The 125,988-nt window shown below is 39.3% G+C and overlaps 3 protein-coding genes across 3 annotated transcripts; 1 reads left to right on the top strand and 2 right to left on the bottom strand.

Moving 5' to 3' along the window:
• Positions 1-982: 982 nt before the first annotated feature.
• si:ch211-223a10.1 (uncharacterized) lies at positions 983-12,823 on the bottom strand. The gene is made up of 10 exons (XM_062995207.1): positions 12,703-12,823; positions 9,326-9,461; positions 9,083-9,193; positions 8,671-8,803; positions 7,588-7,766; positions 5,250-5,323; positions 5,002-5,164; positions 4,802-4,884; positions 4,512-4,702; positions 983-1,575 (listed from the first exon to the last, which is right to left on the bottom strand). Exons 1-10 carry the CDS (start codon positions 12,821-12,823, stop codon positions 1,120-1,122), a joined length of 1,647 nt encoding a protein of 548 aa, XP_062851277.1. The 3' UTR covers positions 983-1,119.
• Positions 12,824-15,623: 2,800 nt separating this feature from the next.
• wdfy4 (WDFY family member 4) lies at positions 15,624-119,958 on the top strand. The gene is made up of 62 exons (XM_062996169.1): positions 15,624-15,709; positions 16,545-16,792; positions 23,452-23,563; positions 24,411-24,517; positions 26,907-27,041; positions 27,129-27,318; positions 33,520-33,709; positions 35,633-35,793; positions 38,613-39,074; positions 39,155-39,256; positions 40,455-40,645; positions 46,202-46,785; positions 47,572-47,662; positions 48,842-49,056; positions 52,154-52,257; positions 52,359-52,593; positions 53,281-53,357; positions 55,171-55,389; positions 55,475-55,653; positions 56,162-56,393; positions 56,492-56,640; positions 57,485-57,596; positions 57,686-57,876; positions 57,968-58,120; positions 58,837-58,910; positions 59,114-59,275; positions 60,418-60,509; positions 60,642-60,738; positions 60,818-61,020; positions 62,850-63,016; positions 63,218-63,337; positions 64,593-64,754; positions 66,381-66,557; positions 67,615-67,741; positions 67,857-68,008; positions 71,740-71,978; positions 72,933-73,054; positions 73,128-73,319; positions 74,018-74,121; positions 80,448-80,525; positions 83,050-83,241; positions 83,350-83,437; positions 85,170-85,342; positions 90,485-90,633; positions 91,318-91,438; positions 93,343-93,428; positions 93,509-93,571; positions 102,318-102,360; positions 102,495-102,614; positions 103,519-103,636; positions 103,811-103,920; positions 104,802-104,955; positions 107,066-107,157; positions 108,166-108,378; positions 109,672-109,795; positions 110,493-110,650; positions 110,733-110,891; positions 112,580-112,759; positions 113,842-114,024; positions 115,491-115,587; positions 116,320-116,440; positions 119,016-119,958. Exons 2-62 carry the CDS (start codon positions 16,565-16,567, stop codon positions 119,080-119,082), a joined length of 9,498 nt encoding a protein of 3,165 aa, XP_062852239.1. The 5' UTR covers positions 15,624-15,709; positions 16,545-16,564; the 3' UTR covers positions 119,083-119,958.
• Positions 95,972-101,650, bottom strand: lrrc18a (leucine rich repeat containing 18a). Its single transcript, XM_062996168.1, has 2 exons — positions 101,608-101,650; positions 95,972-96,822 (listed from the first exon to the last, which is right to left on the bottom strand). The coding sequence occupies exon 2, from the start codon at positions 96,816-96,818 to the stop codon at positions 96,063-96,065; it is 756 nt and encodes a 251-aa protein (XP_062852238.1). The 5' UTR covers positions 96,819-96,822; positions 101,608-101,650; the 3' UTR covers positions 95,972-96,062.
• Positions 119,959-125,988: the final 6,030 nt, after the last annotated feature.

Consider the following 125,988-nt stretch of genomic DNA (forward strand, 5'->3'; position numbering starts at 1 on the left):
TAATCAGGATTATATCATTAAAACAATTAAATTATACACTGATCAGCCATAACATTAAAACTACCTCCTTGTTTCTACACTCACTGTCCATTTTATCAGCTCCACTTACCATATAGAAGCATTTAACTGTTACTGACTGTAGTCCATCTGTTTCTCTACATACCTTTTTAGCCTGCTTTCACTTGACACTGACATGGTGTTAGTGTGTGTTGTGCTGGTAAAAGTGGATCAGACACAGCAGCGCTACTGGAGTTTTTAAATACTGTGTCCACTCACTGTCCACTCTATTAGACACTCCTACCTAGTTGGTCCACCTTGTAGATGTAAAGTCAGAGACGATCGCTCATCTATTGCTGCTGTTTGAGTTGGTCATCTTCTAGACCTTCATCAGTGGTCACAGAATGCTGCCTACAGGGCGCTGTTGGCTGGATATTTTTGGTTGGTGAACTATTCTCAGTCCAGCAGTGACAGTGAGGTGTTTAAAAACTCCAGCAGCATTGCTGTGTCTGATCCACTCATACCAGCACAACACACACTAACACACCACCACCATGTCAGTGGCACTGCAGTACTCTGAATGATTCACCACCCAAATAATACCTGCTCTGTAGTGGTCCTGTGGGGGTCCTGACCATTGAAGAACAGCATGAAAGGAGGCTAACAAAGTATGCAGAGAAACAGATGAACTACAAAGTGCTTCTATATGGTAAGTGGAGCTGATAAAATGGGCAATGTGTGTAGAAACAAGGAGGTGGTTTAAATGTTATGGCTCATCGGTGTATAATTGTAAAAGCAAAGTGATCATCTTGCAGTAATGTATATTTATAACTCAAAAAAATGATGTTTTCATAATCGTTATTTTATAGCAACAATTTGTAAAAACTTTTATTAAAAACATTAAACATTAATCTATGTATAAACATACATAAAGTTCACATTTGATAAATATTATTCAGTGGATTCACATGAAAATGGCTTATGGCATAAACAGTGATGTATTAAACAGATATAAAAAAATCTTTTTATATCACAAAATGAAAAGCATTATTATTTACTTTAAATTCTTTAAGTCAAGTTTCACCCAACGAAATCTCTTAACAAATAAAATGAATTATTTTATCACAGATCAACAGTTTTAAGATGAAGGCCTCTAAAACTCTTTCCTTCAAACAGAAACGAAAGAGCCGTAGCCCAGCGTTTGCCCCAAGAGGGTTTCTTATGGCGACACTGCCTAAAGTACATTGTGGTTCCAGTGGATACGGCATCAAACTGCTCAGAGAGCAGCCAGGCCTCCCAGAGGAAGGCAAACGTGTTTAATATGAGAAGCACAAGTACCCACGCCTCCCTCGCTGCTACTGAACTCCTGCTCTCCTCCTGCTTCATCGTCCAGTACAGGTAGTATCCAGCTGTGCTGCTGAAGATGAACTGCGCCAGCAGCAAGGCCAGGATGAGAAGTACAAAGACACGGTGGTTGTTCCGACCCACGCATTGGTTCAGGAAGAGGCAGTGGTGGTCGTAATCCATGACACAAAAGTCACACAGACGACAGTGCTTACAGTTGTCCACTTGGAACAGCTAAAATAATACACAAAAAAGAATGTTAAATGGATTAGCGCATCCAATTTCTGCCCATCAATCATCCTCTCACTAATGCTGGTCCCTGCTCCTGATTGGGGAGGATGAGGCTGCTCCACGCCCCCTCCGACACGTGCACAGCAATCGAACATCTTATGACCTATACTTGACGAGTGCAGTGCAGTACAGCGCTGTGTACGGAGAGCCACACCCTCTACCGCACTCCTTCCCCATCAGTCTGAGAGAGAGTCCCCATCCGGCTTAATCCCGCCCCTATCTGAACAACAGGCCAATCGCTGTTCATGTGGCTGCTCAGCCTCAGCCGGCAGGAGGAGCCGAGATTCGATACAAGTTAAATGGACATAGTTATATACTGTTTTGTAAACACTCAGCCTGCAGCAGAATAAAGGGGAGGGTGCAGCACTCGTTAAACAATGAATGACTTTGGCTGTTTTGTTACATTGCATTGCTGTTGGTGTATTTGCAGTTTAACGCTACATTGACACTGCTCAATTTCTACATTAAGTGCTCAATGGTCTATGTTCTACTCAAATTTATTGTTTGAGGTTGTTCAATTTACAATGTTACTGTGCTCTGATTTTATTGACTTCTGAATCAATATGAATATGCTCCACCCCAGCAAACTACTGTATATAGACTTGTATTGTAGGTTGTTTTCCCTCTAGGGCATTCAGAACTCATTTTCTCTTTTAAATACTATTTAAATACTTTTTCTCAAGACTTACACATATTCAAAAGTAAAAGTAATGTTTATGATTCTATCCTTATTTTAGTATGTCTATCAAAACACATTTAATAAAAGTTTGGCCAAATGTCCCAATAGAGTAAAGAGTCACTAAATCCTGGCTTTACGTTAAGCATTTACTAAAAAATATAAGCATTTACAATAAAAACAATAATAATAATCCAAGCGACAGAAATATTTTTTCAGAAGTACTTTGTAGTTCTACAATTACTGACTGTAGTCCATCAGTTTCTCTGCATGCTTTGTTAGCCCCCTTTCATGCTGTTCTTCAATGGTCAGGAATCTCCCAGGACCACTACAGAGCAGGTATTATTTGGGTGGTGGATCATTCTCAGCACTGCAGTGACACTGACATGGTGGTGGTGTGTTAGTGTGTGTTGTGCTGGTATGAGTGAATCAGACACAGAAGTGCTGATGGAGTTTTTAAATACCTCACTGTCACAGCTGGACTGAGAATAGTCCACCAATCAAAAATATATCCAGCCAACAGCGCCCCATGGGCAGCATCCTGTGACCACTGGTCAGAAGATGACCAACTCAAACAGCAGCAATAGATGAGCGATTGTCTCTACATCTACAAGGTGGACCAACTAGGTAGGAGTATCTCATAGAGTGGTCAGAGAGTGGACACAGTATTTAAAAACTCCAGCAGCGCTGCTGTGTCTGATCCACTCATACCAGCACAACACACACTAACACACCACACCATGTTAGTGCTGAGAATCATCTACCACCTAAATAATACCTGCTCTGTGGGGGTCCTGACCATTGAAGAACAGGGTGAAAGCAGGCTTAAAAAGTATGTAGAGAAACAGATGGACTACAGTCAGTAATTGTAGAACTACAAAGTGCTTCTATATGATAAGTGGAGCTGATAACATGGACAGTGAGTGTAGAAACAAGGAGGTGGTTTTAATGTTATGGCTGATCGGTGTGTGTATATACAGTGTATCACAAAAGTGAGTACACCCCTCACATTTCTGCAAATATTTCATTATATCTTTTCATGGGACAACACTATAGACATGAAACTTGGATATAACTTAGAGTAGTCAGTGTACAGCTTGTATAGCAGTGTAGATTTACTGTCTTCTGAAAATAACTCAACACACAGCCATTAATGTCTAAATAGCTGGCAACATAAGTGAGTACACCCCACAGTGAACATGTCCAAATTGTGCCCAAATGTGTCGTTGTCCCTCCCTGGTGTCATGTGTCAAGGTCCCAGGTGTAAATGGGGAGCAGGGCTGTTAAATTTGGTGTTTTGGGTACAATTCTCTCATACTGGCCACTGGATATTCAACATGGCACCTCATGGCAAAGAACTCTCTGAGGATGTGAGAAATAGAATTGTTGCTCTCCACAAAGATGGCCTGGGCTATAAGAAGATTGCTAACACCCTGAAACTGAGCTACAGCATGGTGGCCAAGGTCATACAGCGGTTTTCCAGGACAGGTTCCACTCGGAACAGGCTTCGCCAGGGTCGACCAAAGGGCTGCATGAGTGTTGCTGGCACTGGGGAGCTGCAGTTCATTGAGGGAAACATGAATTCCAACATGTACTGTGACATTCTGAAACAGAGCATGATCCCCTCCCTTCGAAAACTGTCATCATGGAGGAGTGGAAGAGGATTCCAGTAGCAACCTGTGCAGCTCTGGTGAATTCCATGCCCAGGAGGGTTAAGGCAGTGCTGGATAATAATGGTGGTAACACAAAATATTGACACTTTGGGCACAATTTGGACATGTTCACTGTGGGGTGTACTCACTTATGTTGCCAGCTATTTAGACATTAATGGCTGTGTGTTGAGTTATTTTCAGAAGACAGTAAATCTACACTGCTATACAAGTTGTACACTGACTACTCTAAGTTATATCCAAGTTTTATTTCTATAGTGTTGTCCCATGAAAAGATATAATAAAATATTTGCAGAAATGTGAGGGGTGTACTCACTTTTGTGATACACTGTGTATATATACTGTATATACAGTATATATACTGTATATATATTTAAAAAATTTTTTTTTTTTTTAATGTGATTAGACTTTAACCTACATAGTAAATGTTTACACACCTGCCACCCAATCAATACAATAATAATTTCACACTGTCAGATTTTACAGTCCCAGTGAACCTTGTCACCATTCAGTAAAAGACAAAGTGTTCACACCTCACAGTAAATGCAGAAATGACTGGGATTCTGATTCGCCTCCACCAAGTCTGCTATAGTAGAATATCTGGAATCTGCGTCATCTGCCTGCAGTCGCCCTGGATCCTGTGTTAGAACCTTCCAGAAAAGCCAAAGAACCACAGAGAAATGAAGCAGTGAAACATGCAGAAGAGACTGAGCCGGCCAAATACGTGAGAAGTTAAGGGCAACATGAAATCAAATTTACTGTGCAACAAAATGTTAATGGCTTTTTAATGCAAGCAATATTTTCTGTTGCCTGAGAAGGATATTAGGCAGAATCTTATAGTAAAAACAGATTACAGAATGAATTATGCCGGCAGTTAAGATTCCAAGATAGATGGGATTCGGTAACCTAGAAGCAAAAAACAAAAGAAAAAAAATAAACCTTAATGATCCAAATACCTAAAGGAATGAAAACAACACAGCTCATGACATAATAACATACTGTAACGTACTGTAACCCTCTTACCTCTGATAGTTACTCATTCTGTGATACTGCGACAAGGTGACTTTTGCCAGCAAAGGGAAGAGTAGACCACAAAATATGCCTCCATATTGTCCAAGTGCTGATGCTATAAGCAGCACCACTGCCCCACTGACACTGGGCAACAAAAGGGTCCAGTAGTACATTACTGCATTAAAGGAAACAATACTTTGAGTCAAACAATAATGGTATACATACATATTTGGCAAGAACTCCAAAGCAAGAATAGCTACCGTATGAATCCCTGGGCTTCTCATGCCGTGGTTTATTGATGAACAGTTTCAACATTTTAGTGAGCTGCTTATGTCTACAACAAAACAATTGACAATGACAAACAATGACAACTATACATTTAAAAATACTAGGGATGTAACAATACACTCTACCCTGATGAAATATGATTCACGATACTGGGTTTACATTTCGATTTTTTTAAACAAAATGAAATTGAAGACAAATTATGACAAAGTTTCCTTTTATTATTTCTCTTTAAAATAAAATAAGATACTGTATTTGTGCTTATCCTTTATTCATCTAAATAATGAATGCCCTTTTATTACTGAGGTAGGTGCAAACTATGCAAAACAATGCTGGTTTACCACAGGGTCTACCATTCATATTTACACTTACATGTCCATGGTGTAATAAGAGGTGCACTATGTAAATTATTACAATACATGCAATACGTAAATATATTTTTTTCATATTTCTAATGTATATACTATTTTTTTTCATTAATATATGTACATTGCCTATTCTTAAAGGGGATATTTAAATAACTACACACTACGTGTGCAATTTTTTCACTTAGTTGTATTTCTTTGTTTTTTTCCTGGCTTCATACTGCTGTAACAAGTAAATTTCCCTAAGGGGATTAATAGTCTTATCTTATCTTAGCTTATCTTATCTTATCTTCACTTTTTGTGTAAAAAAAATATATAGCGCCAGTGCCCTCTGCTGTTTAAAGTGAATATTGATTTATCTTAAATGAATAACTGATTCAAATCGTGGCACATGTGCACCGATTTGTAACTGTCTTGTGGTGCATTGTTACATCTCTAAAAGATACACAACAAGGCCAAAAGTATGTGGACATCTAACCTTGAGCTTGTTGACTCCTTATGGTTATAATTGAATGAAAAATTACTTTCAACTGCTTCCATTAGGGGTCACCACAGCATATCATGTGACTGCATATTTAGTTTGGCCCCGCTTTTACACACAGATGCCCTCCATGGAACAACCCACTTATTTATCCAGGCTTGGCTTATTTATCCAGGCTTGGTGCACTGATATATGTCCCCCAATGGCTAGGTTCACATACCACCAGGCAGCTTCTGTATTTGTGAGCCCAGCCTGGGATTTGAACCCCCGGAACACAGGCAGTGCTGTTTATTCTCTTTAGAAGGTTCACAAGATGTTTAAGCACATCTGGTGGAATTTGTGTTCATTTAGGCTAGAGACTGTCTGGCTCAAAATCAAGGTTTAAATTTTCATGGTCCTCGATTTGTGCACAGGGTCAGTCATGCTGGAACTAAAAAAAGAGCCTTCCCTAAACTGCTGTCTAAAAAGTGGAAGCATATTCATTTTGCATAACACATTTTTTTATACCTGTTGGGTGTGTCTAAAACACTAGAACTCAATAAGGAATGTCCACATACTTTAGACCATATGTTATTAATATTACAAAAAGATTACATTTGTGAATACAATATCTTGCATTTATTTAACATCTGGAAGAAAAGTATTTGGACAACCCCTCTAAATAGTGGGTCTGCAGGTGTTGATGCAAATGGTAGGGCTGAGGCAGTGGTTATGATACTGGACTATTGCTCAGAAGGTTGCTGGTTCAAGACCCACCAAAATGTGCTACTCTAAAAGCCCCTGAGCAAGGCTCTTAACCCTGTATTGTTTGCATTGTACTAGGTCAGAATTGTAAGTTTGGGTACAATTGCTTGCTAAATGACATTTATTTATTTATTAGGATTTTAATGTCATGTTTCAAACACTCATTACATTCATGACAGGATATTACTGGTTACACAAGATTTATCAGTTGAAGTTAAATATCAAACACAATCATGGACAATTTACTATCTCCAATTCACCTCACTGGGATGTTTTTGGACTGTGGGAGGAAACCAGAGCTCCCGGAAGAAACCCACAAAGACATGGGGAGAACATGCAAACTCCACAGAAAGGACCTGGACTGCTCCACCTGGGAATCAAACACAGGACCTTCTTGCTGTGAGGAAACCTGCTAAATGCTAAAATGTAAATACTGCACAGCTCCAGTTTCCTGTAGATCTGGGTTCAGTAATACTCTTGTAGTTGAGGATGGAATGCCCACAGCCATGTTTCAAAATATACTCTAGAAAAGCTTTTTTCAGATTAAGTGGAAAACGTGCAGATCTCTGTATTAACGTCTAAACATGTCTGGCTGAAATGTTTGGATTTCCACATACATTCTGACAGCGTACTGTAAGTGCAATTGAACTGAATGGTGAATTATTATGGTGTGTAATTATACTGTTTTCCTTTTTGTGTAATTAAGAGTGTTGGTGAACAAACCTAAAAGTAGTTCCACGACTACACAGGTCTAGAGGTGTGAGACCAGTGTGGTTTTTTATGTGTAAAATCTGGAACCCAGCACTCTGCAGTAAGAGCCGACACACTTCAAGAGAGCCATTCTCTGCTGCTACATGCAGCGCTGTTGCCCCCTGATGGTCAACTGCATCTACTGCACATCTCTGATAATGGAAAGCAAAAAAAAACACACACTTAACACCAAATTTGGAGCTCATATACACTGATCAGCCATAACATTAAAGCCACCTCCATCTTTCTACACTCACTGTCCATTTTATCAGCTCCACTTACCATATAGGAGCACTTTGAAGTTCTACAATTACTGTATGACTGTAGTCCATCCGTTTCTCTACATATCTTTTTAGCCTGCTTTCACCCTGTTCTTCAATGGTCAGGACCCCCACAGGACCACTACAGAGCAGGTATTATTTAGGTGGTGGATCATTCTCAGCACTGCAGTGACACTGACCTGGTGGTGGTGGTGTGTTAGTGTGTGTTGTGCTGGTATTAGTGGATCAGACACAGCAGCGCTGCTGGAGTTTTTAAATACCGTGTCCACTCACTGTCCACTCTATTAGACACTCCTACGTAGTTGGTCCACCTTGTAGACATAGAGTCAGAGACGATCACTTATCTATTGCTGCTGTTTGAGTTGGTAATCTTTTAGACCTTCATCAGTGGTCACAGGACGCTGCCCACAGGGCGCTGTTGGTTGGATATTTTTGGTTGGTGGACTATTCTCAGTCCAGCAGTGACAGTGATGTGTTTAAAAACTCCATCAGCATTACTGTGTCTTATCCACTCATACTAACACACCACCACCATGTCAGTGTCACTGCAGTGCTGAGAATGATCCACCACCCAAATAATACCTACTCTGTAGTGGTCCTGGGAGAGTCCTGACCATTGAAGAACAGCATGAAAGGGGGCTAACAAAGCATGCAGAGAAACAGATGGACTACATGGACAGGAGGTGGTTTTAATGTTATGGCTGATCAGTGTATGTGTTTAATATTAGAAATAAAGATGCAGCACTGTAAATGTGTTTCACATCAAATAGCTTACATTTCCTCGTAGAAGGTACCTGACCACATCTGCATTTCCAGTGAAAGCTGCCATGTGTAGTGGAGTGATCAGAAAGTTATCAGCATCCGAAAATCTGAACATCATCGTCTCCCAGAGATATTGTATGGCAACACTGACCAGCAGGAAACATACAAGAGAGAAAGATCAGCCCAATTAGGTCTTTTCAGGGTTTACAGCCAGTTCTATTTGCTATTTTGCACTTCAATACTGTATTACTATTTAAATAAATGTGAACATACTTGTTATATGAGACCTAATTAAAAAACCTAATTATTTTCCAAGTTTAAGAAAAGATAACAGGTTGTACAAGGTAGTACAGGATGTTTCCTGTTAGAGCAGGAAAGAATGCTCTGGTTGCCCTCAATGTGAATTACACTAATGAGATACTCACATGCTTCCTCCAGTGACAGCATGATGCAGTGATGTTTTTCCCAGCTGATCCACAATGCGCAAGTCCGCTCCATGCTGCAGCATTTTGTGCATGATGCTAACATTGCCCTTTCTATAAAAGTCATACCAAGTTAGTAAGTTATTCATACATGTCCTTTACTGCAGTTAATCCAAGACAAAAGTGTATAAAAAGAATGTGCTGAACACAGTGGTGCATTCTATTAACAGATTATAAAGATTATACCGGCAGGCAAAGTGAAAGGGGGTTTGTCCAGCATCACAAGGTATATTGGGGTTGGCACCACTGTTCAGGAGAAGTTCAATCATGGACCGATTGCCATGAAGAGCAGAGAAATGGAGGGCAGTAAATCCACCCCAACCTAAAAACAAAACAAAGAGATATTACTACTAAAAATCTCAACATTGGTTTCATAATTAGTTTTCAAACCATAATCATTTTCTCTCATGATTTTGGCAGATGTGATGTAGGTTTTGGTGAAATTTTGCCAGGACTGGATGTTTTTCTGCTATTTCTGTTTCACTGCCCAAACATATACAGAAGATTGTTGTCACATGTAGTACACAACCAGTACTTGTCTGAAATTACTGTCGCTCAAAGGTCAGTGTTGTTCCAGATTTTATCACTTGTTGATTACCATCTTCACTGTGTTACACAGTATATGTAATGCCTTGGAAATGTTTTGTACCATTCTCCTGACTAATACTTTTCAATAATTAGATACTTTGTAAGCACTTTTTTCTTCCTTCTAAACTATTTTAGTTTTTTTTATTATTATAATTTATTTTTTTAATTTTCAATTTTTCCCCCCTTTTTCCCCCCAATTTTTCTCCCCCTAATCTAGTCATGTCCAATTACCCTGACTGAGGACACCTCTCAACTGACATACGCCCCCTCCGGCACGTACAGTCAGTACAGACTGCATTTTTCACCTGCACAAGTCGAGTTCATACACTGACAGGCCACACCCCCATCAGCATTATTCCTCAGCCCTGTGCAGGCGCCATCTCTCAGCCAGCAGGGGCCGCAGTTGCACCAGTTATGAGGGTCTGTGATCCAACTCTCTTACCCTCTAACCCTGAACAATAGCCAATCGTTGTTCATGCTGCCGCCCAGCCTAGTCGGAAAGGCAGAGCTGAGATTCGATACAATGTATTCAAAACCCCAACTCTGGTGCGCTAGCGTACTTTACCACTGCGCCACCTTATTTTTTAATTGAATTGTACAGATTATAGATCACATTAAAAGTGGATATAAATATGAAATGATTTATCTCAGTCTGATTTTTTAATTAAAAACCTGCCATTTAAACTGGGGTGTGTGTACTTTATATATCCACTGTATAAATGTTATACTTTATTATACTATTTTATAAATCTAGGGGTCAGCAACATAGCAAAACATTGGACTTTCTATTTTGCTAAAAGAAATGTGATTAGTTATGTTTTGCATGATAATTATAATTAATTAATTATAGCCACTGCCATGGTTGGTTCTGCAAGTGTGGGTGACCGAGTGTGAGTGAATAGGCGAGCAGTTAAGAAGAGGCATGTTTACATGAGTAGACAGTGAAGCACATATTGATTTATTACAAATGGGTTGGATGAATCAACTCTAAACTCCTTATGATAAAAATAAACTCCAGTGTGCATGTCCTTAATGTAAAAATCAAAGATGCTCCTGCACTTACCTACTTATAAATTATAATAACAAATAATTATATTTAAATTATAAAATAAAATAAACTATAACTGACAGTAATTTATTTACAATTTATATACATCTAATTTTTGGAGTTTTTAAACATAGCAGATCACTTTTTAGGATCGGTGAATGATTCATCCTACAATTTTGGGTGGGTTTTGAACATCATAAAAAAAAAAAATCATAAAAATTACCAAAATATGCACTAATTCTAAGGGTATTATTAATGTATAAAATAAGCTGGATGACATTTTTATTCCTAGATTTTTTATTATTTATTATTTATTAGCTCTACTACCTTACTACCTAGCTTATATGGACAATGATTGGCTTATCTGATGGTGGGAATGCTGAAAGCGTTTTCTAATGACTGCTGAAATTATGACTTCTGCTGGCTAGTCGATGGCACCTGCACAGAGACAGGGGAAGATAGGGATCGTTGTAATACGGATCTCTATATCAACCCGCCTTGTGCAGGTGAAAAGAAACAGTCGGCTACTGCACAGGTGTTGGAGGGGCTGTGTGTCAGTCATGACTCTCCTGGGTCAGAAGCGGCAGTAGAGGTTGCAAATGCGTTTGGGTAATTGGATATGACTAGATGGGAGGAAAATTGGGGGGAAATGCATACAAAAGTAAAATTACTTCACCTGAAATCATATATTATGCACCCTAGTGACATTTAATTCACAGGAAGACGTTAATATATGTAAAACATTAATACAAAGTATGTAACTGTTTGCTTATTATAAGTTGATCATTTATAATAATTAAGTATTATTATAAATAAAGTATATAATAATTTACATACTTGACAATGCACTGCCATGAGCACCATCATCAACTGTTACTGCTACTAAACTGTTGTAAAGTGTTCATTGCAGTGAATATTAACTATATTACACATCTGTTAATATTTACTGCAATGAACACTTTACAACAGTTTAGTATATTACGTATTACAGTATTACATATCTCATCTAACAATATGTACTGCCAGGATGAAGTTTTTTATATTACATACTACATTTTTATTCTATATATTTAATTACATAGTGTGTACAACATTACTTGTGTACTTTAATACTTTGTACTTTAATACTTGTATACTCTAATACTTTTTGCTTTAATGTATCTTGAGCTGCTGTAATATATAAATATCTGATCAGCCATAACATTAACCTTGTTTCTACACTCACTGTCCATTTTATCAGCTCTACTTATCATATAGAAGCACTTTGTAGTTTTACATTTACTGTCCATCTGTTTCTCTGCATGCTTTGATGCTTTGTTAGCCCCCTTTAATGCTGTTCTTCAATGGTCAGGACTCTCCCAGGACAACTACAGAGCAGGTATTATTTAGGTGGTGGATCATTCTCAGCACTGCAGTGACACTGACATGGTGGTGGTGTGTTAGTGTGTGGAGTTTTTAAACACCTCACTGTCACTGCTGGACTGAGATAGTCCACCTACCAAAAATATCCAGCCAACAGCGTCCTGTGACCACTGAAGATGACCAACTCAATCAGCAGCAATAGATGAGCGATCGTCCCTGACTTTACATCTACAAGGTGGACCAACTAGGTAGGAGTGTCTAATAGAGTGGACAGTGAGTGGACACAGTATTTAAACACTCCATCAGGGTTGCTGTGTCTGATCCACTCACACCAGCACAACACACACTAACACACCACCATCATGTCATTAACAATGCAGTGCTGAGAATGGTCCACCACCTAAATAATACCTGCTCTGTGGGGGTCCTGACCATTGAAGAACAAAGTATGCAGAGAAACAGATGGACTACAGTCAGTAATTGTAGAACTACAAAGTGGTTCTATATGGTAAGTAAGTGGAGCTGATAAAATGGACAGTGAGTGTAGAAACTTTCCAGAACTTACCTTTCTGTTTCAGGACTGTCCTGTCATGCTGAATTAACTGTAAGACCTGATCACTGTCTCCCCTTTGTACAGCTTCAAACACACCACTGCTTCCTCCTCCTGTCACTGCACTTACTGACATTATGCACACATTATACCTGCCTCATATAGTACAGTATTCTCTCTCAGAGCCTGTGTTTATAACACAAGCGTGCTGAGTACCTGAGTCGGTTTAATAAAATATAGACCGCGCAAAAAAAACACACAAACAAAAAGAAAGAAAGAAAGAAAGAAAGAAATAGAACTACAAACACCAGTCACACAACATGACCACAGAGAACTGATTACGCTACTCTCACTCTTCTACCTGATTGGGTAAATATACTCACGTGACTACAACCCGACACTATATCAGGCGCTTCATAATAAAGGCATAAAATACAGACTAAAGATAAAATAACTCGTCTGTATTAGATTACATTAACATGCCGTTCTTCAGGATTTTCTTATTTCTTATTATTATTATTTCTTATTCTTATTTCTTATATTCTTATACACTTTTGTATGAAGGGGAGAAGCAAACAATCATATACGTACATGAGCATACATTTGACGTATGTTCACGGATTTTTACATTTGCATGTAAATTTTCCTGTTTACTAAATCTGGAGAGTATCTGAGACCTGAGAGAACCCGTGAGGGTGGTACTGGGTGGTACTGGGTGGGTACTGGGTATTCAGGCGCTTTAGAATGTGAAGGACCATCTTTATTATAGTATGACTATTAAAATATGGAAAACTGTGTTCCTTCCTTGGAATTAAAAGTTTAAATTTTGTAGATCATTTATTTTCACTTTCTCTTTATCAAAAGATTCAAAAAGATTCAAAGTAGCTTTACTGGCATGACTGTAGAAAACCAAAGCATTACAACAATAATAACAAAATTAGTAAAGAAGCAAAAGATGACAATAAAACAATAAACAATAAAAGTGAATAAAGATAACATTTATTTACAGATTTACAGAAATATATACTACGACGGCGTATTAGGGCCACTAATTTTTTTAAGCATTGAGTTTGAGAATAAAGTCTTCTATATTTCGATTTCGAGATTAAAGTCAAAATATTATAAGAATAAAGTCGAAATATTACAAGATTAAATTCGAAATAATTACGAGATTAAAGTCGAAATATCATGGCCATAGCAACCTCCTTGTGTTAAAATGAGGGATGTTCATGATTTGTTACTTTCGGTTTCACAAATAAAGTAGTAGTTATAGGACAGTGGTAGCCTAGTGGGTAAAGCTTTGGGCTATCAACCAAAGATTGGGGGTTCAAATCCAGGCTCTGCTATGCAACCACTGTTGGGTCCTTGAGCAAGGCCCCTTAACCCTGTCTGCTCCAGAGGCGCCGTACGGTCTAGATGGCTGACCCTGCGCTCTGACCCCAGCTTCCAAACAAGCTGGGATATGTGAAGAAAAGAATTTCATTGTACTGTACACGTGTATATGTATACATGACAAATAAAGGATATCTTATCTTATCAATACATTGCAAGTATAGTCCTGAGTCGTATACAATAGTTGTAGTTGTACAAATAACCACACGAGGTCACTATTGTCATAATGTTCATGTATTGTAGGATTTTTATTTATACTGTATTGTTACTTGGCTGTAGTTAGGGTAGTTATAGTTATGTACATTTTTCGCACTTGTTTTTGACATTAGTGATGTAATGTTGGGCAGGATTGTTCAGAGCCTTAAAAAAAGAAAAAGATGTACAAGAGTTTTGGTTGTCTGGTTTAATACAGATTATTCTGGAGGGTGTATGGTAACTGAGGTATATACAGAGTTACTGGTGAAGGCAGTTGCAGAGGGAAGTTAGATGTAGATGGAGGTTGTTAAGATTTACTTGTTGCAGAGTAAAAGCTAGCTATTATAGCCTTGGAAGCTAGTATAGCTAGTATAGATATTGTATTATCCAAGCTATCTTAGAAAAACCAACCTCTACGACTTTTCAAAGAACAGAATAATTGTGTCTGTCCAATTTTAGAGTATTGAAGATGGTGGTTTCAACAATAGTGCCATTTATTTCCAGGGCAGGCAGATTGTCTCTTGCAGAGGTCCAATAAGCTCTCCAATAAGGTCTTAAGCTCTGTTTGCACCATGAATGGTGGCAAGACGAGTGTTTCTTGTACATTGACTCATTGTTGTTGCTAATCCTCCAATTTAGTGTCTCCAATTCACCTCACTTGCATGTCTTTGGACTGTGGGAGGAAACTGGAGCTCCCAGAGGAAAACCATGCAGACAAGCAAACATGCAAACTCCACACAGAAAGGACCCGGACCGCCCCACCTGGGGATCGAACCCAGGATCTTTCTGTGAGGCGACAGTGCTACCCACTAACTCACCGTGCTGCCCCAGTAATTAATTCTTTTTACTAATTACTTTATCCTAGCCAGGACCGTAGTGAGTTTGACAACACTAAAATCACTTGTTGCAAAGCATAAAGACAATCTTTTACAGGTTTCCAAACCATTATTTGCTGACACTATTTACTTACCCAGTCTTTTGAACCTAGGAGCATTTTAGAGCAGCCAATCCACCTTCTGCTCAGATTGATTAAGTCCTGCTTTAGGTTTCTAATTATTCACAAATACCAAATACACCAAAACACTATAAAGTGTATTCTTAAGATAAGGATCTGATGTGTAATTTCTTGGATTTTTAAAATATACACATCTTCATTTGAGCCTAAGGCTCTGATATCTACAGCAGTAAAATGCACAGGATTTTCACTTCTCTTTTTTTCCTTCTCTGAAGTGAAGCACATGACTATGCACACATGATGTAAGAGTTTGTCTTGTTCAAAGTTCAGGCCCCCAAGGCAGATTAGTCAGTGACAGTTTGGAGGTAGGATACTACAGGCGTGCCTCAGCTGGCTTTGACTGAACGCCGAGAAATAGAAGATTCCCCTGCTTCAGATAAACTGACACCCGTGTAAGCAATGCCTCATACCAAGGTACAGGTAAGGATCACTTTATAAAAGTTTAAAAAACTGTTTTTACTTTTGTATTGTTACTCAGGAAAATTGGGTTAATAATGCCTGAAATGTAGAACTAAGCTGTGACGCTTGGTTGTTGTGGACTTATCTGGGCTACGTGTGCTTTTGACAGTAGAATGTCAAAGCAACCAGTTGTGCTCTGGCATGCAGTGGTGCAACTAGAGAAACATAAACAAGGAACTGTCTGCTGATTATAAAAGTCATGTACTTTCCCAACACAGAGAGAGAGAGAGAGCATTGCATACATGTTAATACATTTCTGTTGGCCATATTCATTTTATTGTATTTGACTCATATGTACAATAAACAAGACTTTTTAACTGGGGGAATTATCATGTTTAGATGTTGTGGTGATGTTTAGCTCAGACGTTCAGCCTTTCTTCAGTAAATAAGAAATCACAGGCAATTATCTCTCCCTTAGCACAACAGGCATGCTTTTGTCATCACAAGGTCCTATCAGCATGGAATGTGAACAGCTGATTGTGAGTGTGGGTTGGATCCACTGCTTTATGTATTTTTTTAGTGCTGTGTTTGGCTCATAAAACTAATCGTTCTTATGTAAAATGAAGACAACCAATATGCAGTTTGCTTTGTTAGGTTGTTTAACACTACATTTCCTGTGTGCTATGCATGGAATTAATAATACATACCACACAATCACACTTAAGTTTTTCCTAAGCCGGTTCAGGCACAATCTAACTAATATTCAAACAGGAACTGATTTACAGAACTGTTTGATTTTTTATGCTTCTGTTTGTGAGTTTCTTCTTGTACCTGTTTGTGTTTGTGTTTTATTTAGTGACAGAAGCTGACAGAGATATGGAGAGGATTAATAAGGAAACCGGGGAGCTGAGTGCATCAGGAGAGAGTATAGAGGTATCAGAATTGACAAGAGATGAAACTCTGACAGACCCTGAAGAACAGGAAGACACAAGCGCAAGACAAGAAGTGGTCATGGCTCTCAGACAACAGCTCCTGGAGCTGGAGAAAGCAACAGGAGAAGACAGAGAGGAGCAGCTTGTCCACCTTCTGCCTTTGTTTATTCAGGTAACAACACAAAAAGTATGGCTTCGTAATGCAGTGAGAACCTTCTTTTTTGCAAAGAAGATAATCTTGCTACTTAATAAGGAGCTGCATTGCTACCTAACGAGGAGTTATTTTGAAAATAAGTATAAGGTGAAAATATAAGGTATGTAGACTGTCCTTGTAAGTCGTAGCCTAGTGGTTAAGGTACTGGACTAGTAATCAGAAGGTCGCTGGTTCAAGCCCCACTACTGCCAGGTTGCTGTTGTTGGGCCCTTGAGCAAGGCCCTTAACCCTCAGTTGCTTAAACTGTATACTGTAACTGTAATGTAAGTTGCTTTGGATAAAGGCGTATGCTAAATGCCAAAAATGTAAATGTACATGTATTAACTGTAGGTGTTAAAGATACACCCATTGCTAATAGGTGTATAAAACAATTATATGTATAACCCTTTTTGTGTCAGCATGATTGCACAACCTCAACTCTATTTAACACATTTGGGATGAATTGGAACATTGATTGTGAGCCGGGCCTTATCATCCAATATTAGTGCCTCACCTCACAGATGTGCTTTTAAGCCTGGATTGGTACAAATTCCCAACACAACCTGTGACATAATTAGTATACCTAGAAATATTCTGCTGTTATGTTATAGATACAGTGTATCACAAAAGTGAGTACACCTCTCACATTTCTGCAAATATTTCATTATATCTTTTCATGGGACAACACTATAGACATGAAACTTGGATATAACTTAGAGTAGTCAGTGTACAACTTGTATAGCAGTGTAGATTTACTGTCTTCTGAAAATAACTCAACACACAGCCATTAATGTCTAAATAGCTGGCAACATAAGTGAGTACACCCCACAGTGAACATGTCCAAATTGTGCCCAAATGTGTCGTTGTCCCTCCCTGGTGTCATGTGTCAAGGTCCCAGGTGTAAATGGGGAGCAGGGCTGTTAAATTTGGTGTTTTGGGTACAATTCTCTCATACTGACCACTGGATATTCAACATGGCACCTCATGGCAAAGAACTCTCTGAGGATGTGAGAAATAGAATTGTTGCTCTCCACAAAGATGGTGAGGCTATAAGAAGATTGCTAACACCCTGAAACTGAGCTACAGCATGGTGGCCAAGGTCATACAGCGGTTTTCCAGGACAGGTTTCACTCGGAACAGGCTTCGCCAGGGTCGACCAAAGAAGTCGAGTCCACGTGTTCGGCGTCATATCCAGAGGTTGGCTTTAAAAAATAGACACATGAGTGCTGCCAGCATTGCTGCAGAGGTTGAAGACGTGCGAGGTCAGCCTGTCAGTGCTCAGACCATACGCTGCACACTGCATCCACTCGGTCTGCATGGTCGTCATCCCAGAAGGAAGCTGACACACAAGAAAGCCCGCAAACAGTTTGCTGAAGACAAGCAGTCCAAGAACATGGATTACTGGAATGCCCTGTGGTCTGATAAGACCAAGATAAACTTGTTTGGCTCAGATGGTGTCCAGCATGTGTGGCGGCGCCCTGGTGAGAAGTACCAAGACAACTGTATCTTGCCTACAGTCAAGCATGGTGGTGGTAGCATCATGGTCTTGGGCTGCATGAGTGTTGCTGGCACTGGGGAGCTGCAGTTCATTGAGGGAAACATGAATTCCAACATGTACTGTGACATTCTGAAACAGAGCATGATCCCCTCCCTTGGAAAACTGGGCCTCATGGCAGTTTTCAAACAGGATAACGACCCCAAACACAACCTCCAAGATGACAACTGCCTTGCTGAGGAAGCTGAAGGTAAAGGTGATGGACTAAACCCAATTGAGCACCTGTGGCGCATCCTCAAGTGGAAGGTGGAGGAGTTCAAGGTGTCTAACATCCACCAGCTCTGTGATGTCATCATGGAGGAGTGGAAGAGGATTCCAGTAGCAACCTGTGCAGCTCTGGTGAATTCCATGCCCAGGAGGGTTAAGGCAGTGCTGGATAATAATGGTGGTCACACAAAATATTGACACTTTGGGCACAATTTGGACATGTTCACTGTGGGGTGTACTCACTTATGTTGCCAGCCATTTAGACATTAATGGCTGTGTGTTGAGTTATTTTCAGAAGACAGTAAATCTACACTGCTATACAAGTTGTACACTGACTACTCTAAGTTATATCCAAGTTTCATGTCTATAGTGTTGTCCCATGAAAAGATATAATGAAATATTTGCAGAAATGTGAGGGGTGTACTCACTTTTGTGATACACTGTACATGTAGCCCTTAAATGCCAAATATTTACTATGCACAGATCACATCCTCAAAAATGCCACCATACAGTGTTATATGCAGGGAGGGTAAACAATCAACGACTTTTGTTTTTGTTTGTCTGTTTTCATTTGCGCTTATTTAGTCAAAATAGCAATTGTATGGCTGGGCACTGATGTTGGTCAAGAAAGCCTCAGTTCATTCATTTTAAAGCAGTTCAGGGCTCTGTGCAGGCCACTACGGTTTCCTTAAACCAACTTTTCTTCATGTCTTTATAGACCTTGCTTTGTGCACAGGGGCACTTTAAAGCTAGAACAAGAAATTATCTTCCCAAAACTTTTGCTGCAAATTTATAACATATAATTACTTTTATATAATTGATTAATTACACCTGTTTGCAATTGTTATGGCTGAAACACATACATTTAAAAAATTAGAAGGCTTGTCCCAATACTTTTGTCCATATTCACATTTTCAGCATAAAGCAGACACTTTTATCCAAAGCAACTTACAGTACTGTGACAGTATACTGTTTAAGTAGTGGGGTTAAGGGCCTTGCTCAAGAGCCCAACAGTGGCAACCTTGTAGTGATGAGGCTTAAACCAGGGACCTTTCAATTACTATTTCAGTACCTTAACCAGTACGCTACAACTGTCATGTATACAGTGTATCACAAAAGTGAGTACACCCCTCACATTTCTGCAAATATTTCATTATATCTTTTCATGGGACAACACTATAGACATAAAACTTGGATATAACTTAGAGTAGTCAGTGTACAACTTGTATAGCAGTGTAGATTTACTGTCTTCTGAAAATAACTCTTAATTAATGTCTAAATGGCTGGCAACATAAGTGAGTACACCCCACAGTGAACATGTCCAAATTGTGCCCAAAGTGTCAATATTTTGTGTGACCACCATTATTATCCAGCACTGCCTTAACCCTCCTGGGCATGGAATTCACCAGAGCTGCACAGGTTGCTACTGGAATCCTCTTCCACTCCTCCATGATGACATCACGGAGCTGGTGGATGTTAGACACCTTGAACTCCTCCACCTTCCACTTGAGGATGCGCCACAGGTGCTCAATTGGGTTTAGTCCATCACCTTTACCTTCAGCTTCCTCAGCAAGGCAGTTGTCATCTTGGAGGTTGTGTTTGGGGTCGTTATCCTGTTGAAAAACTGCCATGAGGCCCAGTTTTCGAAGGGAGGGGATCATGCTCTGTTTCAGAATGTCACAATACATGTTGGAATTCATGTTTCCCTCAATGAACTGCAGCTCCCCAGTGCCAGCAACACTCATGCAGCCCAAGACCATGATGCTACCACCACCATGCTTGACTGTAGGCAAGATACAGTTGTCTTGGTACTTCTCACCAGGGCGCCGCCACACATGCTGGACACCATCTGAGCCAAACAAGTTTATCTTGGTCTCGTCAGACCACAGGGCATTCCAGTAATCCATGTTCTTGGACTGCTTGTCTTCAGCAAACTGTTTGCTGGCTTTCTTGTGCGTCAGCTTCCTTCTGGGATGACGACCATGCAGACCGAGTTGATGCAGTGTGCGGCGTATGGTCTGAGCACTGACAGGCTGACCTCCCACGTCTTCAACCTCTGCAGCAATGCTGGCAGCACTCATGTGTCTATTTTTTAAAGCCAACCTCTGGATATGACGCCGAACACGTGGACTCAACTTATTTGGTCGACCCTAGCGAAGCCTGTTCCGAGTGGAACCTGTCCTGGAAAACCGCTGTATGACCTTGGCCACCATGCTGTAGCTCAGTTTCAGGGTGTTAGCAATCTTCTTATAGCCCAGACCATCTTTGTGGAGAGCAACAATTCTATTTCTCACATCCTCAGAGAGTTCTTTTTACACCTGGGACCTTGACACATGACACCAGGGAGGGACAACGACACATTTGGGCACAATTTGTACATGTTCACTGTGGGGTGTACTCACTTATGTTGCCAGCTATTTAGACATTAATGGCTGTGTGTTGAGTTATTTTCAGAAGACAGTAAATCTACACTGCTATACAAGTTGTACACTGACTACTCTAAGTTATATCCAAGTTTCATGTCTATAGTGTTGTCCCATGAAAAGATATAATGAAATATTTGCAGAAATGTGAGGGGTGTACTCACTTTTGTGATACACTGTATGTATTGTATGTACACACAGTTGCAGTTGGAAATTTCCAACACAGCTCACTTTAAAAAGCATTATGGTAGGGCGCCTAGGTAGCGCAGCTGGATATTCAACTAGCACACCAGTGCAGAGATTCTGAACTCCATGGTTTAAAACCCGGCATTGCCACCGGTCAGCTGGGTGGGCATAATTGGCAGTGCCTGAAGCAGATACTAATTGGCCACCGTATCCGCAGGGGTTGGGGCCGGACTATGTGTGGGTGGGTGGGCCTTCATACGCTGTGTAAGGACCCTAATTGATGGAAGAGATGCCTGTGCAGAATGCAGGGGCGAGAGGAGAAGGGCTGTGCAAGTTTCAGAAGAGGCGTGTGCAGCGGCATGCTCTCTTCGGATGCAATCCGGTATCCCTCAGCAGTGGAAGACAAATTGACTGCGCTAAATTGGAAGGAAATGGGGAGAAAAAAACAAGCATTATGGTGAAAATAAATGAAAATATACAAAAAAAGTAAACAGCATCAGTCATTTTTCCCTGATAACCTCTAACAAGTGATTTCAATAAGTACAAACAAGCTGCTTTTCATATCAAATAATTAAAGCATCAACTGTTTTTTTCGCCATGTCTCGAATTTCCCCCATGGGGATCAATAAAGGAATCTTATCTTATGTTACCGAGAACCTAATCTTAATTTACCTGTTGAAACTTTTTTGTTTCTCTTAAAACTTTGAAGTATTGTTGTTCATTTAAGAGTTGTGACACTTTAAGCATGTTAATCAGCTCCCTAGTTTCTTAAATCTAAGTATCAAAATAATACTTAGATTTAGAAATATATAAATAATTGTAAATAATTATCTAGAAATTGTATTAGAACTGCTGGGTAAAGATGCTTATGTAAAAGGCTTTATAGAACCGCATTCCAAATGAGATTTATTAACACACATAACCTGGGTGGTCTATAAGCTTTGAAGAGAGAAAGTATATTCTGAAAGAGTCATGTGAGATTGTAGAGAGAAGTTGCTCATGCATGCTGCTTTATAAAAGAGAAATGAAAGATCCATCTGTGTTTTGAAACTGAAGTTCTCTTATCATAAAAAAATTAAACTTCCACTCTTTACTTATAGGCAGGGCTTTAAACTTCAGCTTTGTAGTTTACCATTGCTTATGGCTAGTTCTGTTTCAAATGTAGTAGCCAATCAGCATTTTCATGCCTTAACTGTGTGCACAAAATACATTAAATAAATAAATACATACATAGATTTAAACAGTTTTTTTTTTCATATCGGTGACTAATTTCATATTGTGAAGCAACAAATGATGGGATTGATTGTATTACTTTTATAAAACTTCTCACACAAATATAATGTATGTCACCATTTCTTCACCACATTTGGTCTATTACATCTTTTCTGGGATGAGAGTAGATCATGAGTAGATCATGTTGTAAAATCCCGACAATCATCTGTCAATAAAGAGGAAAATTATAATGCTGTGCAGTGAAAACATGTGATGGCTAAGTTTGTTAATTAACCAAGTGACCAACAACATACAGAATTTTACATTTGAAATTTTGACTTCTTTTGGATGTTAATTATTCTAAAAATGTTTTTGTCTTTGACTTATTTTATTTGTTAAAAATGTTAAATAATTTGAGTTTTTGGAAAGACAATATGTGCTGGGTCTTTGAATTGGCAACATTCAAGCTACTTTGTTTTTTAGCCATTATAAGATCGCGGTCAGGACAATGGAAAGGTTATTTTGTATCATTGTCCTCTTGAAACTTTGAAACACCAAATTGCATCCAAAAATCAACTTTCTGGCTGATTTTTTGAGGTTGTTCTGAATAATCAAAATGCTTCTTAATTATTATTACAGTTTTTGCAAAGAAAAGCCCAGCACATAATACTAATTTAAAACAGTAGGTACAGTGTTGTTGGGTTAAAATAAATATTGCAAAATTCCAAGAGTTTTCTAAGATATCATTTATCATTTATATCATAGAATTGTTTGCCTGTGTATAAAATAGGCCTATCAAACACAATTCTGCATTTAGTTGGTAGTAAAAATATGGGTATACGGTAATTTATGTCCACATAGAGGTTGTGTTTCTGTTTGTGAGACGTGTAGAAATGTATAAGCTGTGTGGAAAGAGGATTAAGCCAAACCATCAATGTTTAAAAGCAGGGAGGTTTTATTTTATTTTATTTATTTAGTTAGTTATTTGATGTTTACATACTTCTATTTAACTTCTTTAAAAGATTTCAAATTTTTATGTCTGTGTTGTTCATAAGGTATCAGAGAGCAGTAGTGTCACTGAAGACTTAGTACTCCAGGCTTTGGCCTCTCGGATTGGAACGATTCTGGTGCTTCATGTACAGAAACGAGTGGCAGAACGACCTGCAGGTATACCATTCTCCTTTATTTAGCTGTGTTAATGCTGATCAACTGTTTTACCTCATGGTGAATCATCTTGTAGTCAGACGTGAGTGGGATGCTTTAGGGTGTTTATAGCAACAAACAAGATGACTTAAAGTGGGAGTTGGTACAAGGAACAAAACTACTTCCCTTTTTTCTAAAGATAGAAAACAGTGGGTAGTGGGTAGTAATACACAAAGTTCAATAACATAATACCAGAAATCTAAAATGATTTATATTACTTCTGTAATATACAATCTACTAACTACTAATATACTACTGTGTGGAGTTTGCATGTTCTCCCTGTGTCTGCGTGGGTTTCCTCCAGGAGCTCCGGTTTCCTCCCACAGTCCAAAGACATGCAAGTGAGGTGAACTGGAGATACAAAATTGGCAATGACTGTATTTGATATTAAACTTGTGAACTGATAAATCTTTCTGTCATGAATGCAACCGGAGTGTGTAAAATATGACATTAAAATCCTGATAAATAAATAAGAATTACTTGTAGGTGCAAGATTTTTTTGTATAGTAAATGCAAAATTCAAAATGATTAACTGTATTTTTAGTTTCTTTACTCCACCACTCAGTGGTGTTAGACATCTAGTGTTAGACATTGTGTTTTACCTCTTCAAATTATGATTTAATACAAGGATACAAGAGTGTTTGTGCTAGATTGGCTTTAATAAATAAATACAACTATAAAGTTCATACAGTTAATAATAAATTTGTATTATCATTTTAATACTGTCCCAACTTCTCTGGAATTGAGGCTTGTAAATAAAGTTATAATAATGATTAACTGTCTATTTTCTGTTTGTATTTGGTTTCGAAAGAGGAAGCACGACATGACTTGGAGCAGTTTTTCAATCAAACAGAACAAGGCAGCAGCAAAGGATGGCTCCTGTTGAAGTCCTTATCTCTTTTGTCCACTAGTGACACTGTAAGTCCTACATACTTATTCGTCTGCCATTGCAATTGCAAGTCAAGTCAAGTCAAATGTATTTATATAGCGCTTTTTACAATGGACATTGTCTTAAAGCAACTTTACAGAATCCAGGACCAACAGACAAAAAACTCCTATTGAGCAAGCCGAGGGCGACAGTGGAAAGGAAAAACTCCCTTAAAATTACAAGAAGAAACCTTGAAAGGAACCAGACTCAGCAGGGACCCATCCTCTTTGGGTGGCCTGGAGGATACTTTAAAAAAATAAAATTTACACAAATCATACAAACACAAAATTAAATTGAACTGAAAGTTATAGAAGTTAATGTTCAGTCCAGTCTGTGATAAAGTCCAATTCTGGACAAAAATGCATTAATGCGCTGGATTACAAAAACAAACAAAAACGTGCTTTATTCAGATGCCGGTAGTACGAGTAAAGAAACTAAAAATACAGTCAATTGCAATCATAATAATATAGTAATAATAACAGCTCTGCAATGGATTGGCTCTCAGTGTTTATCTTCAAAACCGGACCTGCCATCGGTTAATGAAAAAGAAATTACATTAAATTAACAATAACAAACTTTTTTACTTTATAAAAAAAGTCTTTTACAACTTTTTTTTGCAATATGTTTTCCTATGGACATACTGTTTACCTGACTGTTTGTTGGCAGACCCTAATGGCAGACTGAAATGTCATATGATCAATGTTCAATAAAAATATCTTTTCATGCATTTTGCCCTTTTGCTTTATCGTCCTACTTCAATGCTGGCATGACATGTAGCCTACAACATGACTAATACCCATAACACTACTTGACTTATTTTGCATTACACTGTTTTTACCATAAATGGGGCAAATCAGTGTGAAGCAGAAGATAAGGGTAATTTAAATCTTGCCATTTTATAGGTATTAAAAAAAGTACTTTATAAAACAATACAATATTAATATCATATAACTTATCCTGTTAGATCCTTGTTTTTATTATTAACTCAGTTAATATTATTTAGTGTCAAATCCGACTTCTGGTGACCATATGTGTACTGTTTTACCAGAACTACTGTTTAGATCTTCAGGCCTTTTAATGGCTCATTCATTATTCCTCTGATTGTATTCATTCATTTTATTACTGGCCATTTTCTTCCTCTTTTACCTTAGACTCTTCTAAACCGAAATTGTCTTTTCCAAACATTGAATTGGTTCTTCTCATAATATGCCCAAAATAAGAGAGTTTTACTTTGGTTATCTGGATTTGAGAGAAAGGTACAGATTGATTTGGTCAAAGCTTCATTTGTTTGTCTACTTTCCCATTCAAGGTGCTCTTAAATTTCTTCACTAACACCAAAGTTAAAAGGCATCAATATTCTTGCCATCCCTTTTTTACTGTCCAGCATTCACAAACACTTAATAGCACAGAGACGATCATAGTCTGGACAGTTCTGATACTGCTTGGAGAGAAAAATTGTTACATCTGAAGAACTATTCCAGTTTTATTATTCTATTCTGTCATCACTGTGGTATATTTTCTGACTGCTAGATCTTTTGCTATTAATAATTAATCCAGTTGGCGAAAGCTATCTACCACATCGACATCTTTGCCATCAGTGCTAAAGTTTCCTGTTGTCATGACTTTTGACTTTTTCATATTCATCTTAAGTCTCAACTTTTCACTCTGTTCTCAAACTTTCCTTATAAGGACCTTCAGGTCTTCCTGATTTTCTGATGTAAGTGTTGTGTCATCTACATTTTGAGGGTTACTCATGTTTCCAGTCTTACAGTCATTATATGTTTAGCGTACATGTTGAATACGAAAAGTGACAGAACAGGGCCTTGTTTAACTTCTTTCTCAATGTCATAATTTGAACATTGATATACTCTGGTATTCCCATCTCCCTGAGTACATTTAATAATTTTGTGATGTCAACACAGTTGAAAGCTTTGTTATAGTAACTGAAGCATGTTAGCTTCCCTCCCATAATCTGTCACCTGGAACCTCATAGTAAAAAAGTCCTAGGTTTGATTTCCAGATGGAGCGGTCCAGATCCCTTCTGTACTTCCATAAGCTTCACATAGAACTTAGAGGTGGGGAAGTGGTTACCAGTAGCTTCTGTTTATTGCTAACACATTGTTCTACAGAGAGTAGTAGTTCTGTGTGTTGACATTTTTGGTTCACAGGGGCTTGACTTCTTGGACACATATTGTAATTTAAGCCAATGTTCCAAATGCCCTTTGACTAACCATGAGAATTGCCAGCTGACTAAACAGAAGAAATGACTTTTGAGTACCTCAATAAGTAGTAACTTGACTAATTACTGCATTAAAATCTACTGAGACCAAGGTGAAACCAGGCAAATGCCATCCTGATGTTAAGAACTCCTTTTCACAGGCATTAAATGCAGCACTTGAAACTGGACTGGCTGCTGCTTTGGTGAAGTGCCTGTATCTCTTCGTAGCTCTTCCATCAAGAAAAGCCAGTGATAAGGAGAACGAAAATTGCTCATTTCAGGAGATACTAATTCAGGTAAGTAATTTCTGTGTGTGATTTCATACCAAACTGTACATTAGCTATGATGTGTGAGCGTATGCATGGGTATGCTGTGGTCCTCAGGTGATCCTGCAGCTGTGCAGGCAGGTGCAGTTTGTAAAGGAGCTGGTAGAGACAGAGGAGCTGCAGTGTGTAATCATCGCTCTTACCTCACTTTGGGATCAGTGCAGCTCATCATGGAGGAGACAAGCCTCCCGAGTGCTCAGAGCTGTGTCAGCAGCTCAGGTTCCAAGCACTGTTCCAGCATTGCAAGGTCAGCTTTCCTCCCTTACACGTCTATACAAACTACAAACACACACACACACACACACACACACACAGTGTTGTTGTTGTGTGTGAGAACACTTTGGAGTTTTACAATTACTGACTGTAGTCCATCTACTTCTCTACATACGTTTTTAGCCTGCTTTCACCCTGTTCTTCAATGGTCAGGACCCCCACATGACCACCACAGGGCAGGTATTATTTAGGTGGTGGTTTATTCTCATCACTGCAGTGACACTGACATGGTGGTGGTGTGTTAGTGTGTGTTGTGCTGGTATGAGTGGATCAGACACAGCAGCGCTGCTGGAGTTTTTAAATACCATGTACTGTCCACTCTATTAGGCACTCCTCTCTAGTTGGTCCACCTTGTAGATGTAAAGTCAGAGACGATCGCTCATCTATTGCTGCTGTTTTAGTTGGTCATCTTCTAGACCTTCATCAGTGGTCACAGGACGCTGCCCATGGGGTGCTGTTGGCTGGATATATTTTTGGTTGGTGGACTATTCTCAGTCCAGCAGTGACAGTGAGTGTTTAAAAACTCCATCGGTACTGCTGTGTCTTATCCACTCATACCAGCACAACACACACTAACACACCACCACCATGTTAGTGTCACTGCAGTGCTGAGAATCATCCACCACCCAAATAATACCTGCTCTATAGTGGTCCTGGGAGAGTCCTGACCATTGAAGAACAGCATGAAAGGGGGCTAACAAAGCATGCAGAGAAACAGATGGACTACATTCAGTAATTGTAGAACTACAAAGTGCTCCTATATGGTAAGTGAAGCCGATTAAACGGACAGCGTGTGTAGAAACAAGGGGGTGGTTTTAATGTTATGGCTGATCGGCGTATGTATAGCATTTAGCTGAATGAGCTGAATATATCTCACTGCCTAACTTCACAAACGGGCACAAATTTCCACAGACACACTCCAGAATCTTGTAGAAACACTATCCATAGGAGTAAAAGACTGGGAAACCTCAAAAAGGTTTCTGTGTGGAGTTTGCATGTTCTTCCAGTGTCTGCATGGGTTTCATCCGGGAGCTCTGGTTTCCTCCCACAGTCCAAAAACATGCAAGTGAGGTGAATTGGAGACACTAAATTGTCCATGAGTGTGTTCGATATAATCTTGTGATGAATCTTGTGTAATGAGTAACTACCGTTTCTGTCATGAATGTAACCAAAGAGTGTAAAACATGACATTAAAATCCTAATAAACAAACAAACAAATACTCCAAGTTATGCATCTTGATGAATTGGCGTTTGATATGTAAGATGTCTTCTGCTATTAATTTCAGCTTTTAAAACTCACAGCTTTTGTTGAGACTGTAACTATTCTGTAAATCTCCTGTCCATGTATCCCTTTTATGACCACTGTTTTTCTCTGCTGAAAATGTATGTCCATGTTTGACAAATGCACCCGTGATTTGTACACACACATTCACACACACACACACACACACACACACACACAAAACAATGTACACACTTGAACAATGAGTCTGTAAAAAATAGTAGCTTTTTGTTCCCTGTACACTTGTTGTTCAAACACCCACATGTTTTCACTTCTTCTGTTAGTGTTCATATTTGGTTTTCTGTTATGCAGTCGCTATCTGATACCTTGTGCAGATTATGAACTGATACAAGGTGTATCTGGCCATGTGCCTTAAACAAGTATAACCCCATTTCCAGAAAAGTTGTGATTAAAAGTTGTGATTTTTAACCTTTTTTAAATCAACAGAATGGATGTATATAACAAAAAATGGAATGAAGTTGACCAAACAAAACATGAAATGACTTGGTTTATACTGTCTGCCATGAAATAAAAGTAAATATACAGTGTATCACAAAAGTGAGTACACCCCTCACATTTCTGCAAATATTTCATTATATCTTTTCATGGGACAACACTATAGACATGAAACTTGGATATAACTTAGAGTAGTCAGTGTACAACTTGTATAGCAGTGTAGATTTACTGTCTTCTGAAAATAACTCAACACACAGCCATTAATGTCTAAATGGCTGGCAACATAAGTGAGTTCACCCCACAGTGAACATGTCCAAATTGTGCCCAAAGTGTCAATATTTTGTGTGACCACCATTATTATCCAGCACTGCCTTAACCCTCCTGCGCATGGAATTCACCAGAGCTGCACAGGTTGCTACTGGAATCCTCTTCCACTCCTCCATGATGACATCACGGAGCTGGTGGATGTTAGACACCTTGAACTCCTCCACCTTCCACTTGAGGATGCGCCACAGGTGCTCAATTGGGTTTAGTCCATCACCTTTACCTTCAGCTTCCTCAGCAAGGCAGTTGTCATCTTGGAGGTTGTGTTTGGGGTCGTTATCCTGTTGGAAAACTGCCATGAGTTTTCGAAGGGAGGGGATCATGCTCTGTTTCAGAATGTCACAGTACATGTTGGAATTCATGTTTCCCTCAATGAACCGCAGCTCCCCAGTGCCAGCAACACTCATGCAGCCCAAGACCATGATGCTACCACCACCATGCTTGACTGTAGGCAAGATACAGTTGTCTTGGTACTTCTCACCAGGGCGCCGCCACACATGCTGGACACCATCTGAGCCAAACAAGTTTATCTTGGTCTCGTCAGACCACAGGGCATTCCAGTAATCCATGTTCTTGGACTGCTTGTTTTCAGCAAACTGTTTGCTGGCTTTCTTGTGCGTCAGCTTCCTTCTGGGATGACGACCATGCAGACCGAGTTGATGCAGTGTGCGGCGTATGGTCTGAGCACTGACAGGCTGACCTCCCACGTCTTCAACCTCTGCAGCAATGCTGGCAGCACTCATGTGTCTATTTTTTAAAGCCAACCTCTGGATATGACGCCGAACACGTGGACTCAACTTCTTTGGTCGACCCTGGCGAAGCCTGTTCCGAGTGGAACCTGTCCTGGAAAACCGCTGTATGACCTTGGCCACCATGCTGTTGCTCAGTTTCAGGGTGTTAGCAATCTTCTTATAGCCCAGGCCATCTTTGTGGAGAGCAACAATTCTATTTCTCACATCCTCAGAGAGTTCTTTGCCATGAGGTGCCATGTTGAATATCCAGTGGCCAGTATGAGAGAATTGTACCCAAAACACCAAATTTAACAGCCTTGCTCCCCATTTACACCTGGGACCTTGACACATGACACCAGGGAGGGACAACGACACATTTGGGCACAATTTGTACATGTTCACTGTGGGGTGTACTCACTTATGTTGCCAGCTATTTAGACATTAATGGCTGTGTTGAGTTATTTTCAGAAGACAGTAAATCTACACTGCTATACAAGCTGTACACTGACTACTCTAAATTATATCCAAGTTTCATGTCTATAGTGTTGTCCCATGAAAAGATATAATGAAATATTTGCAGAAATGTGAGGGGTGTACTCACTTTTGTGATACACTGTAAATAACTGTTTTTTTGTCTTTTTTTTTGCATTTCCACGCTGTCCCAACTTTTTCTGGTTTAGGGTTGTTAAAACATGTTGATTTTTTTTTTTAATGAATTAACTATGGAAAAATTGAAATTTCTTGTACACAAAGGTATTTAAACCCTTATAAAGGCACCTTTTGCACTATTTCCAGCTGCATTTTCTTGGTTATGGTCTCAACAATGTTTATAATCCTGGATTTGGGCAGTTAATCCCATTCATAGAAGTGTACAAAAAGTAAAAAAGGTCTGAAAAGTTCTGTCCTGTGTTCTGTCCTGGGCTGCACCCTGGACTCAGTGGAGGCAGTGGGGGAGAGAAGGATGATGGCCAAGCTGTCATCCTTAATGGACCCAATGCATGAGACTGTGGCAGCACTGGGCAGCTCCTTTAGCGGCAGGCTTCTTCACCCACGTTGCTCAAAGGAGAGATACCGTAGCTCCTTCCTACCTTCTGCTGTCAGACTGTACAACCAGCACCGCCCCAAACGCAGATAATCACCTCCATCACAATAATTCACATGGTTTTTAATATTCTTTGAAGTGCAATAACTTTTTAAATATGTGCAGTACCTGCTGTACCTGCTGTACTTTGTGCAATACATTTTAATAACTGTGCAATATTTGGATAACTTTCTTTAAAAAAACTGTTTATATTTTTGTAATTTTTTACATATTCTTACTTTCTACATTTTAATATATGTGTACATATGTGTAAACACTTTGTATTTTTTATTTTTATATTCTTGAAAGCTGCTGTAACACTTCAAATTTCCCCCCGTGGGCAAGGACGGATTAAGGATAGTCTGGGCCCCTGGGCAAAGAGTTGTGTATGCATTCAAACGGTGGTTGAGACAGGACACAAGTTTGTCAATGACAACATTGAAAGTTTCGATCCGAAACTTGTCCTTTCCGTTAAATGCTACACCTGGCTCTGCACTATCATCAAAGAGGTCAAGCCTGTTCTCTTTACTTTTTTGTACCTTTAAAGCTAGAGTGACCACTGGTCTCTTTACTGTTGTTTATTAAAGGGGAAACATGAAACTAGTCAAATGGCTTGTTGTTTTCACATAAGTGAAATCACACCCTTGGCCAAATTCACTCAATTTAATCGGTGTCAAAGATAGCATTCATCAGACAAATTGCTTGTCTTAAATTTAAATAATTGCTAAATTAATTTGTGTCTCTGCGCTTAAGAGAAATTGAACATAATAATTTTGAAACAATACAAATTCAGAAACATTAAGTAAGGGCCTGAATAGCATATTTGCAACAAAACGTCTGTTATGAAATATGGTAGCTTGCCTGGCAATTTGTAGGTCCCTAGAAAGTCAAGGAGCCATGGTAAACGAATTCTATGGAAGTCAAGGGCCCCATAGCAGGGGCCCTCGTGATCAAGGGCCCTCTAATGGTATGCCCTGCTCTTCTCTAGGGCCCCCTGGTAGGGGCTCTCATAACCAGGGCCCTCTAAAAATATGTCCCCATCTTTCCTAGGACCCCTAATAGCCAGAAGTCGAAGTCAGAGCAGTGCCACAATGCCTCATCCATTTTCATAAGGGGCCCAAAAGCATGGCTAGGGCCCCCAAAAGCATGGCTAGGCCCCAAAAGCATGGCTAGGGCCCCCAAGAGGCCCTGGGGTCAAAGTCCCTAATAGTCAGAGGATCCTTAAAATGGAGGGCCCTCGGAAATAAAAATATATTGTATCATAAATGTTGATAGGCATCGCAAAATGTTTTGGGCCAGGGCCCCCCGGGGCCCCCTGACCTCAAGGGCCCCTGGGCGCTGGCCCCACTGGCCCGGTCAGTAATCCAGACATGCCCGTGGGATAATAAAAGGCTATCTTATCTTATCTTATCTTATCTTATCTTATCTTATCTTATCTTATCTTATCTTATCTTATCTTATCTTATCTTATCTTATCTTATCTTATCTTATCTTATCTTATCTTATCTTATCTTATCTTATCTTATCTTATCTTATCTTATCTTATCTTATCTTATCTTATCTTATCTGAAAACTCACTAAATCCACTGTGCATCGCCATATCATCCTACCCTAATGAATGGAAAGTGTCAGTTTGCACTCATCTCCAAACACATTGATCTTGCTTATAGTGGTGCATGGCTTCATGTATGCTGGATACACATACCACTACCAAGTTTTGCTGATTATGTAACATTTGTTTGCAGTCACGTATTGTTTGCTCCAGAGGGATCAGTATTTGACATAATCTCATTATACATGCAGCCGTCTCATTAAAAGCATGAATAGAAATGTTGTATTCTTAAATCAGTGCTTAAAATCTGTTAGCCTGACTTGAAAAAAAAAACAGTTTATAGCCAGAAACCTAGCAGTGTGTCTGAAGCAAAAAGTGGGTTAATTCCTCCACAGTAAAAGACTTATATCAAATTCTAGACATTGTTTATTGCAAAACTGTTTAACTGCAAGCTTGTGCAAGCTTGTGTTTCTAAAGTAAATGAAGTTATCCTTCACCAACATGTATTGTATTTTACTTTTATTTGTCACATACAGGTACATGGTATACACACATGGTATAACTACCAGTGAAATGCTTTTACAACTGCCCGGTAGTTACACTGTAGTGTAATATCATGTACAGTTGAAGTAATAGTCATTACATTACCTAATTAAGTTTTCCTGGTGCTTCAATATTCCTGGTGATCTTATGAACTTTGTCTTTCAAAAATACTCTATTTTAATAGAATTTCTCTCTTTTTTCTTTAGCCAAGAACTGTATTAAGATCTGCATTCAAAACATGCTGAAAATGAGCGAGCAGGTTGCTGGGCCGGTTCTAGCTGAGGTGGCTGTAAGTGTGTTCAGCTTTGTGAGAGATTCGTACCACATCACTCCAGCTCTTTTCGAGGAGTTTGAGAACAATGATGGCTACATGGTCCTTCAGGCCATCATGGCAAGGTAGTTCATCATTCATTGTTAACTAATGTTTAATGTATTTACACTTTGGTTTGTCTAAACCCCGAGAAAATCCTCTTTGGATTGAAGTCTGTGAGTTTAAGTCACTGTGAGTGAGGTCTTTGTTGAAAGTCCTGGGACTTTTCCTCTGTTCCCCTCTTGCTTCCTCTTGACAATTCCTCTAAATTTCACAGTGTTCAATAATAAAGGAGGCTGTAATGAGATCAGTGGTAAATTGAACTCAATCTTATTAGCGGTCATATTTGCACTCTCTCCAACTGAGTGTGGACTGAGTGTGTAATTCACAGCAAGGTCACTGCAGGACAAACCCCCCCCACTTCCACAGTCGTACTCATTGTTTACACAGCCATGGTCATACTCGCTGGGAGTGTTGCCAGGAGTGGAATCTAACATCCACCTGAGAGAAGTGCAACTGTCCAAGTTTCTCTTTTTATTTAGTTAAAGGCTTGCTCATGTTTTACAGTCAACTTGAGTAAAACATAACATCTTTATGTGCATTATTATAGAGCTGGTCTTCCTTGCAGCTCTAACAGTCTTTCCTTTGGAAATTAGAATAGAACAGAAAATAACGCCTTTATTTGTCATATATACTGTACATATACAGTACAATAAAATACTTTCTCTACATGTTCCTGCTTGTTTAGAAGCTGTGTGTAGGGGCAGCCACTGTAAGGAACCCCTGGAGCTGAGAGTGTTAAGGGCCTTGCTCAATAAAAAGCTAGGATTCTAACCCTCAACCTTCCAGTTAATAACCCACACCTCTACCAAGTGGCTGGTCAGCATTTTATTTAAGCTATCTTACAAGCCAGTTAAGTTCTTCCTCACTACCAATAAGCCACTACCTTATGTTCTCCACTTTGTGTGTGGCAGTATTGTCTAGAAACAGGAAAACCGACTTGTAAAAAGCACACTTTTTTATACATTTTTTCAAATTTTCTCCCGATTTTTTAGCGTGTCCAATTTGATACCCAATTCCGTTATGCTTCCTCTCTACTGGTGCTGACCCCCGCCCTTACTGAGGAGAGCGAACTGACACGTGCCTCCTCCGACATGTGAGCAGTAGCCGACTGCGTCTTTTCACCTGCACAAGGCGACTTCATATGCGATCAGCCTTGTGCACGAGAGACACACCCTGATCAGCGTTATTCCTCTACTCTGTGCAGACGCCATCAATCAGCCAGCAGAGGTCGTAATTGCATCAGTTATCCGGCCCCCTCCTTGGATGAACAACAGCCAAATGTTGTTCATATAAGCCGCCCAGCCCATGTATTCGAAATCCCAGCTCCGGTGTGCTAGCGTAAATGGCCAAGCACGGTTTTTAATGTAATTAAATAAATAGCTGGACATGAGTAGTAATACTTGTATTATATTACATATTAAATGTAATACTTTACATTCAGTTAAGTTATAAAAGAAGTTGTATTTGTACAAGTTGTTTTAATTAAGAATATATTTTATACATTTTATATTTATTTTATATATATTTATGTGATTCAGTATATGTGGTTAAAAATATGCCTGAGTGCAGGTTTTGATTCATTCTTTCCTTAAATTAGATTTCACAATTTTTTGTGTTATGAAATGCTTATGTATTGTTACTGTGCACTCAGTTTGTGCACATATAAGCCTTTAAATACCAAAAATAAATCCTGTAAATAACTAAATTCCCAGGACTACTGTGTTGGCATAAGACATAGGGAGAGTGATTTAATATTTAAAAGCCTGATAAGAAATGCATTGATCCAGATTTATGTTTTTTTTTTTCATATAAATGGTTTAAGGGGAGATTAAAGCTTACAAATAACCCAGTTCTTTTACTTTTAGAAAGAGCAAAACATGACAAGAAAATGTGTTCTTAAAATCATTATGCCTGTTTACCTGTGACAGACATTAATTCTTTTTTAGGTGTGAGGAGGAAACAGCAGAGCAGCACTTCATTCACGTGAAAGACCTCCTGGACCTTATTGCCTCATTCACCTTGTTTGGCAAAGCAGAATTAAAGGTGGCCGTCTGTGTAAACAACCCCCAGCCTCCAGGCTTCAAATTTGACCCACCTCTGACCAAAGGTACAATACACCACACATCCTAACTCATCACTGCATCTCACTACCATCACCTCACGTTAACGGCACGGCAAAGGTAATTATGTCCAACATGATGAAGTGGAGCCCTTCTCGCTAACCCACTTAAGACTCCCCACATCCATTCCCCTCATCCATACCTCAGTCTACCATTCATCACCAAGCAGAGCACCTCACTCCAGAGACAAACAAACATGGCTCTTTTTTAAACTTGATTCTATTTGGCCTGATGTGATTTTAATTAAGGGTGAAATTCAATCACATTACCCTCCACTTACGTATTTATTTACCCTAAACATCAGTCCATTTTTATCCAGGGAGCCAAGCAGTCTTTTTCGACAGGATTATGTATACACCTGATTACAGGCCTCTATGATGTTTTTTTTTTATTCACGCGTGCCGAATAACGTAGTTTCAATCAATCTATGAAAGTGTAACCCAATTTAAATACAGAGTTTCCTGTGTATACAGGCCCAAAGGTATTTGTAATGTCATGGCACGCTCTCAGTAGATGTAAATCACTTTCTGACTTTGTCAAAACTGCATTAGAAGGCATATTTGTTTTAAAAATGACAAACAAAAGTGTAAATATTGTAAGAGCTGTCATTTTACTGCCCGTGTTTGACATTGGGTCAAAAAAGTAAGAAATCTCATAAGCTCATTTTGTTATGTATTAAACCCTTAAGGAATACTACAGCATTTTTTAACCGTATCACTAGGTACTGCATCTGAAGTGTATGTAACCCAAAACTTTAAAAACATTTTCCTGTATCAAGAAATTCACTGAGAAGTTTTTAAATCAAAACACTTAGAATGGATCATGGTTGCTTTCTTTTACTCCTGTTTTGGAAATAGATACATGTTGTTATATACATGTGTACAGTATAATTTAATTATTTTTATGCATGTCTCAGTTTGTTTGGAAGCTAAGGACAGAACTCAGGGTCAGCCATTGTATGGCACCCCTAGAACTGGGGAGGTTAAGGTCCCAACAGTAGCTGCATGGCAGAGCCAAGACTTGAAACCCCAACCTTTCAATTAATAGTCCAAAGTTTAACCCAGGCAACAACTGTCCCAGTACAAGATTTAAAAAAGAGCTCTGGTTACATTTACAGTAATGTACTGTTTTTGATTTTGTTGGTATCTGTCTGATACCAACAATCTGTATGTGGGTCAGACAATATATCTGTCTGACCCATGTACTGTCTCATATGCGGGTCATGATCAGAGATGTTCACAAGTCACAAAATACGAGTCTGAGTCAAGTCACGAGTCTTTAGGCTAGAGTCCAGGTCACGTCACAAGTCTTTAGGCTAGAGTCCAAGGCAAGTCACAAGTCTTTAGGCTAGAGTCCAAGGCAAGTCACGAGTCTTTAGGCTAGAGTCCGAGTCAAGTCACGAGTCTTTAGGCTAGAGTCCGAGTCAAGTCACGAATCTTTAGGCTAGAGTCCGAGTCAAGTCACGAGTCTTTAGGCTAGAGTCTGATTCAAGTCACGAGTCTTTAGGCTAGAGTCCGAGTCAAGTCACGAGTCGTTAGGATAGAGTCCGAGTCAAGTCACGAGTCAATATAATATACACAAAACATATATTGGCAAATGTAGCATAGAAATAAGTTCAGATAAAAAACAACAGATTAGCGACTGTATTTTGCCGTTTTACTTAGTGCCTTTACTTTTGCAAATTAATGTAATTTCTGTAACAAGAAGGTATCAGTTAAAAGCTTAAACTTTTCCCTGCAAAACAAAAGCGCTCGATAAATCACGGCACAGCGGCCAAAATCCAAAACACAGCAAAAAAAATCATAAGCACTGCTTACCTTAGCTTATGTTCTTCCAGATGCTGTTAAATTTATAACTGCGTGTCCCATTAGGAATATAATCTGTTATTTTGTAAATGTGTGCCTACAATTAAAAACCTCCAAACTTTTCCCGGTTGTGAAGTAAAACACGAACTTGTTAGAAAGCCAATCAAGCGTTTCATTGACAATCATCTGTGTGACGCAAACTGAATAAATGCAAATAACAGCATTTCTTACTAAAGATTTAAATAAGAAGGTCTGATGGGTTCAGAAAGTGGTCTTTCAACTATTAGCGCCAATTCTGTTGGAGCGTTCCATTCACCTCAGCTGTTCCTGTGAAGTGCACTATGTAGGGTATTCCACCATGTTAAGTGAGATTCCAATCCAAAGGTAACGAAAATGTTCAAATGAAGTGAACTTCAAACTGTGTAGGGAGTAGGGAGCAACACTTTATCACTACGCCGGAAGCTGTATTACAGAGTAGAATATTTATAATAACAATTATATATACAGTATATTTATATATATATAAAATTGTCACACGTATCTAATGTTAACACATGCTGATGCTAGCGACTCTTGTTGTTCACGAGTCATTTTTTGCGAGTCATGAGTCGAGTCCGAGTCATTTGAAACGAGTCAGAGGTCCGGATGAGATTACTTGGTTTACCTGCTGGTCTAGCTTTTTTCATTTAGAATGCTGCTGTTGTCCTGGTCCTAAACATACCAAAAGTTTACTCAGATAACTGAAATGACCTCACTGGCCTCTTATTAAAGCTTTCTTTCTTTCTGTCAGCTTAAAACTTACTTGGCATTTTTCTCTGACCTCTCTTCCTAACAAGCTGCATTTCCCAGCCCATGGAACCACTGCTCACTGGTTGTTGAGTGAGCACTTGTTGATGAGATATGTTAATGGAGACTGCTATAAGGCTGTATTATATTATATATGTATTATATATTATATTATATATTTTGTAAGAATTTAATTGTATCATTTTATTCCCCAGGCTCAGCAGTGAAGAACCTCAGAGCATTTAGGATCCTCCAGTCCTCGTTCTTGCGTTCGGGCAGTGCGCTGACATGCAGTCAGATCCTGAGGACAGTCCACACAATCTGGTCATGGGACAATGCCAATTTCTTCTTACTGGAGTGGACACTGCAGTCTTTGGCTCAGCTGGCTGACTGTGCCTGGCAGAAGCCATCAACTGTACACAGCCTTTTCTTTGAGCTGATAGAAACTGTGATCTTTCAGCTCTCCTACATCCCCCACGATACATTACGGAAGGTACAGTCCGTACTAAAGGAGGGCTCATCGCAGGCCTTTAACTTGGCTGCTCTGAAGTGTTTTCATGGACTAGTGATGCGCAGCAGTTTATTATCTGAAGTCCTGAGTGATGGTGGGCTGATGGAACTGCTGTTGGTGGAGCTTAGACGTCGAGCTAAGATACTAAGGAAAGCGGGAATTACAGGTAAAGTCTGTGTTTTTATTCATCTCTGTGTATTAAAAGTATATGAATGATTGCTAATTTGTTATTTGGCTTGCATATAGTGAATAAGAGTGAGCTGAGAGTGGAGGACTGCGAGCGGCAGCTCACCACCAACATGCTAAATGTTGTCGCTGGCCTGGCTATGAGATCCATCAGAAATACAGGTACTGAGGGGGTGCATTGAATTACAGTGTGAATTACCACCTCCTTGTTTCTAAACTCACTGTCTATTTTATCAGCTCCACTTACCATATAGAAGCACTTTGTAGTTCTACAATTACTGACTGTAGTCCATCTATTTCTCTACATACTTTTTTTTAGCCTGCTCTTACCCTGTTCTTCAATGGTCAGGACCCCCACAGAGCAGGTTTTATTTAGGTCGTGGATCATTCTTAGCACTGCAGTGACAATGACATGGTGGTGGTGTGTTAGTGTGTGTTGTGCTGGTATGAGTGGATCAGACACAGCAGCGCTGCTGGTGTTTTTAAATACCGTGTTCACTCACTGTCCACTCGATTAGACACTTCTACCTAGTTGGATCACCTGGTAGATGTAAAGTCAGAGACGATCGCTCATCTATTGCTGCTGTTTGAGTTGGTCATCTTCTAGACCTTTATCAGTGGTGTTGGCTGGATATTTTGGTTGGTGGACTATTCTCAGTCCAGCAGTGACTGTGAGGTGTTTAAAAACTCCATCAGAATTGCTGTGTCTTATTCACTCATACTAGCACAACACACACTAACACACCACCACCATGTCAGTGTCACTGCAGTGCTGAGAATGATCCACCACCTAAATAATACCTGCTCTGTAGTGGTCCTGGGAGTTCTGACCATTGAAGAACAGCATGAAAGGGGGCTAACAAAGCATGCAGAGAAACAGATGGACTACAGTCAGTAATTGTAGAACTACAAAGTGCTTCTATATGGTAAGTGGAACTGATAAAATGGACAGTGTATGTAGAAACAAGGAGGTGGTTTTAATGTTATGACTGATCGGTGTATGTAACACTGAATCCTATTCCTGATTCATTTAAATTATAGCTAAACAAGTCTAACAAATCAGACTAAATATTTCACAGTTTGATTTATGTAGGCTTAAAACTTATAGGCTGGATATGCATAGAGATTTTTCTGAGTTTGAGGGTAAACACAGAATGAGGAAGTGTCAACGAGGTGTTCAAGAAATGAAAAAAAGAACATAATTATCTGGCTAAAAATATCCCCCCACATTTCTAGAACACTCCTCAATTTTGCATAAAATAAGTCACCCCATAGCCACAGTTTAACTTATATGTGAATAATACTGTACATTCTCTCTCAAATAAATAAATAAATACATTCTCTCTTTTCATTGTATCAGTGTCTATAAGGGACTTAGGAATGATTCCTTATGTAAAAATCTTCCTGGATGATGAGCAGTATCGTGGTCCGGCTCTGTGTATCCTGGAACAGCTGTCAGAGATGAATCCAGAGGAGTACATGAGCACGGCTATAGGAGCTCTCTGCTCCTCCACTGAGACTGAACTGCATCTCAAACAGGACCTGCTGCAGGTATTGTACACTAATTTCTTCTTCTGATCTACTATTGTATATTATTATTATAGAATACATTTTAGGGCAGCACGGTGGGTAGCACTGTCACCTCACAGCAAGAAGGTCCTGGGTTCGATCCCCAGACGGGGCGGTCCGGGTCCTTTCTGTGCAGAGTTTGCATGTTCTCCTCGTGTCTGCGTGGGTTTCCTCCAGGAGCTCCGGTTTCCTCCCACAGTCCAAAAACATGCAGTCAGGTTAATTGGAGACACTGAATTGCCCTATAGATGAATGGGTGTGTGTATGTGTGTGTAAGTGTGTCTGCCCTGCGATGGACTGGCGCCCCGTCCAGGGTGTTACTGTGTGCCTTGCGCCCATTGAAAAGCTGGGATAGGCTCCAGCACCACCCAACCCCCCCCCACACACACACAAAACCTTAATTGGATAAGTGGTTAAGACAGTGAGTGAGTGAGTGAGTGAATTGCCCTATAGGTGAATGAGTGTGTGTATGTGTGTGTAAGTGTGTCTGCCCTGCGATGGGCCAGACACACGTCCAGGGTGTTACTGTGTGCCTTGTGCCCATTGAAAAGCTGGGATAGCTCCAGCTCCCCCCCGACCCTAATTGGATAAGCGGTTAAGAAAGTGAGTGAGTGAGAGAATACATTTTATGGCCCCAGGGTTGCACAGCGATCTGTTATATTCTATTATAATATTCTATAACTATTTTGATATCTGTGGGTCTATTTTCAGTATCTGTTTTTTTCCCAACACATCTTTTACATTAATACTATCTTGACAGAATGTGTGTTATTGTAGCAACATCCACAATCAAGCCTTTTCAAGGATCTGTCCTCAACACCCAATTCTCAAGACTCAATATCTAATTGTCACAAATTATTAAAGCTTAAAGCATAATAAGAAAGTAAATTTATTATCCTTGCTGTTGGGGGCCTGATTGGATTAGAACTTAATTCAGACTGATTTGCTAATATATGTTTAGCTGTTAACTCACACTGGATTTGATTAGGATCGCAGCCTGTTGGTGGGACATTATAATAATTATTATTAGATCAGAGAATGGGAAGTAAATAAAATTAAACATAACAAAATCATCTGCATACTGCACCTCATTTTTTTTAGGTTGAATCATGAGTGACCTAACATAGTTGAACTAGTTTAACATTTGCATTTAGCTTGACAGAAGACTTCTTATTTTTATTTTTATACAAATGTAATTGTATAATAAACACTGATCAGCCATAACAATAAAACCACCTCCTTGTTTCTACACTCACTGTCTATTTTATCAGCTCCACTTACCACATAAAAGCACTTTGTAATTCTACAATTACTGACTGTAGTCCATCTGTTTCTATACATACTTTTTGTAGCCTGCTTTCACCCTGTTCTTTAATGGTCAGGACCCCCACAGGACCACCACAGAGCAGGTATTATTTGGGTGGTGGATCTTTCTCAGCACTGCAGTGACACTGACATGGTGGTGGTGTGTTAGTGTGTGTTGTGCTGGTATGAGTGGATAAGACACATCAATGCTGATGGAGTTTTTAAATACCTCACTGTCACTGCTGGACTGAGAATAGTCCACCAACCAAAAATATCCAGCATCCTGTGACCACTGATAAATGTATAGAAGATGACCAACTCAAACAGCAGCAATAGATGAGCGATCATCTCAGACTTTACATCTACAAGGTGGACCAACTAGGTAGGAGTGTCTAATAGAGTGGACAGTGAGTGGACACGGTATTTAAAAACTCCAGCAGCACATGTCAGTGTCACAGCGCATGTAAGTGTCACTGCAGTGCTGAGAATGATCCATCGCCTAAATAATATCTGCTCTATGGTGGTCCTGTGGGGGTCCTGACCATTGAAGAACAGGATGAAAGCAGGCTACAAAAAGTATGTATAGAAACAGATGGACTACAGTCAGTAATTGTAGAACTACAAAGTGCTTCTATATGGTAAGTGGAGCTGATAAAATGGACAGTGAGTGTAGAAACAAGGAGGTGGTTTTAATATTATGGCTGATCTGTGTATAACCAGTTCATGTTAAGTTGCTTAACATGCTTCATGCTACATCATGTATCAGCGGATCTTAAACACACCAAAGTTGTCTTAATAAACTGACCTGGTGAAGATTTAAACCTAAATTTAGGTAATCAAGCTTTTTACCTTTAGAGTGACTTATTTATAATAATTCCCATAGTTTTTTATTCCTAACAATACAGAGGCTACATTTCAAGAATAATAGATTTGGAAAAGATACACATATCTCGCTCTCCGATGAAAAACACGTATCTCCACTTAGCGGTTTCCACTTTTTTACATGAGTTGATTGTGGGTATAAATCTCTGTCTGTCCATAGCAGTGAATATCAAAATGACCAATTAAAAGATGAAAAATCATGCAACCTCCTTAACGAGTATCTCCATTGGCTGCTAGACTTGTCCATCAAAACTGCGTATCTCCTCCTCTTTCCCCTCCGGTACTGTTTGAGAAATGCGTAATGTTTGATCTCTACAGTTTATTCAGGTTATTCAATTGCATGGTTGTAAACATGATTTATATTTGTATATGTAAGTCCATTTTACATATGAAACTGACGGACTGATGACTTGATAAAGATATATTTTTATTTCTGTGCTGAATTGTATCTAAATGTTGTCATCTGTGGTTTGTTTGCACCGTTACTGTCAGGGGAAAAAGTACTTTATTTTTCCTGGAAGGTTAGGTTTTTGGAGATACAGTGTATCACAAAAGTGAGTACACCCCTCACATTTCTGCAAATATTTCATTATATCTTTTCATGGGACAACACTATAGAAATAAAACTTGGATATAACTTAGAGTAGTCAGTGTACAACTTGTATAGCAGTGTAGATTTACTGTCTTCTGAAAATAACTCAACACACAGCCATTAATGTCTAAATAGCTGGCAACATAAGTGAGTACACCCCACAGTGAACATGTACAAATTGTGCCCAAAGTGTCAATATTTTGTGTGACCACCATTATTTTCCAGCACTGCCTTAACCCTCCTGGGCATGGAATTCACCAGAGCTACACAGGTTGCTACTGGAATCCTCTTCCACTCCTCCGTGATGACATCACGGAGCTGGTGGATGTTAGACACCTTGAACTCCTCCACCTTCCACTTGAGGATGCGCCACAGGTGCTCAATTGGGTTTAGTCCATCACCTTTACCTTCAGCTTCCTCAGCAAGGCAGTTGTCATCTTGGAGGTTGTGTTTGGGGTCGTTGTCCTGTTGGAAAACTGCCATGAGGCCCAGTTTTCGAAGGGAGGGGATCATGCTCTGTTTCAGAATGTCACAGTACATGTTGAAATTCATGTTTCCCTCAATGAACTGCAGCTCCCCAGTGCCAGCAACACTCATGCAGCCCAAGACCATGATGCTACCACCACCATGCTTGACTGTAGGCAAGATACAGTTGTCTTGGTACTTCTCACCAGGGCGCCGCCACACATGCTGGACACCATCTGAGCCAAACAAGTTTATCTTGGTCTCGTCAGACCACAGGGCATTCCAGTAATCCATGTTCTTGGACTGCTTGTCTTCAGCAAACTGTTTGCTGGCTTTCTTGTGCGTCAGCTTCCTTCTGGGATGACGACCATGCAGACCGAGTTGATGCAGTGTGCGGCGTATGGTCTGAGCACTGACAGGCTGACCTCCCACGTCTTCAACCTCTGCAGCAATGCTGGCAGCACTCATGTGTCTATTTTTTAAAGCCAACCTCTGGATATGACGCCGAACACGTGGACTCAACTTCTTTGGTCGACCCTGACGAAGCCTGTTCCGAGTGGAACCTGTCCTGGAAAACCGCTGTATGACCTTGGCCACCATGCTGTAGCTCAGTTTCAGGGTGTTAGCAATCTTCTTATAGCCCAGGCCATCTTTGTGGAGTGCAACAATTCTATTTCTCACATCCTCAGAGAGTTCTTTGCCATGAGGTGCCATGTTGAATATCCAGTGGCCAGTATGAGAGAATTGTACCCAAAACACCAAATTTAACAGCCCTGCTCCCCATTTACACCTGGGACCTTGACACATGACACCAGGGAGGGACAACGACACATTTGGGCACAATTTGGACATATTCACTGTGGGGTGTACTCACTTATGTTGCCAGCTATTTAGACATTAATGGCTGTGTGTTGAGTTATTTTCAGAAGACAGTAAATCTACACTGCTATACAAGCTGTACACTGACTACTCTAAGTTATATCCAAGTTTCATGTCTATAGTGTTGTCCCATGAAAAGATATAATGAAACATTTGCAGAAATGTGAGGGGTGTACTCACTTTTGTGATACACTGTACATGTTTTTCATCGGACAGCAACGATATGCTTTTGGGTATTGTTTCAAATGTCATATTCTTATTATATTATAAGTTTTACCAAGGCGAATGTGTTGTAACAATGTTTTAAATTAATGTATTTTTTGAATGGTAAAGCAAATAGTTAATTTTATTCATTTTATTCTATTGATACAGTATATTGAAAAAAGTGGGTATATACATTATATAGTTGCAATCGTGATACAAAAGATGATCAAGCAGCATTCTAGAGTAGCAGGATATTTTGTTAATACTGTCATGTCACAATTACTCAACTCTAGATGTTGTTTGTTTGTTTATTAGGATTTTAACCTCATGTTTTACACTTTGGGTACATTCATGACAGGAATGGTAGTTACTCATTACACAAGATTCATCAGTTCACAAGGTTATATCAAACACAGTCATGGACAATTTTGTATCTCCAGTTCACCTCACTTGCATGTCTTTGGACTGTGGGAGGAAACCGGAGCACATTAAGGACAACTCCTAGAGAATATTGCTCTAATAATACTGATCCTAAAACTGCTAGTTTGTATGACCTTAAGTTGGGCTACAACATGATTAAAGTAATGGGAATTGATACCAACCCTAAATTGCTTCAGCTGTGATGTGTTATATAAACACCATCACAGAACCATATAAACACCATGTGCTCAAGGTATAGCACAGTCATAGTAAACACTAAGAACAAAAAGCTGAGAGAGGAGATTATTTCATTGCACCTTGAACATTCCTATAGACACCATTGGGAGTATTGTCTGGAGGTTCCAAACTTGCATTTTATTAACAAGACATTTGGTCCAGAGGCCTTAGAAATCTCAAAGCCCCTTTTGTTACTGCAAAAGACTTATAGGATGACCTGATAAACTCTAGGGCAAATGTGTCAGTGGCAACCATAATAAGATCATCTAACAACCAAAGCTGTTTAGTGGGGCTCTGTGCAGGCCACTGGGGATTCTTTAAAACTTAGATTCATGCCTTTATAGAACTTGCTTTGTGCACAGGGGCATGGTAATGCTGGAAGAGGAAAGGGCCTTCCATCAACTGTTGCTGCAAAGTTGGAAGCATATGATTTCCTTTACATGTGTTAGCAATTGTTGTGTCTGATACACTTGAATTTAACAATGTGTCCATATGGTGTAAATCCATATGCATATTTTATCTAACTGATATTCATGTATCTCTTCTACCTGCAGTCCATCCTAAAAGTGCTTGACAGCATCCTGAACAGCTGGAATGCCTTTCGGACAGCTGGCGGATTCACTGGTCTCCTGTCCATGCTGGTGGACATGGAGGGTTCCCTGCTGGAGAAGCCGCTGGGAGTGTGGGGCTCTCTCAGTCACCACAGCCTGATGGAGCTTCTGTTACTCGCGCTGAACACCATGGCCTTGGCTGTGCACCTATATCCGGTTAATGCTCACTTCTTCTACACCACCGGTCACTATGAGAGGCTGGCTGAAGCTCTGCAGCACCTGGGCTGCTTCCCTGGTGGAGCTGTTGTGGATTTAGACGCTAAAGTAAGCTGTAGGAGCTTTCAGAACTTTGTAGAGTTGACTGAGAAGACAAGTCCGCCTCTTCCTGCCCCACTGCAGGACTGTGTAAAATTGCTAAATTTCCTGGAGCGGTTTGGTACTGGGATTAGCATGGGCGTAGACCTTTGTGCTCATCTGAAAGACCCTGTGGGGGTTGAGGAGAATCAAAGGGCAGGGAAGGATGATTTCCAAGGATTGGCCAGAAAAGCATCTCTCAGTGTCTCGAGTGTCTCTACAGAGTCTGAAAGGTAAGGGATTATTGAGTGTGTGCATTATGGGATTAACAGTTTCTCAGTTATTGAACTAAGGGAATTGTGGGTTTGCTGATTTAAATCCCAGACCGAGTGCCATATTGTAGTGTAGTACCAGATTGCTAATTGCTAATACCAGTTAATGAGTCCTTTGTATTGTGATATGATAGCATAGTCCTTTAGCATGGTGTTTTTGCTTTTACTTTTCCTCCTCCATCACAGCTGTTTTCAAAAAGCAGTAACTTTCCCAATATTTTGGGTTTGTACGCTGATCAGCCATAACATTAAAACCACCTCCTTGTTTCTACACTCACTGTCCATTTTATCAGCTCCACTTACCATATAGAAGCACTTTGTAGTTCTACAATTGCTGACTGTAGTCCATCTGTTTATCTACATACTTTTTGTAGCCTGCTTTCACCCTGTTCTTCAGTGGTCAGGACCCCAACAGAACCACCACAGAGCAGGTATTATTTAGGTGGTGGTGTGTTAGTGTGTGTTGTGCTGGTATGAGTGGATCAGACCGTGTCCACTTACTGTTAGCAATGGGTGTGGCTAAAACACCTGAACTTTGTCATTAGAAAGAATGTCCACATACCTTTGACCATAATGTGTATAAGAATTTTATTTTTAATAACTATGTCCAATTATTTTATATAACAATCATGTAATTTGAGTATGTTTTTGGATACTGTACCTACATTAGTCTTTAATACATTTAATAGAATAAATTGTATCTTTTACCATCAGTGTAAGAATGATAAGCAATGTATTTCTGATCAGGTTTTCCTGTGATCATGCCATACTTCACCCTGGAGCAATAAAAGTCATCATGACGCTATTACCTCATATCTACTGCCCAAGTAACCCCCAGGTTAGTACAGCATAATTGTTGTTATTTTTACTGATGAGCCAAAACATTATTACCACCCTTAACATGCTAATACAAACTCATGAAACTCAACTGTACATGTCATGGTCAAAAATATATTACATATTGGGCTGATGGTTGTTATTTCTAGTACATGTGTTGAATGCAGCAGATATGGCGAGGCATAAAGACCTGAGAAACCAGACCTTTGGGTCAGAGTACCTTTAAAACAGCAAGTGTTTCTTACAGGCAGCCATGACAAGTACCTACTGGCAGTGGTCCAACTAGGGACAAACCACAAACCGCTGAGAGGATGTTGAGCAGCCTAGAGTTATTGATGCCATAGGACCTGTTGCACCTTGTGTGGACCAACAGAAGAGCTGCTGTAACTCGTACTACAGATAATTTCACTACTGGTGATGGGGGAAACATTCCCAACACAGTGCATTGTAGCCTTCTGTGTATGGTGCTGTATCATAGACCAGTCAAAGTGCCCATGCTAAGCCCTGTCCACCATTTACAATGGCCAATGAAGCAATGAAAGCAGGCCCCCTTGCTCGAGGAATCGTGTTGTTTTAGTTTTATTATGTGGATGACCAGGCGCATGTTCAGAGTGGGAATGAGAGGGATTTATGACTGTGGTGAAAGAGGACATGCAGGTGGTTTGTGTGACTGAAGAAAATGTTCAGGACAGGGCAAAATGGAGACAAATGATACGCTGTGGTGACCCCTAATGAGAGCAGCTAAAAGATGAAGATGTATATAGCCAGGCACGTGTGTGTCATGTAGGAAGAGATGGCATCAGAATATACTGTAGGATGAACCACCTCACAATTTAAAGTAGTTTATTAGTATAGCACTTTTTACAATGGACATTGTCTCAAAGCAACTTTACAGAATCCAGGACCGACAGACCAAAAACCCCTGTTGAGCAAGCAGAGGGCGACAGTGGCAAGGAAAAACTCCCTTAAAATTACAAAAAAAAAAACTTCAGAGGAACCAGACTCAGCAGGAACCCCCATCCTCCTTGGGTGGTAACAGTGGTATCTATGGTCTGGTGGATTCCATGCCTTGAGCTGTATTGACAGTGTATTAGCCGAATGGTCCTGATGTTTTGGCTCATTGGTGTAGTAAAGTAGAATAAAATGCCTCATCAGTGTGTTTCTGCTTTTTGCTCTACAGCTGTCTGCTGAGCTTCAGTTAGCTGTGGCTCATCATGTGCAGTCTTTGGTGAAGTCCGAGAGGAACAGGCAGATCATGTGCGAGTCCGGCCTGTTGGAAACTCTGTTGACTCACTGCAGGGAGATCCTCCGCAACACCACACACTCACTGCACCTGCCTGTGGTGCGCATACTGGAAAAACTGGCCTCCCAGTCTATAGATCACAAGTCGCTCAGGTTGGTTGTGCTCATTTACAATCTGCAGAGAATCTAAATAGTTAAATGCTCTGTTATTCTTTAGTGTTGGATTATGTCTTCAATTAAATTGACACACAGCAACACAAGTTTTAGGAAGCTGGGTTCGATCCTTGACCCTGGCCACTGGCTGTGGGGAGTTGTGCATACATTTTCTGAGTTTAAATTTCCTCTGGGTACTCCAGTTTCCTTCCATCCCGAAATAAAGTGGAGGAGTGTGTGTTCCTGTAATGGATTTGTACCCTATCCCTAACAAGCCTACCTGCCATGGTGATCAGCGGTGAGACTTGGTTACAGAATCATGTCCTTCTGCCTTGCCAAATATGGCCAGCAGAAAAAGCATGGAGGCACAGATAATTGATGTCTCTCCAGTTGGATGTGTTTCTATGTATCACAGTTTTTACCTGAAAGATTTGCCTGCGCTTTTGTTGGGAAACCTATCTTTCTCTAGAACCCATGATGCCGGGCTTGGCTCAGTTGTCTTACTGAACTTGTGTTGGTTCCCAAAAAGAGCCAAAAGTTGTTGTCCCAACCTTTTTTAGGTGTCATTCTTTTTTAGAGCGGGTTCCATATTTAGACCCATGCTGGGTGCAGGCTGTGCCAGTTGGTGGGTGGATGGCGCTCGAGGATTGCCTTCCCTGGCTTGTTCTGAGTTTCCTTCTTTTGATCTTTTTCCAAGAGCTGTGTTGTCACAGGCGCTCTGAACAGCTTGCCATATTATTACAGCTTATGTGCTAGCCCTTTCCTATCCCCTTTGTCCATTGCGAGCTGCAGATGTCTTTCATTTATTTCTTTTGTTTCCATTATTTCTGTCTCTGCTTTAATTTTCCCATTACAATTTTTGTTTATATGCTTTTTAGCAACAGGATTGTTCCACCTTGGTTAAGCATCCTGCAAATTGGGTTTATTTTTAGTTTTGCAGATGCAAGGCTACACCTGGTGCCTCAATCCAGGGTTACAAGGGTGTGTTTTTTGCCCTGCACCCAGTGTTTCTGGGTTCTGTGTTGAGCAATAAAATAAAATCATGGTTCATAAGTCATAGTAATATTATGTGATAGTTATTAAGGCCACACTGATAATAATTTTTATGGGTAGAGTTTCACATCTGTCAAACAATTGACCTCTAAAGAACGTTTAATTAGCCTCCAACAAACAAAATATCAAACATTAGTGATTTATCAATACAGATACACTTAGCTGGCCGGAATAGTTGAGATTAACAAATGTAAACATGCACAAGTAAAATGTATTCTATTTTGATTTAAAATGTATTCTATTATTCTATTTGGCAATTGTCGGACTCATAACTAATGACAAGGACAGCGAGTACAGAGAACTGATTAAGGACTTTGTAGACTGGTGTCTGCAGAACCACCTCCAGATAAAAGCAGGGAAGACCAAAGAACTGGTGGTGAATTTCCGTAGGTGCAGACCAGTGGCGGCTGCTGGTCTTTCAAAGAGTGGAAGCTCATTGTCGGCTTACATCATAAAATTTGTCAATTTATTTATACATAAATTCTGCCCTCTGTTCCTTTTCAAGAAAATGGCCTGTGATTCTATCGTACCAAGTAGGCGTCTTTTCCAGGGACTTGACCAGTGTCCTGAAACAAATACTATGAGTGTGTTTTATTTACACAATGAACAATGGAAATGGTCAAGTAATTTCACCAAGCAAATATCAAGAAATGGGTTGCAGTTTGTCTTTCGACTTCACTCGCAAAATCCGTGATGGGACTGAAGCTCCCAGTGATTAAGTGAGGTGTAGATCTCAAAATAGCTGTCAATCAAAACGGGATTCAGCCTTTCGACTGATCCTCCAATCATCTTGCAGAAGCTCCGCGTCCAGACCCGCCCACAGCTCCATTTACCCCCAGAGACGCTCAGCGTCCGGGGGCGGGACAAAATCGTGGCATTTACCCAATGACCGGCGAGTTTCGAAGCAATGAAAAAAAACGTTCCATGCAGTCCCATTGAAGTGAATAGACGCTCAGCTTCTACGGGCAAATGCATTGACGCTACGGGAGTTAACAAAATCGAGTCAGTCGATTTGTGATAAGTAGCTAATTCTGAACGAACTCGTCTTCGAGATGAACGTGTTCTAACGCATTTGTAGTCAATGAAATGTTAACACAACTGTACATATTTGACCATTTAATTTTAGGGGAAGCTGAGCTTCCCTTGCAGTCTTAGAGAAATCGCCACTGGTGCAAACACCCCCTGCCACCAGTGAACATCCAAGGAATGGACATTGAGAGAGTGGACTCTTATAAGTACCTGGGTGTTCACCTCAACAACAAAGTGGACTGGTCAGTTAACACTACTGCACTTTATATTAAAGGTCAGAGCAGACTCTACCTACATAGGAGACTGCGGTCATTTGCAGGGGGCACTCCTGAGGACTTTCTTTGACACAGTGGTGGCATCAGCTATCTTTTATGAAGTGGTATGCTGGGGCAGCAGCATCTCTACAGCAGACAGGAAGAGACTAGACAAACTCATTAAGAGGGCCGGCTCTGTCCTGGAAAGCCCCTTAGACCCAGTGCAGGTGGTGGGAGACAGGAGGATGTTAGCCAAGCTGGCATCCATCCTGGAGAATGACTCCCACCCCATGCATGAAACTCTGGCAGCACTGGGTAGCTCCTTCAGTGACAGGCTGCTTCACCCCAAATGTGTGAAGGAGCGGTATCGCAGGTCCTTCCTTCCTGCTGCTGTTAGATTATACAACCAGCACTGCTCCAGACAGATCGCATACACACTCACTTTAAACTAATCATAACAATGTGCAACATTTTTCATTTTTAACATGTGCAATTTTAGAGTTAATGTGCAATTATTTGTAAATATTTTTTTCCAGAGTTTGACTTTTCTTATTGATAATTGTCTATATTGTATACATTGAACTGGTAATTTGTCTATTTTTTGTACTGAGTCCCTTGCTATCCCTTTGCTGCTGCAACACTGTGAATTCCCCCTCTGTGGGACTAGTAAAGAATGATCTTATCTTATATTATCTTATTTTATTAAACAAATATGCATTCAGTATATCCGTATTTTCTGTAGCATCTGCATTTCCTTTCAGACGGTTCCTGTCCTTAGAAGAACCTCCTACATCTAGTACTGAGCCATGTTTTCCTTCGTCAGTTTTAGAGCATGACCCTCCACCTCAAAGTCCTCTCATTAATGGTACACAATATTATAGTCCTTCCTTATTTCCTTAGTCACTACCCTTTCTTCTATTTTACACATCATGACTGGTTTAATTTGCTTATTCTTGGTCATTTAAGGGCACTGTACTGACCCCTGCACTAGAAATGGTGGAGAGACAGTCAAGAAAGGTTCCAAGAAGACACTAAAAAGAAGTTTTAGCTTGCTGAACACGTCATCAGATAGTAGGATACCTGTTCCTCTTCACCAGATCATCAGCCTTGTTTCAATGACTACGCCACGCAGCTTTCGACCACACAAAATCTCAGCTTCTCCATCTTTTGTGGAGTTTGACATGACTGACAGTGGATTCGGGTGAGTTTAAGCAGCCTTCTATGGCGATCAAAATTGTATCTATCTAGTAGTAATTATTTAAACCAGCCTCTACATACCGACCAGGCATAGCATTATGACCACTGACAGGTGAAGTGAATAACACTGATTATCTCTTCATCACAGCACCTGTTAGTGGGTGGGATATATTAGCAGCAAGTGAACATTTTATCCTCAAAGTTGATGTGTTAGAAGCAGGAAAAATGGGCGAGCGTAAGGATTTAAGCAAGTTTGACAAGGGCCAAATTGTGATGGCTAGTCGACTAGGTCAGAGCATCTCCAAAACTGCAGCTCTTGTGGGGTGTTCTCGGTCTGCAGTGGTCAGTATCTATCAAAAGTGGTCCAAGGAAGGAACAGTCGTAAACTGGTGACAGGGTCATGGGCGACAAAGGCTCATTGATGTACGTGGGGAGCGAAGGCTGGCCCGTGTGGTCCAGTCCAACAGACGAGCTACTGTAGCTCAAATTCCTGAAGAAGTTAATGCTGGTTCTGATAGAAAGGTGTCAGAATACACTGTGCATCATAGTTTGTTGCACATGGAGCTGCATAGCCGCAGACCAGTTAGTTAGAATGGTGGTCATAATGTTATGCCTGATCGGTGTATATAAAATGCATTTGCTCACATTTAATTTTAATATCAGGTAATAGTAAATATTATTTTACTTTCAGGTGTCTGTTTATACCATCTCTCGCCTCTGTAAAAGGTGTAAATGCAGACTCCATTTTTACAGGAGGCATTGGTGGGGGTAAGAATTTGTATATTTCGTTGCTAGTGCATACCCTAATTGCTGTTGTCTAATTACCCGATGTCATTATTATTCTTTCAGTTATTTATTACCCCCCCTCCCAACTAGTTGCATCAAATTTCTTCTGATTACAGCCTTTCCCCTGCTGCTGCAGCCCCCATTCCTGACTGAGAAGGGGCCGCAGACAGCCACCTATTGCTTTTTTTTACCTTTTCACCAATTGCGGGGTCTCACAGAGTGCAGTATCAGGCACAGAGAGACACAGGTGCGGGTGCCTCAGCCAGCCAACAGAGGACATTCCATTGATTTTAGACAGTGTAGAGTACATATTTACACAAAAAGCCCCACAGCCTTCAGTCTGAAACTATCCAAAGTAAAATGACAATGTTTGTTTACACTTGTATGAGAAATGGCAGTTTTAGTCGTTGCATCTGCTATTAAATGATTTATTGATTTATTATTGATTAACTGATTTATGGCTAGAGGATTAGAACACATACCCTTTTTCAATCCATAAATGTATTGTGGGATTTAGTAAAATATGACAAAATCTGCTGAATGAAACATACACCGATCAGTCGTAACATTAAAACTACCTCCTTGTTTCTACACTCACTGTCCATATTATCAGCTCCACTTACCATATAGAAGCACTTTGTAGTTCTACAATTACTGGCTGTAGTCCATCTGTTTCTCTGCATGCTTTGTTAGCCCCCTTTCATGATGTTCTTCAATGGTCAGGACCCTCGCAGGACCACTACAGAGTAGGTATTATTTGGGTGGTAGATCACTCTCAGCACTGCAGTGACACTGACATGGTGTCAGTGGTGTGTTAGTGTGTGTTGTGCTGGTATGAGTGGACAAGACACAGTAGCGCTGATGGAGTTTTTAAACACCTCACTGTCACTGCTGGACTGAGAATAGTCCACCAACCAAAAATATCCAGCCAACAGCGCCCCTTAGGCAGCGTCCTGTGACCACTGATGAAGGTCTAGAAGACGACGAACTCAAACAGCAGCAATAGATGAGCGATCGTGTCTGACTTTACATCTACAAGGTGGACCAACTAGGTAGGAGTGTCTAATAAAGTGAACAGTGAGTAAAAATGGTATTTAAAAACTCCATCAGCGCTGCTGTGTCTGATCCACTCATACCAGCACAACACACACTAACACACCACCACCATGTCATTGTCACTGCAGTGCTGAGAATGACCCACCACACAAATAATACCTGCTCTTTGGTGGTCCTGTGGTGGTCCTGACCATTGAAGAACAGGGTGAAAGCAGGCTAAAAAAGTATGTAGAGAAACAGATGGACTACAGTCAGTAATTGTGGAACTACAAAGTACTTTTATATGGTAAGTGGAGCTGATAAAATAGACAGTGAGTGTAGAAACAAGGAGGAGGGTTTAATGTTATGGCTGATCAGTGTATTTATACTGTAAAGTAATTTACCTTTGTGGCATACCCTAGTTTCTTGTTGATGATTATGGATGACTATAGGTAGTGACTTTTCTGTGACCATACAAACTGGGTTAGATTTGCATGTACAGTATTTTTATGGCAAATGACTTACACTTGTGAGCAATAAGGAGATAGGGTTCATGCTTAGGTGCCCAGCAGTGGCAACATGGCAACCTGAGCTACCACAGCTTATATATAAAATAATTCAAACCTATGCTTTATTAGGCTAAGAACAGACAGAGCAGATCATCAGTATGTAGGTTTGTTTCAGTATGTTTCAGACCTGAACTGGCTGTGCAGTGCTTTTTCAGATTTACTTCATGGCTGCTTGTGTCTTTACTTTTCAGACTGTCGTGGTTTTCCTCCCTTGGCCGGTCTGTCTTTCTCCTGCTGGTTTTTAATCAGCAGGTTCAGCTCAGCCTGTGATTCACATCCGGTGCGTTTGCTGACAGTAGTTCGCCACATGTCCCGCGCTGAGCAGCACTTTAGTTGCCTGTCCATGAATATTTCTTCATCTGATGGCTGCTTGGTGATCTCCACTGAGGAAGAGGCCTACCAGTTCATAGGTGACCAATTCTTCTTCTATTGATGGTGAACCAGCCCTTCCCTATGTCAGATTAAATTGTAATGGTTATTGTGTTCGGTTTACAGATATGATGGAGCCGATGTCACAGACTCCAACATCTCTGCCATCTACAGTTCGTTTTAATTGCTCCAAGCAGCTGATGCCAGGTTTATGGCATCATCTTGTTGTTACCATGGCCAAAGATATCAAGAAGAGCTGCAAAGTGACAGCTTATCTGAATCAAGAGGTCATTGGATCAGTAAAGGTCTGTTTTCCCTAGTAATGTATTCGCATTATTATTTTTTACACCTACAAAAAAGTATAATACCACAAATAAAAATTCTTCAGTTGGAAACATTTACATAATTTTAGAACTTCTTATTATTCAGTGTTAGTATGTTTCCCCTTTTCTGTAATTACAGTTTAAATAAGTTAAAATAAGTTCAAGTTTGTGCAATGTTTTATGATTCATGTTCTTCCAGCACGATTTTAAAAAATTTTCCCCACCTGCCTCCTTAAATGCTTGATGGGTCTTAAAGGGTCCCAGGGATGGGACATAAGACTGACTGTGGAGGGAAGTTCATGACAGTTAGCACTTGATCTTTTTGGTATTCAAGTCATTGTTGCAAAGCTATTAGGTTTGAGATTTGCAATGAGGTCCATTTTGTGAATTTAAAATAAATACAAATAGAAGCATTTGTAAAAGTGATTTTTTTACCCTGACTGTGTGTAGCATTACTGTACATCTCAACATGTGTTCCTTTCTCCAACAGATGCGCTACATTCAGCCATTTCCTGGTCCGAGCAATGCAATGGATGCATCGGCGGTTATTGACGTCTGTGGGATTATTGGAACTCCGCCTATATGGAAACAGCATGCAGCTCTGATCTGGCAGGTCGGTCCGACCTACCTATTTGAGGAAGTCCTGAGTTCTGATTCTGTAGAGATCATGTACGCACAGGGCACCAGGTACCTGGGCAGTTACCTCGCTCTGAATACTCAAGGTGTGCAAGGGATGCTTTTTCCTTATAAAGTGCTAGTACATCCTTTATTAATCATGTAATAGCAGTTTTGGTCTTGATTTTTTTGTCCTTTATTTTAGACAGTGACAAACCAGAGTGTTTTCCAGTGAAGTTAGTTTCTCCAGAGAGGATCTCCTTTGGCATGAATCCAGCAGTGTCCACTGTCACTACTGTGTCAGATATCAGAGACCAGTATAATGAGGTGGACAGCCGTCTCATTGCTAAAGAGGTGCCAAAATTTTATTTTATTTTGAAGTTTTATTAATGACCATCGGCAGTAGGCGGGTCAGTGTAAAATAAGAGACAATGTTGTTTCTGCAAAAATCTATTTAGAAATTTAATATTTCTATATAATATAAATATAATAAAGTCTTTTTTTAAATAATTAACCTGGTTTAAAGTGAGTTTAAAATGTTTAGTAGTCTAATTTGTAAAAATGTTCATGGTAAAACCAGTTTATATGCTAAATGCAAATGTTTGAAGACCATGACTTTTTATACAACCCCAATTTACAAACAGATTTTTATATAAATCTATATAAAATATATTTCACTGCAGACAGTATCCATACATTCATACTTTCTTAAATGTCATGAGGTTTTCAAAATAACAATGAAAAAGTTTTATTATTAATATAAATCTGTATTTGCATGGTCAAACACTTGAACCACTTGATTTAGTAATGAATACAAGTATTAGGTGTGACAGGTCGATTACGAGTCCCACCAAACGACTCAGTGATTCATTCACCGAATCGCTGAGTCGTCTGGCGGGACTCGTAGTAATAGTAAGGAGTTGAATGACTCGGATCACAGATGCGGGTAACCGCTTAGATTATCTTTATTTTTAGTCTGACGACACAGATCATGCGTAGGAACACAAATCATAACCTGTCCCAGAAATCTGTAATTTCACCTTTCTTTTGTTTTGCAAAACCTGCCAGGAAATATCTAGGATACAAAAAAATGTCAGTATAATGTCAGCAAAGATTATTAAAATAGTCCCATACAGAAAATATAAATCACCATATAATTCATAATACTTTATTACTAGTAAACTGTATTTATTTATAGATGGGCATTACATCACGGGATAACTCCACTCCTGTGTTTCTGGCTCGGAATATTTGTCAGCACCTTAGTGGAACTGCTAGATCAATAGGGGCTGCCTTGATTGGTCATTTTGGTAAGAATGTATATTTTTCAAGTATTAAAAAATGAATGTTCATATTTGCTTGTCAATGACACTGAGCTTTTTGGTCATTCTGCTTGTAGGAGTAAGAACGTTCACGCCCAACAGTGCAGCCAGTAGTGCCCAGTACATTGGAGGACCTGCCGTTATTCTTAGCCTGATTGCAATGGCTTCAGATGACGGTTCCTTGTATGCGTCTGTCAAAGTTCTTCTATCTGTATTAGAAACAAATCCAGTCATAAAAAAAGAGATGAAACGCATTCATGGCTATAAGGTATGGTGCTGATCTTCCCTACAATAAGGCAGAATAAGGCACAGGTACACTGATCATTTTTTTGTAAAAAGTCATGTTTGTCTTTCTGCAGCTCTTTGCCTTCCTTCTGAAGATGAAGGCTCACCTAATTAGCAGCAGGACTTTCCAGATGATTTTGGCCATTGTAGGGGCAGTGGAGCTGGGGACAGGCTGTGTTTATGTTCAAGACCTCACTGCCCTTGAAGCCATCCTCTGTAACTTTGAGGTGTTTTTTTTTTTCTTTTCTAATTTCTATGTAAATAATGTGTTTTGTACCTTTATGCATAAATATTTTTCTTAAAGGTCTTTTTTGATAAAGATATGGCCAATAATGTTAACCGCAAAGAAAATCTATATAAAAGCCGCTCAGGTGGCGCAGCGGTAAAATACGCTAGCACAGCAGAGCTGGGATTTCAAATACATCATATCGAATCTCAGCTCTGTCATCCAGCTGGGCTGGGCGGCTACATGAACAACGTTTCGCTGTTGTTCATACAGTGTTAGGGAGCCGGATGCACAGGGATGCATGGCGTCTGCACAGGGTCGAGGAATAATGCTGATCAGGGTGTGACTCTCCGTGCACAGGGCTGATTCGCATATGAACTCGGCTGTTGCAGATGAAAAAATGCAGTTAGCTACTGCTCACGTATCGGAGGGGACGTGTGTCAGTTCACTCTACTCAATCAGGGGCAGCGGTTACAGAAATTATTATTATTACAGAAAATACATTTTTTTAAAATCTACATAAATTAGACTAATTATATATTTGATTCTATTAAAGGTCCTTCTTGACTTTTTACCTCAATTTAGCTTTCACATAGAGATACTTAGTATCTGCCCCAATCATGTTTGTAGTCATTTTGCTTGTCATTATGTATGTCAGTATGTACCCCTTTACTGGCTGCCACCCAAATATTGCGTTTTTCATTTCTTATGTTTTAGGTCTGGCAGAAGGCACCAGAAAGTCTTGACATAGCTGTTTTGAACTATTTTGCTGATATCCTAAAATCATCAAGGTATGCTATCTTAATACTATATCTGCTGTTCCTGTATGTTACAATACACTACAGTGTGCATTTCTGCATCCTCTTTTACTCCGCATGATGGCTGTGCAGAAAACATAGTCTGGCACTTTTAACAGGGCTAGCTTGCATTATTTTTTTTATCTGTTATAGTTAAACCATTATATCACTGACCCTTGATATGTTTGCTTTTTTAGTGAAGATGTCCGAAATACTCAGACCCTACACAACCTTAATTTGATGTCAAAGCTTCTTTTCCTGCTGCAGGATCCAACCGTGACAGACAGAAAAGTTACTGTCGTGTGTAATGTTATCACATGCCTGCTGCAAGGACACTTCAGCATCAAAGACATCCACAGGTATGGAAAGTCAATTCTGTACTAATTGTGTACTATATTGTGCATAATAGTACTAGAATTTCTGGTAATATTATATATATACTGTATATATAAATATAAAGAAAACACAGAAAAAACACCACCCGCTGTCCGAATGTTCGCTCACTGTATATACGTATATATATATATATATATATATATATACTGTATATATACTGTATATATATATATATATATATATATATAGAGAGAGAGAGAGAGAGAGATGAATGGAGTGAACTTGTTCGTGACGTCAAGTATTTAGCGAATTTCTGTTCATAATCCGAAATTTGTTCGTATGTTAAGTTTAAAAAGATCGTTCATAACCCGAAATGTTCATATGGTAAACCATTCGTAACTCATGGGTCTACTGTATTTAGAATAGTAAAAAAAATGTGTTAGTATTTTTCAACCTAGTGGGCATACTCTAATTGCAACTGTAAGTGATCACAAGCTGGGTCTCGCTGTATTTAGTTTTAGTCTAGTTATCAGGCTTGATCATGGCTTAGGTTTTTCCTTGGTTGTACTGTGAAAGTCTTTTTTTTCCAAGCACAATTTGGACTAATCATCTTCTAGTCTGGGCGGCACGGTGGATTGGTGGGTAGCACTGTCACCTCACAGCAGGAAGATCCTGTGTTTGATTCTCAGGTGAAGCAATCCGGGTCCTTTCTGCATGTTCTCCCCATGTCTGTGTGGGTGGGTTTCATCCCAAAGGCATGCAGTCAGGTTAATTGAAGACACTAAATTGTCCTACTAGTTAATGTGTGTGCATGCGTGTTTGTCCTGTAATGGACTGGCTACTTGTCCTGGGTGTTTCCTACCTTTCGCTCGGTAGGTTGGTCGCACTGTGATGCTGAGTAGGATAAAGCGGTGGTAAAACAGACAGTGAATGAATGAATAAATCTTTTAGTCCTTTACAAGTTGCTGGTTGGTCGACCATTCCCAGCCCAGTAGAGCCTGCAACCATTTAGAATTTTAGTAGCGCCAAACTACACCAACTACACAATGCCACTACCATGTCAGTATCACTGTATGGGTTCAAGCCAAGTGTGCTTAACAAACTGGTAAATGAGTGCATTATTGGCTTTTTTAGACTATTTTTTTACTTGTATTTGGTCCTTCAGGCTTGGACTCTTCCTAATTCATACCATGTTGCCCCCAATGGTCAATGAGAACTGTGCTTGTCCCTTCGTTCCCCCTGAGGATCCGTCTCAAAGTAAGTATGCAATGTCAGGTCAGTACATTGTAAATGCAAACTTAGCTGAATTAGATTTTTTAGTCTTGATTTCATATGTCTTTAAACACTTAATTAAAAGCAAACTGAAGCTTTGTCTGAACTTTTCTCTAGCCTTGAGACAAACACCTGAAAGAACCATCTGGATCAGGAACCAGCTGCTTGAGGTGCTCGCTTCACTAATTTTTTCTGACACACCCCTACAGAAGAAGTGAGTGGCACACACTAGGTTTGGCATAGCTGAATGTATTAAAGCTGTAGGACAGTATGTGATTCTGTGTCTCTTTCAGTAACCAGGAGGAGATGTTCTTCACACTGGGAGCAGATTGGTTCCTCCTCTTCCTGCAGGGACACATCCATTCCAGCTCAGTGTTGTTGGTTCTTAGACTATTTATTCACTTTCTGTCCAATCAGAGCATACTGGCCACATTCAAACAGGGGGTGAGATCAGGAACACTGGTGGAAAACATGGAGATGCTGCTTGGAATCATAGGTATAATCTCACTTTGTCTAAAAATGATTACATCTCTAGACAATAAGGTATTTATATGTAAAAAAGGATCCTTAATTTGCTTCTGGTTTAGTGTGTTATATAAACACCATCCAGAAATGTGTTCAAAGTGTGTTGCAACAGTGGTGAAATCTAAGACGCTGGCACAAAAGCTGAGAATGACAAGCTGGGGATTTCATTGCATTAAAAGGGCAATGTGTATAAGAAAGTTTCTAAGGCCTTAAACATCCGAAAGTTCCAAACATACCTCGAGCACATCTCTTTGTGGTGTAGACGACTGGGTCAGAGCATCTCCAAAACTGCAGCTCTTGTGGGGTGTTCCCAGTCTGCAGTGGTCAGTATCTATTAAAGGTGGTCCAAGGAAGGAACAGTGGTAAACCGGTGACAGGGTCATGGGCGGCCAAGGCTCACTGATGCACGTGGGGAGAGAAGACTGGCCCGTGTGGTCCGATCCAACAGACGACCTACTGTAGCTCAAATTGCTGAAGAAGTTAATGCTGGTTCTGATAGAAATGTGTCAGAATACACAGTGCAACGCCGTTTGTTGCATATGGGGCTGCATAGCCTCAGACCAGTCAGGGTGCCCATGCTGACCCCTGTTCACCACTGAAAGTGCCAACAATGGAACTGGACCACAGAGCAATGGAAGAAGGTGGCCTGGTCTGATTAATCACGTTTTCTTTTACATCAAGCGGATAGAAAGGTGAGTCGCTTACCTGGGGAACACATGGCACCAGGATGCACTATGAGAAGATGGCAAGCCGGCAGAGGCAGTGTGATGCTTTGCGCAAGGTTCTGCTGGAAAACCTTGGGTCCTGCCATCCATGTGGATGTTACTATGACACGTACCACCTACCTAAGCATTGTTGTAGACCATGTACACTCTTTCATGGAAACGGTATTCCCTGATGGCTGTGGCCTCCTTCAGCAGGATGATGCGCCCTGCCACAAAGCAAAAATGGTTCAGGAATGGTTTGAGGAGCACAACGACAAGTTTGAGGTGTTGACTTGGCCTCTAAATTCCCCAGATCTCAATCAGATCATGCATCTGTGGGATGTGCTGGACAAACAAGGCCAATCCATGGAGACCCCACCTCGCAACTTACAGGAGTTATAGGATCTGCTGCTAACATCTTGGTGACAGATACCACATCACACCTTCAGGGGTCTAGTGGAGTCAATGCCTCAGTGGGTCAGGGCTATTTTGGCAGCAAAAGGGGGGCCAACACAATATTATAAGAAGAAGAAGAAGATATACTTTATTTGTCATATATACATATACAGGTGTACAGTACAATGAAATTCTTTCTTCGCATATCCCAGCTTGTTTGGATAGAGCGCAGGGTCAGCCATCGTACGGCGCCCCTGGAGCAGGCAGGGTTAAAGGCCTTGCTCAAGGACCCAACAGTGGCTGCATAGCAGAGCCTGGATTTGAACCCCCAATCTTCCGGTTGATAGCCCAAAGCTCTACCCACTAGGCTACCACTGTCCCATTAGGAAGGTGGTCATAATGTTATTCCTGACCAGTGTATAACACATCACAGCGGAAGAAAATTAAGGATTGTTATTGAGTTCCCAATAGATGAATCATGAATTAACCTACATGACCCAAAATTTCAGAAATTACTTTTTACCATGCATTTATTACCTTGGCCTGAATATGGCCCTAAGAGATGAAGCATGTATACATCTTAAATTCCTGGCTGTTTGGCTCTGAAGTTAGGCATAATACACATCACACAAATATAATAGTTTTAGCAATATACTTTTGTTATTTGTTGATGTTTTTTGCTATTCCCATTTTACTTCAGATAACTTGCGGGTACAATCCTGGTCGTATGGGTGTTTGAGCAGCGTATGTCCAGGCTTCACTGTGCTTTCCAGATTGCTGCTCAGTCATATCAACCTTCCACAAATATACTGTGATTTTGCTGCACTTCTGTTAGGAAAAAACAATTTCAACATACCTGATGGACAAGTGAGTTTTGAACTGTTGGTCTAATGCATCAGTGTTTTAAAAAATACTAAAATTAAATGTTTTTCTAAATATAATTGTATACTGTATTGTACTGTATATTATTTGTGCTTTCTCAATAAAAAAAAACAAATATTTTAATTTCCATATATAATCATGTTCTAATTAGATTTTATTCTGAGTGTGTTTTTATTTTGTATGCAGGTGGATCTTGACGGTATGCTTCAGAGTATGATCGACAGCTCCAACAATGAGCAAAGAGTTCAGCTCTGCACCGAGGCAGCCTGCATCCTGATAGATCTGGTCAGGATGATCATCTGTAAGGTAAGAAAGGCAAATAAAATCAACAAATGCATATTATATACATATAGGCAAGTGCTATTGTCATAAAAAGAACAAATCTTGTTACAATACCTGCCACATAGAATCATTTTACTATGTAAAGGGGGTTGAAAAGTTAGAGGTTAGGGTTAGATAAGTTTCCAGTTGTATTAAAGTTGCAAATTCTAGTTGTACGTCAAACAGCATATTAGGCCGTGGTCCTAATATTTTGGCTCATCAGCATGTGTGTAAAATAGGGGGAAAAAGTACTGGTATTTCCGTTATTCACACATGAATGTGTATATGATCAAGTATCAGCAAATTATTAAGTTAGATTGTGAATTGTGAATTGTGAATTACTTAGACTAGCATTAATGTTACTTGTCTTGTAATAAACTTGACAAGACCCTTGGTAATACAGTTTCCAAAAAAGCTATAGTTAAGGATCTTTGTGTAACACTATTTAAAAAGCAGTGTACTATAATAAATAAAAAAATTAATAAGTAGAATAGAATAGAAAGGAAAGTAATACATAATAAGTAGAAAATAATAGAATAGAATCTTTATTGTCACTACACACAGGTACAATTAAATTTTGTATGGCATCTCTCCAATAGAGGTAGTAGCAGCAGTATAAAAAAAATATAGCAGTAAAAATCACAAAAAGTTATTGTGTATGTCTTTAAATAATTATCAGATAGTTGAATAAACGCACCAGCTTGTGTTCTTAGAAGGAAAAAACCTGATAATTTCCTTAGTTTTTAGTCCTATTTAGTTTAGACTGAATTCCTGTTACATTCCACACTGAATACAACGTTTTGCTTATGGCATTAAAAGCCCTAAAGTTTTTAGCTTCCTCATACAGTATCTTCCTTATCTCCTCAAGTTATATAATCCATCACAATCACTATAAACCTGACTTTTATCTAGATTAAAATCTCACAACTCGGCCTGTTTAAGCTTGTCATTAAATCCACTGTTTAAGAAGTTAAAGCTAACAGTTATATTTATATGCTTTACCATAGTTTATGCTTAATAAGTTTTAAAATTAACTCAGCATTATGTCGAGAGATAAGCTGCACTTTTGTTAAGACACACAATAAAAAAAGAAATCATCTTTTGGTTACTGGCAGAGGTTTTACTGTTACTTATGGTTACTTTAGAATAGTAATGTATAGCAATCTATTTCTCAATGTAGGATTTTTGTAAACAAGCTTTGAGTTTAGTTCCAACAATGTACTTTCACTTCCCCAAAAAGCCCTTAACAGGAAGTGAAGACAGCTGGGAGGTCCAGTACCCAGGAAGTGTTATGCAGTTCCTCTGCTTGGTCCACAGCTTGTTCCCTCGAGATCCTCTCTGGGCGTCTGCTGACTTCCTCGGCTCTTTGGCCAGTGCAGTTTTTCTAAATGAAATGAATGAGGTGAGACACAGTGGGACTCTCTCTCTTTAATACTTGTTGCGCAATGAAGTCTTTTTTTAAATATTTGATATACAATAAGCTTGCATGTTTAAAACATCTTCTATTTCATTAAAGGTCGACAAAGTTCTAAAACTTTTAGAAAGGCTAGTTGAATGAATATGGAATTTTGAGCAAAATAAATAAATATTATTTTAATTAATTGTTAATATATATTTATTTACATTACATTACTATTATTATACTTCTTTTATAATAATTCATTATTATTAAGCTGACCTTGGGCATCACCAAACTGACTTAAAATGACATAACCAATCATGTCTGTTTACAGACACCCAACCAACCATTAGTCCCACTGTCGGTTTTTATCCTTGTAGTGGGCTAATGTAATTTACTGCCCAAGCACCCTTGGTGTTTTATATAAACCCTATTTCCAGAAAAGTTGGGACATTATGACACAACAGCTGCAGTTTTTGTGCAAACTGTGTTTCAGATTATCACCTTTATTGTTATTAATTTAGGCACAAAATCTATCCTTTTTATGCCTGGTAAACTGTACTGTTAGCACAACATCTACAAACCCGATTTCCCGATAAATTGAAACATTTTGACTGCCCGCAGTTCAGATCTGCCTCCTATTGAAAATGTATGGCTAGGCGCCCAGGTGGCACAGCAGGATATTCCGCTAGCACACCAGTGCTGAGATTCTGAACTACTCGGTTCGAAACACGGTGTTGCCACCGGTCGGCTGGGCGCCATCTAGCAGGCATAATTGGCAGTGCAGACACATTTCTGCTATGTCGGGATGACCGGACTATGTAGGTACTTCAAATGCTGTGTAAGGACCCTGATTATCAGATAGAGAAGAGAATGCATGGGTGAAAAGGGGTTTCGCTAAGGGCTGCACGTGGGTCTAAGGAGGCGTGAGCAGCAAAATACCAACCTTGACTGCAATCGGGGATTGCCCAGCAGCGGAAGACAAATTGACTATGCTAAATTGGGAGAAAGTTGGAGAAAATTAAATAAAATAGAAAAAAAATTTATGGCTCATGATGAAGAGGGGAATCAGACAACAGTGACCACGGACTGTTGAGCAGCTGAAGTCTTGTGTTAATTAAGAAGGGGCACTTGTACACAAAGTACTTGTAAAAGTGTAACAATTAATGTCCTCAGTTCAACGATGAATAGAAAGTGTAAATTTGTATATCTTTACAAAATACAATACAAAGTTAGTCAGCAAAAACGGTGCATACTTTTGTCAGATACTGTAAATACAGAACATAATGTAATCACAGAACTTGTTTTTATTGCATTTTACAAAATGTCCCAACTGTTTTGGAAATGGGTTTTTCACTTATTTCACTTTCACAATTGACAACAATAATTTAACAGTTTATGAAAGACCACATTTTTGCCTTATTTAAACATTGTTAACTTCTTTGTCATCATTTATACAATTACCTCTAACTACACATGCAGTCTATTTGACTGCACCCATAAGTTACTACTATATATTTTGGATGTTAGGAAATCAGATTCTGAGTAACGGTGAATGTAACTGATTTTTTATGTACAGCCAGCCAGTTATGTACATGTTTAAGTGAGTGTACTGTTTGCTTTATGCAGAGTTCTGCAGGTCCTCAGACTAACAGGGAATGTGGCACTTCAGAGGAGTCGTCCACCCCCCGCCTTACTCACCCTGCGAGGAAGCAAGTATGTGACTTCATTCGCATATTGCTGATGGACAGCCTTATAAATATTCCTGCCAAAGACCAGCATCACCCATTTATACAGCTTCTGGAGGTGAGTAAAAACAGCTTATACATGGTAAAATTGTGAGAAAAAAAAATTAAAGACCAGTTAAAACACATTTCAAATGTATTTTGTTTATTTAATTAAAAATTAGTCATTTGTTATTAGTCATTTGAGTATTTAAAAATGTGTACAATGATTAGTAATTTTTGTTGCTCTGGGCTTTGTGTGTAAAATCTTTTCTCCATAAGGTGCCACTCTTTGCCCAGTTTTGAGAGAAGCACACAGTCTGCATTTCACAAAGTTCTGTGTCTCACACAACCAGCAAACATGAACAGATATTGCACATGTGTTTAATTCGTAAATGTCAGTCTGGACTGTAGTCCATCTGTTTCTCTACATACCTTTTTAGCCTGCTTTCACCCTGTTCTTCAATGGTCAGGACCCTCACAGGACCACCACAGAGCAGGTATTATTTAGGTGGGGGATGATTCTCAGCACTGCAGTGACAATGAAATGGTGGTGTTCTGTTAGTGTGTGTTGTGCTGGTATGAGTGTATCAGACACAGCAGCGCTGCTGGAGTTTTAAAATACCGTGTCCACTCTCTGACCACTCTATGAGACACTCCTACCTAGTTGGTCCACCTTGCAGAGACGATCGCTCATCTATTGCTGCTGTTTGAGTTGGTCATCTTCTAGACCATTTGATTTTTGGTTGGTGGCCTATTCTCAGTCCAGCAGTGACAGTGAGGTGTTCAAAAACTCCATCAGCGCTGCTGTGTCTTATCCACTCATACCAGCACAACACACACTAACACACCACCACCATGTCAGTGTCACTGCAGTGCTGAGAATGATCCACCACCCAAATAATACCTACTCTGGTGGTCATGGGAGAGTCCTGACCATTGAAGAACAGCATAAAAGGGGGCTAACAAAACATGTAGAGAAACAGATGGACTACAGTCAGTAATCGTAGAACTACAAAGTTCTTCTATATGGTCAGTGGAGCTGATAAAATGGACTGATTGTAGAAACATGGAGGTGGTTTTAATGTTATGACTGATCGGTGTATGTGTACTGTAGTAATGTACTGGTGTGTTTTCAGCTTTCTACAGACAGTGTGAGTCAGGAGCAGAAGCAGAGTTTTCAGAGTGAGCTGCTGGAGTTTCTGATGGACATCATCCACATGACTGGGCTAGAGGAGGGTCAGTCTACACATGTGGCCAGAGCTGGTAAAGTCATCTTGTCTATCCAGTGAAGACTGTTCTGAATGGATAAAAACATAATATATTAATGTAACCTTTGATTATTTAAAGGATAGTTGTCATTATTTTAATTGTCTTTCAGATTCATCTCAATCCAGGATAGAAGGGAAGGTTAACATACTTATTGAGAATGTGGCTTTCTTCAGTAAGATGCTGGTGGAGAAGCTCTATACTGGCATGTTCCTGGTAGATCCAGAAAACCTGCTGGGCTTTATGGCTGAGCAGATTGCAGTGGTATGTGTTTTCTGAGACTGACATGGTTTCAGTCTCAGGTTCATTTTCTGATTCACTTAGGATGCGAAAATACAAATAAATAAATAAATAAATAAAATTTCTGCAAATACAAGCTTGTCTTAATGCAAACCCAAACCCCATTTCTGGAAAAACTGGCCCATTTTGTTAAATGAATTAAAAACAGGAATTTATGATTAATATATTTTCTTCTACCTTTATTAAACTGACAGAAGTACAAAGAAATTACCTTTAAAGCATTGGCTGACCAACCTCATTGTACATTGTAATTTGATGCCTGCAACACACTAAAAAAGTTAAGACAAGGCAAAATACGAATGAAAACATTAGAGAACATTTTTGTTATGTCATTTTGATACATTCCACAATAAGCATGTGAATTGGTCACAGGTGGAGACCAAATAAATTATAGCCACATAGTCCACCGCTGCATAAGAGAGTCAAGAGAGGCTTTATTGTCATTTCAGCTACATAGGAGTACATATTGAAACGACACGGTGGCTAAGTGGGTAGCACTGTCACCTCACAGCAAGAAGGTCCTGGGTTCGATCTCCAGGTGGGGCGATCCAGGTCCTTTCTGTGTGGAGTTTGCATGTTCTTCCCGTGTCTGCGTGGGTTTACTCCGGGTGCTCCAGTTTTCTCCCAGAGTTCAAAGACATGCAGTCAGGTGAATTGGAGACACTACATTGTCCATGACTGTGTTCGATATAAACTTGTGAACTGATGAACCTTGTGTGACCAATGTAACCAAAGTGTAAAACATGATGTTAAAATCCTAATAAACAAACAAAAAAACATATTGAAACGAAACAATGGTCTTCCAGGACCATGGTGCAACATAGAACAAAAGTGCAAGACAGTACAGTACACGGTGCAGATAGACAACAGTACAATAAATACAAAAAAGGCCTAAAATAAATACAAAAAGACATTCATAATCTAAAGAGTAATTAAGGAAGACGAGACTAGAGAAAAGTGTCCAGATGTGCAGGTATTGTACAGAATAAGTTATGTGTATCAGTCAGGTTAGATTTATATAGCGCTCTTACAATGAACATTGTCTCAAATCAACTTTACAGGATCCAGGACCAACAGACCAAAATCCCTAAAATAAAGACATGCAATCTAAAACTCTGTTAGGTAAATCAATTTTATGCAAAAACATGACCAAGCTGTCTGGGCCTAAGCTCATCTCGATGAACCGAAAAACAGTGGAAACGTGTGCTGTGGTCGGATGAGTCCATGTTTCAGCTTGTTTTTGGTCAAATTGATTTCAAGTTATCTGTGCCAAAGCTAAACAGGACCATTCAAAGCCAACATTAGTCATATTATGGGGTGGATCAGCTCCTTCAAAAAATTGAAAATGTATGCACATCATCAAGAGAAGAATCAGACGGAGATGACTACAGAATGTCGAGCATCTTAAGCCTTGTATCAAGCAAAAATAGGCAAAAGATTAAAAAGTGTAATTGACAGGAAAGGTGATGTAACAGTGGTAAACATACCTCTTTCCCAAATAGGCATTAAATATATATATATATATTAGGGCTGTCAAACGATTACAATTTTTAATCGCGATTAATCGCATTTAAAAAAATCTGTGTAAATGTTATAGAAAACAAGGTTTTTTAAGTGAAATGTTACAATTAAAATGGTGAACACATTTTATGCTATATGTACTGATGTTAAAAACTGCTGGGACAAGAGAAAACTGTAAGGGAGTTTTATTCACTCACATACTAGGCAGTAATACTATCCAGCAGAGACCCTCGACTTCGTATAAATGTCAGATTGTAGGTTAAAATTTCTCCATCAGCAAACATTGTAGATCAGCGGTGCTTTAGGTGGGATAAGGCGTAGTTATTGTAACAGACTTTTCTGTGGTTGTATTGTGACAATGGTTTGATGGACGTTTCTACACGAAGTGAGTGTGTTTTGACCCTTTTGGGCTTCCATAGTTCATGGACTAACGTGCTTGACTCAGCTTTCCGGTATTTGGTACCGTAACAGAATAAGTAAAAAAAAAGTGTTCTGCTCCCGACAACTTGTGAATATAGCGTGTATTTATTTCTTTATGAAGAAAGTGCATCCCTACAACGCTCGGTTACATTATGATAACAAACCGCAAATGAAAAACGGTGGCAAGTCCGACATTAAAACGTTTGTTCTACCAGTCAGGTCTCAACATGAACTAGAATTTGCGTTAACGGCACTATTTTTTTTAATCGCGTTAAATTGAAATCGCGTTAATGCGTTATTGTCGCGTTAACTTCGACAGCCCTAATATATATATATATATATATATATATATATATATATACTGTATATATATATACAGTATATACCAAATACAATGAAGTTGATCAGTAAAAACACTGATTTAACAGACTGTCTGTTAAATAAATTTTCAAGAGAATTAACAAATAATAGATTAGTTTTCACATTTTACAAAATGTCCCAACTATTCTAAAAATGGGGTTTATAGTCATCCAAGTGAACTTTACAAGGCAGAAAAGAGCAGAAATTTTATGTCCAAATTAATAACAAGAAACGTGCAATGCAGTTACACACCCCAGACAGGATGCCAGTCCATTGTGAAACTCTGACATACCACCCCCATCATCCATTACAAGACATAGCCAATCATGTCTGTATGTTGATGCCCGACCAGGCGATACCACCGCTGGGGATACAGACTTTGGATCCCAGTGGTAGTGGCCTAACATACACTGATCAGCCATAACATTAAAACCACTTCCTTGTTTCTACACTTACTGTGGCCAGGACTCTCCCAGGACCACTACAGAGCAGGTATTATTTAGGTGGTGGATCATTCTCAGCACTGCAGTGACACTGACATGGTGGTGGTGTGTTAGTGTGTGTTGTGCTGGTATGAGTGGATCAGGCACAGCAGCGCTGCTGGAGTTTTTATACCATGTCCACTCACTGTCCACTCTATTAGACGCTCCTACCTAGTTGGTCCACCTTGATGTAAAGTCAGAGACGATCGCTCATCTATTGATGCTGTTTGAGTTGGTCATCTTCTTGACCTTTATCAGTGGTCACAGGACGCTGCCCACGGGGCACTGTTGGTTGGATATTTTTGGTTGGTGGACTATTCTCAGTCCAGCAGGGACAGTGAGGTATTTAAAAACTTCATCTGCGCTGCTGTGTCTATCCACTCATACCAGCACAACACACACTAACACACCACCACCATGTCAGTTGACCATTGAAGAACAGAGTAAAAGGAGGTTTAAAAGTATGTAGAGAAATAGATGGACTACAGTCAGTAATTGTAAAAGTACAAAGTGCTTCTATATGGTAAGTGGAGCTGATAAAATGGACAGTGAGTGTAGAAACAAGGAGGTGGTTTTAATGTTATGACTGAATTCACCCAAGAGCCCCAAACAAGAATAATTTATAAGATTTTTAAAAACACGTTAGAATTTTTTTATATTCATTTATTATTCATTATTGTTCCACTTTTTTTTTAGGTATTATGTTTTAACCCATTTATGATTTCAAAACATTATGTATTGCATTACTCCTTACCACTAAAACCAATTAGATAAATAAATAAACACTGGTATATTTTAGCGTGTTGTCATTTGCAAAGCAATCCTTAGTAAATCACCTACAACACATCCACTAACCACGTGCACGTCTATAACACTCTATTAGCAAATTAACACTACCTGTGTCTCTGGCAGGCAATGGAGAGGGGGCAGTTTCAGCGTGAGACTACACTCAGTGTTCTGTACAACAGCATGAACAGGGCCGTCCTGTATTTCCTGTCTCGGCCCAGACAGACCCCGGCCGAACAACAGCTCATCCTTAGAACTCTTCAGGTGCTGCATCTGCACTGGGATGTGATCATGGCAACCTACAACGCCAGTGTTCATTTCATCAGCTGTTTGTTGCACTGTCTGCTTCTCATCCGCTCAGGAAGGTAAAGAATTTCTGATTTGTTTTACTGCTTCATGTTTTTAGTAATGAATAAAATAACAAAGGAAAGTAGCTCTTAGGTGGACAGACAAACAGATACAGTATTTAGACAGAAAGAAAAAAAACTGACCAACAAGTTGACCGGCAGTAAAGTGGAAAGTGATGTTAAAAGAAATGTAAGTGAAAAGAAATATAGGTTAAAAGTTACAGTTAATATAGTTTATTTGTTTTATTAGGATTTAAAGTCATGTTTAACACACTTTGGTTACATGACAGGACAGGTTATCACTTATAATATATGAGAAACATTAGTTCAAGTTTAATGTCAAACAGTCACAGACAGTTTTGTATCTCTAATTCACCTCACTTGCATGTCTTTGGACTGTGGGAGGCTGTGTGTGTGCTGCAGCCTATCCCAGGTTTTCAATGGGCACAAGGCACACAGTAACACCCTGAACTTGGCGCCAATCTATTGCAGGGCAGACACACATACACACACCCATTCACCTATAGGGCAATTCAGTGTCTCCAATTAACCTGACTTCATGTTTTTGGACTGTGGGAGGAAACCGGAGCTTCTGGAGGAAGCCCACACAGACACAGGAAGAACATGCAAACTCCACACAGAAAAGACCCAGACTGCTCCACCTGAAAATCAAACCAAGGACCTTCTTGCTGTGAGGTGACGGTGCTACCCACTGAGCCACTGTGCCGCCCTAGTTGATACAGTAGATAGGTAGGAAGGTAGATAGGTAGAGTGGTTGGTTTGTCAATGGGTGTGGGTCTGAATCCACAAGTAAACAGGTTTCATTAAATATTTAATAAAGCAACTATTCTAACAAAGTAATAATAATACATTATGAGATTGATAAAGAAAATATTATATGGCTTTATAATACAGTAATTAGAATACAGTATTATACAGTCTTATATGATAGTAATTATTTTCCTCTTTTAGCTTTCCTGAGGGGTTTGGATGTGAAATGAATAAAAAGCCATTCAGAAAGATCTGGCGGCATCTTTTCCCACACAGGAACAACCGGGTTATGGCTCCAGTGGACATTCCTGATTCCGCAGCAGGTGAGGTTGATTTTTAATTTTTAATTAAATAAATGTGAAAAATAGATACGATTTCACATTGCTTTGTTTTCAGTGGAATCTGAGTTAATGAAGCTTTTGGAGTGTACATGGAATAAAATCATGCAGGAGAGAAGACAATTACTAGAGGAGGCTTATAAGATTGACCTTTCGGCTAAGCAGGTAGGAAAGGAGGGTCTGGTCTCCATGAGTGATGTGAGCCCTCTATGGGAGGAGACGGCAATGAAAAACTGGCAGGCTTTCATAGGTGGGTATCTGTCTTTACTGGATAATCTGTTTTTTTCAGAGTTATGATTTTCACTGGTCTGTAGTTAAAATTCAAATTTAAATTAAGGTCATGCTTACTTTCTGTACACTTCTCATTTATGAGAAAAACCATAGCTGTGTCCGAAATCGCATACTTCCATACTGAACAGTACGCGAAAGCAGTATGCCAGAGCGGTTAGTATGTCCGAATACGTAGTATACAGTACATTAAAGAGTACGCAAAAAGCACCCGGATGACCTACTTCATGCGCAGCCATTTTTGAGTATGCAAACGATGCACACTTACGCTAACGTAAACCATAATTCAGCTGGAGCTGATAGATGGTGGAAAGCAGAGAGTCAGCTGTTTACAAATGTAAGTAAGACAAAAATTGGAAATTTTATTATTGCGTACAACCCCGAGAAACGTTATTAGTAGCTTTGTAAAGAACTACAGAATTAATTTTGTCTGTTTTTAAAATTGTAATAACTGCGGTGATGTAACGTCATGTATCCCATGACGTTGGTAAGATGGCAGATGTAGTACGTCTGTAGCTGCATACTTGTGTACTGAAAGAGCTTACTGCTTTACTGGCTGAGCAGTGCATACTTAGTCGAATCTAGAACGTATGCAATTTCGGACGCAGCCCATGTTGTTCTCTTAACATCAAGAAAGCTGATAGATCATATGACCCACAGATTCTCAGAAGAAGAAGCTGAATAATGGCCAGAGAAAGGCAAGCGTACTCAGCAGTACACATCGCTTACCTCAGAGAAGACCTGAAAATGATTTGCTTGCAGAGGTAGAAAACATCAGTTTGTCTGTTATGATCTGACAATACTCACTCACTCACTCACTGGGTTGTTGCTGGAGCCTATCCCAGCTTTTCAATGGGCGCAAGGCATACAGTAACACCCTGGACGGGGCGTCAGTCCATCGCAGGGCAGACACACACACACACACCCATTCACCTATAGGGCAATTAAGTGTCTCCAATTCACCTGACTGCATGTTTTTGGACTGTGGAAGAAAACCGCTTATCTTATCTGTCATTTTCAACAAGTCACACATTGCATGGTTCACAACTGTGATCATTAGATGTCATGTCAGGCCATGTCACTATGCTGTCATTGCTTTGTGATAATTAACTGCACAGATCAGCTTCCTACAATGCCCACAGTTTTGTGTCTTGTATGGTCACTAAATTCAAACCCCACACCCTCGTATCTCGAACCATTCCGGAGTTCAAAAGCTGTTTTTCCAAATAGGCAAACATACCAAACTTAAAGCGCTTTTACGCTTGCACTTTGTTTCAGACCTGAGTCCATTTGGACCCTAGGAGACATTTAGGAGGAACGTCTTTATTTGTCATATATACATGTACACGTGTACAGTACAGTGAAATTCTATTTTTGTGTATCCTAGCTTGTTTGAAAACTGGGGTCAGAGTGCAGGGTCAGCCATTGTGCAGTGCCCCTGGAGCAGACAGGGTAAGAGACCTTGCTCAAGGGCCCAACAGTGGCTGCATAGCAGAGCTTAAATGTGAACAGACAATGTTCCGAACGATAGTCCAAAGCTCTACCCACTAAACTACCATTGTTCTTAGAAATGAGTGGAAATACATAAAGGTGTTCTCATGTCTACCAACTACTCTGTTATTCATTGAGTGGGGGCTTGTTTACAGGGGCTTATCTTAGTTCCTTCATACCCTGTCACCTTCCCAGAGTCTCCACACCCAGCATCCTCAGCCTTGCCTGTGGCACTTTCTCAATATGTCTTCAAAATCAATTTGGATCATTACAGCTGAGTACACCTCAGTGGGCAATATAATTGATATCTGTTCATTTATTCTTTAGGAACACTTTGTAGAACATTGTGTCTGCTGGTGAAGGTTAAAGATGCTTTTATTGTTGTTTTTTCCCCCTGAAACTCGGCCCACATCATTAGTTCCCACCGTTGAAGATACCATCTGGAAAAGGAGGCTCAGAGATATTACTCAGGCACCAGGCATGAAATTACCATTTCTGTGCAACTGCTGGTGTCTTCAACCCTGCATCAAAAAGAGGGGGCAGTAATTATAGGCAGTCACAATCTGATGAAAAGCATTATTCATTTTGTTATACTTTATCATATCAGTTCTTGACAGCCTATCAAGTGCTTTGATAAATTGCTTCTCTGTAAAGAGTAGTGTGAAGGAATTGGTGAAAAATGTATTTGTTTTTAGGCAGTGTATGTGTAATCTTAGTATTAAAAGAGTTTATAAATTATATTCTATATTATACATTTATGTCCGGCTAGTTTTAAAAATGTGTTAAAATAATAATTCATTTTATATATATATTTTTTTTCATCAACCATTTCATCCAGGTTAGGGTTGCTATAGGTCCGGACGCAATGCAGGGATACCTTGGGCAGGGTGCCAATCCATAGCAGGGCTTCTGCCATCACCCCTTTCAGACACAGCCAATCATGTCTGTGTAGACAACTGGCCGGTTATGATGGGTTAGAATAATAGGCCACTGTACCACTCTAACACTAACATAATTATGTAAAAACAATATTCAAGCTGTTTTCATTTAACTAAATCATAAACATAATGTGAACAAAATTACACTGTATTCCCACAAGTATTTGAACTCGCCTTCTAATTACTGAGCTCAAGTGTTTCATTCTAAAAAAAAATGCTTCCCACAGCAGGGCAACAGTTTGGCAACAGGAAAGCCCATACCTGTTTACCATGTCCCAAACCAAGGGTCATAAAGACATGGTTTGGCTATTTTGGTGTCAAGGAACTTCAGTGACTCGCACAGAACCCTGTTGTTTATGCATTTTCTCCCTTTTTTCTCCCTTTTAGCGCATCCAATTGTCCGGTTGCATCATGCTTCCTCTCCACCAATGCCGATCCCCACTCTGATTGAGGAGAACGAAGCTAAACCACGCCCCCTCCGACACGTGGGCAACATGCCGTATGCATTATCACCTACACTTTGACGAGTTCAGTGCAGCTCAGCACTGTGTACGGAGAGACACACCCTGAACGCACTCTTTTCTCACCTCTGTGCAGGCGCCTTCAATCAGCCAGCAGAGGTCGTAATTGCATTAGTTATGAGAGAGTCCCTATCTGGCTTAATCCCACCCCAACTGAAGAACAGGCCAATCGTTGTTCATGTGGCCACTCAGCCCAGACGGCAGGCAGAGCTGAGACTCGATACGATGTATTTGAGATCCCAGCTCTGGTTCCAGTGTGTGTTTTTACCGCTGCGCCACCTGAGCGGCCACAATACCCTGATCTTAATCCCAATGGAAACCTTTAGAATGAATTGTTACATCAATCTTCTCACGCAACATCAGTATGTGACTTACAAATGCTTTTTTTTTGACTGAACCATGGTTTGTCAAATTACCTTATGGTCAAGTTCCAACTTGTTTATTCTCCACATACACCTATCAGCCATAAAATTAAAACCACCTCATTGTTTCTACACTCATTGTCCATTTTTATCAGCTCCACTTACCATATAGAGGCACTTTGTAGTTCTACAATTACTGACTCTAGTCCATCTGTTTCTCTGCATGCATTGTTTTCCCCCTTTCATGCTGTTCTTTAATGGTAAGGACCACTACAGAGTAGGTATTATTTGGGTGGTGGATCATTCTCAGCACTGCAGTGACACTGACATGGTGGTGGTGTGTTAGTGTGTGTTGTGCTGGTATGAGTGGATAAGACACAGCAGCGCTGCTGGAATTTTTAAACACCTCACTGTCACTGCTGGACTGAGAATAGTCCACCAACCAAAAACATCCAGCCAACAGCGTTGCATGGGCAGCGTCCTGTGACCACTGATGAAGGTCTAGAAGATGACCAACTCAAACAGAAGAAATAGATGAGCTATCGTCTCTGATTTTACATCTACAAGGTGGACCAACTAGGTAGGAGTGTCTAATAGAGTGGACAGTAAGTGGTCTGATCCACTCATACCAGCACAACACACACTAACACACCACCACCATGGTGTATCACTGCAGTGCTGAGAATGATCCACCAACTAAATAATACCTACTCTGTGGTGGTCCTGTGGGGACCCTGACCATTAAAGAACAGCATGAAAGGGGGGCTAAAAAAGTATGTAGAGAAACAGATGGACAAAGTGCTTCTATATGGTAAGTGGAGCTGATAAAATGGACAGTGAGTGTAGAAACAAGGAGGTGGTTTTAATGTTATGGCTGATCAGTGTATAATGTCATATAATGTTATAAGCACTAAGCTGTTTATGAGTGTCTCGCTAATCTATCTATATTAATGTATTTAAATTTAAAAAGTTAGGAATAAAACACCACACGTGCAATGATTTTAAAGTAGCTTTTGTCTTTACAGCACAGCTCCAACTTTCCTCTGAATTAATGTCAAAAATTTCCTGGCAATATAATTACATCTTTTTAACGGAAAGATAATTAACACAGCTAATGATCAAGTTAAGTTTATTACACATTCAGTGACGGCACCGAACGAGGTTGACGTTGTGTTATTTTATCAAGGTGTTTTTTTTTCTGGTAAATAATTAAAATGTAAATCAGTGTGATGATAATTGCAGAGGCGATGCTATTTAATGCGGCATGTTCAAGAGGCCAATAAGTTTTGTTGTTTGGTAAATAGGTTAATTAATGCTATATATTACTGATGATTCTCTAAATAAGGGAATAAGTTCAGCAGATGATTCAGTGTGGAAACAAGTATAATTACATAATTACTCCCATAAATTTTACTTCGTAGGACTTCCTAATCCTCTTATCTGTTTAACAAGCACAACTGCATTATTTTTCTTTGTCTGCTAGTTTTGTGATAAGTAATTTAAGAAATGGTCTTAGAGTGTGTTGATGCTCCTCAGTAGTGCATGCTAGAGATTTATTAAGACTTTGGAATTGTTCTCTCAGTCCTGCTGAAGCTGTTTAATCTGTACTACTAGATCGGATCAAGCGTGTCAGTATTTATGGTCAGAGTCTACTTGACTAAAAAAAGTACAAGCTATCACCCTGTTTTTCTGTGATGCCTGTCCATAAGTGCTACATAATGTTTTACGAACTGGGGTTATTTTCTAATCCAATACATTATATTGTGCACATTGTACAGTATATTAAGTTGGCACTGTAGCTTGGTAGGTACTACTCTCTGTGTTCTCTCTGTGTAGAGTTTGCATGTTCTCCCATGTTTGTATGGGTTTCCTCCGGGAGCAATTCCATTCCATATTTATGCTTATGGTTTTAAAATAGGATGTTTAAGGTCATGTTCGGTAAATGAAATACTTTTGGACATATAGTGTAATTAATAATAATAACAAGCAATTATGAACTTCTACATTTTAGAAATGTGATGTGACCTGACTTCAGGATTAAGTCCAAGACAAGACTGAGACAAACCGATTTTAATAGTTCCACTGTTCCTGACACCTCAAAATGGACAATTTATAAATCTTTAAAATGACTTTCTATACCACTACTGCTACTACTACCACTACTAGTACTACTACTACCAACACTACTACTGTTACTACTATCACTAATACTACTGCTATTACTGCTATTACTACTACTACTACTTCTACCACTACTAGTACTACTACTACCAACACTACTACCGCTACTACTATCACTAATACTACTGCTATTACTACTACTACTATTGCTACTGCTCCTACTACACCTACTTATACTACTACAACTACCACTACTAGTACTACTACTACCAACAGTACTACTGCTACTACTATCAGTAATACTACTGCTACTGCTGTTACTACTACTGCTGCTGCTACTGCTACTACTACTACTGCTACTACACTTACTACTTCTACCACTACTGCTACTACTACTAGTACTACTACTACCAACACTACTACCGCTACTACTATCACTAATACTACTACTATTACTGCTACTGCTACTACTACTAATACTACTACTACTACTACAAATACTACTACTGCTGCTGCTCCTATGGCTGCTGCTACTACTACTACCACTACTACAACTACTGCTGCTACTACTACTGCTACTACTACTACTACTACTGCTACTACTACTACTACTACTGCTGCTGCTACTTCTTCATCTACTACTACTACTGCTGCTACTGCTAGTTATTCATCTACTACTACTACTGCTACTACTACTACTGCTACTACTACTACTGCTACTAGTAGCCTAGTGGGTAGAGCTTTGGGCTATCAACCGGAAGATTGGCGGTTCAAATCCAGGCTCTGCTATGCAGCCACTGTTGGGTCCTTGAGCAAGGCCCTTAACCCTGTCTGCTCCAGGAGCACTGTACAATGGCTGACCCTGTGCTCTGACCCCAGCTTCCAAACAAGCTGGGATATGTGAAGAAAGAATTTCATTGTACTGTACATCTGTATATGTATATATGACAAATAAAGTATATATTCTCTTTTACTAGTGCTGCTACTGCTACAACTACTACTACTGCTACTAATGCTGCTACTACTGCTACTACTACTACCACCACTACTGCTACTAAACTTGCACTGTACCCCAGTCTTGGTCTCACTGTGGTCTTAATACTGGTGCTAAGTCTGTGATCACAGATAAAATTGGATGCTCCACACAAATGCAGTAACTCTTGCAGTTTTGCTTGCCCTGTACATCCTCTGCCTGACAGATGTGTCATTGTACCCTGTTAAGCACACATTATCCACGGGTCAGTATCTTTCTTTAGGGGGAAGTTAAGCTGTTTTTGAGTCAGGCACTGTCTGTAGATTCCTGACTCTGTTGAACAGGACACCACTGTGATAATTAACTAAGTAAATATAATCATGATTGCATTTGTGATGGAGTATCCTGGCCTCCTGAAGGCCAAATGCCAATCAGTATAACAAATCAGCTGGATGCATGATGTGGTAGACGGCCAGCAGCCACTTCACACTGTGCTGATGTTATACTTGAACTTAATTACTAAACAGTAAATTAACGCTAAATTAATACACTATTGCTTTTGATTATTTGAGGTTATTGGAGGTTTCAACAGCCACTAGCTGATTTGCATGATAAATGTGGTTTATGAAAAACTGCATCTAAAATAGCATGTTAAATTTTTAATGTCCTATTTCTGTTTTTCAGACTTTTTTGGGTGACATGGAAGTTCACAGAAAGATTGGTGAAGAGATGTTTGAGTGTTTGCTGAAGAATCATAAACAGGTTTGTCAGAATTCATGTTGACATGGATTTACAGGATGGTGTGGTGGCACAGTTGATAGAGGTAGGGTTTTGGGACCTTGGTTTGATTCTCACATCTGTGCAACACTCTCAGAACTGTTGAGACAGGGCAAAATAAGAGGGAAAGGATACAATATTATGAAAAATGTAAATTGGTAACAGGTGAGAGCATTATTATTGGGTATGAAAGGGTGATCCACCAAAGGTTCAGTCTTTGTAACCAAAGGTGGTTCATGGCTTACCACTTAATGCCAAACTTTGTAAAAGTATAGTCATCCAGTTAAAAATTAATGTTTCTCAATGCAACAACACAAATAATATAAGTCTATATTATATATGGTAGAAAGGTATTTCTATCTACCATACCTGATATGGTGAAAAGATTCAAAGACTCCAGAGAAATCTCAGTCTGTGCTGTAAACTAATTCCGAATGTGCATGACCCTGGGGCTCTTTGATAATATTTCATTAAAAACCATTATGATACTGTGTTAAATACAGCCACATGGGCTCAGGAGTTATTCCTACTTCAGAAAACCATTGTCACTTAATACAGTCCACCACAGCATCAGTAAATGCAAGCTAAAACTCTGTTATGCAAAAGAAAGCCATACATCAATTCTCTGGAGAAACACTGGTTAGGTGTGTGTGCTTAGAGTGTGTGTGCTTGACTGGCCTGCCTGCAGTCCATATCTGTCTCCTATTGAAAATGATTGCCGTAATATGAAGAGGAGACTTGGACAAAACCAACCACAGATTGTTGAGGAGCTGCATCTCATATCAAGCAATAATTCCACTTGCAAAACTTAAACACTTTGTGTCCTTTAGTGCAATAAATAGGAAGCCAATAGGAAACCAATAAATCCTAGGTTTTTATTTATTTATTTTATTTATTTATATTTTGAGTGTGCTTCAGGCATACTGTATATCTAAATGTTTATATTTACAGAACAATTAAGTTGGTCAGTGAAAATATGTTCTGTTCTTTTGTTAATTAAATTGCATTTTTTATTAATTAGGTTTGTGGGTTCATTAGGACTTATTATGTAAATATTTAATCTGTTACTAAATTATAGGCGGCACGGTGGCTCAGTGGGTAGCACTGTCGCCTCACAGCAAGAAGATCCAGGGTTTGATCCCCAGGTGGAGTGGTCTGGGTCCTTTCTGTGTGGAGTTTGCATGTTCTCCCCGTGTCTGCGTGGGTTTCCTCCAGGAGCTCATGTTTCCTCCCACAGTCCAAAGGCATGCAAGTGAGGTGAACTGGAGATACGAAATTGTCCATGACTATGTTTAGAACTAAACTTATCTTTTGTGACTAGTAAATTACCTGTCCTGTCATGAATGTTACCACAGTATGTAAAACATGACATTATAATACAATACTAGGCAGAAAGAGTCTATGTTCTCCTGAATTTGTTATTAAACCATTATTTCTCTGTTTATTATTATTTATTTTGAATGAATGATTTTTGCAATGTCCAGGAAAACACTAATACTAATACTAATTAGTGTCCTGTTTGACATGCAGTTCTGCAGTTTTACCACCAGATGTCACCATTCACGTTCACATGATGCCTCATGCTGTGGAATTTTACGTGTCATGAGATTAAGCTTCTGCAGGTCATACGGCTACCAACTGTAACTCCAAACACCAAACATAGAGCTAATAAAGTTTTAAGCAATTATATACTGAAAATCTATCCATAGTATGTGATATTGGGAGCCTGTAGTTTCACCTATATGTTTGCCAAAAGTCTGTGTGGTATTTTTATCCTTTGATTATTCAAATCTCTTGGAAAGTCTCAGTTTAAAACCGGGGGGATGAACTTTTTTGACCCAAATTCTATATATATATTAAAAATATACATTTTTAAATATATAATATACACTGATGAGGCATAACATTATGACCTTCCTAACTGACTGGTCTGCAGCTATGCAGCCCCATAAGCAACATACTGTGATGCACTGTGTATTCTGACACCTTTCTATCAGAACCAGCATTAACCTCTTCAGCAATTTAAGCTACAGTAGCTCGTCTGTTGGATCGGACCACACGGGCCAGCCTTTGCTCCCCACATGCATCAATGAGCCTTGGCCGCCCATGACCCTGTTGTCGGTTTACCACTGTTCTTTCCTTGGACCACTTTTGATAAATACTGACCACTGCAGACCGGGAACACCCCACAAGAGCTGCAGTTTTGGAGATGCTTTGATGCAGTCGTCTAGTCATCACAATTTGGCCCTTTTCAAACTCGCTCAAATCCTTACGCTCGCCCGTTTTTCCTGCTTCTGAAACATCAACTTTGAGGATAAAATGTTCACCAAATATATCCCACCCACTAACAGGTGCCGTGATGAAGAGAAAATCAGTGTTATTCACTTCACCTCTCAGTGCTCATAATGTTATGCCTGGTCGGTGTATAAGTTCAGTGGTGTTTTTACATGCTAATCAGTGAGATTATTTTAAAAGGTTGGATCTGATTAGGTTCTGCTGTTTTGTGCAGACTCTTCGCTGTGAGAGTGAGCTAATGGCTACTCAGTGGCTGAAGATAGAGGAGGATTTACTTCGTGAAAGGGGGCTCTTTGGCCCAGGGCCAGGAGTGTTTATCAACCAGGGCTGGGTGCAGGACGCTGCTGAGGGGCCTAACCGAACAAGACTCCGAATTCGCAGGAAGGCACTGAGGCGCTCTAAAAAGGTCAGGGTTCATAAGCCACAGCAGGAATTGTTACTTTACTGTACATTCAGCAGAATAGAGCATGTCTACAAACCTCAATCAAATTTAAAACATTATTTTCTCTACCAGCTACCAGTCCTAACGTCAGGAGTGTATATGAAGAACAGCCTTGCAGAGGAGAGCAGAGGTGTGGCAGAACTCGCCAACACAGATTCAGGTATCAGCATTATTTCAGCAATGTTAACTCCTCTGCAATGATGGCAGGTTGATGCAGTTTTATAAATTGTTTTACAAATGTAGTGTTTATTTTAATCCAAATTATATATTTTCTTTTGCTTTAGTTCTTTGCTTTAAGTAAGCCATATTTATGGAAATGAAAAACACTCCATAAACTGAAAATTCCAAACTAAAGATAAATAATAAAGATAATAAGGTCTGTAAGACTTCTGTTTGGCTTAAAATTTGTTTCTGAGAAAGAACCATTTTGCATCTCTGCTTGCAAGGAATATAAAGCTTGCTTGACTGTGGGCAATATGACCCATGTTCTATCAGTGCTTGATTTATAGCAGACCTATTTTAGTGGTTTCTAATCTACCTTCAACTATCTGGACAAATTTCCTCTCAGTATATGGTGACAGCTTTTTCCTTACCTCCCGAGCTTGGCATTCGACCACTTCACTATGAACCTTTATATGGATACAGTCAAATTAGCCCTATTTATCTGGGCAACATATAAACAAAAGGGCTATAGTCAATCATCACTAACAGGAAATGAAGAAATTACATTATGGAAATAACACCACTAGATTAGTAGCAGTCATTGTACATACACCGATCAGCCATAACATTAAAACCATCCCCTTGTTTCTACACTCACTGTCCATTTTATCAGTTCCACTTACCATATAGAAGCACGTTGTAGTTCTACAATTACTGACTGTAGTCTATCTATTTCTTTACATACCTTTTTAGCCTGCTTTCACCCTGTTTTTCAATAGTCAGGACCCCCACAGGACCACCACAGAGCAGGTATTATTTAGGTGGTGGATGATTCTCAGCACTGCAATGACGATGGCATGGTGGTGGTGTGTTAGTGTGTGTTGTGCTGGTATGAGTGGACCAGACACAGCAGCGCTGCTGGATTTTTTAAATTCCGTGTCCACTCACTGTCCACTCTATTAGACACTCCTACCCAGTTGGTTCACCTTGCAGATGTAAAGTCAGAGACGATCGCCCATCTATTGCTGCTGTTTGAGTTGTTCATCTTCTAGACCTTCATTAGTGGTCACAGGACGCTGCCCACGGGGCGCTGTTGGCTGGATATTTTTGGTTGGTGGACTAATCTCAGTCCAGCAGTGACAGTGATGTGTTTAAATACTCCATCAGAGCTGCTGTGTCTGATCCACTCATACCAGCACAACACACAGTAACACACCACCAACATGTCAGTGTCACTGCAGTGCTGAGAATGATCCACCACCCAAATAATACCTACTCTGTGGTGGTCCTGTGGGGGTCCTGACCATTGAAGAACAGCATGAAAGGGGGCTAACAAAGCATGCAGAGAAACAGATGGACTACTGTCAGTAATTATAGAACTACAAAGAGCTTCTATATGGTAAGTGGAGCTGATAAAATGGACAGTGAGTGTAGAAACAAGGAGGTGGTTTTAATGTTATGCCTCATTGGTGTAGACTGACATGTTCATCTTCATAAAAACATAAAAAAGCATCTCTCCAGTACAGTTTTGTATATGAAACATTAAGCATTTTGTACGAACATGCATTTGCTCAGGTAGCTTATGAGAGCTCAGCACCTTTCCAATACACTACGATGTTTTTACTGCTCCATTATGAGAATGTTTTTTTTATAAAATTATAGACTGTAAACAAGTCATCAATAAAGTTATAAAGCTCAGTTCATTTCCACATTTTGTATATGTTTGTCAGAGCCTAAAGTTCTGTGTGAGTCGACCGGGGAGGCCAAGGAGAAATCCGGGCTGGACTGTGAGCGTCTGACCTTCTTCCCCACGCTAACCGAAGCCTCGCTTCCTGCCGAGGATCCTGCTGAACAGTGCATAGAGTCGCATCTCATAGTGCAGCAGCTGGCTTCCAACGAGGAGGTGAGAGCAGCCTGTACACCACATGTGACCTCTGTTTAACTTCAGCGCTACCCTGTCCCTCGTGTCCCTCCAATTTATTTTGTTTCTTTGTGGGGATATCATAGCGGCCGGTGGAAAGAGAGGCTGGGTGAGGCTGTATTCTCCCGCTGACAGGGTAAAGTAAGTCGTGAGATTTTGATGGAGGTATTAATAAGGAGCAGTGGGGGGGTTGATGTCAGCTGTCACATTTTTATTTAAAGGTGTCAAGACATGCTGTGCGGTTTGTCAGATGAATAGTTCTTTTCATGCTTATTAATCCATGTGCAGAGCTAACGACCAAACATGGCTGTCAGTAAGAGCAGGTGAGCAGCTTGTGCGCCGGTTAAATGAAACTGACGCATCGATTTTGTAAAAATTTGACATAGACTGATGTGGTGTTTATTCTTAATCTTACATAAATCTACAGATAAAGAAATAATGTAAACATGGACCTTTTTAAGGTAGCTAATCTAAAATAGGTAACATAATAAAAGCATACATTTGCAAAGTCACATTGAATTTTCAAGGTTCAAATTGATTCTGTTTTAGTTCCTGAGACTCAGTGTCCACCAGGTGTAATGTGGGTACCACCCCACATTAAAACAAGGCTTTAATCAATTAGTGTTTTGCTTTTCTGCATGTGTCATTGATTAATTTTAGTAATAAACAGTGGGGCCCGCTGCATGGAGCGGAGGGGGTGCTGGCACAGGGAGGATTCTCTGATTTGATTTGTATTAATTGTAGAGCGGCTGCTGCTGCGGCGGAGCCCCATATGTTTTGGAGACCCGCGTCCCAAGGGCCCGGAGCTGTGGAGCCGTGGCTGAGGCCAGGTGCAAATGCATGGTGTGAAATGAGGGGAGACAATAAAATTAGCCGTGCATAATCGTAGGACAATGCCTGCAGTGCTCCAGCCGCCTGTTCCGAACACACTAGTCATTCCTGCTCTCTGTTCTGTTGCTTTGTTTCACCACCATGTTGTTGTAGATAATGAAGTGGTTACAGCGATCAATCAGGGAGAGGGTCGTCCTTTTTTGACATTCTCGCCCTAGAGCGAAGGTTTAGAGACGTGTTCCGCAGACTATATACTCATCAATTAAACAGCTAGCTTAAAAGAGACGTACACATTGAATGTATTCATTCATCCAGTGCACTTATTTCTTTCCTAAATCTGAACCTGTCTTTAAACGGTCTAATCCAACCCATCTGGTAAACAGATTCAAAGAGGAAATAACTATAATTTATTTATGTTTTATACAGGAGGTTTGAACTAGGGATGCAAATTTCTTTTAATTGCCAACTGGCCGTCATATACTGTATATATACAGTATATATATATATATATAATGATCAGCCATAGCATTAAAACCACCTACTTGTTTCTACACTCACTGTCCATTTTATCAGCTCCACTTACCTTATAGAAGCACTTTCTAGTTCTACAATTACTGACTGTAGTCCATCTGTTTCTCTACATATCTTTTTAGTCTGCTTTCACCCTGTTCTTCAATGGTCAGGACCCCCACGTGACCACCACAGAGCAGGTATTATTTGGGTGGTGGATCATTCTCAGCACTGCAGTGACACTGACATGGTGGTGGTGTGTTAGTGTGTGTTGTGCTGGTGTGAGTGGATCAGACACAGCAGCGCTGCTGGAGTGTTTAAATACCATGTCCAGTCACTGTCCACTCTATTAGACATTCCTACCCAGTTGGTCCACCTTGTAGATGTAAAGTCAGACACGATCACTCAGCTATTGCTGCTGTTTGAGTTGGTCATCTTCTAGACCTTCATAATTGATCACAGGACGCTGCCCATGGGGTGCTGTTGGCTGGATATTTTTGGTTGGTGGACTATTCTCAGTCCAGCAGGGACAGTGAGGTGTTTAAAAACTTCATCAGCATTGCTGTGTTTTATCCACCCATACCAGCACAACACACACTAACACACCACCACCATGTCAGTGTCACTGCAGTGCTGAGAATGATCCACCACCCAAATAATACCTGCTCTGTGGTGGTCCTTGGAGAGTCCTGACCATTGAAGAACAGCATGAAAGGGGGCTAACAAAGCATGCAGAGAAACAGTCAGTAATTGCAGAACTACAAAGTGCTTCTACAACCCCTGGCAAAAATTATGGAATCACCACTCTTGGAAGATGTTCTGTCAATTGTTTAATTTTGTAGAAAAAAAAAAAAATCACAGACATGCCACAAAACTATCATTTTTCAAAATGTCAACCTTCTGGCATTAAGAAACAATAAAAAAAAGAAACAAATATAATAGTTGTGGTCAGTCACAATTGCTTTTTTTAGATCAAGTAGAGGAAAAAAATATGGAATCACTCAAATCTGAGGAAAAAATTATGGAATCACTCTGTAATTTGCAGTTTAAAAACAAAACATCTGCAGCAGATTAGATTTGCTAATTATTCTTCAGTTTAAAAAGAGTGCTTACACCTCGGAGAGCTGTTGCACAAAGCAGATTGTCATGAATCATGGTTCCAACACAAGATATGTCAGTTGAAACAAATGAGAGGATTATAAAACTCCTTCAAGAAGATAAATCATTGTGGAATGTCGCAAAAGATGTTGGTTGTTCCCAGTAAGCTGTGTTTAAAATCTGGACCAAGTACAAACAAAATGGGAAGGTTGTAAAAGGGAAGCATACTGGTAGACCAAGTAAGACATCAAAGCATCAAGATAGAAAACTTAAAGCAATATGTCTTGAAAACAGAAAATGCACAACAAAACAAATGAGAAACAAGTGGCCGGAAAGTGGAGTCAATGTCTGTGACTGAACTGTAAGAAATCACCTAAAAGAAATGGGATTTACATACAGAAAAGCCAAACAAAAGCCATCATTAACACCTAAAAAGAAAAGAACAAGGTTAAAGTAGGCTAAAGAAAAGCAATCGTGGACTGTGGGTGACTGGATAAAAGTGATCTTCAGTGATGAATCGCGAATCTGCATTGGGCAAGGTGATGATGCTGGAACTTTTGTTTGGTGTCTGTCCAATGAAATTTATGAAGATAACTGCCTAAAGAAAACATGTTAATTTCCACAGTTGTTGATGATATGGGCCTGCATGTCGGGTAAAGGCACAGGGGAGATGGTCTTCAATAAATGCCAAAGTCCACATTGAAATTTTGGACGCTTTTCTTATTCCATCAGTTGAAAGGATATTTGGTGATGATGACTTCATTTTTCAAGATGATAATGCATCTTGCCATAGGGCAAAGGACGTGAAAACTTTCCTTCAAGAAAACATATAATGTCAATGGCATGGCCTGCAAATAGTCCGGATCTCAATCCATTTGAAAATCTCAGGTGGAAATTGAAGAAAATGGTCAATGACAAGGTTCCAACCTGCAAAGCTGATCTGGCAACAGCAAGAGACAGTTGAAGGCAGATTGATGAAGAATACTGTTTGTCATTAGTTAACTCCATGCCTCAGAGAGTTTAAACCATTATAAAAGCCAGAGGTGGTGCAACAAAGTAATAATGGTGCAGTGTTTTCTAATGATTCCATAATTTTTCCTCAGATTTGAGTGATTCCATATTTTTTTCCCTCTACTTGATCTAAAAAAAAAGCAATTGTAACTGACCACAACTATTATATTTGTTTCTTTTTTTATTGTTTCTTAATGCCAGAGGGTTGACAGTTTGAGAAAGGATAGTTTTGTGGCATGTCTGTGATTTATTTTTTTTCTACAAAATTAAACAATTGAAAGAACATCTTCCAAGAGTGGTGATTCCATAATTTTTGCCAGCAGTTGTATATCAGACTCAGACTCTCAGACTCAGCTTTATTGTCATTCAAAACCATCTACATGATTAAAACGAAATGCAGTTACTCAGGTCTCGGTGTGTGTAAACATAATAAAATATAAAATATAAATAGCAAGAGAAACTATGTTTAGTAAAAATAAAACTTAAGACTTAAAAACTAGAAGAAATAACTAAGATATGAATCTTAAATATTTACATTTACATTCAAGTATTGCACAGGAACTACAGCAGCTTTATGCGGATCTAAAGTGCACGATTCAGTATAGCAGCAGATAAAAGGCAGCACCAGGTCACAGGTGTTTAAAGTAACTGGTGCATAGACAGTACATGAGGGGTGGAGCAATTTAGCAGTCTGACTGCATCCGGAAAGAAGCTGTTTTCAGTCTTGTTGTTTTTGCTCGGATGCAGCGCAGCCTCCTACCAGAGGGAAGGGGGGTAAAAAGTCCGTGTGCAGGGTGGGTGGGGTCACGGAAGATGCAGGCGGCTCTTTCCTTACACCTGGTAGTGTATATGTCCCCGATGGGTGGTAAGCTGCATCCGATGGTCCTCTGTGCAGACTTTACCACTCTCTGCAGCGCCTCCTTTTCTGCCACAGTGCAGCCAGCATACCACACAGTGAGGCAGGTGGTCAGGGTGCTCTCCACCACACAGCTGTAGAAGGACCTGAGGATGTCTGTGTGAAGACCTGCCCTTCTCAGCTTCCTCAGGAAATACAGGCGTTGGTTGGCCTTCTTTATGACAGCCATGGTGTTGGTATGCCAGGTGAGTGTGTCCGTCAGGTGAACCCCAAGGTACTTGACGGAGGGGACCATCTCCACAGCTAATCCATCAATGAGTAGAGGAGGAGGGGATGTACCAGTCCTGAGCTGATTAAATGCACAGTGTGTGTAGAAACAAGGAGGTGGTTTTAATGTAATGGCTGATCAGTGTGTATATATATAAATATATATATTTCTGCTTTGCAACCAGTGTTTTCTACTGGAACCAGACCCACTGCAAAAGGAAATTAAATTCAAAAAAATTTCTACCATTTTTGTTGCCAAGTTACAGTATTACTAGCCCAGTTAAGTGACTGGTTGAACCAAACAGTGAGAAAAACAGTAAGCCTGATAAAAATTACAAAGCCAAAGCAAATACCCATTACAAGAGCTGTATAGTCAATAACAAGCACTGTATAGTGATACACATACTAGGCTCATATCACAAAGATTTACTTTGGTAATTTCATCAAAATGTATTTATGATACTCATTTTTTTTCTGATGAATCATCTTATTTTTTCTTAATTCATGTCAATATTTCTTAACAAATAATGCCTGGTACTCTCCTCTTTCAGGTCAGTGTTAAGCTGTGCGTGGCCGTAGTCAATGGCCATGTGCTGACCGAGGGGGTACTGTTGTTTGGAAAGGCAGATCTGTATGTGTGTGAGGGCTTCACACTTAACACCGGTGGAGATGTGTGTTGTGTGAACCACCACCCTACCAGGTAAATCCGCTCTTCTGCTGTCTCTCTTCTCTGCCGACTCTCAGTCTTGCTGGCTTTTATCTGCACAACACCAGGGTGATGAGAAGATGGGTTTAGACATCACCTCTGGTCACAGTGTGTATAGAGTTTGGGCATTTTTTTTTCCTAGGAGCTGTTTTTTTTACACCACACATTTCCAGAAAATATATCAGTAAGTGGACTGGCTGTTCTAAATTGGGACAGTTGTTGCTTAGCGGGTAGAGCTTTGGGCTATTAACTGAAAGGTTGTGAGTATACATCCCGGCTCTTCCATGCAGCAAGTGTTGGGCCTTCGAGCAAAGCCTGTACATTGGCTGATGCTGCGATCTGACCCCAGCATTGTGCTGTTCATGTGTATATGTATATATGACAAATAAAGGTGTCTATTCTATTCTAAATTGCTATAAGAATGTAAATGCTGTAAAACAGTTAGTTACATTAGTTTTAAGGTACTAGTTTTGTTATGGATGCTACATTGTACATTTGCAGATATTTTTCTAACATTGTTTTAAAGGTAAATGTTATCTTTTATTATACAGATTTATCAATTATCAAAAAAGCCAAGAATTACCAATCTCTAAAAATTTTTTTAAATAATATTAAGTAATATATAATTAACAGTAGTTTTTACTTTGTATTTATGACTTGCTCTGTGTGTGTTTTTAGTGTGAGAGACTCATTTATCTGTGGCATGTTGAAGAAGGAACAGAGCTCAGTAAACCCGTCCTGCAGACGCTGGCTATACAAGGATATTAAAGAAGCTCATTTTATGCGTTTTCTTCTAGAGGTCAGACTTACTGCTACATAATTATAATAACATATTAACAATACATTATTGATATGGATATTATTTACATTGACATTACTCATAGAAAAGCTCCATTTGGATGTTTATCCTATGAGAATACTTATAATACTTATAATAAGGGCAGTGATAGCTCAGTGGTTACGGTACTGGACTAGTAAACAGAAGGTTGCCGGTTCAAGCCCCGCCACCACCAAGTTGCCACTGTTGGGTCCCTGAGCAAGGCCCTTAACCCTCAATTGCTCATTGTGTAAGTCGCTTTGGATAAAGGCGTCTGCTAAATGCTGAAAATTTAAATGTAAAATGTAATAATGGAATCCAATTTAATGTGGTCTGTTTTAATTATATATTTATTTCAGTGCTTATTTTCTATAGTATGTTGGAATAAAAATGGGTTGCTGGGACCGCAATGCTCCAGGTTGTGGAAATCAATATGACATCTGGTCAGTCATCCTGGGACAGGAAAGGGCCTTTCCCAAACTGTTGCCACCAAGTTGAAAGCATTTAATTAACTTTATGTAATTAATTATGCATTATACATCTGTTAGAAATGGTGTGGCAGAAATGCCTGAACTCAGTAATTAAAAAGAGTGTCCACATACTTTTGGTCATAAATAGTTGCTATTTTTGCTATTCTTCCCCATTCTTTCCCAATTTTAGTGTAGGCAATTTGTCTTCCGTTGCTCTGGCCCCCAAATGTATCTGTGAAGGGTATATTTGCCTGACACATGCTTCCTCTGAAGCGTGCGCAGTCCACTGACCCCTTCTTATTCGCCCATATTGTGGATTCATGTGTGAGGTTAGTTTTGCTCACGGAGAGTCACACACTGATCTCCACGTTCCTTCACTTCTGTACAGGCACCTTGGCCTACCAACCAGGGTTGTTACACAGCGTTAAAGACAGGCCCCCTTTCCAGTTCAGTCTTTTCCCACCCAGCAGACTTTAGAGCCAGTTTTGTTCGCTGCAGGCACTGCCAATTGTGCGCCCAGCCAATCGGTAGCAGAGCTAAGATTCGAAGTCGGGGCATTTAGAATCCCAGCACTGGTGTGCTATCGGAATATCCCGCTGTGCCACCTGGGCGCCACATTTCAAGATGATTCTTAACAAATTAGCCATGTATTTTGCTTTTTAAATAGTTGTGGTCATATGTTGACGGGATTGGTCTTATTTTGTGTTGTCATGTAATCACATATATTTAAAGCAACTTGTATTTACAGTGGAACCTTGATTTAACAGACCTCCATTTAATGGATTTCGGATTTAACGGACAAAATCTGGAAAATTAGTGCAGTGTCTAGTGCAATTGTTTAAACAGCGTACCAAGACCAGTAGTTCAGTAAATGTCCACTAGCCGGCGTACATCTCTCTGTTTACATGAGGGATAGGCTTTATTTTGTTGGGAGGCTCACTTTGTTCTCGCCTTTTACTCAGTGTTTTATGCTTAATTTTTGCAAGTTCTAGTGCCTAGTTATGCACCAGCACTGCTACAGTAGCCACCAGCAGTGGTTCAGACTCAGAATAATAGATACTGAGTCCCCACTATATGATCACGGCAAAAATCTCCTTCACCACACAAGGTAAATGAAATTTCTCCCCAGTAGTACAGTACAGCAATCTTAATATTTATTTAAATATTTATATATCTGTTTACATTGTTCATATTACTGTTTATCATATGTGCATGTTTAGCACCTTTGTGGACCTTGCTGTGAAAACCGTGCTGTGTTTTCGTATATTTTTGCACCCCCTGAAAAAGAACTCGCTTTTTTGGACAATCGCATTTCACAGACCAGTGCTCCCCCTCTTTAGTCCATTAAATCGTGGTTCCACTGTATTGCTGTCATTTGAAAAGTATACACTTTGAGCTTTTTTTTATTTTCTTTAGGAGAATGCCATTGAAATCTTCATGAAGAATGGCGCTTCAGTGTTTCTGGTGTTTGTAAATAAAGACCATGTTGGTGCTTTTAAAAGGTATAAAGTGTGAGAGTGTGTACTGGTCAATAAGGTTAGACAGAGCAAAGCCAGACTGATCACTTGTTTTCTTTCTACAGGTTGTGTTCTGTAGTGCCTTCATTAAAAGGAAGGGGGGTGACGGAGGCTGTGCATAATGCTAGGTATGTGTTTCTGTGTTTGTGTTCTGAAATCAAGCTCTCTTACTGTAGCCTTTTTTTGAAGTAAAGCTGATTATATGTATGTTTATTATTATGAACATTAACTGGCTGGTAGGTTAATAACAGGGAAACTACTAAGTGCTATGCCAAAATAAACGATAGCTACATAAAGTAATACTGCATAAATGAAGAACATATACTATGAAACGTGGCTCATTAGAAAATACTTCTTTCTTCAAGTGGCACTGCACAGTATCTTTATCTTTAACGCTGTGTAACAACTCTGGTTAGTAGGCCAAGGCGCCTGTACAGAAGTGGAGGAACGTGGAGATTATAAGAATTTAGTTAATAGCTAACTTAACTTTGAAATGTCACAGAATATACCTCATAACTAAGAGATATTTTAAATTAATGAGCCCCAGTATCTGCTTCTGCAACTTGTCAGATAATATTGTTACATGTACTCCTCGCTATTACAAGCAAGGTGAATCCACACACTTGTAAGAATGGAATTGCAAAGGTTTATTGAGTAGAACCCCTACCCTATCAGCTGGCGCCTCCTGCTTATTAAATGGTTTTATGAGTAAGTCTGGGCTGGAAAAAGGACATCATGTCACCACTGGGGCAATCCACTCCCCCGGTGCAGTCCCTTCGCGAGCCCCAAGATGCCACAAAATCAGAGTCAGTGCCCAGAAACCAAAAGAATGTCGACAGCCCACGTCAGCAGAAAGCTGGACTAGGCAAAGGAATCTGGCATCGCGGCTTTAGAGAAAAGCAAAAGTGCAAACAAAGGCGCTGGCAAGAATGAAAGGAAGAAACGGTGATATATAAGGAAACTTCAACCTAAAGTAAATCAACACTAATGAGGCACAACATGATCACCCATGCTAGAAACATTAACTGGCTGGTAGGTTAATAACAGGGAAACTACTAAGTGCTATGCCAAAATAAACGATAGCTACATAAAGTAATACTGCATAAATGAAGAACATATACACTGAAACGTGGCTTCTTAAAGGGTCTCAATACTTATTTTCTCATACACTGACCAGCCATAACATTAAAACCACCTCCTTGTTTCTACACTCACTGTCCATTTTATCAGCTCCACTTACCATATAGAAGCACTTTGAAGTTCTACAATTACTGACTGTAGTCCATCTATATCTCTACATACCTTTTTAGTTTGCTTTCACTCTGTTCTTCAATGGTCAGCACCACAGTGCAGGTATTATTTAGGTGGTGGATGATCTCAGCACTGCAGTGACACTGACATGGTGGTGGTGTGTTAGTGTGTGTTGTGCTGGTATGAGTGGATCAGACACAGCAGCGCTGCTGGAGTTTTTAAATACCGTGTCCACTCACTGTCCACTCTATTAGACACTCCTACCTAGTTGATCATCTCAGCTTATCTACATTTACATTTACATTTTCAGCATTTAGCAGACGCCTTTATCCAATGCGACTTACATTGGATCAACAAATACAGGATACAGTCTGAGCAATTGAGGGTTAAGGGCCTTGTTCAAGGGCCCAAGAGCAGCAACCTGGCAGTGGTGGGGCTTGAACCAGTGACCTTCTGATTACTATCCCAGTACCTTAACCACTAGGCTATGGCTTGCCCACAAGCAAGCATCTATTGCTGCTGTTTAAGTTGGTCATCTTCTAAATTTTCATCAGTGGTCACAGAACAGGATATTTTTTGGCTGGTGGATTATTCTCAGTCCAGCAGTGACAGTGAGGTGTTTAGAAATTCCATCAGCATTGCTGTGTCTTATCCACTCATACCAGCACAACACACACTAACACACCACCACCATGTCAGTGTCACTGCAGTGCTGGGAATGATCTACCACCCAAATAATACCTGCTCTGTGGTGGTCCTGGGAGAGTCCTGACCATTGAAGAACAGCATGAAAGGGGGCTAACAAAGCATGCAGAGAAACAGATGGACTACAGTCAGTAATTGTAGAACTACAAAGGGATTCTATATGGTAAGTGGAGCTGATAAAATAGACAATGTGTGTAGAAACAAGGAGGTGGTTTTAATGTTATGGCTGATCTTTGTTAGTTTATGACAAAACACTTTTTGGCCAGTCAAACACTGTCCCCCCGGTTGGTGCTACTCTTGATTTTGGCTTGTTGTGTCATATCTTTTAGATGTACAATTTTCTTCAAGTGGCACTGCACAGTATCTTTACAGTAATTGTTTTAACTTTGAACTATATTTATTTTAGACCCCCATTCTCAATTTTTTTTACATTTCTGCCAACTAACTACCTGCCCTTTTGTAATTTAGCATTTTGCCTAAGGACAGCTTTAGTGAGTCAAGTGTTAGTAATGCATTTTTTACTTATGTTGGTTATGTGTAAAATAAAACACTTACATTTGCTATTTAATTATGCCATTTAATTGTCTTTAAATATCATCTTATATGAATCCATATGTTTGTCTTGGCATGCCATTTTTGACCCACGTGAGTTGAGGCAATGGTCTAGCGCCACAGCTCCTGATTGTTATGTGCCACGGAGTTTGGTGTGACCAGTCCTGAAAAGTGACTCCTCCGCTGAGTCTGGTTTGAAAGCATTTTCGTTTTCATTCTCATCCGCTCCTCTCTACATTTCTCGGCACACAGCTTACACAGATCTGCCTCCCTCACTAAATACAGACCCTTGGTTGCTTTCACATCTTTGGCATCTCCTTGAGAGTATGCAACAGGGTTACGCTTAGTGTTGATTCTCTTGAGGTTCGGCAGGGCCTGAATGAACTCAGGAACTGTGGTGAGCTTGTTGTCAAACAGACCCAGCTCTCTGAGGTTGGTCAGGGCAGCCATGGTGGGAGGAAGAGCAGTGAGTTGGTTCAAACCCAGGTTGAGCGTCTGCAGGCTCTTCAGGTTGCCGATGTCAGCGGGTAAACCGGCTGAGTCCAGGTTATTGTTGCACAGGTTGAGGTGGCACAGTGACTCCAGCTGCCCGATGCTGATCGGTAGTTGCTTGATATTGTTGCTGTGCAGGTCGAGCCAGCGCACACCGGTGAGCTTGCCGATGAAATCAGGGATCGTCTTTAGCTGATTGCGGCTTAGGTCCAGCTCCTCCATGCCTGTCAGCTTGAGAAGGCATTTCGGGAAAGTGTCAATACCCATGTTGCTCAGATCAAGCCGCCTTTTTCCATCGGGTGTTACCCTGAGGGCATTTTTAGCCATTTTTAAAGTGATCTTTTTGCCCTTTGGTCCCTTCTTTCCCTTAGCCATGGTACTGTAGGAACACAGATTGAAAAAAAAGAATGATCACACAGTAAAATGTTTGCTTGATTAACTGTACACATCATAAAATAAATGTTCATTAATAAACAACATAACACTAGAAATACTGGATTATTACTAATACTAATACTATTATTATTATTACATCCAATGATGTATTACTACCACATAATTGCTTTGCAATTCTTAAGTTGCTTATTTTTTTAACCTGTAATTACTGTAATTAAGTAATTTAACAGCTAGTTAATCTTTCGTAAATGAATATTTCCACCATTTATGTCTACTTTTGACCAAGGCTAGTTGTGTGTTTGGTAATTTTGCAGACAACAGGCGGCACAGTGGCTAAGTGGGTAGCACTGTCGCCTCACAGCAAGAAGGTACTGGGTTCGATCTCCAGGTGGAGCGGTCCGGGTCCTTTCTGTGTGGAGTTTGCATGTTCTCCCCGTGTCTGCCTGGGTTTACTTTGGGTTTCCTCCCACAGTCCAAAGACATGCAAGTGAGGTGAATAGGAGATACAAAATTGTCCAGGACTGCGTTTGAGATAACCTTGTAAACTGATGAATCTTGTGTAATGAGTAACTACTGTTCCTGTTATGAATGTAACCAAAGTGTTAAACATGATGTTAAAATCCTAATAAACAAAACAAAGAAACTAACTAAACAACAGTCACAATGCCAACTTGCCATTTTCATGTTTTAAGAAGCAATGCCACTCCGTATCAGATACCAATCAAAGGATTAGGAAATGTATAAAGTTTTTAGCTGCATCAGTAACCCAAACTTCAAACTATTAGGGAAGCACAGAGGTACAGTAGATACACTTTGTTCTTTTTGTTGAAGACAAAAAAATCTAAACATCATTTAAAGTTATGGGCACCAAATTTAGCATGGAATTTCCTCAATATTCAAAGAAATATTAATCCCACATACGAGGTTACCCTGCAGAAATAAGGTAGCTAGCTGCCCAGGGCTGTGATTGTTTTTTAGAGACTGTAACAACATTTATCTTAATTAATAATAAAAACATCTAATGTAATCAATTAGTTAAAAGAAAAGTCAAACACAACACTTAATCACTTAACAGATTTATTTAACCTTGAAAAAGATTGTGGCATCTTTACTATTTAGTTGGTAATTTATCATAAAGGTCTTCACATTAGTTGTGTATAGTAAAACGTATCAGTTTATTTGTTAATTTATCTGTACTACAGTTGCATTTATATTTACAGCATTTAGCAGATGCTTTTGTCCATAGTGACCTACAATTGCCTATACAATCCCAGCAATTGAGGGTTAAGGGCCTTGCTAAGGAGCCCTACACTGGCAACCTGGTAGATGTAAGACTTCAACCGGCGACTTTCCAATTACTAGTCCAGTATTTTCACCGCTGAACTTCCACTGCTTGTGATATTAAATATCACCAGCTACTCAGACAATAAAACAGAGGCATTTGTTTTACGTTTTTCTGCCATTTTTTATTGTTTATATTGCCAATTTCCAAAGCTTTGCTCTAGTACAGTATTTCCCACTATTAAACCTAGCCAAAGGTGACTGTCCATCTTCAATAGCTAAACCGGTATCAGCATAATTAAGACTTAACTTGATCTGTATAATTATGATCTCAGTCCTAATACCTGTAACTAAACATGCACAGCTTAATGACTAAGCAGTTTTTATTTACATAGATACATAGAATGCCTATAGTGGTGTTGTGTAGTCCCTTAGGCAGTTCAGGCAGAGTGGAGGGACCTTTGGGGAGCTGAGCAGCATGTAATGTTTACACTCCAGCTCACTCACCCATTTCACCCTAAAGGCAGCTCTTAAAACCATACAGCATTCTAATCGAGGTAAAACTAGGACAACAAGAAGCACTGAGTGTATTTCAGAGCCAAAATAAAGACGTTTGCTAGTGAGGGTGGGGGCTGAGTGTGTTACAGCTGATTGATCCAGTGTGTTTTTTTTTTTTTTTTTTGCAGAATGGAGTCAAATCGGTGCTTTGATAAATGACACTTTGGAAAATAATTTAAAGGCTATGCACCTCGCATCTTCCTATTAAATAAGAAGAGGCTGCATTGTAAGCCCTTCGGGCCCTTTCATGGCTCATTAATCATATTCAAGCGCATATAGATACAAGGCTAATACGGTTTACCTTGTTTTCATTACATTTTCTATGTGTTCCTTTTGCATTCAAACACGTGCAATTATGGGGAGCTGACCAGTGGTACGATTCATCTTCATGTGTTATATTTAAAAGATTTAGGCATTTGCCCAAGACAGAATATTGGATTTCATTTATGTGGACATGCTTTTTTTGATATATTGAATGTAATAGGGTCTATAACATCATCTTAAAGCAGGTAATTTCCAGCAATCTAGCTCAAGGGGTAAGAAATAATTAGATATTTTATACTATAAGTGCTATCAAAGTGATAGTTGAGGATAATTAAAATTGTTTTGTGATACAGTGAAACTTCAATAGAAATTTTTAAATACAAACTTTTAAAGAATTTAAAGCTGTGGTATTGTCTTTTTAACAAAGCACGGATACAATCTAAAATATTGTATATGCCCTAACAACACAGCGTTAAGTACATAAACACAGTATGTGATACACATAACACACAAGTATGAACCTTTGTATTGACAATACGAAAATGTAATCCATATACAATATCCATATTGTACTAATACAAATTCCCTTTCCAGAAACTGCAATAAAAACAAGAATCTGTGCTTTCTAATTCTCTTGAACCTTGATTTCAAATCACTTTATTGTCACGTCACATTAACACAGGTGTGAAAGGTGAGTGAAAATCTTACGAACATAGTCCCTCACAGTTGCAATACATATTAATTACAAAAAATATACACATTAACTTACATAAACTAGCACCATTTGTTCAATATATACATGTATTGATTAAAGACATTATTTATGTACAGATATACAAAAATTATGAAATGGGAATGAGGAATAATTGAAATAATAGTTTCAAGTCCGAGATGTATTGTACAAGATATAAATTATACATGGTGTGTGTGCAGGTGTGGTGGATATAGTTCATGTGAGTAAAGTGCAGAGTGCAGAATGGGTTGTATAGGGTGTGTATGGTGGGGATTGTCTATAGAGATCACTGTATTGATTATGAGGAGTGTGCTTGATGACGGTACAAAGAAAATATTTCCAGTGTTTTCACTGTCCACCACAGATGGTGCAAGACTGAGATCAGTTGCAATCTTGCATTGAGAATTTAAACTGATTGATTATTCTGAGCTAAGACCCATTTTTGCTTGTAAAGACTGAGCCTTTGGTGGATCCTCCGTTTATACCCAATTAAAATACCTATGGAATGTGTTTTAGTGCATAAGATTTAAAGTGTGTTTATATAATACAATACAATTAAAACATTAAACATAATTTATTTTGTCAAGAAAATAAGTAATAAAAACTTTTTTTTATTTTTTTTTGTAAAAATGCCACAACTTTTTTAGAAATAGGGCTTATATAGAAAGAAAACATTTTTACGAGTACTTATGCCTGTAAATAAGTTATAATTTTTATACACTGTTTTGAAATGGGGCGGCACGGTGGCTCGGTGTGTAGCACTGTCGCCTCACAGCAAGAATGTTCTGGGTTTGATCCCCAGGCGGGGTGGTCCGGGTCCTTTCTGTGCGGATTTTTCATGTTCCCCCCTTCTTCGTGGGTTTCCTCCGGGAGCTCCGGTTTCCTCCCACAGTCCAAAAACATGCAGTCAGGTTAATTGGAGACACTGAATTGCCCTATAGGTGAATGTGTGTGTATGTGTGTCTGCCCTGTGATGGACTGGCGCCCTGTCCAAAGTGTTACTGTGTGCCTTGCGCCCATTGAAAAGCTGGGATAGGCTCCAGCACGCCCCCGTGACCCTAACTGGATAAGCAGTTAAGAAAGTGAGTGAGTGAGTGACTGTTTTAAAATGCAGTTCAATAGTGTTCATTTTTATGTCTATGAAACAAAGAAGCACACAAATCACGAATCTGGTTGGTTCAATCAGTTAGTTTGCAATCGATGTATTAAATTATACAATTATTTAATAATTCACATGTACTTACCAACTTCATTGGTTAGTTCTGAGTAAATGTAGTTTGGCAACTGTTGTGGTCACTGCCCAGAATTGTTGTTTGTATCAAAATCACTCATTCTTGTCCAGAATTTGTTTACCACTGACCCAAAACAGAATACTTAGTTGTCTTAGTTTTAACTTTTAACCAATATCTGAATTTTAGCTAAATAAAAATTTGGTGAATGTTTAAACAAGCTGTAAACAAACTGATACGACCTCCCCAATAAGCCGCGCCAGGCCTGCCAAAGCAGCTCTGTCATGTTTAACTTTGCTGCTAAGCAACACATACCCGAGGTGCACATGCCCCCGTCCTTATTGTTTGTTCACTGATTTACATCACAAAGAGTCTCAAAGGAAAATATAAAAAACTGTGATGGCATTTGTTTTCATTGTATTAAAAGATATACATACATTCTAAAATGATTATCATGTTTTTTACTTGTATATATAATTTATTAACAGTAAAGATATATTAACAGAGAAATTATCTTGTGTTAATAAATATTGTATTTGAATGTTTAACTTCTCTAATTTATAAATCTTTATACAGATTTACAATACAGTTAAGCTGGTACATTTCTCAGCAAGCTCAAAGCTTTACCACTGTATTGTAAATCCCATAGATGGCACTATTTGCTGTATTCGGGTTAATTTCTGTAAAATCATCGAAAACTTACCTTTCCCAGAGCCTGAGTCAATGTGTCTGCGAGTCTGAACATGTTCTGTTTATAGAATAATAGAACCTTCGGTGCTAACCTTTAAAGAGTCTTATGATGTCATTATTAATTATGATGTCACCAAATTAAGCAGAATCCTGACTGTCCAGAGCCAGAACAACTTAGATTTACTTATAATGCAATATACACTGGATGGCAAAATGTATGTGGACATTTATCTTAATTATTTTAGATGTTACAGCTACTGCCATTGCTAGAAGGTGTATACTGTCATTTATATAAAACACATAATGATCCTAAATGATCCTATGTGAATTTATACTGAACTTCTCCCTTTTTTATTTGTAGCTTTAATATCATCCACTCTTCTTCAGCCTTCTTCTTTCTACAAGAACCTGGAGTGTGCCTATGAGAATTTGTGCCCAATTAATCAATATAGTCAGTGAGGTCAGGCACTTATGTTAAGGAATAGTCCTGGCTCGCAATCCAAGTTTAGTTCACTCAAAAAGTGTTTACTTGGGTTGAGACCAGGAGTTGGAGAAACACTTAAATAAACTAATAGTGAATAATCTTAGTCTTATAAAATGCATGTTATAAGAACTACTTTTGATTGTGTACATAGTTTTTGTATAATGTAGTTATTTTGTATATATGTTCTAAGACATGTTATAGATGCATTATGAAAAACATCTGTGTTTCTTTTGGTACAGGAAAACAGCTGCAATTGAAAAGATAGCTCTCGCTAAGTGGCAGGTAATGTGTGAGCAGAATCAAGCCCAGTATTTTCAAAAACATATTGTGTGTGTGTGTGTGTGTGTGTGTGTGTGTGTAAAGTTTAATTCCAGTGTTTGTTATTGCATTTATGGTTTTAATGTCATGTTTAACAGAAAGGAGAAATGAGTAACTTTGAATACCTCATGCATTTAAACACACTTGCTGGACGTACTTACAATGATTTAATGCAGTATCCTGTGTTCCCGTGGATCCTGGCTGATTATGAATCAGAGGTATTAGTTGTTTTTATTTTTCCTAAACACTCATAATTTTCCTTTTTTTCCTTCCATCCCTTCTTCCTTCCTTCCTTTCTTTCTTCCCTTCTTCCTTCCTTACTTTCCTTCTTCCAACCTTCCTTTCTTTCTTCCTCCCTCCCTTCCTCCCTTCCTTTCTTTTTTCCTCCCTTCCTTTCCTCCCTTCCTTTCTTTCTTCCTCCCTCCCTTCCTCCCTCCCTTTCTTTCTTCCTCCCTCCCTCCCTCCCTTTCTTTCTTCTTTCCTTCATTCCCGTCTTCCGAGCTTCCTTTCTTCCTTCTCTTCTTCCTTGCTTCCTTTCTTTCTTCCTTCCTTCCTTTCCTTCCCTTCTTCTGACCTTCTTTCCTTCCTTCCTTTCCTTCTTTCCTTTCCTACTTCCTTCCTTCCTCCCTCCCTTCCTCCCTTCCTTTATTTTTTCCTCTTTCCAACCTTCCCTTCTTCCTTTCCTTCCCTACTTTCTTCCTTCCTCCCTCCCTTCCTTTTTTTTCCCCTCTTTCCAACCTTTCTTTCCATCCTTCCTTTGCTTCCTTTCTTCCCTCCTTTCCTTCCTTCCGTCCCTTCTTCCGACCTTCATTCCTTTCTTCCGACCTTCCCGACCTTCTCCCGACCTTCCTGTCCTTCCTTCCTTCCCTTCTTCCGACCTTCATTCCCTTCTTCCGACCTTCCTTTCCTTCCTTCCTTCCCTTCTTCCAACCTTCCTTACCCCTCTTCCTTCCCTTCCTTCCTTTCTTTTCTTCCTTTCCCCTCTTTCTTCCCTTCTTCCGACCTTCCTTCCTTCCTTTCCCTCCTTTCCTTCCTTCCTTTCCTTTATTCCTTCCCTACCTCTTTTGATAATAAATGATCTAAGACTGTATGTATATCTGTTTACCCTGTTTCTGTTTTCAGACACTGGATTTATCATCTCCTACATCGTTCAGGGATTTGTCACAACCGATGGGTGCTCAGACTGAGAAAAGGAAAGAAAAGTTTATTCAGCGATACAATGAAGTTGAAAGTAACGATGGTAAGATTTCGCATTGTAGGTAGTTTTTGACCAGCTGTGTACTCATGACATTCGGTGTATTTTAAAGGTGTGGTAAAGGATCTATATAATTTACTTTCATTACAAGATGCTTATTATAATTATAATTATAATTCATTCTGATGTTACTGTTTGGGATAATTTCTACTGTTGCAGGTGAACTGTCTGCACAGTGTCATTACTGCACACATTATTCTTCAGCCATCATAGTGGCATCCTACCTGGTGAGGATGGAACCCTTCTCTCAGATCTTCATTTCACTGCAGGTATTGTTTAGTTTCCTTGTTCTTGACTTTTTTGGAGAGTTTACATGACCTCTGTATATTTTATTTATTAACCAATAAAGTTTTATTATATATTGTCTAATTCTTAAATAAAGCCAAAGTCCAGAGTTTGAAAATGCAATTTTGCAAATAAGCTCCTAAATAAATAGTGCCATTATTTTTTGCCTTGTTGGGATTTGCGAGAACTCTATTGTTTTCCAAAACTGAATTAAATTGAGGATTTTAATATATATGCAAATAAATTCACTTGCATCAGTGGTATACAGAAACCACATTTTCCTCTTTTAAAATGCCTTATTTATAGGACATGAATCAATTGATTAAAATAAAATGTCATGCATATTTAATATTCACTATAATACAATACAAATATTAGCGTGACGCTCCACAATGATATTTTCCCACATATGAGCAGCTTTCTTCTGTACAGTAATATTCATAACAAGATTTGGGGAACTAACTGCATTTGCCATGTACAGTATTTATTGCTTTCATTCAATGAGGATAATCTTTTGACCACAAATTACATATGTTTTCTTTTCCTGAGATTTCCATCAGGACTAAATCGCACAGAAATGCCTCAGTCAATTCTGATGGATTTGTAATGTTTGTTTTTGGGCTGTATCTTTCTAGACACACATTACTCTGAAGCAGCATGCTTATTAAGCATATAGCAAAAAAAAAAAAATTAAAATGCACTATTGTTACAACACAGTGCCATCAAATACTGTGTTCTTTTGTTTAGGGTTGTTTGTGCTCAGTGACTCTTTCTGGTTTGGCCCAGGCTGGATGAATGTTGCTGATGATGGGGCTGTTGCCTGTAAATAGCTGGTTATGTGCTTGTTTTTGTGGGATTTGTGCAGGGTGGCTCTTTTGATGTTCCTGAGAGAATGTTTCACAGCGTGCAGAAGGATTGGGAATCCGCCTCCAAGGACAACATGAGTGACGTGAGAGAGCTCATTCCAGAGTTTTACTATCTGCCAGACTTTCTTGTGAACTCCAACAACTTTGAGTTTGGTGAGACTTATTCTTAGTTTGTGTTTAGACTACCAGCAAATGGGTTAATTAAATAACGTATTGGTACACACTTAAATATGTAATAAACTAAATAAAAACATGACCTGGATCACAATATTTTTATGTGGACACAACAAATGTATTGTAATAAAATCCAATCCAAGGTTTCCACACATCCCAAACATTTCCAGTGTGACTGTCTAACCAAATATGCATATACACTGATCAGCCATAACATTAAAACCACCTCCATGTTTCTACACTCACTGTACATTTTATCAGCTCCACTTACCATATAGAAGCACTTTGTAGTTCTACAATTACTGACTTTAGTCCATCTGTTTCTCTACATACCTTTTTAGCCTGCTTTCACCCTGTTCTTCAATGGTCAGGAACCCCACAGGACCACCAAAGAGCAGGTATTATTTAGGTGGTGGATCATTCTCATCACTGCAGTGACAATGACATGGTGGTGGTGTGTTAGTGTGTGTTGTGCCGGTATGAGTGGATCAGACACAGAAGCGCTGCTGAAGTTTTTAAATGCTGTGTCCACTCACTGTCCACTGTATTAGACACCCTCACCTAGTTGGATCACTTTGTAGATGTAAAGTCAGAGATGATCGCTTATCTATTGCTACTGTAAGGGCAGTTGTAGCCTAGTGGTTAAGGTACTGGACTGGTAATCAGGAGGTTGCCGGTTCAAGCCTCACCTCTGCCAGGTTGCCACTGTTGGGCCCTTGAACAAGGCCCTTAACCCTCAATTGCTTAGATTGTATACTGTCACAACTGTAAGTCACTTTGGATGAAAGCGTCTGCTAAATGCCGAAAATGTAAATGTAAAATGTTTGAGTTGGTTATCTTCTACACCTTCATCTGTGGTCAGACGCAGCCCATGGGGTGCTGTTGGCTGGTTATTTTTGGTTGGTGGACTATTCTCAGTCCAGCAGTGACAGTGAGGTGTTCAAAAACTCCATCAGCATTGCTGTGTCTTATCCACTCATACCAGCACAACACACACTAACACACCACCACCATGTCAGTGTCACTGCAGTGCTGAGAATGATCCACCACCCAAGTAATACCTGCTCTGTGGGGGTCCTTGGAGAGTCCTGACCATTGAAGAACAGCATGAAAGGAGGCTAACCAAGCATGCAGAGAAACTGATAGACTACAATCAGTGATTGTAGAACGACAAAGTGCTTCTATATGGTAAGTGGAGCTGATAAAATTGACAGTGAGTGTAGAAACAAGGAGGTGGTTTTAATGTTATGGCTGATCAGTGTAAGTTATAAAATAAATTCCAAATAAAAAAGCCTTGAGATTTTTCCAAACAGCTCAGCTTTTAAAGTACAAAAATGTAAGTCAAATATTTTTCAAAACACTGAAATTGCTAAAGAATTTGTCAGTTATATTTTTTTTATTTTTTAAATATTGTAAAATTATTATAAAAGTATTTTTAATTATTATATTATTATTATAAAAATTATAAGAATTTACAATGTAAATGCAAAGTAGACACTCATATTATTTATATTTGTTTTCATTTATTTGTATTTATGTATTTTTATTATTTATCTATTTAAATAAAGTACATTTTTGAATTGATACTGGTTTTAATGACTTTATACCACAAAAGTAAAAATAATAAATTAATACATTAAATCACTCATGTCAAATGTTTAGATTTGAAGTTTTTTTAGTAGTAGTGTCACATGTCTCATTGAATAGTATGCACGAAGAATAGCTTATGATTTTTATTAAGCTACATTTAACAACTGTTAACAACTGTAAACTGTTGTAAAAACTGTATATTTTATTGAGCTAGAAACAATTATTTGTTAGGATTTCTGGATAAACCCAAGTCTGTCGACTGTCATTTATTACAAAAGAAGGTACTGCTGAAATGATTATTATTCAACTTAATTAATCAGCTAGTAATGAGCCAATAAAAGTGATTACTTTAGTAAAAATTTTATCAATTTTTGAATTTTAGGTGTGTTCACACTTTAAATTATTCCTGGTAAATTGTATTCCAGGTTAAAATGTATGCTAAAAGAGGTCATTCTTAATTTTAGGACATTGCTTCACTATATTTTGTATGGGATTTCAGGCTGCATGCAGGACGGAACCTCTCTAGGAGATGTGGTGTTACCACCGTGGGCCAAAGGAGATCCACAAGAGTTTATCCGGACACACAGAGAAGTCAGTGACTTTGTTTAAAAGTGTAAATCTAATGCTAGTCCTGTCCTGTCTCTCATTCTGTCACATACAGAGGCTGTCAACATGGTGTGTGTGCATGGGATTTCTACAAAAACCAATAGCTATAGTATTTGTATCATGCAGAAACACATTTTCACAGTTGCATCCTGCTGGATGCATTTGGAAAGAGTTAAATGCTTCTGGCTCAGCTCTGGTTTGTGCTTTTTCAGAGATAATCGGCACTTGTTGAGTTCATCAAGCAAGCCCCATTACTCTATTTAAAGCCGTTGTCATTACACACTAACAGGGCCAATTCAGCACAACCACAATATCTGCACTCTCTCATAACTCCATTACTGAAGCCTGCTGCTTATTGGAATGAATGCTTTCTTTTTTTTCCTCTCTCCGTGCTATGCCTGCAGGCACATAAAGGCCAGGTTTTATCAGTTCCCAATCTACTGAGCAATATTTGTATTGTTTTTAGTTCACACAAAATGAGCTATTTTGTCTGTATTTGGCCTTCATATGCAAATGAACTAAAGACAATATAGGAAACTTCCAACGCTGAAAGATGTTGTTATAGTTGGCTGTATCTATTGGCTGAAAATTGTCCCATATTACAAATAGTCTTATTAGAAATGCTTTGGCCTTTGTGCTTCTTTTTAAAGTTATACCGATATACAGAAGGTAAGCAAATATAAGCCAACAAAATAATTCCTTAATTTCTTCTGTAATTTTGATGATACAATGTTTTAAGCATAATTTCAAATGGAATACAATTTGTACTCTGCGCCTTTATGATTATCTCAGTATTACAATGTGTCCCGTGTTCAAATTCTAACACATTTTAACCACATTTTAAGTTGTAATAAAAGTTTCTAGAAGACAATGTCATTTGTCAGCAAAAGTTATTATTAAATCATTTGAACTTTAATCTTGCTTTTGCTGTGTGTTGATGTTTTTACTTATTTTGGACTGTAATCACTACATGGACTTTTCCCCCCTCCCCAGGCTCTAGAGAGTGACTTTGTGAGTGCAAACCTTCACCTGTGGATTGATCTAATCTTTGGCTACAAACAGCAAGGTGTAGCAGCAGTTGAGGCCCTCAATACCTTCCATCCTTACTTCTATACCGACAAGCACGATGCTGAGAGTATGAAGAACCCGCTGAAGAAAAACACAGTCCTAGGCTATGTCAGCAACTTTGGTCAAATTCTCAAACAGGTACCTAGTAAAACAAACACAACTGCCTGCAATTTTGAGTACAAGAGCAGAACGACTTGGTTTTCCTCCCGACAGTTTATGGGGTATGAGGTTAAATGGTGTATAATAAGGGGATTAAAGACTGTCCACATGGTATTGTCATAGGGTTAGACATTTTCAACATGTCACTTTCTCAAGCTTGCCTCAAGTGCTGTTTTTGTGAAGTGGAGTTTTCTAGAAGCAACAATAGTAGCATCCATAAAGATTCAAAATTCAAGAGTTTATTATAAGCTGGGCACTCGGATGGCACAGCTGTAAAATACGCTAGCCCACTACCTCTCAGTGTTGCTATTAGCCAGTCAGGCATCTGCATGGACATGATCAGCTAATGTCCGAGGAGGAGCGGGTGGCCGAAACAGCCAAGCCATTGGAAGGTGAACTTGGTAGTGCACTCTCAGTATCGGTCCCAAGCCAGGATAAAAATGGAAGGGTTGCATCAGGAAGGGCATCCGGTGTAAATACTGTGAAATGTGGTATGCAGACTAGATCCACTATGGTGACGCCCAAATATGGGAGCAGCAGGGATGAAAAAAATGCCTTGCAACCCAAGCAAACAGTTGCTTTTTACAATGAAATTCCTACTCTGCACAAATTCCCATACTACATGGTACTAAAATAAAACATTCTAAATTCATTTATTCATTCATTTTCTGTTTTATCCCTGCTTTATTCTATTCATGGTTGTGGTGGGTCCAGTTTACTGGGTGAAGGGTAAGAAACACCCTGGATAGGTCGCCAGCCCATCACAGAAAACCTTATAAATACTAAGTACATTTGAATTTATAATCTGTGGAGCGTGCAATTAATTGGCGTCCTGTCCAGGGTATGTCTGCCTTGCGTTTAGTGTTTCTGGGTGAAATCAAACTCGCCACAACCCTGACCAGGAGAAAGCAGTTAATGAAAATGAAAAAAAATAATCTCCAAACGTTGCAGTTTAGCAGCAATAATCACTTACTGATTAATAAAAGAAATTTATGATGATTTCTGATTGAAATTATTGTTACCGGGAAGAGTGGAAGAGTAGTAGGTAAAGCTTTGGGTTGTCAATTAGGTTGTGGGTTCACATACCGGCTCTGCCATGCAGCCACTGTTGGGCCCATGAGCAATGGCTGACCCTGCACTCTGACCCAAACTTCCAAACAAGCTGAGTTACACAAGAAATGAATGTCATTGTACTGTACATGTGTATAAGTATAGCTGACAAATAAAGCCTCTCTGTTCTTCTAATTCAAATTCTAAATGTCTATTTGGCAGCTCTTCACAAAGCCTCACCCCAGCCGTAACGCACACAAGAACTCTGTGAACAAGGAGGCTAATTACATCACTCCATTTTTCTTCAAACTGGACAAACTGAAGCCCTCTGTCCAGCCCATAAAAGGTACTGAGCACCGAGTCACAGGCCATGGCTTCAACAGGAAATAATGCAGCGCTCTGCCTGAGAAATACTCCCATTTAATCATTCTTAGCAACCTTATTATTTTATCCCACCCTCAATTATTTTTTTACAAGATGAGGTCATGTCCGCTGGGAGCAATAGAAGCTACAGGGAAGAAGATGCTGGCTAGACTGTTCATGGGCTAATTTTCTCAGGCAGAAGGGCAGCAGCTTATTCTATTTGTTAGGTGCATCTTGATGATGCTGCCACTGAGGCTTATTTAATAATCTGAATATCCCAAAAGGGTCTCTCTGCAAAATGAGATGAAAATTCAAACTCTCTCTCTCTCTCTCTCTCTCTCTCTCTCTCTCTCTCTCTCCCCCCTCTCTCTCTCTCTCTCTTTCTACTTCATTTTCTCCCTTTATCTCTCTCTCACTGTATTCCTTTTTTTTACTTTTTCCTTCATCTCAGCTAATCAGTTTGTCCATTCAAATTATGTATGTACAGTATTTAAACAGCAACTGTTTTCAGATTAGATGAGGTTGCATTAACCAAACGGTATAACAAAAAATTCAAAATAATTAAGCCCTTGACTAAGGGGTGGAGTATGAATACTAGAATATGCCTTGATTGCATAATATGTGTACAGCAATAATGAGCTGAGATGAGAATAATGAAACGTGTCTTTGCGTCTATCTAGAGCTGACGCGCGGGCCCGTCGGTCAGATCATTTGTGGAGAGAAGGACTTATGGGTCGTGGAGAAGAATAAGTTGCTTATACCTCCTCTCTGGAATATTTATTTTTCATGGGGTTATTACGACCACACATGCTCATTTGGCAATTACGCGACTGAGAAGGTGTTTATACATTTTCATTCATTCGTTCATTATTGTATCAGTGATTGTGACTTACTTACAGTCCTTGTGCTTTGGGTGTCAGGACTTTGCGGTGTGGGAAGGACTGTCAGATTGGGGAGAGGTCCTGTGTGCTGACTGTCCCAGCAGTAATATCATCATCACAGCTGGCAGCAGCACAGTGGTGTGTGTGTGGGATGTCTCCGTCAGTAAGGACAAGCTCAAACACATGAAACTCAAACAGGTTAGTGACCCTGTTATATTGATTTAACTGATATTTTTACTGCTCTTTTTTCACTTGTTAGCACTGAAGTAATCTTCATTACCAAAACATAATACATCTATCAAGGTCAAGCAGTGACAAGTAAAGAAGTAAACTATGCAGTCAATTCTGCAGTGTAGTTGATATTATGATGGAGTGGTTCTTTTAATTCTATTAAGTCAAATGTTTATGTACATCGTATTTGGGATATATGTTTGTTATTCTTAGAATTTCTATGGTTTTTGCAAGTGTTATTTTTATCATGTAAATAAATGACCGGATAATCTAATTCTCACAAAAGTCAAACAATGAATATAGGGTTTTATAATGTTGTTTAACTTTGTGGCATGGCCTCCTAATCCTTTGTTATTATAATTATTCACTATAGCTGGTAACTTTTTGTGCCCACATAAATAGTTGTTATTTGATTGCATCCATTAAAAGATAGTCTACATTTAAACAAGCTTGGGGCTCTCGTGCAAGGGAAAAAACCCTTGTTTTTTTCTTTTCTTTTGGTGTTTGTAATTTTTTATGTGCAGCATGGATGTACAAGTGTGTGGTAGCTGTACAAATGTAGCCCACTTGCAGCCACTACATTTTTCCAGTGTCCCCAAGAAGCACATTTTTTAAAACTTACCTGTCAGTAACTGGTCTACACTCTGGATAAAGCTCTCGTTGGCACATCATCCAAAATGGTTTTATTTTATTTATTGTTTTCCTTTTTTGTCTGCATTATTATTAGTGTTACAGACTTCTGTTATACTGGGGTATTAGGTTCTGCACTATTGATGGACCCCCAGTATTGCTGTACATTTTTAAAAACAAATGGTATTTAATTAGAGTGACTTCAATGTGATCTTTTCAGGTAGAATAACAACCACTCTTTTGATAAGACTTCTCACAAAACCTTAAAGTATGTCTGTAGAGATGTTTGTAAAAAAATGTGAAGCCGCTCAGGTGGCACAGCGGTAAAACACGCTAGCACACCAGAGCTGACATTTCAAACTCGTCGATTTGAAACTTAGATCTGCCATCCGGTGGGTGGCAACATGAACAACGATTGGCTGTTGTTCATACAGGGTGGGAGCCGGAGCCGGGACCTCATAACTGATGCAATTACGACCTCTGCTGGCTAAATGATGGCGCCTGCACAGAGTCGAGGAATAATGTTTTGATCAGGGTGTGGCTCTCCGTACACAAAGCTGATTCGCATATGAACTCACCTTGTGCAGGTGAAAAGATGCAGTCGGCTACTGCACACGTATCAGAGGGGGCGCGTCAGTCACGCTCTCCTCAATCAGGAGTTGAGATCAGCATCGGTAGAGAGGAAGCATAATGCAATCGGGGAACTAGATACGACTAAACTGGGAGGAAAATCTGGAAAAATGCAAAAAAGTGAAACTGTTAAAATACTATAATATTTTATTATACTACAATTAAAATAAAATCATACAAAACATCATGTTTTTAGTTTTATGAAAAAGCAATAATGCAAAAATTTTAATTAAAAAAATTCTGTAAAAATTCTGTCAAATTGTGTACATTAAATTCATACATTTATATGGTTCGGCCCCTAGAAAAATGGTTAGTAAGTTCACATAGTGTACAAGGTGATTATACTCAGTAAACATAGATGTTGGAATAAGGTGTGTGTTTTATCTAAATTGCAGGTTTTATATGGACACACGGACACAGTGACATGTATTGTAGTGTCTGAGGCCCACAGTGTGATCATTAGTGGCTCAAAGGATCAGACGTGCATCCTGTGGGACCTGGAGGAGCTCAACTACATTGCCCAGCTCCCTGCACACTCCTCCGGTGTGTCTGCTTTAGCCATCAACGATCTGACTGTAAGTGTCCAGACATTTACCCTAAAGCAGCGGTTCTCAACCTTTTTCTCCCAGACCCCCTGTGTTCCAAGAATGAATGGAAATATTTTGGTATTTTCTGATTTTGGTTGATATAGTGCGTTTACTTCTGGTGAACTGGTGGTGGGAGCTTTTTTTTACCTTCTACTTAAGCGTGATCTGCGTTCCCAGCTGAATCTGAATCATTAGTAGTCGTCGTCTGTTGACTTTTGCACTTGTGTGGTGGGCAAATGAAATAAACCCAACGTAGGCTACAGGCAGTTTGAAAAAGATTATTATGCTGCTCAGGTGGCGCAGCGGTAAAACACATGCTAGAACACCAGAGCTGGGATCTTGAATACATCGTATCGAGTCTCAGCTCTGCCTGCCAGCTAGGCTGAGTGGCCACGTGAACAACGATTGGCCTGTTATTCATATAGGGGTGGGATATTAAGCCGGATAGGGACTCTCTCATGACAACTACAACCTCTGCTGGCTGATTGATGGCGCCTGCACAGAGACGAGGTGACAAGATGCATATGGCTGCTGCCCATGTGTCGGAGGGGGCATGGGTTGGAGAGGAGTCATGACACAATCAGGCAATTGGATGCGCTAAAGTTGGGAGAAAAAGGAAAAAAATGCATAAAACTATATATATATATATATATATATATATATATATATACTGTATATATATATATATATATATATATAAATAAATTATTATTATGACATCACAAGAGATCTCCCATATGCCAATAGCCTACTGATTTTTCCGTCCCATAACGTGATAATTTTTTTACTCTTTTTATTTAAATGCACCGGTATCACCTCTAGGCTTACTGATGTCCCACTGGTCGAAATCCTCCTCCACTGCTGACTCCCCCCACCACATTCTCCCATCCCACCTGCATAATTCCATTAAGGACACATCCTTCCCTCCATACTTGAGCCAAATTCTGTGCAGCCCCCTCTAACTCCTGCACTCTTGGGCCGCTAAAGCTTACATCATCCTTTCTCTGTAGCATCAATAGTTCAAGCCCAATTAATGTTAACATTCGGTCCACAATTTTTCTTTCTCCTAGGGTGAAATTGTGTCATGTTCTGGGACAAATCTGTATCTGTGGACGATGAAAGGTCAGCTGCTGGCCTCTGTAAACACCCCCTATGGACCGGAGGGCAGCATCCTGTGCTGCTGCTTTACACAGAAGTATGAGTGGGACCCACGTAATGTCATCATTACAGGCTGTGCAGACGGGATCGTCAGGGTGAGTATCCAGTGAAGTCTGAGGGGAGACTTCAGCTATGGCAGCCAATGAATAGGGTTGTTTCAAACCTAATTGGGTGTGTCAAACAATCTGTGATATGCAAAGAAAATTATTTAATTATAATGTATTTGTATTTATGCCATGAAAGGCATTATTTTTCACATTTCCTATTGAATTAATAACATGTATGCTACACATACTGATTTCTGTGTACAATAACCTATTCTAACATCCTCCTTCACTGCTGGTTCCACCACCACTTTCCCCCATCCCACCTGCATCAATCCATTCAGTTCTGATATTTCTTTATCTGCTCGTCCTCTTAATCCATCAGCTCAGTGTCCTGCTGACAGAACCTTTAACATGTTGAAAAAGGGGAGGACCCATCTTTTTCCTTCAACACTGAGGCCATAACCTATTCTAACATCATGATACTCACATTAAGCCACACTTCTGGAAATGGCAGGGCCTAAGTTGCAAGGGTTTAAATCCCAGGCTGGGCCTACAAATACAGAAGGCTCATGGTGTTTCATGAACCTAGCCATTGGCTGGTCCCAAGACTGAATAAATAATAGTGTTGCATCAGAAAGCACATCAGGCATAAAAACTGTACCAAATCAAAGATGTAGACTAAGGATCTGCTGTGGCGACCCCTAATGGGAGCGGCCAAAAGAAATCAGCATCATTGGTATGTATAAAAAAAAAACAAAGAGTAAGTTGATTACAGCAGGATGAAGTTTTGTTCTACCTAGTTCACATTCATTTTTACCAACTGTTTCATTCTGGTCAGGGACACAGTGGGTCTGGGTTCATACAGAAACAATGACAACATGACAGACATATACAGTAACTCATGACAGTTAGCAACCAGAGGCGATTATTGAACCAAATCCCCAGAAGTCATGGAACTATATGCCCTTCCTGTACTCTCTTTGCCATGACCACTAGGACAATGCTACAAAGTAATAGAACTGATACTCTGAAGGCTGAAGGTGTAAGCATCATAAAAATGACCACTTTGGCTGGACCACAGTCCATCTCCTTTAAACACATTCTTCAGCTTCAGGCAGTATTGATGCCTAGAACAAATTATGAGTTTTTAAATGTAGATAATAGAAAACAATTCCCATAATAGTAAATTCTGTACACGGGTAATAAATCTTCCCTTTGAGGCTTTGTCGGTTTAATAGTGAGGTAATACGGCTGCAAAATATTTAAATATGATGACTGTGGAATTGAAAAAAGCCTTACCTGCTGGGATCTGGAGTCCCAAGAAAGCACTGATAGTAACATATGCTCACTTTAGATGAGCTAAGAGCAGTTATTAAATCAAAATGGGTTCTAAATTAGGCATCAGATTGGAGCACAGACCTGTGCTACATCAATGGCGCTCCAATTTGATTTATGATTATAGCCTCTATTGTGTTTGATTTTTTTTCTTCATTAGCTGTGTGGCTCTCTCGCAGATATGGAAGACTGAATATACAAAGGTACAATTACCTGGACACGAGGAACATTCCGAGTCTCCGGGGCATGCTGTACCTCCGTCTGCAGAGGACACGGGTAACACTAATACACTTCACCTTAACAGCAGCATTAAACAACAGCCTGGATTTTCTCCAGTCTGTAAGTTGCCTCTGGCTGTGCAGGATTAGATTGGCTGGTTATAAGCCTATTTCAAACCATGAGCTTCTCTACTGCATCTATTGCGTCGTTCCATGAAAACAATATAACAAAAATTGTCTCGTAGTATTGGGAAGAGGAACACTATTATGGGATAAAATGGTTATATTTTTTAATATCTGCGTAATGTTTGAAATGAAATACTGCTAATAAAACACAAGGCATCCTTCAAAAATGCTGCTCTTAAATTCAATTACACTGCATCTACTCTTAAGTGTCACGGCTGAGGTTTCCAGCTGAAAGTTTGACTTGGAGGGATCCAAAGAAAAGTTCATAATTGTGCACCGTTCTTGTGTGCCATTAGGGCTAGCTGCAAGGAATTATGGGGCAAAGTTATTAAACATACAGCCGGTAAACACTGATGAGCAATTTCGCTGATGTAGGCATGCAATTTAGAAAGCAATAATACCCAAATCCAATTTGGTGCGCATTGGTTACAGCACAGCGTCAGAGCATATAAGTATCACAACACACAAATTAAATTGGGGGGAACTCTTTGTAACAGTGAAAGCTTTATATTAGATGTATTTTTCTCAATTTAACAACATGCTGACCATTAATAAAAGCAGCAACTTGTTTCTCACTCTTAGGCTTGTTGTGTGCTTCTCTTAGAGCTCAGCCGTGCGAGGTGGGAGAGACACCTGGTGCTGTGTCGAGAGCTGAACCGGAGTCAGGTCATCACACGACGCCGCTACAGAAGCAACCCTGCCGTCACTGCACTGGCCATATCCAGGTATGACCAGAATTAAATTGTTTACACGGATAAAGACGTGTCCCTGGACTGTGGGCTGCTTGAATTGATTTTCTATGCTAACGTTGTTAAGGTTAAACCATTTAAAATAATCTTGGTAAAATAATGAATCATTTTGAATGGCCTACAAACCTTTACACCTCTACCCTCATTAAAACACTATATTTAAATATATAAACATTTATGTTTGGCAGTTTTAAAATGCCCCCAGTTTTTGTCATTCTTAATGGTACATTTACACATTCACATGTACCAGGTATTAAACCGGCAATTTAAGACTATGTGAGAAAGCACCCTAGGGTCTGCAGTCAACTGAGAACAAACCCAGTACATTTGCTGAATAAAATATCAGGCCACAAATGCAAACATGCAGATACATAAACTGTATATTATTTCAGAACAGCTTCAGTTATATCTGATGTGGATTTCATATGGTGTTGGAAACCTTCCTTCAAGATTTGGTCCATATTTACATTATCATCCCTTCTGATGATGCATTCCAGATCAGGCCATTGAAGTTAAGTGACAGTCCAATGAGTTGCTGGTCATTTATACCAGTGTAGGGTCATTCTTGTCCCCAATGTCCACTGTTTGATCTTGTTTTTATACACTGCCATCTTTTGGTATTTTAAAAATGGAATCAACCTGACGCTCACTGCATTCACCTGCCAGTAAAGACAGAAATAAACCCTTGTTTTCCACACAGAAATTTTTTTTTTTCCAAACTTTTGTCATGGTCAATATTTATAATATTAATATTCTGATTTCAGCTACTTCTGAGATACAGCCAGCATTGTTTTTGACTCAGTAGTGTGTTTTCACACTTTTCCTTCTTAAATGAAATTTGGTTCGGGTGATCGTGTAATCAGTAGCTCATGAGGTAAACCTGTGTTGGACACTTAAATGGAATGACTGTCATACATGCTGAAAAAAATAGAGTGGTCTCTTAATTTTGTGTGTGTGTGGGTGTGTGTATACCGTTGCAACCTGAAATATGCAACCCCCTCAACCTAAATAAAAGGTATTTTGGTGTCGTATATAAAATTAAATTTAAATATATAGTATATATAACAATCAGTCTCAGTAAACAGAGAAAGATTTGTTATTAATTCATACAAGCATTTTTGATAAATTAAGAAATGAGAAACGTCTGCAGATTATAGAGAGTTAAACGTTTCAGAGTTCACAAGTTCACAGCTAATAAACAAACAAACTGTAAGAATATTTTGTCTCAAGATGAATTTGCCATTAAACCATTATCAGGTTTTTTTCCATTTAATTGATTGGTGCTAATACAATTATCTGTTTACATTAGGTGTATAAATCTAATGCTGTTATTTTGTGGATAACAAGCCATTAAATGCTTGAAGCTAAGCATAAACTATGCTCAAATGTAGCATGATATGACTTTTAATATTTTAAAGCATCCTATGAATTTTATATTTTTATATTTTTATCTTATTTTGTGATGTACCCGTGTGTGTATATTATTACAACTGAAAATACTCCACCTTCTTAACTTAATTACAGGGTATTTTGGTGGCATCTATAAAATTTAATAAAAATATATAACAGTAAGTCTCAGTAAACAGAAAAAAAAATTTTCATACAAGCATTTTTCATAAGTTGAGAAATGAAATGCTTGAAACTAAGCATAAATTACGCTATTTTGGTGGCGTCTATACAAGTTCACAGCTAATAAACAAACCAACTGTAAGAACATTTTACAAGAACAAGAGGAGTTTGCCATTAAACCATTATCAGGTTTTTTTTGTTTAATTAATTGGTGCTAATACAATTATCTGTTCACATTAGGTGTATAAATCTAATGCAGTTATGCTTGTATTACATGTCATTAAATGCTTAAAACTAAGCATAAATTATTGCTTGAATGTAGCATGATCTTTTTTTGTGTTGTACCCGTGTGTATGTGTGTATTGTTGCAACTGAAAATATTCAACCCTTAACTTAATTAGAAGGTGTTTTGGTGGTGTCTATGAAATGTAAGAAAAAAATAAGTCTCAGTAAACAGAGAAAAAATTTTGATTGATTCATACAAGAATTTTTGATAGATTGAGATATGAGGTATGTCTACAGATTAAAGAGAGTTAAACATGTTTCAGAGTTCACAGCTAATAAACAAACTGTAAGAACCTTTTATCCCAAGAGTAGTTTGCCATTAAACCATTACCAGGGTTTTTTTATTTTAATTGATTGGTGCTAATACAGTTATCTGATTACATTAGGTGTATAAATCTAATGCTGTTATTTGTGGATAACAAGCCATCAAATGCTTAAAACTAAGCGTAAACTATGCTCAAATGTAGCATAATATGACTTTAATATTTCATAGTCTCAGATGAATCATATATTGTGTTATATTTTGTTATTTTGTGTTGTACTCAGTTATATATGTTTATTTTATTGTTTATTATTTTATTGCTGCTAGTCTCACTGAGAGCTTTATATAACTACAATGACATTAATGTTTTATCATGTCTTATCTATCTATCCTATTGAAATACATATACTTGTGTGTGTGTGTGTGTGATGGCAGGACTCATGGCACATTACTGGTAGGTGATGCCTGGGGCAGGGTGTTCAGCTGGACCTGTGAGGACTAACGGAAGGAACAACTAAATACATATCAAGCATAGATGAGCCATCAGTATCATTCAGCATGGACTGCTGCACCACTGCTGTGTGAGGGATGACACGTGCTTTCTCGGATGCACTGTGGGTTCTCGATTGAGCCTGAAACACAAGACTGCTTATTTAAGAAATGTAGGATGCTGCAAATGTGGTGTGTGTGTGTGTGTGTGTGTGTGTGTGTGTGTGTGTGTGTGTGTGTGTGTGTGTGTGTGTGTGTGTGTGTGTGTGTGTGTTTGAGCCACAGGCTAAATCAGTTATCATGGGTTAGGTTTTTCCCTCCGTCTTTCTGAATGATCTTACAGCTGAAAGATGTTTATTTTAAAAACAATCTGTTTGATATTGAAGGCCGGCTGTGTTTCAGCCGTGTGTTATCTTTACTGTAGACTGTTTTTCTTTCATGCTTCGTGCCAGTTCATTTTTATATTGTATAGACATGTTTTAGTGAGCTGCAGGCTTCAGAAAATCATAACCAGGTTATGAATATCATAACCTATTATTTTAGAAAGTTCTATCACATGTAAATATGTCATGTGAATACAGTTTAAGTGTTATGTTTTTTATAGTTTACTGTTAATGAGTTGTTATGTCAGCTAATTTGTATTGTATCTAATGGTACTAATGTTGATAATATATGGACCTTTTAAATATAAATAAAAACTCTGTATTTGGTCCTGCTGTTCCTGCTCTTCTTTTAAAACTACAGGGATCAGAAGGGCTGACTCATCCCTATCAGCTCGAAAGGGAGTGTTTTGGTTTTTTTTTCTTTCCCTGTGTGCTCTAAGAAATGCTTAGCCAGTACTTCGTCTTATACCCACAGTGATTTACAATTGATTTCTACAGAAATGTCATTGCTCTTATAAATAAGTTGACATGTAATGTTATGGATTCACAATAAATTGTAAAAAATAATTTATGCAGATGTTGGCAAAAATATTTGTACACGTCCACCTTCTTGTAAGAAAAACCCCTTAGCTGTCTCTAAATTGATTTAAATTCATTAAGTTCATTTCACACTGAATAGAACAGAAACGTAATATTTAATTTACAAATCAATGTTATTTAAAGCAAAACAAAGAATTGCATGAGAATATATTGGTAACTTTAATTTTCTGTATATTTTGCATAGGCGATGGTGGCAGTGACCACAATTAACTCTGTGTTGTCTTAAGGCTCAAAAATGACCCACCAATATGATTATCAGCAGATAAGATCCAATTAATCTCATTTTAACTTTTCTTAGAGTGACCCCAGATATTCACAGTTTGTAAGAAATGACAAGTTGTTCTCTTAATGTAAAATAAGTGTTTTAAATTTTAATTAAGCTGCCTTATTTTAGGGGTTTAGACTGGTCATTTTTTACCTTTAGGACAAGGGGTATAAAGAAGACACACAATGGTTAAGCATTTGTCATTTTAGTTACAATATATAATTAATATTTATTTTTAGACAGAAAAAGTTATTTTTAATGAACTGTATTATCCTGTTCTTAAGCTCATCCAAAGCTTGTAGCTTGATGACTGCTTACCTCTTACTGCTTTAGAAAAACTGGTTAGCAATTAAATCTTATAATTTAATCTGTAATAACAAAAACACATTCTTGCTATGAAAATGAGTTACATTCAACACCAGCATCATGAAATCATTACACTAAATAAAGTAACCAAAATATGCTACAGAGAGAAATTTATAATGAATAATGTTAGCATATAATGATGTTAAGCTTGTAGCTTGATGGTGAAGGAAACCTACACTTGGCCAACACAACAATTATCAGTAATTATTACACTAATTACACTATGACACTAAATGACCTTGATGATCTGTATTGATGCTTTGTTCTAGATTCTTGAATTTTAATCCCATGTCCCCTTAAAATTAAGTGGTGCTTAGTGTTAATCAGAATAAAACTCTTTTCCTGTATTGGCAGTTAATTAAATAAACTTAGGTAAATCAATATTTATTATCTATCTAAAAGGTAATGTTTTACTCAATTACATGTGTTTAACAATCAATTTAATTTAAGTAATGAAAGCTCAGAGCTGACCATATTTACACATGGACAATCCTCACCCAAGTTCTCATGAAGTAAACCTAAACCTCATTTTTTTAGGTGAGCTAGAGATCATAACCCAGAACTGCACCTTGAATTAAAGCCTGCTTACACACATTCCCAAACATATACATGTCATTGTCTACTGTAACATCAAATAAGATAATTACTAAATACAGATAAAAAGATTCATATTTTCCAATTTTTTCAACATTTTTGCATGGTTTCATGTTGGTTTAAACAAGCAGATATGGAGAAGCTGTGATTATGCTGAGCTGACGATGTTCCCATTAGGCCGTGCTCTATGTGCCTCCCTCAGAAAGAGGGTTAATTGTTGCTTTACTCCCAACCTTTTGAGATTGCATTCTTCTAATGGTTGTCATTAAGCAGCTTGAATTGTTCAGAAGAAGCAGGGTGGGAGCCAAGCCATAGTGGGCAATAGAAACATAACATCACCATTTCAGAAAGCTTTATTCCATGGTATTTTGGTGTGTGTGCCAGATTATTAGTGTACACTAAAGGGTAGGGTTGGTATTACAGATCAGAAAAGCCATGCTAAACACAGGATTTGAAGACTGCACATAGCATTTTTCTTATTTCCTGATATAAAATAATACTGAAATGGAAGTGTAGTTAATACAAATATTGTTTTTATACCAATATCTGCATTGTAGAGTCCTGTATTCCTACAAGTGTAGCTCAAAAACATTTGTGTTGCTACCATGGTGAAAACAAAGCAGCTAAAACAAAGGCTGAGAAAGGCAATGTTTTTATAGAACCACACAGGGAATGGGTATAAGAAGATTTCCAAGACCTTGACTATTCCTAAAGACACCACTGGGACTATTGTTCTTAGGTTCCAAACTTTTAGCGCAACAGAAAACCTACCTTAGCAATGTCATCAGATCAATGAAGAACACCCCCCTCCCCCCTTGTTACTGCAAAAGACTTACATTGTAACTTAATAAAGGCTGGGACAAATGTGTCAGTAGCAACCACAACATCACCTATTAACCAATAACTCCATGACACCCTAGGAACAGTCAACTGGAATACACCAGTAGGAATTTGAAGAGGCCAGCAGTGATCTGGAACACAGTTCTATGGAGTGATTAATTAAAACTGGAACTGCTTGGTCATATGGATTAGTAGTTTGTTTGGTGCAAGAAAGGAGATGCATCTGACCAGACAAATACTATCGTCATGATCAAGCATGCATGAGTCAGTGATGATGTGGGAATGTTTTCCTGCTGTATTAAGTGGAAATGCTAACAGTGTGACTGGTATTGAGGATTCTCAGTTCTAAATATCAATACATTTTGAGGAGAAATAGTGTGTCTTCTGTGATAAAAATTAAACATTGGTGAAAACTGAACCTTCTACCATTACAATGATTTCAGGAGACACTTCAGTCAACCAAAGCTTGATTAAGGAATCAATTACTAAAAGACTTACAAAATGACCTGATAAAGGCTGTGACAAACCATGAGAAGTGGCAACCATGAGAAGATCAGGGCACATAAATGGTCAACTGGAATACACCAGAAGGAATTGCAGAGCTCTGTGACACAGTTCTATGGAATGACTAATCAAAACTTGACCATGTGACTGGCATCATGTATTTGCAAAATCTCCAAAGCATCCAAGGAGGAGTGTTTTGCTTCCTGTGGTGAAATTAAACCTTGGTAATAATTCAACCTGCCTTCTCAGTCTCCACATGTAAATCTTATAGAACATATTCAACAGAATGTAAAGAAAACCGTTGCTGCACAAAAGCCATAAAACCTCACTGAGCTCAAAGTTCTTATATAAGAACAATGTCTGAAGATTCCACAGGACAGGTGTTAGCACAGAAATATCTGGTTATCAACCAAGTACTGAGGCTGGGGGTTGAATAATAGTCCACATGGAAATTTTTCAGGACAACTAGATGTTTTTTTTTTTTATTTAAATTCAAATTATGCTAACATATCAAAATGGCTTGTGTGTATCAAAAATTCTATCTCTATTTACTGTGATGGATGACACTGTGACATAGAGTGCTGTCACCTCACAGCAAGAAGAACCTGAATGAATGAATGTTTGTTTACTGATGCTTCTTATTCTATATATTTTTGTTCCATTCAATTCTATACACACTACTATAATTATATTTCAGATTACTGTATTATACACCGATCAGCCATAACATTAAAACCACCTCCTTGTTTCTACACTCACTGTCCATTTCATCAGCTCCACATACCATATAGAAGCATTTTGTTGTTCTACAAATACTGACTGTAGTCCATCTGTTTCTCTGCATGCTTTTTTAGCCTGCTTTCACCCTGTTTTTCAATGGTCAGGACCCCCACAGGACCACCACAGAGCAGGTATTATTTAGGTGGTGGATCACTCTCAGCTCTGCAGTGACACTGACATGGTGGTGGTGTGTTAGTGTGTGTTGTGCTGGTATGAGTGGATAAGACACAGCAATGCCACTGGAGTTTTTAAATATTGTGTCCACTCACTGTCCACTCTATTAGACACTTCTACCTAGTTGGATCACTTTGTAGATGTAAAGTCAGAGACGATCGCTCATCTATTGCTGCTGTTTGAGTTGGTCATCTTCTAGACCTTCATCAGTGGTCACAGGATGCTGCCCATGGAGCGCTGTTTGCTGGATATTTTTGGTTGGTGGACTATTCTTAGTACAGAAGTGACAGTAAGGTGTTTAAAAACTCCATCAGCATTGCTGTGTCTGATCCACTCATACCAGCACAACACACACTAATACACCACCACCATGTCAGTGTCACTGCAATGCTGAGAATGACCCACCACCTAAATAATACCTGCTCTGTGGTGGTCCTGGGAGAGTCCTGACCATTGAAGAACAGCATGAAAGGGGGCTAACAAAGCATGCAGAGAAACAGATGGACTACAGTCAGTAATTGTAGAACTACAAAGTGCTTCTGTATGGTAAGTGGAGCTGATAAAGTGGACAGTGAGTGTAGAAACAAGGAGGTGGTTTTAATGTTATGGCTGATCAGTGTATACACTGTTCATTGTACTGGAATACATTAATTGTTTCCTGTAATTTAAGGGAGTTTTTTTCTTGCCACTGTCGCCCTTGGCTTGCTCAACAGTGGTTTTTGATCAGTCGGTCCTGCATTCTGTTAAGTTGCTTTAAGACAATAGTTGTTTTTACAAAACAAGTGTAAAAGGCGCTCTACAAATAAATTTGACTTGACTCGACCTTATTTAATTGTGGTGGGTGATGGGGGTTGAATATTTTAAAGAAAATACCACGTTAGCACCTACTCTCACCAAAAATTATTTTTAGAAAGGATTTAATCTACAGTATAGCCTGAATAGCCATGCACACTGTAATACTATTCTTAAATACACAAGAAGTGTTTGTTTAGGCTTTATAGCCAGTTTCCTATCATGGTCTCTACTAGCACTGAACTGCAGCTGCTCATTAATATGCAGTGTGACCACAGTGAAGGGAGGGGGGTCGCTCTCTTTAACCTTTGTGTGAGTGGATAATTGTGCTAAGTAGAGGAGCTTAATAGACTGGAAAATAATCACCGTATTTTTCATAGAGAGAGGCAAATGACCTTCTCAAAAGACAATGGCTATCTCAGTTTTAATATGGCACAGATTTTATGATATTAAATGTCAAACCATTTGGGCACTTCTGAATAATTAAATTAAATAAATTATAGCACCTAGTCAGAACCATCTTGTAGACTAACCCAATTATAATGCACTGTAAAGCTAATTATTAACAATGATTACAATTGGTCTAATTTAAATGAATGTAGCCATTAGTGAGTTCATCATAGTCACTGACTCGAAGCTGTACAGTTTAAGAGAGACTCACTCAAACAGAGACAATTAGTGTGGTCCTGAGATTGAACCCACCATCACGGGGTGTTTAATAGTGATTTAAAAAACACTTGAGTCTTTAGTAAGAAAAGTTTTGCAGTCTTTTTAAGCGGGTGGCACAGTGGCTCGGTGGGTAGCACTGTTGCCTCACAGCAAGAAGGTCCCGGGTTCGATCCCCAGGCGGGGCGGTCAGGGTCCTTTCTGTGCAGTTTGCATGTTCTCCTCGTGTCTGCGTGGGTTTCCACCGGAAGCTCCGGTTTCCTCCCACAGTCCAAAAACATGAAGCCAAGGTTAACTGGAGACACGGAATTGCCTTATAGATAAATGGGTGTGTGTTGGTGTGTGTGTATCTGCCCTGCAATGGACTGGTGCCCCGTCCAGGGTGTTACTGTGTGCCTTGCGCCCCCACCCTAATTGGATAAGCGGTTAAGAAAGTGGGTGAGTGAGTGCGTATTCTTTCTTTTGCTTTGGCAGAGTTAGTTTAAGCTGGTGAAATTCTTTTACTTACTAGCTAGCTCATTTAAAATAAGTAATATCAAAATTTTGTCACCAGTATAAACTTAAATGCATGTAAACCTGTTCATCAAAATATGATGTATTTAGATTTTCTGCATAAGTGAAACAGTGACATCACAGGCAGTGTTGTTGCTGCACAGCCTCAGGTTTTGATCCCAACATTAGATTGTTTTCTGCTTTGCTTGTTTTGTTTGGGCAGTTGTAGCCTAGTGGTTAAGGTACTGGACTAGTAATCAAAAAGTCACTGGTTCAAGCCACAGCACTGCCAGGTTGCTACTGTTGGGCCCTTGAGCAAGGCCCTTAACCCTCAATTGCTTAGATAATATACCGTCACAGTACTGTAAGTCGCTTTGGATATAAGTGTTTGCTAAATGCCAAAAATTTAAATGTTTTCACTATTTTTTTTTCTAGCTGAATTAGCTGTTTTGATATTTACAAT

Source organism: Trichomycterus rosablanca, chromosome 5 (genome assembly GCF_030014385.1).
Source record: "Trichomycterus rosablanca isolate fTriRos1 chromosome 5, fTriRos1.hap1, whole genome shotgun sequence".
NCBI lineage: Eukaryota > Metazoa > Chordata > Actinopteri > Siluriformes > Trichomycteridae > Trichomycterus > Trichomycterus rosablanca.

What these genes read in the sequence shown, in the direction of transcription:
- lrrc18a (XM_062996168.1), bottom strand. Translation starts at nt 96,818, where the DNA reads ATGGCTAAGGGAAAGAAGGGACCAAAGGGCAAAAAGATCACTTTAAAA.
- si:ch211-223a10.1 (XM_062995207.1), bottom strand. Translation starts at nt 12,823, where the DNA reads ATGTCAGTAAGTGCAGTGACAGGAGGAGGAAGCAGTGGTGTGTTTGAA. An exon ending in GGTACCTTCTACGAGGAAAT is followed by an intron (nt 7,767 to 8,670) that starts GTAAGCTATTTG and finishes TTCCATTATCAG; the next exon opens with AGATGTGCAGTAGATGCAGT. An exon ending in AGTCGTGGAACTACTTTTAG is followed by an intron (nt 5,324 to 7,587) that starts GTTTGTTCACCA and finishes GTTTTGTTGTAG; the next exon opens with ACATAAGCAGCTCACTAAAA.
- wdfy4 (XM_062996169.1), top strand. Translation starts at nt 16,565, where the DNA reads ATGGAGAGGATTAATAAGGAAACCGGGGAGCTGAGTGCATCAGGAGAG. An exon ending in ATGACTGACAGTGGATTCGG is followed by an intron (nt 52,594 to 53,280) that starts GTGAGTTTAAGC and finishes TTTTACTTTCAG; the next exon opens with GTGTCTGTTTATACCATCTC. An exon ending in TCCGTCTGCAGAGGACACGG is followed by an intron (nt 115,588 to 116,319) that starts GTAACACTAATA and finishes TGCTTCTCTTAG; the next exon opens with AGCTCAGCCGTGCGAGGTGG.